This window comes from Lutjanus erythropterus, chromosome 2, assembly GCF_056507025.1.
Source record: "Lutjanus erythropterus isolate fLutEry1 chromosome 2, fLutEry1.hap2, whole genome shotgun sequence".
Classification (NCBI taxonomy): Eukaryota; Metazoa; Chordata; class Actinopteri; order Lutjaniformes; family Lutjanidae; genus Lutjanus; species Lutjanus erythropterus.
The window spans coordinates 12,444,934-12,589,112 of record NC_139318.1 but is presented as its reverse complement, the minus strand read 5'-3'; the positions used below and the strand labels follow the sequence as shown (position 1 = coordinate 12,589,112).

At 39.7% G+C, this 144,179-nt stretch overlaps 5 protein-coding genes and 1 pseudogene across 10 annotated transcripts; 2 read left to right on the top strand and 4 right to left on the bottom strand.

The window, feature by feature from the left end:
• Positions 1-8,066: 8,066 nt before the first annotated feature.
• LOC146331232 (potassium channel subfamily K member 15-like) lies at positions 8,067-15,470 on the bottom strand. Its single transcript, XM_084744186.1, has 2 exons — positions 15,154-15,470; positions 8,067-9,631 (listed from the first exon to the last, which is right to left on the bottom strand). The coding sequence occupies exons 1-2, from the start codon at positions 15,434-15,436 to the stop codon at positions 8,655-8,657; spliced, it is 1,260 nt and encodes a 419-aa protein (XP_084600312.1). The 5' UTR covers positions 15,437-15,470; the 3' UTR covers positions 8,067-8,654.
• A 17,671-nt stretch (positions 15,471-33,141) lies between these two features.
• On the top strand, positions 33,142-38,139 carry LOC146331231 (opioid growth factor receptor-like). The gene is made up of 8 exons (XM_084728629.1): positions 33,142-33,658; positions 35,153-35,218; positions 35,317-35,352; positions 35,461-35,527; positions 36,462-36,540; positions 36,624-36,690; positions 36,773-36,921; positions 37,777-38,139. The coding sequence occupies exons 1-8, from the start codon at positions 33,185-33,187 to the stop codon at positions 38,066-38,068; spliced, it is 1,230 nt and encodes a 409-aa protein (XP_084584755.1). The 5' UTR covers positions 33,142-33,184; the 3' UTR covers positions 38,069-38,139.
• A 2,403-nt stretch (positions 38,140-40,542) lies between these two features.
• Positions 40,543-63,272, bottom strand: LOC146331230 (death-inducer obliterator 1-like). Its single transcript, XM_084728640.1, has 17 exons — positions 63,157-63,272; positions 61,491-61,585; positions 58,992-59,110; positions 57,653-58,742; positions 56,632-57,061; positions 55,336-55,707; positions 52,730-52,949; positions 49,224-49,779; positions 48,967-49,126; positions 48,710-48,826; positions 48,441-48,605; positions 47,995-48,148; positions 46,852-47,362; positions 46,438-46,585; positions 46,243-46,332; positions 45,947-46,142; positions 40,543-44,600 (listed from the first exon to the last, which is right to left on the bottom strand). Exons 3-17 carry the CDS (start codon positions 59,071-59,073, stop codon positions 41,119-41,121), a joined length of 7,773 nt encoding a protein of 2,590 aa, XP_084584766.1. The 5' UTR covers positions 59,074-59,110; positions 61,491-61,585; positions 63,157-63,272; the 3' UTR covers positions 40,543-41,118.
• Positions 63,273-64,510: 1,238 nt separating this feature from the next.
• On the bottom strand, positions 64,511-87,295 carry LOC146331229 (MYND-type zinc finger-containing chromatin reader ZMYND8-like; annotated as a pseudogene). The gene is made up of 21 exons (XR_014771469.1): positions 87,212-87,295; positions 80,919-80,986; positions 80,606-80,748; positions 77,737-77,958; positions 76,963-77,076; positions 76,481-76,546; positions 76,184-76,276; positions 76,010-76,097; positions 73,168-73,223; positions 72,985-73,062; positions 72,749-72,864; positions 72,164-72,666; positions 71,945-72,073; positions 71,022-71,177; positions 69,801-70,334; positions 67,863-68,375; positions 67,096-67,292; positions 66,352-66,432; positions 66,170-66,248; positions 65,822-66,061; positions 64,511-65,222 (listed from the first exon to the last, which is right to left on the bottom strand). The product of XR_014771469.1 is annotated as an MYND-type zinc finger-containing chromatin reader ZMYND8-like (transcript).
• Positions 87,296-94,638: 7,343 nt separating this feature from the next.
• On the top strand, positions 94,639-136,762 carry LOC146331228 (nuclear receptor coactivator 3-like). Of its 5 annotated transcripts, none has more exons than XM_084728598.1 (23): positions 94,639-94,772; positions 114,150-114,222; positions 117,834-117,938; positions 118,216-118,376; positions 120,437-120,537; positions 120,747-120,921; positions 121,106-121,297; positions 121,676-121,762; positions 122,145-122,288; positions 123,682-123,829; positions 123,978-124,546; positions 125,926-126,899; positions 126,983-127,106; positions 128,848-129,087; positions 129,576-129,791; positions 129,894-130,011; positions 130,152-130,323; positions 131,318-131,680; positions 132,346-132,456; positions 132,870-133,134; positions 133,220-133,412; positions 134,454-134,676; positions 135,908-136,762. In XM_084728598.1, exons 3-23 carry the CDS (start codon positions 117,853-117,855, stop codon positions 135,917-135,919), a joined length of 4,674 nt encoding a protein of 1,557 aa, XP_084584724.1. In that variant the 5' UTR covers positions 94,639-94,772; positions 114,150-114,222; positions 117,834-117,852; the 3' UTR covers positions 135,920-136,762. The 5 variants fall into 5 exon arrangements, with proteins under 5 accessions (XP_084584724.1, XP_084584732.1, XP_084584700.1 ...); XM_084728606.1 differs by having other exon boundaries at positions 129,891-130,011; positions 132,870-133,125; XM_084728574.1 differs by having other exon boundaries at positions 129,891-130,011.
• A 4,091-nt stretch (positions 136,763-140,853) lies between these two features.
• On the bottom strand, positions 140,854-142,124 carry id1 (inhibitor of DNA binding 1, HLH protein). Its single transcript, XM_084728561.1, has 2 exons — positions 141,648-142,124; positions 140,854-141,438 (listed from the first exon to the last, which is right to left on the bottom strand). Exons 1-2 carry the CDS (start codon positions 142,008-142,010, stop codon positions 141,403-141,405), a joined length of 399 nt encoding a protein of 132 aa, XP_084584687.1. The 5' UTR covers positions 142,011-142,124; the 3' UTR covers positions 140,854-141,402.
• Between the last annotated feature and the right edge of the window lie 2,055 nt (positions 142,125-144,179).

Here is a 144,179-nt window from a genome sequence, read left to right as displayed (position 1 = left end):
TTATCTTCTGGGGATCATGACTGTCTGTACAAATTCCCACCAAGCTCAATTGAAAAGTTGCTGAAATACTTCTATCGGGTTTCGAAGCTATGCTTAATGCTTCACAATAGTTTGGCAAATGCTCCTGTGAAAACACCTTGGCTTCTGTTGCAGCAGGGCTGAAATTCAGTGGGGCATTTTGCATTAAAATGGAAAGACGAGGGAATGTTTGACAGTGTCTTGTTTGAACAGTAAAAGTCAAACACTCAGAGCACACTAATGTGGTTTCTTGAAGGCTCAAGTCTACTAGCTCAGAGGTGACACAGACATTAAGAGCAAACAGAGTGGTATTACTCATTTTCAGTTTATGATCACTGTTATCAAACTCGGATGTCATTATTGTAGGGGTGTAGGTTCAGTGATGAGGGAGAGATGATGCAAACTCCTTTAAGACTTAATTTAAACTGCAATTAATAAAGCAGGGTGACGTCTTTGACACAGCATGTCAAAGAAACACTATATGTCAAACACAGTCTGATTGGAGAAGACAACCACCGAGTGAAAACAGCCTTTTCAAACTGTTCAACACAAGCAGCAAATTGGCTGGAAATTAAAACTAATGAGCAATTACCCCACAAATGAACTTCTATTAATGTCTGTTTTCTCGATGCTCTCCAACTGAAAGCTAATTTCTACTTATTTAATCAATCTGAATAAATATGACACTTGTTTTTAGTTCCTTAATCTTTCATTGTGTTCACTGGGAGCTGGAGAGAATGCGCTTTTGCTTTCTGACGCACGTCCAAGAAAATAACTCATAATCTCCGAGCTCCCCCTGAAAGACTGAATACAGTGTACACAGACAAACATATTTCCCCATAATCAAAACATGGCAACCACTATTGGTTCAGTTTATTTGCACATTCATAAATATTTTATTTGCATGCAGCTTCTATTATGAACCTCCTGCCCATATTTCTGCCATATTAAAGCTTTTCACCCTTTAGAAAGAGGAATGCTGCACTCTGCTTGAACCAGTGGCTTGTTTCCGATTTAATCTGGTGTGCCATACCAACACGACTGCACATGAAAGACCCTTCAACAGGGGACAGTAATGACTTAACAGGGTGTGTTCACAAAGAGAAATATCTAACAATATAATCAATTATTCACCCACTCTCTCAGCCCAGAATGACTACGATACAGAAGAGGATAAGTGTATGTGCTGCTTTGATGGTGGAATTCAACAATTATCAATGAACGATGAGGTAAATTGAAGGTTATTGTTGTTGTTTTTTTTTGTTTTTTTTTGGTGAACTAAAGTACTGTTGTGTGGGTAGGTATTAATTAACATTTTGAATTACAAGTTTATAGATTTGCAGGCACTTTCTCTCCAGCAGAGCTGAGCGTTTGGTAGGAGGGGCAGGTGTGGAAATTCATCATAAACAAATAACCCATCATGCCAAAATGACTGGACTTCCCATAGAAATGCATTTTCATAAATGTGAACAGATGTGAGCATGGTGCTCGAGTGTGTGCATAGGGAACTGCACTCATATGAAGTGTTTTGCATTCAGAATGTGGGTGTTTTTAAAAAGATCACTACCACCACCTGCAGCTCACAGCCTGTAACAACATATAACATTACCTCTTGTCATGAGGCTGTGAGTCCTCTCAACTCCCCCTCTCCTGTCCTGTCTTCAGCTGTCTTGTCAATAAAGCAATGAAAAGGCATAAATAATATATATTTTTTAGAAAGGATCTTGTTACAGACTACAAATATTTGCTCATGAGTGTATCAAAATAAAATACAAAATACCAGATGTGAGCAAAACTTAAATGTTGTTAAATATAAATCATCTAAGGAAAAATATCTTCTTCCTGCTTCATTTTAACTGGCTAATGTAGTACTTACTGTAACTTTGCCTGTGAAAATGTAACCACAGACTAATTTCACCTGATTTCCAGGAGAATCTGACCCAGTGAGAGGCATTAAGAATAACTACAGAGAAATAGCCAGTCTTCTCACGGATGGTCTCCTGTTTGCTTATGCTGGAGACATCAGTATCAAACTGAGACTGTTTCATAACCAGTTAAAAATTCCTTGTAGTAACTTCAATTTGTCATTTAAAAATACAAAAATGCATCCTGTACAACTGATATTATCACATTTTAGCCATTTAGTATCCTCAATATGGGTCTGATCTCACCTATGTTGGAAAGGTTTTCTCACATCATAGAAGTGAAGTGGACAATCAGGAGGTAGTGAATTCAGGGGTGTGCGCTGGGTGGTTTGTTGCTTAAAGTGACCAGTGACTGACTGAACTGACTGAAACTGAACAGTGAGGTCACTGTGATGCACTGGTTCTTTCAGATGACAATAAGACTGAGTATTTAGCCTTTCTCCAGAGCCATACAAATACATGCAGTGGAGTAAGAACATTTCTAATATCTGCGACTTTAAAAGCAACCAACTGAGTAAGTGCAAAAAAAAAAAAAAAACACAACCATGAGACAGTTTCTCAAATTGGCTTCCAGGGACCCCCAAGGGGTCAGTGGTACTCTACCAGGGATCCATGAAAGGTTTTCAGATTCATTTATCATATTCAAGACAAAGGATGGGCCTATTACTGTTCTTCTTAAGTTTTCTGTCAGGCCTATTGTATATTTTCTATTATTTACAATTTACATATATTTTCCTTTTAGGCTATTATGTATTATTTAAAATGATCACAATCTGCATTTTATAATACTAAGAGTGAAACACGCTCTCACACTCTATTAATGAGTGTGTATATATATTAAGGGTTTTCTGTGTTGACACAGCAAATATTTATAATATATTTTCTTTTTTTCGTGTTGTTCGTTTACATAATTAAGTGCAAGTGTAAAAAAAAACAGACTATACGTCATATTATTCCAATGGGATGACCAGTATATTCTCTATCATATAAGGAGTCCTCGGTCAAGAAAACCTCTGCCGTAAGAGATCCCAGTGTGCTCTACTTTTTTCCTATCTAACCAACACAACGCAAAAGCCCACTGAATACATTAATGTTACAACCTATTAAGTATACTTGCAAGCACATGCGTTTGCTAATTACTCTTTTCTTCTGATGTATTTCAGTGTCATTCAGTAAGCTTGCCTTAGCATGCAATATCTGATCATATTTTGATTGCATATTAGGGGAAATTTGCGTCAAACACCAAAGCAGCTTCTTTCCTCAAGTTGCTGGTCACGAGGAACACAAATGAAATGCATACTGTAGTTCACAATAAGTTCATTGCTGAACCCAGCGGGACATGCCACCTGATTCAGTTGCATTTAGCCAAACACTGTGATTAGGCTAATTGCTGTACAGTTTTTTCTACAATTCAAATCTAGGGATAAATTTTTCAGAATAAAATTGCATATTAAGTAATGTATTTTAAAGGTCAAGTCTGCAATTTATTTACTGTAATAAATCATAAGTCATCAGAGATTAATGAAACTAAGTTGAAATACATCACTACAACTGCAGTGTCCCCCTTTGAAATTTCTACTTGGTCCGTAACTTGTGTTTTGTTCACCCGTTTCACATTAATTAGAGTTCAGATCGATGCTGAATGAGTAGATGGTTATAACAGTAAAATTGAGCAATATGTTAAAGGAGTCTGGCAGACAGTAGAGCTGTAAGTTACTGAACTCAAACTCCAGAGTATTTTCAGAGCAGTGGGCTTTTGTTTTCAGGATAACGGGCTTAGCTTTCCATCAACAGACAAATGACGGTTATAAACAGCTGATAAACTTACAGTGGAGGACTCATCATTGCTTGTTATTGTCAAATTACAATGTGCTTGTCTTGCGCTCCTGCAGTGTTCCTGCAGCCTGCCTGAGCCTCCTTGCTGACTTTGGGGATGAGGGAGCAGGGAGAAACAACTCGCTTCCACCAGACTGTATATTAAAAAAGATTTAAACTTATTCAATATGCAGTTTATGACTCCACACTAACCCTCACTGTTTGGATGTACGTTTTTTTGGACATTTTTAGACTCCTTCAAGTATTTCAAATACACAAAACACATGCTCGTCAAGTATTTTGTTGCAAATTCTATCTTTTTTTCTGTACAACAAAACACTTATACGATACAAAATGCACTTACAAAAACTCAAAAGTAAATAAATGCATATTTTAAATGCATGTATAAGTTCATTGAATTAAAATACTGCCTATCTCTGCTCACAGAAAACTGCTAAATGTACTGCCACTCACTGAGCCACACAAGAAGGTTTAAAAAGTTCAATGTGGGTGTCACTCTTCGTCACAGTTATGCATGAGATGATATAACAGCTGAAAATCATCATACAAAGGTCTTTGCGTTGGAGCGAAGCAAATAATTCAGAATTTCCAATTCATTTTATACCATCATTTGCCTCTTCTGTGTTATGGCATTAGATCAGTGGTCTGTGTAGAGAGTTTTCAAAACTTGTAGGCTCAGAGATTTGGAGCAGATATGAGGAGGCGTCATAACACATTAAAGTGAAGCACCAGCTGCAATATTAATGAGGTAATTATGTTAATCAGATACCAGCTTTCATCACTCACACACAGTGATCTTTATGCCTCGCAGAAACAAAGCTCATTGTTCAGAGCTCTCCTTTCTGCTGTTTCACAAATATCTTGTTGATAGTGTTGATGATGCTGGGAGCTGATGCATGTCTGTACGCTCGACTGAGAAGCCTGTGCTCACTTGTCAAGCACCCGAACAGCTACTCCCACAGAAGTGATCTGTGTCACAGTTCATGCTGTCAGATGAAAACAAATCTCGACTGTCATACATTAATTCCATATGTGACACTGAGGACGCACAGGACTGAGGCTCTCTCAGGACACAGTGTTGACTCTGTTGTGAATGGCTGAACACACACAAACACATCATAGCATATTAGTATGTATGCTTTAATTACAGACACTACCAAGTACACAAATTTGGACACACTTTTCAATCAATATTTTTTCTTTGTTTTATAAGAAATGGTTGACATTATACGAACACTGTGTAAAGCTGTCATCAAAGCAAAAAGGAGGCTACTTTGAAGAATCTAAAACATCAAGGAGCAAAAAACTTTTGTAGAAGACCAAGGGTCAATGATAAAAAGCAAAAAGACTCTCCAACACCATCTTCTGCACTTGGAATCAAACATTTAATGACAATGATGAAATTAAGTATTTGATTGCAAGTGCAGAAGACAGTGTGGAAGAGGTTTTTTGCTTTTTAAGAGTCCAAAAATAAAACATTTTGCCTCGTTTTCACATTTTTTTCTTACATCATAATTACACATTTCATAGTTTTAATCTACAATGTTCACAGTTAGAATTAAAGACAAAAAAAACATTAAATAAGAAGTGTGTCCAAACTTTTGACTGGTACTGTAAGTCATTCTTGAAGTTCTATAAACTCAAAAATAAAACTTTACCAAGATTTCAGTAAACATGACCATGTTTTAGACCCCACAGATGTAGCTTTTATGTAAACCAATGCTGCCCCCTAGTGTCAGAAATGGCACTTCCCGCATGTGGGAAGGGAAAGAAGGGGGGGAAAAAAGAACCGGTCTTTTTAATAAAATGGGAGGGTTTCAACCAGAGGTTCCTGATAATAATATAATGCAATGCAAAACTGGAGTGATCCTCAAGTTTGACTCTCCACAGGGAGGTCAGAGTACAGGTCAGCTGCGGATTACTGAAATTTTAACAGGGGAAGATTTTCAAAAATTGGACATCTGGTGGACATCTAAAACATAAAGGCCAACTTCACTGCGTTCATACAATCACAGAGAGTTCAATTATACAGTCAAATTATGTCCCTGCATTCTGCATCCTATTCTGAGAACATGTCAACTCAACACAGAACAATGGCTGTTTTGATGGCTGAAGCGGGATATGAACCCATGACCTTGTTGTGAGGCAAAAGTGCTAATCACCATGCTGCCCAACTATTCATCAGTGTTGGTAGAGTATTTGTAATTCCATTATTCTTGGTAGTAGTTACTAGACAGGTAACTAAACATTTTTTTCTAATTAATGATGAAATTACAATTTCTGAAATCCACACTGACTTATTTCTTGTTACTTCTGTCTAACCTGAAAAGTGGACAATTGGAGATGATAGCGTACGGAGCGGACAAATGCAGTCTATTCCCTGATCTTTGACCTAACAAGTAAGACAGTTCAGGTAATATTAGCTAACTTTTAAATTAATCATAGTATAATATAAACCGTTCATCTTATCAGTATTTATTAACCACTGTAGCAACATCAGTTTAACATACCCAGCATCATCCATGATCTTCTTCTACGACATCCTACTGTCTAAACTACAGGCAATGAAAACTGTAGTTTACATGTAGGAACGCTATGTTGCTGCCCTCTGGTGGTCCAGAATTTTAGTAACTTCAATCAGTGATAATGGGTACAATGATAGACAAAAAGTAACAGCTGCCACTAAACTAATATACCTACACTAAAATAATAAACCGAGCAGACATTTAAAAATAAAACAAAAGTTACTTTCCCCAGTAAGTAATTACTTTTATTATTTGCTTGATTAATCGATTAGTGGTTTGGTTCATACAATGTAAAAAAAAAAAATGCTAAAAAATGTTGATCGCCGTTGTCCACAGCCCAAGTTGACATCCTCTAATGTCTGGTCTGAGAAACTGACATTAGGGAATTGGACATTAAAAAAAATGACTCAAATTTTGTTATTTGATCAAAATCTGTTATCAACATAGTGGCGATTAAAATAATAATCAATTAGTCGATTGATCATTGCAGCTCTACATTTGAGACTAATTCCTAAATTGCAGTAACTTGCCCAACACAGCCACTCATGGACAAGAGATTCCAGCTCAACCGAGGAGGATGCCATTAATGTTTACATCTCAAGCTGTCACAAGGACGAACCTCTCGTCCATGAGTAGCACGCCTCCTTCTGTGCGGTGATGCAGTCAGTGGGTGTACAGTGATTCCCTAAAAAGGCCATTAAACAGTAATTTGGAGATATTTCTAATTTGCCTTTTTTCATGCAGCTATATTCCATTCTTTGTTGACAGACTCATTCATCACAGAGGACACGGTCTGGGAATTGGAGCTTTGAGTGGATGCTGCCTACAGACAATCACCGCTCACTGTACTGTACTCTTGTTTTCCACTACGCCAAGCAATGAGGATGGAAACGTTACCTTGGAAACCAGAGTGACTGAGTGTACATTCCTATTAGAAGACACCGATAACTACTGACTGGAAATAACTGAAGGCCACAGGTGACAGTGACTACAGAAGGTCTGACACCTACAACATTAATGCAGATGACCCCACCTTTCTCAGGCACATATGTTGCATTTTCTGCCGGCTGATCACACATTTCTTGGATATACCATTTATATAACATGCAGCACATTAGGACAAAAATGGTAGAAAACAATGATTTGTGTATATCACATATTTCTCTTTTACACATTTATCTTCATCAATAATATTTAATGTAGAAAAATATATTATTAACTGTAAAAGATTTCTATGACATGCTACATTTCATCTGATGGCAGGTAGGGGTGTCACAATGTCAATTCTAAATCAAAAATCCATCAAAATGAGCTTAATCAAAAATGGATCAAACTCAAAAGTAGCATCAGCAGTTCTCCCAGTATTTTTTCTTTCTTTCTCTAACCTCACCTTCTTGCACACATCTGGCATGTATCAAAAGAAAAAAAAACAAAACAAAGACACACCAAAACACACCAAAGATGACACAGCGTAACTTACCCACCTTACATACCTTACCCTTTCTATCTTTTTAAAGAGGAACTTGAAAATGTACATGATAGTTGTCAGGGCATAATCTAACAATGGCATAGGCATCAGTGCTAAAATAAGTGTTTTATCTAAAATCAAACTGAATCATAACCTTAAAGATCATGTAAAGCAACAATAGTTGTCACACCACAAAAACATGTGTTATTAACCACTCAGCCAAATTTGAATGATTAAACAAATAACTAAGTGTATAAAATTAAGTCACACAACCATGAAAAAGTTAGTTGTGTGTCCGCTCTGCTGTCTCAGTGTCAAACACCACTATGACTTTAAAACAACCTGAAACATCAGACGCTCCATTCAGCAGCTTTATTGGACACCTCCAGACATGTTTGAGCCATTAGAGCCAGAGGACGGTGCCAGGATGTTATTTTTTTTCCTTCTGTGTTGGGTTGTTGGAACTGAAGTGAGCTGAAGTGAACTGCTGGGCTGATTTGGACTGAGAGAGTCGCTGAGGTTCATTCGTAACTAATGGTTAGGGAGGGTGAGGGGTCAGAGCCATGTTTCAGGTCCACCCAGAAAATCCTAAACACAAAAAGTGTTTAGCTCAGTTTAACATTCTATCACCACAATTCAGTACTAAATAGTTCTCAGCCTTTTTATGTGTTTTCTGCAACTCCTTTCTAACATGTTTTATGTTTTTAGAAAAATGAACATCATGGATTTGAAGAATTGTGACACTCCTAATCGCAAGTAATGCTACATTCATGACTAAGAATGCACAGGGCTGTTTGTGCCATCAATTATAAAATCAGATGGTTCTATCTTTTTCTGTGCTGTGTGCAAAAAGTCCAAAACAAAGGCCACTTTATCAAAAGTTCAGAGAGTGAATGACCTCCTCCTGGTGTGATGATAGCTTTCGTCCAGACAGAGAGCGACACTGCTGGGGGAGGCCTGTGATGACAAAGTGCAGGAGCTGCACGAGGCCTGGTCCACCCTGTAGGAGATGGAATTGTAAAAGACAGGGTTGCTGTGGCCGCCCGCCTCATCACAGTGAAGCGGTGAGGGACTGTCATTACTGGCTGGGCCACAGCACATGCAGGAGAAGAAGGTCCTGAGTCTGCTGGGTTCAGAGAGCTTTGCGTGCTCAGATAAAACATGTCTGTGCTCCTTTACAGGTGAAGGGAGGAGGTTCATACAGCTGGTGCCAGCCTCCATGGGAAGGCTCAGGTTGCACAGGCTGCTGTGTGCGTCCTTGCCGTCTTTATATCCAACATCAGCAGTTTCTGCTTCACCATCCGACACCTCTCCGTCCCCCTGTGCGTCCTTAGGCTGTGCGCCCTGCTCCTCTCCCCCTGCCTCAGGCCTTGCTTCATCAGGCTCCTCGGTGCTCACAGTGAGAAACCTCAGGACCACCAGGTTCAGAAAAGCCCCAATGACTGTCAAACCAACCAAAATGTACATGAAGCTGAATACCACATAGGGGGGTCGTTTCTGCAGAGCATCGTTCTCCTGCAAGGCCACAAAATCCCCAAATCCGATTGTGGTGAGCGTGATGAAGCAGTAGTAATAGGCATTGAAGAAGGTCCAGTCCTCAAAGTGGGAGAAGGCTGCAGCTCCGATACACAGGGTGCTCATGCATGACAGCAGACCCACCAGGACCATGTTCCCCATGGACACCTCTGTCATCCGTAAGCCCAGACCTTGCTTGGCCCTGCACAGGAGGTAGCGAACTAAAGTGTTGATCCTCTCGCCCAGGCTCTGGAACATGACCAGTGTCAGAGGAATGCCCAACACAGCATAAAACATACAGAAGGTCTTGCCAGCATCAGTGCGTGGAGCAGCGTGGCCATAACCTACAAAGTACACAGTACGTTGAAGGTCACATAATGGACTGTTGTTTAAAGGGATAGTTTGGCTTTTTTGAAGTGTGGTTATATGAGGTACTTAACCATAATCAGTGTATTAACTTCAGCAGATGGCAGTTCGGAGATATTACAGTCTCAGAGTCCCAGAAGCAAAGAATGATTATTTGTGTAAGAAGCTAAGCAATGTACTGCTGTGGACAGGCTCAGTAGCAAAATGCATTTCAGCCAACTAAAAACTCTATATCAGTTCAAGTGTATGCTGTATTTAGAATATTTTCACCCTTTTCCTTTGCTGTCAGACAGCCTTTTCTGACAGGAAACTGAAGATGTTATATCCATTCACCAGACTCTCCAGACTCTCTCTCTTTGACAAAAACTGCAGAACACATCAGTTGCTAGGCCATCACTGACATGATAAGTTATTTTGTTTGCTATTGTGTGTTAAAAGGTTCAGATTTACCCAAGTCAGACAATGTCAAACAAGTTAACCAATCAAAGCAGCAGTAGACTAGCAATTCCTATGCTCGGCAGGGTAGGCTGATTTTGGTGGCTTAGGAAAAGCGCAACAAACTGACCCGGGATTTACACCAGGCGCGCCTGCGCCGCAGAATGGCTGTGCCACGGTTTTGCTCCATCATGCACACGACTTCAATTTACACCAGCAGCATTTCAGAAGCGTTTCAGCAGCGGAGCGTTTTGCCCATCTGATTATGTTTACTTGCTCTGATTTTGTTGATTAAGTCCTCTTTCCTTGCTCTTTGTGCTTCTACCATGGATAAGCAGGCTACGTAGAAGTAGTAGTAGTAAGTAGTAAAGTAGTAGTAAATTGTTTATTTTCTGTCTGTCTTTATGATCGCGAGTCTGCACGGGGTCTTTTATTTTGAAAATCAACCGGATTCTCCCCTGTTTTCCGTGCCTGACTTCCTGCCCGTTCGACTAGCTCTGTGCCAATTGACGCGCCATTCGTCGAAAACAGACTCGCTGCGTATTCTCCGCGGAGCGCTGAGCCACTTCTGGGACGCTGCTGAGACACACGGCGGCACTTCTGGTGTAAATTACAGCATTGACTAGAATGGGTTCTATTTCTTTGCGTGCCACGGTGCAGCCGTTCCGCGGCACAGCCGCGCCTGGTGTAAATGCGGGGTAAGGGTGTGATAACTGGCATCTACTGTAGATAATACACTGGCTATGGGTAAGTACCTAATACAACCCCAACTTAAAAAACTGGAACTAACCCTTTAATGTCCATGAAGATTCACATTCATTAGGATTATGACTGCATTACACACTGCAAGGTGACAATTCTTAATGTTAAATGACTTTAAACCCCCAGAAGCGTTTTCACTTATTCTGCTCAGGTTGAACTTAAAGCTTGAGTGCTGGACTTTAAGTTACCAAACTACAAGAACCAATAAAAACAGGTTACACCTTTCCCATCCAAAAGGTCACATTTCTTACAAAAACACTATTTGCTCATCCTAATTCACCTCCATGAAGGTCCATACAGAGGACAAATTAATAACTTTCCTGTTTTGGTTCTATCTCTAGCCAGACAGAGCAGACTCACCTTTATTGACCACATCAGAACACCATGCCCTTTTTGCATGTGGGACAATTGCATAGACAGTCCAGATACAGCAAAAGTAATAGGAGGGTCATTCACAGATGTCAAGTGCCGTCAGTCGTCAAACAAATTCTTATCAGCCAACCTGAGTGACCATGTGCATGAGGTCTTGAAGAACCGGCCAGGAAACATGAACTTCTGAAGGACGTGGCAGAAACAGAGTTGTAAAGTTTTCTTTGAACTTTTCAACCTCATTTTGTTATGGTTCATTAGCTGAGGGCCCTGTGGTCCTGATTCTGTCGTCCTGTGGTCCTGTTTCTGTCACATTCTTCTGGCTCACATGGAATAACTTAACCATCTAACAATGATGGACGACTGGCAAACCTAATTTGCAAATGGACTGCACATTCATATGGGTATTTGAGAAGTCTGACAAAGTGATCCATGTTTGCAAGTTTAATTTTGTGTCTGCAGTCGAGTCAGATCAAGCCAAATTTTATTAATATAGCCCAATATCACAAATTTACCTCAAGAGGCTTCACAAGTCTTACAGTCTGTGCCAAATTAAATCGTTTCATTGGGTCAATTGATATTTTCTCATGTGTCATTTTCAGCTGAAGCTGGCAGCTATTTTCAGGGAGAATGCAATAAAAACAACTCTACCGTAACGGCTTGGCACCAAACCACAGACAGACACAGTTAGGAACAAGCCAACAAACACAGTGGAGCATTTAGCTGCTAAAATAAATTTTCCTTCAGAAGTGGTAGAGACCAAAAACAGAGCTAAAAGACAGTATTAGATATTGGATTTATATTCATCAAATGGCCAGAAACATGACTCCAAATGAATGCTAGTGTTGGTAACAGCTAGATGTGTAAATAAAAAACTGATTGCTAACAAGTTTGTCATAACAACTTAATTACATGTAGATGCATTAAGCAAAACTGAAAAGAACATTTAGGAAATGCTCCTAAGTCGCTGTCTGAAGAGCTCAAAGACAGCTGTGAAAAGTTGTAGTTTCATGCTCTATGGAGCACAGAGACTGTGCTTAGCTTGAATTTAAGTGACGGTGACCAGTTTTCAGAGAGGAAAAAAGTCCAAAGAAATTTCTCAAAATGACTGCATTCGAACTGTGTAATGTACCTCTCCACTCTCTTTCTACATGCTCACTGTGTTCCAGTCATATTTTTATCAAAACTTGGCTAAACAGGCCTACATTAGACGGGCCTACGATCTTATCAGGACTCTGACATGTTTATACTGAAAAGTTATACTGCATAAATAATGTTACATGAGTCTGACTCTGAGTTTGAAAGGGTCGTGCATGAGTTTCAAGACAAAAGTAGCATACGCATGAGAAGTTTTGAGAAATGATTAAGAAAATTCTTACTGTTCTGATATTTTTTATTTATTTTTACATTAAGATTATGAAAACTGGTTACTATGAGATTTCATTGTAACTAGGGGTGTAAATCACAAGTTTCATCACCATATGATATTGATTCTCTGGGCAATGATATCTGCTGATATCATACAGTTTCAATGAGATTCAATTCAGAGGCCTTCGACTGATACCAGACAATATCATATGTCCATTTAACAGATCCGGTTACATTTATGTCAACTCACAAATAGCAACTAAATTATGTTTTGACAATTTTATAACTGAACTCCTAGACATTTGTGACACAGACACGCCATGGGAGTTCCAAAATAAAGGCGTATCTTAAAGGTGACAGTATAGATCAATATCTTTGCATCTACTACTACGAATCCTTGTTCACTAGAAGTCTTCTTATGGACACCTATCAACCCTATACTGGTTAATGTTTCATGGCAGACATACATTTTTGGTGGAATATGCCTCAAGTTAATTTTATGTCACAATACCAGTCACTAAGTTGTTGTCGATTGTTTGCACAGTGCTCATCAGTGGGAAGTGGTAACATGACATAACATTTTTTACACAGCAGCCATATTGATATGAAACAGTGGGGTAAACACAGGTGTAGTGAAGCAGAGCCTTTCAAGCGAGCCAACATACTCGATAACGGCACCTTGACTCTGTTTGACATGACTGGAATCATAATTAGTATCACAGGCAACACTTGTGTTCACCAAACTATTTCATGTCAGAATGGCTGCTGTGAAAAATGTCTATAGAGAGGAAAAATGCCTCCCCTTCTGGTGGACCACTGTGGGACTTTACTTTGAAAAAATATGAACAACAGACTATGATGAGACAAATATTTCCCGTTTTAATTGTACTTTGAATTACACATGTGATGTTTGTCAGTTTAAAAGGTAATTTTACAGTTTATCGTAAAACTGCTTAAGTATCAAACTGTGGAGATACGTTATTAGAAAGACCACACGGCCAGAAGTCACAAGGGTGATATGAGTTTCTCCATTAGCTGCTGAAGATAGGATGCCTGTATGTTTTCACATGTAGTCACACGAGCAATGGGTTTTACTCATTCTTTCTCTTCCCAGCTGATAAAAGGTCCAAAAGTTACTGGACAAAACACTTTAAGTAAGACAACACAAAGCACAGCCATGTAGATGTTGGTGAGGTATGTTGTGTGGGACAGAGATGAACGGTTTCACACATTAAACTGTGACAAAGCTACGAAATATCGGGACTGTCTTTACTTGTAAAATTATGTTAAAAACTGACAAACATCGTGAGTGTAATCAGTAACACAATTAATATGTCTCTATTTTTTTCAAAATGAGGTCACCAGACACCAGAAGGGGTGGAATTTCACGTCTTTATAGCTTAAACTTAAGTTTCCATTTGCAAAATTACCAGGGGTGGAAGTAATTAATTACAAATACTCAAATTACTGTAATTAAGTAGTTTTTTGGGGTACTTGTACTTTTATGAGTAGATTTTCAAGTCTGTTCTTTAACTTGTACTTTAGTATTCATTATGCCATGTAATCTACTTAGTTACTTTTAAAATCATAGTTGAGTACTGAGTACAATTTGAATTCATATCCTGAGCTTTTATCTGCATTTTTGTAGCCAATAAAGTGATTTGGTAGCAAAAAAGCCAATGAAAACCAGGACATATGGACAAAAAACAAAACAAAACAAAAAAAAGTATATTTAATGACTGATTAATACTGGTAATTGATTTTTCATTAAGAATTTAACCAGTTAAAAACGTATTCATGGGTATTTAATCAATAGTTGTGACCATAACTGCACCTCATCCAGCTTTGTTTTGTCTGCTGGAGACATTTGCTGAATAAGGAAATAAAAAACTTGAAATGAGAGAAAAAAAGACAACAAAAAAAAAAACAGCCACTCAAAATGAGGAGGTATCAAATCAATTATTAATGATTAATTGATTGTTAGTGTTTTAACTACTGGTAAAGCAAAACACAGAAAATTTAGAGCCCTAATCTGAAGAGGTGATGGTGACATCATTGGTTAAAAGTAACTAATACTCTGATTAGTTTTTGTTGACAAATACTTTGTACTTTTACTTAAGTATTTTTCTAACACTAGTACTTTTACTTGTAATTGAGTAATATTTTAGCAGTGCAATAGTACTTGTACTTGAGTATAGATTTTCAGTACTCTTTCCACCACTGAAAATTACACACAACAGACATTTTTCACGGCAGCTATTTTGACAGGAAACAGTTGGCTAAACACAGGTGTTATTAATAACACTAATTAAAGTCCCTGCTCAGGCCAAACGATGTCTCTAATACCTGAACAGAAAAAACAATTAGTATCATTGACAACACCTGTGTTTGAACTATCATGGCTACCTGTAAAAGATATTCATGTTAGCATTAGCATTAACTCCCACTGCACCGCAGCCCTGTAAAACTCCACCTGTTCGTCCCCAGCTCCAGCTTTAAACTATATTAGTCGCCTAAGACACACGCAGTGAGACATACATGCTACTTTTCCAGAGTTTTTACTCACCGATAGTGGTGATAACAGTGATAGCAAAATAAAACGAGCCGGCGAACTTCCACTGCCTGCCGGCGCGGTGCGGCTCCGCCTGGAGGACCACTTTCTCAATCTCTCTGAAGTCATCCTCGGTGAAGCCGTACTTCTTCTTCAGCTCGTCCAGCCTCTGCTCCAGAGCCTTGTTCTGCAGACTCTCACTGTCCGACTCCAGCGCGTCAAACACGGCGGCGCCGATGAGCAGGTAGAAAACGATGGACACGATGAGGCAGAGGGTCCTGATGTTCTGCGTCTTCATCCTCAACTCCGGAGTGCGGAGCAGAGCGCAGGGAGGGAGGGAGGGAGGGAGTGTGCTGCTGCTGCTCCCAGAGACAGACACACAGAGACACAGAGAGACGTACAGAGGACACAGACAGGTACATCCATGGATTCCAGTCATCTTGATGTGCTGACTTGAGGCCCCTTTGGCCTGCTAGGATTACACCATAGGAATACAGGTTGTTGAAATTGTAGCCTGTTCTCTAAGCGTGTCATCAGGTGAAATGGCACCAAACCCTGCGTGCATGTGTGCACAAGTTACCTGAGCTCAGCAGCTGGCTGGCTGTGACTTTCCACAGGATGTTAGACTAACTTCAAGTTGCTCTCATGGCCTCATTCACCTTATTTAAAGTATCTTGTGTGTATGTCGTCGTGTTTTCACAAGTGCTCACTTACACCTGACACACACTGTCAGCAGATGTCCCCCTCAACTCACAATGTGTTTGACATCGTTGAGCACAGTGGAGCCGGCATCCTCTGTGGAGCTGCTGGTTCTGAATCCAATCTGGTGAGGGTCCATGCTGGGGAACCGGTTTCTCAAAGCCCTTCATCGGGGCGGTGGTCATTTAACCAAGACACTGCTGACTTTGTAGGCACAAGGATGCTGGTGGATGTCTTGAAGCAGGTGGAGGAGACAGTGACATGTTAAAGATGTCAGTAATAACATCTACTAGTTGGTTGGTGCATGTTTTTAGGACACAGCCTGGGATGTTATCAGGCCCTTTACTCATAGTCACTCTCAGCAGGATTTTTCTCATATTCTCTGATAGTAGCTGGCCCTCTGGAAGTGGAGTAGACTTTACAGCTGACTCTTTGTTAAGGAGGTCAAAGCGAGCATTAAATGTTTTTAGCTCAACTTGTGATGTGGCCTCACATATAAAGGGGGACGCTCCTGCTTTTGTAGCCTGTGACATTTTTAACGGCCTCCCATAAATCTCTCTCCAGTCTCTGATGATGTGTCTGTTTTGCCTCCTTGATGACCCTAAGTTTAAGTTCTGTGGTGTTTATGCATTTTTTTCACCCCATTATAATTTGTATGTACATTACTTTACTGCTGACCAAGTTCCAGTGTCTCACTTGACTTTTTCCTACCTACATTCATTGCATACATTTTTATGTACAGGGCAATACTCAACTTGCAGCATTTCTAAAAGCAACAATAACAGCTGACATGGTAAAGTATATTTCCAGAAGATCAGTGTATTTTCATTTTCAGTGAAAACAGCAGATGGCAAAAGTACACACATGCTGTACTCAAGTTAATGTACAGATACTTGTGGGGGAAAAAAGGCTGATAAAAGCAAAGGTACTGATTCAACCAATTTACTGAAGTAAAAGTGAGACAGTACAGGCTCTGAAATGTACTCAAAGCATCAAAGTAAAAAGTTGCTTTCTGAAGGACATTTCTATCATCTCTTTCTATCCAAAGCCGACTGACCTCACCTTTTCTCCACACTTGAGTCTCCCTCCCTGTCTGTTTTGTCTCCTTACATCTTTCACATTATTTTTGCCTTGTTACACCATTTTAGTTTTGTTACATCCTGTTACGTCTTTTATTTAGTTTTTGTCTTGTTACGTTTTCAAATTTTGTTTTCATTTTGTCACGTCTCTTTTGTTGTTTTTGTCTTTTCTACATATTTTATGTCATTTCTGTCTCACCTTTTTGAGTTATTTTAATCTTGCCTTAAAACTTAAGTAATGAGCCAGTTTTGAAAAAGTAAAGTACTCCTTACAGAATTGTTCAGATATTAGTGTTAAAATGTAGGGAGTAAAAGTAAAACGTACACTAACAAAGTATTTGTACTTAGTTACCTCTACAAAACAATATTGCAATTTCCATGTAAATAATCTGTTTTCTATGTCCACATCAAAAGTTTAAAAGCATTAATACAACTAATTAAACTCTAAATAGTACAAGTGGAAGTTAATGTAACATTTGAGTCAAGTGGGCCATGTATTGTCATGTGGTTTAAATACTGCTGTTCAGAAGCAAAGCTGGTGCATCTAAAAGGAGCTTGGTATCCTTGATATACAGACGAGGATGAAATTATTACCCCCCCTATGAAAATTTCATTTTTTAAAAGTATTTCCTAAGTGCTGTTAAACAGAGCATGGAATTTTTAACACAGTGTTTACAAATATCCTAGTTTTATTTTGGGTGGCTTACATAATTTTACTTTTCACACAGAAACAAAATTATTTCACAAAAAACAAAAACTACCAGGGTCAAATAATTAGCTCCCCTGATGCTAATAGTCAGTTGTGTATCGTTTCTGCTGGATAACAGCCTGCAGTTGTTTGTTGTAGTTTTCAACACGTCTCCTGAAGAATCCCAGCCCAATCTTCTTTGGTGAATCTCTCAAGCTCCTCCAGATTTGATGGTCTTCTGACATGGACCTTGGTCTTCAGTTCACCCCACAGATTTTCAACAGGATTCAAGTCAGGGCTTCATGCAGGACAGTCAGTAACACTTTGGTCTTCTGGAGGCAGTTCTTCACCAGGAGTGACATATGTTTTGGCTTGTTGTCGTGTTGGGAGACAAAGTGATGACCCAGACCCAGTTTTGCTGCTGACTGCTTGAGGTTTTCTTTTAAAATCTTCACATATCCTTCTTTCTTCATGATTCCTTCCACCTTGATGAGATTCCCAGTTCCAGACACACTGAAGCATCTCCACAACATAATACTCCCACCACCATGTTTCACTGTGTGGACGGTGTTCTTTGGGTTATACATCTCTCCCTTCTTTCTCCAAACATAAGCAACGTCTCTATGACCAAAGAGCTCTAGTTTCATCTCATCTGAACAAAGGACACACTTCCAGTATGTATAATCTGTCTCCAGGTTGTCCTTAGCATACTTCAGTCTGGCTTGAAGGTGTCTCTTCTGCAGAAGTGGAGTTTTTCTTGGTCTTCGATCTCAGCTCTAGTGATTGTCTTCTTTGAGACTAGTTTTCTTTCCAGAGTCTTTGAAATCTTTCTCTTCCTACCTCTGCCAGTCTTGTTCTGTACTGTGTGGCTCTCTTTGAATTTCTTGATGATACTTTTCACTCCAGTTCTTGACACTTTGAATCCTTCTCCTGCCTTGTGAGCATCAACAATTCTTTTTCTCAGGTCTAAACTGATTTCTTTTTTGTTTTTGGCATGATGCTTTCTCAAGTGACAGCTCAAACCCTTACTGAAGTTTTTATTCTGTGTGTAAATTGGAAGATAACCCTCAGTTTTAACTTGATTTTTCAAGCTTTGAGCATTACAAAGTTAAATCACATCACTGCACAACAGTGGTTTGTGCTATGACTCGATAAAAAGGTCAGTTCTTAAGGGGGCTAATAATATTGACCCTGGTAATTTTTGTTTTTCTGAAATAATTCTGTTGTTGTGTGCAAATAGAAATATTTTATGCTTTAAAAGAAAATAGAGTATGTTTAGAAATGCTGTGTTGAAAATTCCTTGCTCTGTTAAAAAAGCACTTTCAAAGGGGAGCTAATAATGTTGTGCTCATTTTTGCTATTCGCGACACAAGGATTGGCACTGTTTCTGAATTCATTGAGAGTTTTGCTAATTAAATATGGCAGAAAAAATGTAAATAACGAATCACAGTAAGCAAAAATGAATGAAAGCTGGAACCTAGAGAAAATTTACTGCCACTTTACTGCAAACTGGATTTTTTTCCCCTTCTTTTCTGTAAATTTACACAGCCGCCTCAGTAAAATAAAATGTCAGTTCTCAGTTCTGTCCTCTCATTTTGTGAAGTATTTTTTTCAGCAGACTTTCTTCAACTGACTCCCCCAGCTGTTAATCACTGATCCAGTGTTTAGAGAGGTCTGGGATACACAAGTGTCAGAGTGTCTGTGTGTGTTGTGTTTGTGGCTGCCACAGAAAAGCGCAGCAGAAACAGCTGGCTTTCCCAGACTCTACTCTCTTGATTATTTTGCCCCGTGAAGCGTTCATGTGCGGAGCATTCACAATTCGCTCGGCTAAAGTATTACTCTGAGCGATGAAGCATTAGCTGGTGGCAGCACTGACCTTTATCAAGCACACTTAGTCACTGAGTGATCCAGCAAGCCTTCATCATTAACTAAGTCCAACGCGCAGCAGACTGAGCGAGAGAGACACAGCGGAGATGATTTGTGTGTATGTATCAGTGCAGCTACGAGCAGGCCTGCTGCTTCATGGAGGTTCTCAGTGGTGTCTGCAGGGTTTTTGCTCAGTGTCATGCTAATTGGGTTCACAGCACAGCAACCAGAAAACAGGCAGCCTGCTGTAGCTCCGTGCTGCAAGTTATTTCAGTTTCATATCCTGCATGAAGTTCCCATCTATTTCAGGAGGGCATTCCAATTTGTGGGGCCTATTCATGCACTAAACCAGGCCATAAAGAGCCTGAGATCTGTCATTAAAATCCACATTTATTGCCTCCATTCCATATAGAACATATGGCTATCTCTACACTGTGTTTTTATCTTCCACAGACAGCTTAGGACCTTATCACGCTTTAGTAAGCACAAATGAATCTATTGTAGAGCAGATGTTAACAGTGTAGCATGCAGACACGTCTTGATTTTCTCTGCGGCCAGTGAGAGCAATTATCTCCTTTTGAAAGGAGTCCCTGGGAGATAATAGCCTCGCCAGAGTCCACTCAGTGAGAGCACACGGTGCTTACATCAGTTTTATTCAACATCACTTACTTCTATACATTGTGCATTGTATGTAGGAAAGAACTAACTCACAGAAGAAGTTTATAAAGTCATAAATAGACACATCAGTTCAGAGGTATATTATGCAATAACTGCGAAGGACAGGTGACTTATATTTTTAATAAGGATCCTGTGGTTTAACAGCTCTTCGTTCAGTAATGATGCCAGTGTTATCTGATGTGCTCATCTCACATCTCTCTGCTCCACAGGACAGTACACGCATCCCTTTATCTTCCACAGGAAGACATTAAGAGCAGGATGTCCACTGACTGAAGTCCACACACTCATCTGTCCAAGTGCCAGCCCCTGTAGAAAATGAGGAGGGGGAAATATACTGCAAACATGATGCTATCTTTGGCGGAGATAAAGACAGTTGTTATAGAGCTCAACAGTGACTTTCTCATTCATGCACTCCACTGACATTTCAGAAAGTCCTCATGTAAAGAGTTTTAAACCTGAAACCAACCAACTATGAGATGAATCGTGACCATAAAACATTTCATTCACACACAAAAAAAGCTTGTGAATCAGATAAAAAGGCAAAGGTACAAGCCTGTGTACATACTTATATTAAGAGTAAATGAACTAATCATCCCATAAACCACTGCAAATGATACTGCTTTGTCTTAAATTTAACTTTTGTCATTATAGTGTTTATATTGATAACAACATTGTTGTAATGTTGTAAATTGCGTTTTGAGTGTTTATAAATTATATTCAATGTGGCATAGCAACATTATTAGTACGGTTTATGTTAGCTACCTAAATAACCAGCCCTCTCACGGAACCACTTATTTGCAGAGGGCAGTAAGCATTTCCGTGGTAACAGCCAACTCCACCAATTAGATTACATGCCCACTTTAGGATTGTGTGCATCACAAATAAAATGCATTTTTCTTCAAACAAGGTTGATATCACATGGACCTTTGGCTTCTGCAGGAGCAGACACCAGTTTTTCACAATTTCATAGCCTGTGGTCAGCCTGCCTTGGATGGTTAAGACATTAATCAATCAATCAAACTTTATTTATATAGTCCTTTTCATACAGAGTGCAGCATTACAATAGTCAGTTCTGCAGGTAATAAAATGATGCATCAGTGTCTCTGTGTTGGCTCGGGAGAGAAATGGTCAAACTCTGGGGATGTTCTTAGGATGATAAAATCCAGTTTTGGTTATACTTCTAATATGTGTTTCAAAACTAAGATTCGAATGAAAGAACTCCAAGGTTTTTCACTTGTTGGCAGGGTTTTAGTGCCAGTTCTTGCAGTTTTGCATTAAGTTTCTCTCTCTGAGCTTCAGGACCATTTAAGACTAATAATCTAAATCCTATACTCAGAATGTAACTGAGATTTTCACCTCTGGAAGCTCACTGTTGAGCTCTATGATCATATAGTACAGAGAATATTTGTATTTTTGTCAAAAATCTTTTTAAGGTCTGTTCAATAAAAAAAAGTGCTTTATATGACTGTGCAGGCTCTTTGGTGAAGAGTCATTAGTGTCATAGAGAGAAACAGGTTTGAACTTTGCAGCTAATTCAAGTAGTCCTTTGAGCCTTATTAGACTAAAGGGCAGGGGCTTCGTCTTTAACTCGTCTACAACGTCAGAAAGACGTGCCTCATTCTGGGTGAGGCACCTGGTGTGAGGACAGCTGGCAACAAAAAAAGTGGATTTTTGATTACATGGATCATTGTTCTGTCAAATTACAGTAAAATTTCTGCTGGCTGCGGTCTTTCTGTTTTGAAATACAGCTGTTGTGTCATTTTGTGTATAAGTGTTAAAATAAAAATATGTCCATGTTTTGGCACTGGGGTACTTTTTTTTCCTGTGAATGAGACTACCTCAGCTCAGATGACTAAATGGGAGATAAAATGGATGGGAGAAAAAGACAAATAAGTAAAATAATCACTTGAATGAAATTTCAAAAAAGCAATATTGTTAAATGTCAAATAGATTCTTAATTTTGATGTTGTTAATAATCTTGAAATTATGGATTTCAATGTGACTTGGGAACTTTGATGAATGAATGATCACACTGTTTCACACTGAAATATTTGTCCAAAAGGAAAAGGGGTCATGATGATGGTGATTCCTTTAAGTTTTATGCTCATGTTTAAAGGTACAATCAGACAGATTTATCAGTCACTATTTGGAAATGCATCAGGGAGCTGGTTGATTGTTGAGTCTCATTCCCAGGTCATCAAATACCAACAAATTGGTTTGGTAAAATATCCCGAGCACAGCAAAATAATGATTAAAAAAGAACATGGGAATGTTTTTTTGTTTGTTTGTTTGTTTGTTTGTTTGTTTGTTTGTTTGTTTTATCCAACAATTTTTAATCATTTGAAATGTTTTAATTTCGAAATTCCATAATCTGGAATATTTTCTGACAAAAATAACTATACAGATGTAAACGTAATCCTTTTCAGTCATCTTATGACTCACTAGAAGTGTGTGGTGGTGGCTGCATGTATTTCTCACCATTTTCTCATTGTTCTGTTCAAGATGCTTTAACCCAAACGTCAGTATGTGACATCCTGTGAATGAGACCCAGCAATCAGTTATTTTACTGGTGTTCTAACGGAAAGTTTGGACAAATCCTACTGATTCTACCTTTAAGTAAAAAAAAAAATTGAAATACGTGACAAATATTTTCATTATTAAATTAAAGTGTTGTTGAGATCAGTTCTTTGGTCTGAAATACTTTCAGTGTTCAGGTATTTGATAGGCTTGTTTTAGGGTTGAATTAGTTGATAAATTAATGGATTGTATTTACTGCTATATGCACGTCTGAGTGTGTAATACTGTGGGCTCTGAGCAGCCTACACTATTACACACTCAGTACTGCAGCCTGTTGAATTTGACCACAGGGGCATCCAGCTTTCTCTGTCCTCCCCTGAAATATCAAGATTTTCCCCACAGCACTTAGTTTCAATTAAAATCATGAACAAGTTTATGTTGAATTGCTGAAAATAAGGTAAACTGACATTAGAGTTGAGCCATTTTACACAAGAGCTTATTACCAACACAGCCTCTCCTCTGGCGCCATCCTCAGGGCAAACTTGACATTTCATGCCAGTTGTATTTAAGAATAGCAAAGTCTCTTCTCAATTCTTCATCTATCCGTGTGTGTGTGTGTGTGTGTGTGTGTGTGTGTGTGTGTGTGTGTGTGTGTGTGTGTGTGTGTGTGTGTGTATTACTTATGTTGTGGGGAAATAAATCACTATATATTCACATTGTGGGGACTCGCCTTCCTTATGGGAACAAAATGCAAGTCCCCATAATATAAATCATTCAATTTTAGGGTGAGGACTTGGGTTAGGGTAAGGTTACACTAAAGTAGTCATTATGGGGAGGGTTAGGGTAAGTCTCCAGGAAATTGATGCAAGTCAATGGAATCTCCTCTGAAGTGATGGAAACATGACTCTGTGTATGATGGACGAAGCATTATTATTATTATTATTAGTAGTAGTAGTAGTATCACATTTAAAAGGATTATAAATCATGTATGTAATAATTAGATTTCTACTAGATATTGCTGTTGCACATTTAATGTAACCTTCAAGTGATCTACTGTTAAAGAAGCTTCATGGTAACCCAGCTTCACTGAGGGTAAAGGATCTCACAGAACGCAGGATGATTTCATGAGTTTTGCTTTTGTTTGAATGAATTCAACATCGAAGCAGTCGAGCGTAGAAAGTCAGGTACTGAAGGGACTGAAGGTGTGTTCTGTGACTGCTGTGGTGACATCAGATGGGTTGTATGATTCTGGCTTTCTGTGCTCTGGTTGATGTCCACTCTCAGGGGCTACAGGAGGAGTTCTGGCCTGTGAGATCAAAAAACAAGCTATGAATATGGATTCTGGCCTTGGTCCACCATCAGTGTCAGTGTCTCCCCAACTTTACTCATAATATTGGGCTATGTAAGTGCTGACCTGCAGACAAATCCATGTCTAGATAAATCTACATGAATCAGTCGTGTCACAGCTTGTTTGAGGTGAGAAATCATTAAAGATTGTTAGATTCTGTTATTAATACAGACGGTAAGAAAACATCCTTAGCACACTGTAAAAATTTGTCATGTAGATTAAGTACAAATTTATTTTATATTTATTTAATTTAATTGATTTTATAGTTCTACTGTAATCAACCATACAGTATGTTACTGTAATATGACCATCTATTGAATTACAGTACATTGCAGTATTTTCTTGATATTACAGTAGACTACTGGCAGCATGGTTGCCAGTAAATTACCATATTTTCTAGTTTGCTTACTGTAAACGGATTTACATTTTATTACTGTTATAATACTATGTACTGAAACACAGTATAGTTCTGTATTTTGTTGAATTTACAGTATACTTGTGGCAGGGTCTACAATATTTTTTTTGTCAAAATAGTAATGGAATTTCACCATGATCCCAAATACAGTACCATGTAGTAATTTTTCTAAAAAAAAAAAAAAAAAGAGCATATTACTGGCAGTATTGATGACAGTCAATCATTATGAAGTAAACATTGCCTTAACTGTAACCTTGACTAGCAATTTCAGTGTGATATATTGAACATATGCTGAATGACTTTAACTAAAATGCAATAATAAAAAAAATCTATGGAAAAGAAACTTGGAAAATATGACATAAATGATGTAACCCAGCATTTTTTTTTTTTTTAAAGGCAGCACCAACTGAAATACTTCATTTGTTGATAGAAACAAACTGTTTTTTCCAATACAGTTGGAAATTTCAATTATGCTTGACAGAACAAGGCAGTATATTCGTTAATCAAATGTGGTAACACTAATAAACTTTCTAATAAACTTTGGGGAATTATGTATCTAACCACTGTGAGTATCACTGCCTTTTTGATACAAAATGCACACTTTGTCAGTGAGATTGAAAAATAATAAAAAATGTGGGGTTTTTTTATTATAATCTAAATGATGGAAAATCTAGTCAGTGATCTTTTACACAAAATTAGAGTGGTTCAATCAGAGAAATCCCTATAATACAATACATTTCACAACACATTGACAAGATACATAATTCCTTAAAACTAGGACTGGGTGATATGGACAAAATCAAATAGCACAATATTTTTTAACTAAATACTTCTACCTATATTGCCTATTGCACACATTTATTTCATATATGTCACTTATATATGCTATGAAATCACAGGGCTCCCAGTGCCTGTACCTCACAAACAACAGCTCACACAGCCATGTTCAAATTTTAACAGTGTTTGATAATCAAAATTTTTGCAAAAGTGAAATACACTGCACAAATTCTTACTCAACAGTTTTAGCTTAACTCAGCATTTCAAAGCAAGTGTTTTCAAATTAACTTAAACAGGTATTTTAAAACATAAAGAGAAGGCTTTGAGTCCGCTTACAACAGAACTGATCAAGTATCTACCAAGATTCTGCTGACAACAACAATGAACATACAAGAGCACCTTTGTCCTGGGACAAGTAACAGGATGCCTTCTTGTTAAAATAAATAGTAGTTCTGCAGCATAAATACGCAAATTTTTGAAGTGAAATATAACAAATTTAGTGGACAGGAGAATATGAACACATAAATTCCACTTAAAGCCTATGAAGTTCTTCAGAAGAGTGGACACACAGGGACTGACTGTGACAGACTTCTTCTGAACAACTCTCCCTGTCCTCTTGAAGACAATCTTGCCCCGGCTGGCCATGGTTCCTCTTTCTGGGTTGATCCCAATGAAGAGGTTGGACAGAAATGAAGTCTACTGCTATACAATGTAGCACTGGGTGATATAGACAAAATCAAAATATTTTGCCCAAATACCTCAATATCAATCTTGTGATGCTATTGTAGGGATGACTATTGGTGATTTCTTAACATATTTGTATACACGATTTTTGATAGACAATCATTAGTAATTTGGATATCATGACCAAAGGCTATAGAAAAAATATTAGAATGGCTGCAACAGTTTCAAAAGTTCAGAAAATTGCACATCTCACTTATAGATGGCGGATAAATCTCGCATGTCTCTCTGGCTGTACAGAAGAAAACAGTAACCTAAAAGAACATAAAACATGATTTAAGTCAGGATTAGGGCTGGGCAATTTGGAGAAAATATCTAATTGCAATTTTTCTGACTAATATTGTGATTTGCTGTGTGTATTTTAAGTTAAGCTTCAGTTCAAGGCTGTCAAGCTTTTGATGAAACACTTAGGCAAAAAACAGGAATGCTGAGACAGATCACAAGATCAGGGATCAAAGGCTGTGGTGAATATCTGGGAACCAGGCAAGGCAGGAGAGTCAGAGACAAGCAGGGTAGGGAATAGAGAAAACAAACCGGGAACAAGGGCTGGAGAGTCCTGCAGGGAAATACTGAAGAACAGTCTGTGAAGGAGTGAGAGTGCTGGAGAGGCTTTATACTGGGCTGACTGGGGATGAGCTGCAGCTGAGCTCTCAGGTGGGTAGAGTCGGACTGATGAGGTGGGAGTGGCTGGCAGGTAGAGTGGAAAATGACTGAGGCAGGGTGAGAGGAGGGAAACTGGAAGAATAGGGGACAGGTCAAGGTAAACTGGGCCTGCAGAACTGTGACACCATCTATATGACTTAGAGGCTTTTACCCTACAATGCAGTATTATGTTGAGAAAAACAACAATGATTATAAAAGGAAGGGCTGAAGGATACATCAAAAACATAAATCATATTGCAATTATCTTGACAGATGTTGTGATATGATACATTATCAGTGTTGATCTTTTTTGCATGACAATTTTCATTTTCACAAAAAAAAAAGTTTCAGTCATGATGATGTGACATTTTTTGAGGTCTGTACGAGGATTTTTAGGCCAGAGCATCTCTGCAACACGACTCTACTTCATTATAATGCATTCATAATAAGGTGCTTCCTGATAAGCAATTTGTAGATTAGATTTTGATGATAGAAATGACTCATTTATGGTAATTTTATGTAGTTTTATTTTGTTGTTTAATGTTATACATTAGTTTTGTGTCTTTGGAGGAGCACCTCCTATTGCCTCAGATGGCATCCCAACCCGAGCAGCACCACGCCATGGAGAATGATGGTGAAAAATATTGATCAGTGTTTCCAAAAGTCCAAGATGACATCTTCAAATGTCTTGTTTTGTCCACAACTCAAAGATATTAAGTTTACTGTCAGAGAGGAGTAAAGAAATCAGAAAATACTCATATTTAAGAAGCTGACCATAATATATGTAATTAAGACTGCCTTGTATTCATGGATGTGGGTTTGTTTGTTATTTTTTTCGGACACCTCAGGAGCACACGGTCAGAGCTGCTGGTCCAGCTTCTTCAGCAGCTGTGGGCTCTGCTGCAGCTTCTCCATCTAATGCTGCAGCCTCTTCTTCACGTTGGACCCAAACTAAGCCTTCAAATGGCACTTAAAACTGCTCTTCTCTGAAAAATCAAATCAAATCAGAAGCTTACACAATGATTAAGTTCTACTTTTTAAATACATGTATATAGATTTGACCTGTACACCTCAGTGGTTGTTTAACTTGTGAATATTTTATCATTCCCCAGTTTGTCAAGTTACAGAGCGCTGCACTCAAACCTAACCTCAGCCTCTCCAGAAACCTCAATTTCAATTCCATATATTGGCTTATCAATGTGGTAACCATTTTCTAATGTTATTTACAATACTTAAAGAAAAACCTTGGATATGCCGTTGTGAATCTCTTCCAAATTCTGTGAATCTCATGGTGTCTGGTTTCATTTCACCTTACTTTATTATCCCTTGAAGAGGAATTTTATTATCTAATGTTTTTTATTATCTTATCCATTGTGATACATGAAAGTTTATCTAATATGATAAATGACTTTGTATTGAAATGTTTAAAATGTGTTTGAATAATTTGTATTGTTATGTCTCTCATAGAATGTCTCATTTTGTATCACACCATATATGTCATTTCTCTTCTCCCGGCTCCCATCCAGCACCATCACCATCACATCTGACAGTTTGACCTCAACAAATCCCAGTGTCCCTGGGACAGTGTGGACAGTTTGGGACTGCAGAGACTGGGCACAGCCAGTATCAGGAAAGAAACATGTTTTAAGACTTATAAATTATTAATGATTAATCAATTGTAGGATAACACAAAATTTGCAACCCTAGTCTGGAGAGGTGACAGGACATCAACAGTTAAAAGTAACTAATACTCTAAATAGTTTTTGCAACAAATACTCTGTACTTTTACTTGAGTATTTTTCTAACACCAGTACTTCTTCTTGTAATTGAGTAACATTTTAGCAATGCAACAGTACTTCTACTTGAGTATAGATTTTCAGTTCAGTTCAGTTCCACAACCCATTTTTCAGACGAATAAATTCAACACAAGAGGTACAAAAGGCAAAGCAGATTTATTTACAGTTATACAACACAGGGTTGTATAGTGAGGTTTTGTTGTAGTTGGATGTTGCGTGGCAGAGAGCTGAGGATGACTGAGACAGTCTCACAGCCTGAGGGAAGAAGCTGCTCCTCAGTCTGGGAGTACAGGAGCAAACACTTCTGTATCTGTGAACAGGCTGTGCATTGTTCCTGTAGAATGACACGCATCGTTTCAGTGGCGGTGGCACAACATCATGAATTAATTTATATCAGACACATATCTTTGCTTCTTAATGAATGTAGGATTAAACTTAAGAATCTAATATATTAGAATATTATATAGAATATTATCATTCTAGAGGTAAAAGGTCCACATTAAACTTACATTGGTTCTCTCCGTGTTCTGCTCGGAGAGAAAAGAGGCACCTTAATAAAAAGACAGTGGACAAAAGAGAAAGTGAGACATACAGGCCACTTCCCAAATCAAAACCATAATTTCTCAAAATGATGCAGAAAATCTTAACATTTCACTGTGAGGCTTTGGCATACTTACGAGAGGAATAGTGGAGTGGAGCACAAAGATTTGGCAAGACGGTGATGACAATGATGATGATGATTGGTGCCTGTTGTGGGATCAACTGTGGAGACATACAGGACAATCCTTATAGTTTTTCTTTTCTGCCATCACCTCCTCTAAATGAACATATGAACAAAACCACACTGTAGTTTGTCTTTTTTTTAAAACCTGTTTTTTTTTCTAAATTTGTATTTGTACATAACTCATCATAAAAAGGACAATACAGAAGAAATGTAATTAATTCTCAACTTCTCCTAAATCACACAGTTCCTGGATGTTTTTAAATCTGCCAATTTCAAGGTTCAACTACAGACCTTTGACTCCTTGTAAGATTTGCTGTAACATAAGATTCAGGTCCATAATTGTGCTTGATTTGAATATATGTTCATAATTTTCATTTTAAGAAAATATCGTTTAATCATTTTGACTCAAATCTAGCAAGTAACTTTCCTCTGATTACATTTATGCTGCATGTTAAATTATTCCTATACATATATTGTAACTCAGCTTCCTCAAAGATATCTTTAATCTCTTTAACCCAAGGAGAGTTTTGCAATTTACTCCAGAGAAAAACCTTTTTATTGATCCTGTTTTCTGTCATATTAAGCAAACGATTCCACAGTCAAATCATCTCACAATTCTGCCTTATTGAACCAGGAATAAAAAACCCAAATCACCCTGAACAGCCAAAATAGGAGCAAACTTATGAACACCTAAAAAACAGTGTGCAGCTCTGTTCTGTATGGAGTCTGCTACTTTACATCCTTTAAAGCCCCATATCTACACAATGATTTTAATGCTTTATAAAATCCACTGCTGCATTTAAAAGTTTTAATTTAAGTAAATCTCTCTGAACCCAGTCAAAAACCTTTTGAAAATCAATAAAACATACAAAAGTAGAGTTATTTTCAGCAAGCCTGATTTTGGAATGGGTTTAATGATGGATTTATACCAAAGAGAAGGAACAATACTGTGTTTAAAGCAAAATTTAAACAAACAAAAAGGCACATTTAGAAGTTTACAAATGTAACTGATATTAGTGAACATCTAAAATCATTCTGTTTATTAACATTTTTGCAACTGGTACCATTAATGCATCAAATGATGCTGATAATAATCTGGTAAATATCTAAATATATAAACAAAGTACATGACAAATTATTAATAGGCGCATTCTGAAAGATTATTGTCAATTGAAATAATAGAAATACAACTCCATTATATAAAACAGTCACAGCTAACTAAATTTTTAAATCATATTTTTAAATAATATTAAAAAAAACAAAACAAAACAAGCATTACAAACATTGAAAAACTGTAAACAGGAATTTAAAACAAGTGTTTTGGAGTAATATTTATGAAAATACACATTAAATTAGCTTCAATTCTCATGGCATCTGTAAAAGTACCAGCAGAGGGACACGAGTGCAACGACTGCAACATTTCACTCAACATGAAATTTCCTCTAATATTATGAAGCCACCATAAATACAGTCTGTTTTGAACAAATGCATTTTAGAGAGCAAGTAAAACAAGTTTAGTTTTTTAAGTTGTGTTGTGTGAGACAAAAAGTGCAGTTACATTTCTCTGATCACAGACAAAAGATGTACATTTTGCTGCAATGTTATTTGGAAAGTAACTCAAAAAAATGTATTTACTTCACATAATGATGCAAAGAAAATACATTTACTCCTTTCTGAGCAGAATACAGTTCAATAAAACCAAAACACACGAGCAAAGAAAATCATGTCTTACCTCATCAAAGGTTGATTTGGGAATGAGGCCCAGAATTCTCGGAATTCTATTTGAAAAAGGTTCCGTAGTGATGTCACTGACCCTGACGTGATGTCACTGTCAGAGTGAACACGACAGTTCTAATTCCTTTTAAGGACCAGCAGCCATCTTGTCATAAATTCATATAAAAACATTATTATTAGTATTATTAATGACTTTTTAAAGTGTACTTGCGATATTAAATCAGTGTTTCCTGACCTTTTTCCCTTCATCTGTCTCTGAGTAAACTGTCAGCCCCTGACTAAGTGACATATTTAAGCATGTTTCATATTATATTCAATACATAACAATAACCAGACAGAACAACTGTTTAACTTTACAATTAACCAAAATAAAGAACACAGTCACTGCATGAAGTTTAAAATGAGAGATTTTATTGAAATTTAAGCATATATTTTCCAGTGAATATTACATCAGAGATGAACATTTTCTCCAATTCTATAATACAGATGCATTATGTTTTTGTTTTGTTTTTAGGCCTTAAAAACTTAGGTTAATAGGCCTATTAAGTATTTTTAGTATCTTTTCTTTCGACAAATGTATTTATTTTTTCTTCTTTCTTTTCTACTGTTCTGATGCAGGATGAGGCTGTTTCTCAGAGTGTGGAGGCTCTGTGAATATAGTTTATGTTCAGGTCTGCACCCCGTCTTTATCCTGTCAGATATTTTTTAAGTTTATATCTTAGAGTGCACTTTAAATTTTAAAGATAAATTAATTGATTTGTCTTCACAAGACAATGGCAAGTTTTCCCTTTAAAATCAAGAAGACCTTGTTACCCTGTGTGAATCTTTGTCAGGACCCACAGGTTGGGAACCAGTGTACTAAATCACCACTGTCACTGTCTGAATCAGTAGCTTTTAAAAATGGAGTCAATAGTTGTCTTTAAAGGGTTAGTTCACCCAAAAATAAAAAAAAATCATCATCCAATCATGATACTCGCTGTTCATTGTCACATTGGTTTGGGGCCAATCATGATACCCTTTATAAACATAAACTGCTCCGATAGGGACAAGACAAATAGCATATTTAAGCTCTTTTAGTGTCTTTAGAATAATATGCAATTGCCTAAGTAACAGCCAAAGAACATTAGTGAATATTTACTAATGTATAAAGACAAACAAACAAACAAACAAACAAAAAACAATATGAAACTATTTCTTTTCATTGTGAATAAGAAAATTGTTTGGAGAGCCACCTAGCACCCTATCAGGAGGCCAGATTTGGTCTACAGGCCACAAGTTTGAGTATCACTGCAATAGGATTTGTCTGAGTTGTTCATAAACACACCAGAAAAATACCAGATGTTAAATACCAACAATTTGGGTTGGTAAAGCAATCCCACCACAGCAATATAACTCTGCAGGACTGTCAGTGGGTCTGCAGGATCACAATTTGACAACCAGCTTAGTATGAGCAAAAGACAACACCATGTTAAAAGGGTTTCTAAAAACACAATTTCAGTATTTACAAATATATTCAAATCAGAGCAATAATCTAACTCTGGGGAGGGGGAATGGTCAGTTCCAAAAGGGCAGGGGAATGTTTTCTACTCGCCAGGGGGAGGGGTGAGAGCAGGCCAAGGTTGTCCTAGCCACACGTTGGTTGCTTCTACAGTTGTTCATCATTGTCACACTTAAACATCACTTGATGGCCGACTTCAAACTCTCTTACTCTTAGGCCTTCTGGAAGCCCAACTTGGGCTTTGGGCTGCAGCATGTAGAGCAGGCCTTATCCTGCAGACTGAAACACACCAGAGAATGAGAGACAGCATGTGGCTTAAATACCCCAGAGAATGAGGCACGTGGATCACGCCTGCCTTCAGTCAGTACCTGCCTTACAGCCACTGGCTCACAGCAAAGTACAGCCCCTCCACCCCACACACAGACAATCCAAATCATTGCCAACAGGATGTAGGTCAGATAGTATGAAGGTGCTGATACAGTTTTATAAAAAGTCAAAAGTATGAGTTAAAAAGTTGTAATCATGAGATAAAGTGAAAATAACGAGATAAAAAAGTCTAAATTATAAGATGAAGTCATAATTTAGACAAAAACTCGACTTTTTTTTATCTGAAAGGATTATGTTTATCTGAGTCCATGTGTTGTGTATAAAGAAAATGTTGCATTATACCTTTAATAGATGTAAGTGGTGAGCAGCAGTAATTCATGACACACCGCCCAGTTCATTCATGCTGACGTACTGGTGTTTGTTGTCAGCTAAGTTTCTGTTTCCTGCAAAGACTGTGACAGCAGTCTGAACAGAAGTGAAAGTGAAACAGACTTCATGTGCAGCACATGAATGTCAGATGAGGCTCCTGTCGGTTCTGTATAACCTCGTGAGACAAGTTGCTAACATGTCCTGGTTTAACAGTAACCGATGGTATCGTGTGTTACACTGGTTATGGCAAAAACTGGTATGTAATATGCGCTGGCTGGCGTCAGTGGTTCGTCCAATAGTCGGACGTGTGTCTTCAGCGAGACAAGATGGGCCTGAACAAGGCAAAGATGATTACTCCTCAGAGGACGAGGTGTCTCGCTCAGGGGGTCTGACTGAGAACAAGGACGGACCCGAGCCGCCAGAGAGTAATGATGGACATGTAGGAGGGAAGGGTCGAGCTGAGCCGAGGAAAGAAGACGGTGTTGAAGAGTTTGACGGGCCGGAGTACCGAGTGGACCCCGAGGATGAGCTGTACTGTGAGTATGATTCAACCTGGGAGACTGAGAGCATCCAGGAGGGGACATCCAAGAACAGAGCCAGGCGTCCAGCAGCGTCTAGAAATGTGAGTAAACCATAAAGGCCCACTTTATGTACACTCTACTGTACTACTGTACTACTGTACTGCAGTACTGCTGCTTTCTCTTCAGGCCTGCAGTGGAATAAAGCCTTATATTTGGTGATCTTATAGTGACTTTATTATATGTGGAATTGCTTTACTGCAATTTGAAGACAGTTGTCACATTTTTATTTTTTGGTCTGGATGACTTGTCAATGACAAACTGCAAGGTTTACCTTAACTACTAGTGTTGGAGAAAGTATTCAGATCCTTTACTTCAGTTAAAGTACTAATACACACACAAAGTGTGAAAATACTCCACTATAAGTCCTGCATTTAAACTTGAAGTACTCAAAGTATCAAAAGTAGAGCCTAACAATAAATTGGCCTATCACAGCTATACTGGCCTATGTTGGTATGTTGTTGTGTTTATTCGTCAGCTTTATGAGCAGTATTTTATATATATTTGATAATTTTTCTTCATTCTGGTTTAATGTACACATATAGTTTTCTCAATTTGTGTGTTTTATTCATAGTTAATTAAAATTATCAAAAAAAACACCATTGAAAGTTTACTAGTTCAGTGCCCTGATATCATTTTTGAACATTCAAGTTTATTGTTAAATTGTAAAATATCTAAAATATGTCTTTGTCACCAGTGCTAATCAATTTCAGAGATTGCAAAAAATGTATGTTTATGTATATATTACCAGCATCAATTATGCTGTTAATGGTGCAGTAAATTGGTGTCTGGGTTTTACTGTTATTTGAAGGGCAAAGGTCATCTTTATATGATGTTTATGGATTAATATCATGGCTGCATTCATGTTCATGTTTCCTTTTATTGCCGTAGATTTTTAAGGCTGAGCTCAGTTGAACTACTTTATATACTGTTGGCGACTTTAACCTACTGCAATGCATCATGGTCTATAAGATCATCATAGTGTCACTGTCCTGTGGGGACCACGTATCTCTCGACGCTTCGCGAGCTCTGAAAAACAACCATTTTCAACTATGTGACAAGGGATTTTAGATTATCCAAGATTTTTAATAGTTTATCTTGAGAAATAGGAAAATAGACCTTTTTCACAGTAGCGATTTGACATCAAAAAGTAGGATGCACACAGGTGTTACCCGTGATATTAATTAAGGATTCACTCCATTCAGGTCAAACAGAGTCACGGTGCTGCTATTGTGCATGTTGGCACATTGGAGAGGCTCTGTTACACTGAACAGAACAGGACCTTAATTAGCATTTTCATATAACATGAAGGGTATGGAAAATAAAAAAAAAGTTGTCTGACAAATGTAATACAGTAAAAAGTACAGTATTTGCCTGTGAGATGTAGAGGAGTAGAAAGCTGTTAAAAAAGGGAAGTAAAAGTACTGTGAACTCTTAGGGTACTTAAGTAGAACAGTGAATGTACTTGATCACATTCTGTCACTGGTAACTACTGAATGTCTTCAGTTTAAACTGACCTGCATTTATTTTCTGTGCAGCACTACAAGTTCAGCAGGTTTGCAAGTGCTGCAAGAGACATGCAGAACTACAGGCATGACTACCCTGTAAGTTACACTCACATATACACAGCCTGCAGTCGACACTGCAATCACGCACTGTCCAAAGTGTATACCATGCTCACGTTGTTCTTGTATCTCTCCAGTGTCAGATCAGGCAGCGACACTGGAGGCCAGACTCTGTAAGTACACACATGATGGCTGCGTGTTTATATGACTTATTATATGACTTGGTTGTTACTTGATTGAAGAATAATTAAATGTCTAAGTGCAAATTTCTTCCATTGGAGGTCGGCTCCGTTGATGACAAGCCTAATTTGTGGTTCTACCTCGGAAAGAAGCCCTCTGTGCCTGACGGTAGGCCCAAAGTTACAAACGCACTGTGTTCGTAACATAAATTAAAAGAGCTCCACATATATTGTGATTTAAAGGGACAGTTTCCCCCCCAAATCAAAAACACATATTTTTCCTCTGGCCTGTAATGCTGTTTATCCATCTCAATGTTTTTTCTAGAGTTTTGGAGAAACCGGCTGTAGAGTCTCTGCCTTTTCTCTAATATACTGGGACTAAATGGCACTCTGCTTGTGGCACTCAAAGCATACCAAAAAGACATTTGAAAAACTCAACAGCAATGTCACAGACCTCAGACCCCTATTAGAAAGACAGTAGTTCCAGCAGATTCTAAACTAGTTCTGCAGAGAGGAAGTGGTTCCTACATTAAACTGGTCACAACAAGGTCTGTGAACATTGCTGTTGCATTTTTCAAATTTATTTTTGGGGTGCTTTGGGCACCACAAGTCGAGTTCAATTCAGTCCCATTATATTCGAGAGAAAGCAGACATCTCTGGTTGATATCTCCACAACTCACACCAAAATAATCAAGATGGATAAACAGCACTATAGGTAAAAGGAAAAATATGGACAGTGTTTTTGATTTTGGGGGTGAACTGTCCCTTTAATTTGAAAAATCAGTGCAACTTCAGTGTAAATTTTCTTCAAGAGTAAGGATTAATTCAGTGGTCTCCAACCTTTTTGGCCTGTCCTGTATACTTATCAGCTGCCATAGGCAGCCTGATCAAAGAGAGATTTAATCGACTCATGTTGTTTCATTTTGATCATTTTTGAACCTGAAGGAGTAAAACGGTGGAGTATTTCAACAGAGAACTGCAGTTACTTTTGTTTAGCAGAAACATCTGGTCTAACCAGCCACTGGATTAATCCTAATCTACACAATTATCTTAACATCTATTTCCAAATGAATTTACCTCTGGTGATTTATATGTGTTATCAGGTGTCTACATCCACGATTTCCACAGCAAGTGGTTTACAAAATATGACAAACTGGAGGATGTGCACACATATATTCAATGGTAAATTACTTTATAATCATAGCTGTATTGTAAAATGCACAGGTCCTGTTTTTATAACATGTAATAACATTTTCCTCTCAAAGGTTGTTCCCACTGCAAGAACCTGGAGTGAACTACGAGGCCACTCCACTGACAAAAGAAGAAATTAAGGTAAACTGCTAAAAGCGACCAAGTTAACATCTCAAAAGAAAGTGCTTCACATATTCTGACAGCAGTTCTGCCTTTGCTCCAGGCTTTTCGAGAAAGCAAGATTGCAAAAGACAATCTGCTCAAGTCCTACAAGCTCATGTTGGACTTCTATGGTATCCGGTTGGATGATGAGAAAACTGGGGAAGTCAGCAGAGCACCGAACTGGTCTGAGAGATTCTACAACCTGAATGTGTGAGTTTTGACTTTAAATCAAGCACATTGTTCATTAAGGCTGGTTTGCACTGACAAGGATTAACTTTAAAACCAGATTGAATCATGGTTTAAGTTTAAATTGATTTTCGTTAAACTTTTAAATTAGTTTAAAATGAAGACAGATTTAACTGAAGCCTCTCTTTAAACACCAGTTTAGTTTTTACTCTAAACCTAGATTAAATTTAATTCTGTTGAAGACTTTACATTTTAATTTAAACCTTGATCCAGTATTTAGTTAACTTTAAACCTACACTTGAGGGGGTTTAACTTTTAAAATGGCTGCCTTTTTGAGATGCATTGAGCAAAACAGTTAAGTTCCTTGAAGACAGTTAATTGTCAGACTGAACTGAGAGAGCCGTCATGAGTAGGCTAACTAGGCTAACTAACTTTTTAGGCTAGCTAACAAAGTAAAATTCAGTTTTGGCGAGAGCGCAACCGCTAACATGTTTTCGTTAACTTTTTAGCAAGCTAACCAAAAATGTCACTTTTGTCCAGTAATTCAGGGCAGACGACTTAACATTTCCCCCATCTTTGAATTACTAGGTCCTGACAGCACTATCTTTTGTTTATTTATTTTAGTTTTGGTAAGCAAGCATCTCCATATTGATTACACTATTTAATTTCAGCTTACATCACTAAACGTTTGTTCACTAAACTGATTAGTTTTTAATTATGCAATTCTAAAACTGGATGTACTAATTTTACACCCAGTTTTGCTAAACTCTGACCAGCACTAACCTTAGATTAAGTTAATCTTTGTTGGTGCAACCCAGTTTTAAAGGAGAACCTGCTAAATAATCTATATTTTTCCTTTTTACTGCTTGTAAATGACAGTCGCACTCACAACAACCTGCGCATCACCCGCATCCTGAAGTGCCTGGGAACACTGGGGTACGTTGACTACCAAGAACCCCTGGTCCGCTTCTTCCTGAAGGAGACTCTCGTCAACGGACAACTCCCAAATGTCAAGGACAGTGTTCTCAACTACTTTGTGTTTGCTGTTCTTGATAAAAAGCAACGCAGGAAGCTCATCAAATTTGCCTACTTGTACTATGACTGTCCAGAGGAGTTTGTATGGTGCCCAAACAAAATTCAGATGGTGTGGAGGTCCAAGCTGGAGGTCTGAGCTGCCTCAGAAGAGAATGAGGTTTGAGTCCAGATCAGAGGATTTCAAAGTAGGAGTTGGGCCTTCACAGGGGGGGGAACCCCTGATATAACAGATACGGTGCTCCCTCAGTCTTCCCACTCCAAAGAAGGCCAGCGACCAAGTAAGCCAAGTTCAAAAAAGGGTGCAGTTTTATTTAGCTTCAGGGGAAGAACAGGCCAACATGACAAGTAGAACAAACTAAAATCACCCTAGACTCACCTAATGAAAAAAGAAAAATAAATGACAAATTATTAACCTAAGCAGGAGAAAGCAAGTTTCAAAACAAAAGGCTTCTCCCCCCTACTTAACTGCCCTACTATTTACAAGTATTTACAAAGATTTACAAAGATTTGAGACTTGATTTACACATACTCTCAGCAATCTACCAAAGAATTACTCTATCCAGTACAAATAATCTCACATTGACTCTTCTACAAAGCTTACTCTAACCAAACAAATTAGAAGACCATGCTGGCAGTTCGTTGTAGCAGAAAGGCTGGAGTGGAGACAGAGTGCAGGCCGCCGGTGTTCAAATAGGCCTGGGGATCCGCCCCCTGACCAATCGCGCTGCAGCAATGATCATCATCATCATGTGCCACCTGTTCTCAATTCAGGCTGGAGAGAGGAACACAGACACACTGGGGAGAGGAGACACTGCAGCAAAGGAAAACACATACAATCACAAATGACCCACAGGGTCATAACAGCTCCTACCAGTTTGAGGGGAGCCACAGTGAATAGAAGTAAAAAACAAAAACAAACAAAAAAAAACCCAACTGATTTCAGGAATTACCAAAATGAGATAACATAAAGTAGCCTAAATATGTGTTTGATGTGGTTAAGGAGAAAGTCCAGAGATAAAGTAGTTCTGGGGAACTTGACTGTCTGTCCCACTTTCCCAGAATCAGGAGCTAATAAATGTCTTTGGACAGACCTTTTTTGTATTTGGTGTTGTCTGAGGTCAACAGCAATATTAGGCTGTCTTGGCTCAATTGTTGAGTGTCTGTGGGGTCAAACAGCATAACCATGATTCCATAGACATCCTGGAATTGCGCAAACCTAAGCAAGTAAACCCAGAGAAGGCACTTTGAAAACCTCTGATCTAGACAATGAAGATGAAGCCAAAGATGAAACAAATGTAGCCGGCACTGTGACCCAAACCCATACTGATTCTCATAGAATCAGGAACAGGAAATGACACAATATTTGTGATGTTGGTTGTCAGTCAACATGCAACAATAAAATGTCACTGCCAATTAAACTTGAAAAACAGACTTCAAAAGAATTTCCTAAAATGTTATACAGATGTTAATTTTTTCCAGTTTTGTATTAATGTTATGGGACAAATGAACTGTAAGAACTGCACATCAGTTTGTGACCTGAAATGACTATCCGCTTTTTTCATTGTCTAAAAGCTTCATTCTGTTTTATTTAAATCCTGTTGTTTTATTCCTAAATACCATATATTTCTATCAATATTTCACTGTTCAGTTTATTCCTATGAAACTAATAACATTAAACATATTTATCTGATTAGACTCACCTAACATACAACTTATCAAGAAAATGTCAAATAGTGGTTCTATGCAGGTTGTGTTACATTTAAGGCTTGATTATTACTGAAGTATTCAGTATTGTATTTAGAAGTTGTATTACTGGTTAACTGCAGTAAAATGGCTAAATGGTTAAGGAGTCATGACATACTGTATTATGTATACTTGTTTTGTTTTTTGAATCTTGTATTAATCTTGATAATACATTATAAAAAGTTCTGATATCTTTCTGTCACAGCACATTTGTTATTCTTCTCACACATTAAAAAGAAGTGATTTGGTCACCCAAATATTTCTCCTTATGTCTTTGCCTTACCAGGTTCATTCATTTTTTGTTGTATCTGCCAGATGTAAGACTACAAACATCTTATGAAGTTACTTTACTGGTCACTACATTTGGTACCTGTGCTTTGTCACATGTGGATATTAACTGTAATTTAAGTATGACCCATGATATCAACATGCAATTAATTATGGTCACTGTCAGATGCAAACCTATCTCCATATTTCCAAAAAAAAGAAAAAAAAAGAATCATAAATAAATGCTATGGGTCACCCATTATGCCTGATTTTGGGTTTTATAAATTTTACGCAAAGTATTAAAAAGAGCTAGTAACTTTGACTAACCAAGATTCAATTAATTTTAAAACTGTATTTTTTTAATTTCCTGAAAAATAACAGTTTTGGATATATAAGGTTTCTGTCCCACAGTGACAATATTTTGGAGGTACTGCAACAGCAGCACTGGCCTAACTGGTTGTCATGTGGCTCCTTACCACCCAGAATCACTCTTGTGACACAACATTAAAGCTAAGCAATCTCATATTACATTGGGATGAAGACTTATTACATATTTTACACACACAATTTTTTCTTTACAACAACAGAGACAAACGCACATGTCATCAAACCGGTTTAATTGGTTGAGCTGAAACAAAATCACGACAATTCACTGACAACCATTGATGGGGTATATACTGTAATTGTTGGAGCCTGCTGGACATACAAACACACATTTGTGTGTAAACAGTGTTGCCTTAACTTTCACATTATCCATCTCAGATATATGGCTTTTAATTTCTCTACTTAGAAAAGTACAATTAAAAACATCAGTATATACACAAATACATTCATATTTACATATTGCAAATGGTGTGTTAATCGGTTACACAGTTTTATTTTAAAAAATGCTTTGACAGGAGAAAAGTACGTGTAATAGGACTCAGTAGCCTAGGTAATACATTTTGTACACAAGCAACTTAAATGGCCTTCAGTTTCGTTTTTCAAATGTGATAAAACAAATTAGAAACTTTTAGGTGACAAAAATAATACAAACATTGTCAAATCTTTTTTCTAGTCAGAACATAAGTGGAAATTTAGCGAAATACTGTCCATGTACATTTACAGTGTTAGTTTCAACTGGTGAAAGATTTAAGTGTCTTTCAAAACCATAATGTAGTGTCCATAAAACAGAGACTAGGACATGCTCTTTTCATTTTCTGCACTTTTATCACTGTCCTTGGGTGTATCGTGTTTACTGTCCTTTTTCTCCTCTCTCTTTTCCCTGCTTCTGCTCCTGTCACGACGATCCCTGTCTTTGTCCCTGTCTCTATCTCTGTCCCTCTCCCTGTCTCTGTCCCTGTCCCTGCCCCGATCTTTCCCACGGTCTCTGTCCCTGTCACGGTCCCTGCTTCGGGATCTGTCCCGCCTCCTGTCTCGCTCCCGATCACGTTCTCGGTCACGGTCACGGTTTCTCCCTCTGTCGCGGTCATAGTCTCTCCTGTCAGAATCCCTGGGTCTGTCTCTCTCCCTGTCTCTCTCTCGGTCTCTCCTCTTGTCTGCATCTTGATCCCTGTGTCGCTCTCCCTCTGACTCCCTGTGCCTCTCACCCTCCCTCCCTCTGCTGCGGTCTCTTTCTCGGCTACGCTCTCGATCGCGGTCCCTATCTCTGCCTCTATCCCACTCTCGCTCTCTACTCCACCGTTTGACCTGACTTCTGTCCCATGATGGCCTGCTGGCGTGGGGGCCTTCCCGCTCCCTTTCCCTCCGGCGGTCCTCGGACACCTCCTTTGGTCTCTCTTCGGAGACTTGTGAGGGACCAGAGGCCGATTCTCTGTGCCCACCTTCAAAGCGGCTGAAGCGATCTCCACTGCGGGTTTCTGAGCCCTCTCGTGTGCTGCTGCTCCTCCTCCTCATTTCAGGAGAGTGACGGCGCCAGTGGTCATCCCTGTGCAGGTCTGGACTGTGGGCTCCCATCCGACTTGGAGGACCTAACGGAGCCTCTGGAGGAGTTGGCAGTAACGGCCCACTGTGGCGAACAGGTCTAGCCTCGTCAGAGTGCCTATCGAAGCGGTATCGCTCTGATCCTCCAAAAAGCTGAGAGGGGTGGGGTCTGCTCTCATGAGGGGGAGGACCTCTGTGCTCGTCAAAAGATCCTCGATGTGGTGGTGAGGAGTGTGGTCTGGTGCTCCCATACTGGTTATGTGAACTAAAGCTTGCATCACCACTAGAAAGTGGGACTCTTCTGTCCTCATACTGGTTAGGTGGAGGTCCCCGGTATGCTGGACCGGGCTGGGGACCCTGACTTTCTTTAAAAATATGGAGAGAGTTCGGATTCTGGTCCGCATTTAGCTTAAATGAATTAGAATTGTCTTTATTATACTGTTCTGTGGGGCCTCGAGGTTGATCTACCATTGGGCGTTGAGCCCCATGATCACCATACTGTGCTGGCGGAGGACCCCTGGGCCCTTGGAAGTGGGATGGAGGAGGGAGTCTGTTATCAAAGTGAGTGGGAGGTGGCCCCGTGAAAGGTGGAGGAGGACCTCTGTTTGCAGGGAAAGTAAATGGTGGTGGAGGACCAGTGAATCTTTGTGGAGGCAAACTGTTCTGTACAGGTGGGGGAAGGCCTGGAGGGGGGCCCTGCTGTCCAATGTGCTGAGGGGGAATGGAGGGATCAAACATTTGAGTAGCAGGGCCTCTCTGGGCCATTGGAGGGAATGGCGGTGGCGGTCCTCTGGGTGGCATGATATTCTGAGGAGGTGGTCCAGGAGGAGGAGGCTGCTGCTGCTGCTGCTGCTGTGGTGGGGGCTGGGTGCCTGGCCACTGGTTCTGATAGGGAGGGTATGTACCTGGAGGTGGCCCGTATTGCTGGCTGCTGTCACCCTGCATGGGTGGAGGGCCACGTACTGGGGGAGGAATGTGGATGGGTGGAGGAGGTCCCTGCATAGGAGGGGGTCCTGACATTGGAGGAAGACCCTGCATGGGTGGCGGCAGAGACATTGGCGGAGGCCTAATAATCAGGTTTTGTCCCTGTATTAGATGGGGTGGGGGGAAGTTGGATGGCGGGGGGATGTCAGCTGGAGGTCTGTACTCACTGTCAAAGCCTGACGCTGACACGTGATGCGGTATGTGACGGGACTGTGTGTCAACCATTGTTGTGCTCTGAGTGAGTACAGGGATTGTCGAAGTTGCTGTGGAGGTGTTCGCAGGCTCGTCATAATAACTTGTGGCTGGGGTATCTTGGCTATTCTCCTCAAAGTCTGAGTCCTCAGCAGATTTTAAAATACTGGCAGCATTTGGCCAAATACTGAATTTGTCCGCCTCTGCTTCCTTCTTGATTGGCTCAGCTTCCTCAGTTTTCACTTCTTTCTCATCCAAGTAGTTGACCTCCATATCAGGTTCCATCTCCTCTCCCAATAACGGAATTGACACCTCTGCCTTGTCTGAGTCCAGGAAGGGTACTGTCTCAATTTTCACTTCATCTTGGGGCAGTGACGTCTCTGGGCCTTGGGAGGAGTCTGGGAGTTCAGCTACATTAGACAGCTCCGGCTCTTGAACCACAGGCTGTGAAGGAGTCGAATCCGGCAACTGAGCAGATATTTCTTCTTTCTCTTCGGGTTCATCAGTCGATTTCCTGCCAGTCGCAGCTTGGCGAGGATCCCTGCTCTGTCGGGGATCTCTCTTTTGGTTGATCAAGGGAACAACTGATGAAGACTTCACTAGCTCCTCAACCTTTTTGCCAAGCTGCAGTAGCTGAGTATTGGCCAAAAGGGATTTAGTGGGCTGAGTTAAGAGTGTGTCTGGAAGTGTCAATGAGGCACCAAGTGTCCCTGTGGATGGCAATTGCTGCTCTCCCTGTTTCTGGAATGTTTGATCACCAATCTTTTTAAGGCTCTCCAAGATCTTTTGTGGATCGGTCACAGATTCAGTGGTAGCCTTTGCTTGACCTGGCACTAAAGTTTTGACGTCTTCAAAAATGGAGTCATCTTCTGGGTCATATGCCACATCATCACCTTCATTTGCAACCACCTCAGGCTGCTTAGAGATTTCAGGTTTGCTTACTACTTCAACAGGCTTCTTAGGCACATTGTAGCCCCTGCTGGGGTCATACTCTTCTTCTGGATCATATGGTCGGTCATCTTCGTCCTCCTCCACCTGTTTCTCTTTAGAAATCTGCGCATACTGCCGCACAATGGGGTCTAGCATTGTAGGAGGTGGGACAGAGAGTTCCCCACCTTGATCCGACGGAGAGTTGGAAGCTTCGGAGTCATGCTTTTTCTTCCCAAAAAGAGTGTTGAGGATGGTCTGAAGAGGAGTGGCAGCTGCTGCAGAGGAAGCAACAGAGCTGGTTGGGGAGTCCTTGCCAGTGGTCGTGGATGTGGCCGGAGCTTTGACAGAGGACAAGAGGGAGAAGCCTGAGGAGGTGGTCACAGTGCTGCTTGAAGTCTCGGAGGAGCTTGGTGGAGGTGACCCTGGAGGAGTGGTGCTGAAGGCGATTTCAAGACTCTGTCGTGTACTTCTGTCTGCTCTGACTGAAGGAGACGGCTTTGTGTCATCTGCATCTTTGGTTTGAATCTTAGGCCGTTTTTCCTCAGTTTCCAACGGAGCAGCAGCTCGCTTTCTGTCCTTTTGGCAGATGAGCAGCCCCAAGAGAAGGTTGGGACGAGCTGGTTCAAGCCCTGCAAGGTGGACAAAACAAGAATCTTATAAAACATCTGCATATGTACTGATATACAATTTTATAAAACAGACTGCCACTCTTTACATAGAGCTCCCAAAAATGCTTCGTTGAGCATTTCTGACTTATGCAATAAAGAAACAGGTGAAATGAGAGCCTCCATGATACACAGACAAAGAACAAGTAGCACTCAAGGTTTTGTCGGATATAAAACCAAAGTTCTCTGAAATCCAAAGTCTATCCTTTTAAATGACAACGGAACTGTGAAAATTTCCTTGTCTACGGGTCAGCAATACTCAGCAGTCATTAAATGTGTCGGTGAATTCAAAAAGTAAAGTAAAATAAAAAAGCATGCTGACATTAGTAAATTAGTAGTAGGAGCAGAGACATATTTGTTATCAGTGGGCTTGAGTTGGTGATTGAATTGATTTTTTGAAGTGTACATCCAGATATAATCAAGATAAGACAAAATCATTCTAAATCATTCACTGGCATCACCGGATCGTACCCTGAAAATGGCCAAAAAACAGCTCCAAGAAAGACTGTGTCAAATAGTAATCTAAAACATTATTCTGGTTAATCAACAGTCAAGTGCACAAATTAGTTCCTACTGAAATTTTATTTAAGATGACTGTCATCTCAGACAGAGAAACATCAGACATATTCCAGATGTGTAATTTTATTGTTCTGAAGCTACTTCTTTAACAAAGGGGGAAAAAACCTCATGTATCCAATATTCTCTTTCTAAGGCACAATATGCATGAGTACATCTACTGATGTCAGACCTTTGTACTTACCACAGGTGCAACAGCCATGTGGGTACTGCTGACTGTGTTTTACAATCACTGGGTGAAAAATTTCATTCATTTAGGAGGTTTATTTCAGTGGTGCGGAATGGTAACATATGAACACCAGTGTGGTATAAAATGACTGACAAGTTACCTCACAGCAATTTATTGATTACACAATTGTTATGTGCGATCCACGTCTCAAGAAACAACAGGCTGAAACTGGACTGAAATGGCACCAACCTGCGATGCAAACTTCCTTTATTAGAAATGTGTGATACAATGTCAGATACAAAGCAGAGAACACAGCAGCTGTTATTTGCACAGAGGTGTTTTCCAGGGGAGACTCATCAAAGAGTGTGAGTGCCCCCTACAGTACAGACTCATGAATCAAACAAGCTCTCATTTCAACCTGGGTCCAAAAGCAAAGGTGATACTAAATATACTCACCACACGTACAAAGAGATAAAACAAGAGAATTTAACAGCAAAAAAATTCAGATAATACAGTTACATTCATGTCACCACAAAGGCATTTGTGTATCCCTTTAAATGCTTACCTGGCCCATCAAACGGTAAGAGTTTGGAGGGTAATGGATCCTTTGAGCTCAGTGGGATGAGATAGAGATCTTTGATGCGACGGTTGTTGTTAGCCACCACACCAAATCGTTTCCTGCTGCTAAAGTAAGAGAAGAGAGAGACATACGCCACCTCCTCTTCCTCTGTGGCTGGGTGGAAACGGATCAGACACAACTCCTGCAAACACAGAGGGAAAAAAACAACATTTAATTGACGCAAGGCCTATAAATAAAGATGATAAAGACATTTACACGGACGCATTTTTCTCCAAACAAACCTTGGACAGTGATGTTTTCAGTTTCCCTACGTAGTCCCACACTGTGTTTGGGGTGATGCGTCCTCCAACATGAATGGTGTCTGGCAAATCCTGCACAACATTGTATGATGCTTTTACTTATATGTATGCCCAAAAGATTATAATGATTGAGTTTTAAATTAAGTATGTGCCTGATGACCAGGAAATATTACTAACCTCTTTCAGATGTTCAAAGGATCCTGACACTAGATATGCCTTGGTCACAAACTTAGCCACCGACTGCATGTTGATAATTCCCTTCCAAATCTTCTCTTGACCATGGAGGAAGATTGCCGTCTCACCCTCAAGAGGAGGCTCAGATGTACTGGAAAAACGAAACCATATCAATTTTAGAGAAAAGCTAAAACCCAAGACTCAAGCCTATACACGGTTAATCATGTGCAGGACTTTTCTTAAAGATTGGAACAATGATGCCAAACCTCTTTAAAATAGAATTTTTCATAAATGGTCTATTCTCATGCAATTAAAGCACACATAATACTAAATATACTGCTAAGAAATCTTAGTACAACACAAAACCCAGGAATGTTGCAAAAAGATAATTTTCAAAACCATGATGAGATTGAGCACCTTGTTTTTGATGGTTTGGACACAGCTACCGAAGGTGGCGGAGCTGGGGGCATTGGCAGTGGTGCCTTGGGTCCGACCTCCATTGGAGCGCTAACAGGAGCTGGGAGTGCTTCTGCTGAATTGTTGATGGGTTTTTCTGGAGCAGTGTACGTGACAGTCACACCGGAGCTGTGCCTGGCCATGCGTGGGTCTCTGCGGGTGATGCTGACAGAGGACACGGTGGGGGTGACGGTAATGGGGGCTGGAGTTGGAGGCGGCAGCATGTTGAGGTCGTCCTGATAAAGCTGCGGCTGTGAGTCTGGAACAGCTGGCTCCATGTTAGACTGGTAGGATGGAGGGACTGGGTGTTGGTAGGTGTCTTGGTGCTGATAAGCTGTGGGGACCTGAGGTTGGCCGGCAGGAGAGACGTCCCCTGACCTGGACGAGTGCAGCTCTTGTCTGGGTGGCTTAGTTTCAGGCTTCTTGGTCAATTTGGCTTTCTTAGCTACAAGTTCATCTTCCATCTTCTGACCTAGAGGACAAAAATAAAAAAAAAACAGTACTAAAGTTGTCTAGTGTATAACTGATCAAATTTAACCCACTGGATGAATATAATTCTGACACTTCATGCAGGGTTCCTACATATTTTCCAAAGTCAAATTCTAGCACTTTTCAACCATGTTCAAGCTTTCTAGCACCCTACAGCTGTGGTAAATCAAACATTTATTTACATATATAAACTCATGATTATTTTTTTTTCCCCACTTCATCACAGTAAATCAGAAGTTACTGTGCTATAAACACGCAAAATTACATGTAATGATAGCATTTTACAGAGGGCTGTTAAAGGAAAACCCAAGGAAAAATATTTAAAAATGTCTGTAAGTAGATTTTGCATCTTATACAACCTGGCTGAGCCAATATAAAACAATCACTGCCTAGTTTCAATTTAATTTACTACTACTTTACTGCTACCGGACGATGGCCCTTAGTGTAACATTAGCCTACTACAGCTACTCTTTATGTGGCTCAAAAAACACAGATTCTTCCATGGTGAAAAGCTGCATGATTCAAGGACTTTATCCAAAATCCAAGCACCTTTCAAACTTTTCTGAAGGGTTTCAGTACCCGTACAAACCGTACTCATGTCAGCCTCTCATTTACCTGTGCATATTTTACAGTTGAGGTCAAATAGATGGGTCCTGTGTTCAGAAGTGGTGTCTTTAAGCATGGAACTGAAAATCTCTGGCATGTTCCCGCCACTGTTCCCCTCCGCAGCGGACGACTGAGCCAAACCTGAAGGAGACTCATCTTGGTCCTGTGGACACAGAAAAGAGGACCCCATAAAACCTATGGTAATCTGGAACAGATGCTCATCATTCACATGACGCACAACATTGTATTCTGTGCAAGACAGATGCAAGTAGGAAGGCAAAGCATCAGAAAGAAAAAAACTGCATTGAAGAACAGGACAGTTAGCAAGATAACTAACCTGTGATGTCTTGCTTTTGTCTTTACTTTTCAGGATTCATGTAACAGTTTGTGTACTAAGGACTACATGCAAAGGTGAAAAGAAAAGTGTGAAAGAAAGACAGCATGCCACCACTTACTGCAGCAGAGGCCATGCGAGCAGATGAAGAAGTGGTGGAAGAGATACATACATCTGCATCAGATGTTGGTGGAGCATCTTCCAAATCCATGCTATGAGAGCCAGAGTCATGCCTGTTGCCCAGTTTGGACTGCCCTGAATGGGCCCTTGAACCAGGAGACTGGGCCTGCAGGAGGCAAACGGATACATGGTGTCATTATACGGTATAATTACAACCTGTTTGAATCTCAAGTTGGCCTGTGCTTGGTGTAAAGTTAAATTAAAGCTTACCTCAGGAGTATCTGGCTTCCTCCACTCAGATATCTCTTTGGAAAGCAGCTCTTCCGCACTTAGTCTCACCAGTCTGAAGGGACTAACCTCACCACCCACCACCCTGTAGAACAAGCCCTGAGACAAACAGTATTGTAACACGTCAACATGCAGGGAATCAAGTAAACTCAGAAAACTACAGCTTTTCAGGCTGTTGACATTATCTTTACATACACAATTTAACAAAAGATATGTACTTGACTAAAAATACAACTCACTTTGTTTTTAGGATCTTTCAGGTTGAACATGAGGGACCTGTACTTGTTCTTGTACTTGCTGTCAGTGCTAAGGCAGAGGTTGAACATCTCCTTCTCAATAGCAACTGCCAGCCTTCCCACCTCACTCTCAGTCATTTTCAGATCATCACTGTCGCTCACCCTGGTGGTCAGGAACACATCAAATGTTGGTGCTTGTTGTTTAAAGATGAAATATTTACTACTAAAGTATTCTGATCTAGGGTTTGTGGGACTCTTACCTCTTATAGATGATGTCTGTAAGCGAGCGGCGAATGTTCTGTCTCATCTGGTTGTTGGGTGGTGGCGGCATGGGCGACACAGGGGGCGCTGAAGCGGCTGGATGTGGAGGCCTGGATGAGGAGGTGTGGCTGGATGGAGCTGAAGACACTGGAGATGAAGGGACCCTGGAAGATGAGGAGGACTGATTGTGGGGTGGAGCATCCTTTTGTTGTGGCTGCTTCTTCGGGATGGTAAAGTTGGACTTTGTGACTCTTAGGGCTCCTGTGACATGGATCGGACCTGGTGGGAAGGGAGACGGGGTACGGACGGGCAACTGGCCTGGTTTCTTGGACTTAACTGCAGTTTTGCTTGGGGGTATCGCAGGTTTCTTGGACGCCTTTGAGCTGGCAGACTGAGGGGAAGGTTTCTTGCCCTTCGGTGAAACCTTGGCTGCTTTGGTGGCTGAGACCTTCCTGTTTCCTTTGACTGGTGTCGCGGATGCTGAGGAAGGTTTCTCAGGAGCCGGGGCTGGCTCCTTCTCTTTCTGCTCCTTCTCACTCTGCTTCTCGGGGGGTGCTGGAAACCAAGAACAAGATCACACATTTTAAAACACACATCATTTACCATATCAGCAGATGCAACATGTAGTGTGACAGTATTTTAACTCTAACTGTGCAAATGATCATGATTGAGTCTATAACACAAACTATATGCTCTGAATGAAAAAAACTCCACACTGTTTTTAGAAGACCATCATATTTAACAGCTTGAAAACCTCCAGATTGGTATGATGACACACTGCCTCAACTGATCCAAAAATAAAAGAAATTTAAATCATTACTTGTGTGCTCACATACTGAATGCTGCAATGAAAATTCTGAAATAAACACAAAGTTGACAACCGGGCAGTTCAAATGCCCTTCTTTATTTGTAGCAGTGGATGGCAAAACACATTGTGCTGTTTATGCACGTTCGTTTGAGAAAGAAGTATTGTATCTTCCCAAACGTAAATTAGCAGCAATGATATCAGAGAAGAGTATATGAGTACCTCCTCATAAGAGGGCTCAGTTCCCAGAGATTCATACAGGAGGAAAGAAACTAATGCGCTGGAGTCTTGTACAATCTGTTACCTCACTACAAGCAGTTACTGAAAAGACTAACTTCAAGGTCCCTTCATTTGAATGAGACAAGCAGCATAAACAAGTTATTCACTGGCTAAAATACTGCTGAGCTTGCTTTTTTCACTGCCTATTAAAACATAAATGCTCCATTACACTGTATGCATAAAATATGTGGATCAGAATAAAAGAAAATGCTTAAGCCTGACAAAAGTTCATAACTTACTCATCCTTGAAATGCAAATTTGTACATTCATCCAGGTCATGGGCACAGCTACAAACCCTAACCACTACACCACAGCTGATGAGGCGATGAAGGAAAAGTAACTAGAACCAAGTCTCATTAATGGCTGTTATTTGAAAAAAATATGCAGGTGCACATGAATAATGTCTTTTTTTTAAAAACTTGTCACTTCAAGATATATGAAATAAACCAATTTGTAACCCGACCTACATGGCAACACACACTTGACAAATCTATCTTCAAACTGTCATCTTCAGATGCTCATCAATTGTGTCCTAACTGCATGTTAAAGCTGTATTAGCATTGGCATTAACCCCACTTGGTTATACAAACCATACACTTTCTAAAATGTATAAACCACCATATTGTTCAGAGCAACAGTATTGAGAACCAAAGCAACCAAAGTCAACCATCTTCTGAAGAAAACAGTTTGGCACACCAATCACAATATCACTCAGCAAAATGAGCCATAATTTCCTTTCTGTTAATTACACAACATAGGTCATACTGACCTCCTGACCTGAGAAGATGCATTTACTAGTACAGTAACTAACACTTGCTATTGTATCGGTTAAGATCAGTCTAGTGCCGTCAATCACCTCTTAAAGAGAAAACTGAAATGTCCAAATTTCATTGCAACATATGTTCCCCACAATATATATCATCAGATGCAAAATGTGTGTGAAAAACACTGAGCGTGGTGGGTCTCTCTCTTCTGAACCAGGTCTTCAGCTTCTTTCTCCTGCTGTGTCCGCTTTCAACTTCACTGCAAGATCTCCAGGTGGTCTGGTCTCCATGGCAGAGCTCCTTTCTTCTCCGGCTGGTCGTCATCCGAGGGCCTCTTGAGTGTTGCGTCTCCACAGTGTGTGTAGATTTTAATCAGATGTACATGCTTGTTTTGAGTTGAACTTGGTGAGGATATCCTACAGCAATCCAACACTGCTCACATAATCAATCGAGGCATCCTGAAATCTGTTATATCACCTTTTATTTTAAAGCCAGTTTCCAACTGAGTAGTGAGGCATCATATTCAATATGAATCAAAAACTTTGCAAAAAGTCAGCCACAAAATTAATGGCAGGGAAAAAAAAACAAGGATGTGCTTAACAGCTGATATTATCAGCTCAAAGAACTGTTAGCTTCATCACTCCACATTAACATGGGGGAATTCTGAGACACCTACCTGCTGGAGAAAGGGAGGGGAGGGACCTTTTTACGGGTCCAACAGCTGAGGTGATGAACCAAGGACGTGAAGAGATTTGAGGGGGTAACGTGAAATCTCACACACACATCAGTCCATTCATCACATCCATATATTTCACAATAATTAACTGTGTAGAGCCCTGAGTTTGGGATGACTGCCCTCCTTTTATCTCTACCACGTTCCTTTATAGGTTTTCTGCAGCCCTGTAGTTTATCTGTAAAGGTATTCAAAAGGGGTACTCCAGCAATTTAGTACTGCACTTCCAAAAAGTTAAGGGACTGATGAGTCATATTAGAAAAGAAATGGCCGATATTGATGCAGCAGAGGCAGAGGAATCTTGACTTTTAGTTCAAAGGATGGATCAAGATCCAAATAAACCCACTGAGTTTTGAATTTTCCATAATACATAAGCATCTTTTGTTAGACCCTTCCTGCCCAATAATGCCTACATCTTTCAAACCCCTCAGGCTTTCTGCTAAGAACTTAAGGTCTGCAAGGCCTAAGAAGATAAACCTCTGCTGACAACAGAATTTCAAGTTTTTCAAATTTTATAAAGGGCCACAAGAGATATACTATGTTATCTGGTTTTGCACCAACAAAATAAACCAATAAACCTTTCATACTAAAATGATCATGAGTGCCATCTGTGGAGTGCCCCTTTCAAAAAAATATATATATGTGTGTTCTGGATTATTAAATACTTACCCAAAGCCACAAATAACACTTACCTTCTCCACAGCTGCCAACATTTCATTGAGTAACAAAACCTTTACATGATCAAAATCATAACAATTTGCAGATCATTTTGAAGTCTAACACACAGCTGAGTTCATCTCCAGAGCACTCTCTTTCTTTCCCAAATGTATGGATCATTTCTAAATTATCTTAGCATGACAGGATAATAATGGAAAAACAACACTGGTGTCGACAACAGCCCCAGACCGTCAAAGAGATACATACACTTTTTGTTTAACACTGTTGGTGATATGGGTGTAGTCTTTTCTGGTGTTACTGCAATGTAATTATGGTCGCTGGACCAGGATGCAGTGGCCGGTGGGGGTGGGTGTTCCTCAGCATGCTCATCTTCATCGTCCTCATCCGGATCAGGACTGTGGTCTTCCTCGCTGTCGGACTCCTCGCGGGTCTTCTTCTGCGTCCTCTTCCCACCAGCACTGACTCTCTAGGTGGATGGGAAGAAACACATTCAGGTGTTTATGTTACAGCACTCAGTGGGCATTGTGTGATCAACATTACAGTGAAAACAGAAATGTTCAATACTCAGTGACTTGGGCTATGTTAGCTTCTAAAAACAGATTCCTTCTATGAAGTGCTGCTGAATGCTAGGAAAATCTGCCCTTTGATGATAAAATTATTTAAATCTTGCAATCTTTCAACTGCCTGCTCTTCCTTTCTGTCTTTTCTAACCACACAGTAGTATGCATAGTGTGCACAGGCTCTGATTGGCAGCCTTTTACACTGCTCTGCATCCAAGTTTCTATATATTTCTGTGAAAAATGTACACTGTGTACTAAATCAACATTGGCAGGTTCCGTTTTATTGGTCTTGGCTGGTGAGCCAAAACATTTCTTCAAAGAAAGGGCCCTTTTCGCAAAGCAAGGTTAAATACTTTTAAGCTTTCTTACAACTTGTATTTCAAATTTAAACCCTGTGAAGATTGCATACATATCACTTCAAAAAATGCATGCAGGGTAAAACACGCTACTTGAGTGTACATAATTGTTTACTCACTCCATCAGAGCAATCACTCTCACAAAAGTCAATTAGAGTAATGCGAGCACAGGATTTTTAATCCAGCAATGAAGCACATTAAATAGGCAGCGTTTGCCAACCACTTCTAACAGCAATGTATGAGAAGTGGAGCATTTAACACAAGTATGACCATATACACCTGAGTAGGGCTGCACAATTAATCGCAGTTGCAAGAAAAGAAAAAATGTGTGAGAAAACAGCATTATAATGAGGTACTGAGTGCTGCAGAGATGTCCTGCCCTAAAAATTTTGTTCTCCAGATGAAAGAAAACATGTTTGGTTCAAACCTCATTAAATATCATATCATGATTTTAATAGTTTTTCTTGTCGATGTCCATGAAAACTGTAATGCAAAACTGGTCATCTCCACTAATCGTATCACATATCGCAATTTCAGTTAAAATAATCGCAACATCATGTTTTTACCAAATTGTGCAGCCCTGCTCCAGAAGGAATTTTTTTTGTTGGGAAAAAAAATAAGTTATATTAGACTTTTGGAAGAATTTAAGCACAAAATTAAACTAAACAAAGAAGTAATAACAGTAACAGAAAAAATACTGTCACTAATTAATATAACACAAATATGAATGAATGAATGATACAGAACATTAGAAATGCAGACATGGGGAGTGCATGAAAACTTTGCCATGTATGATGACTGTAAACAAAATTCTATCAAGATTAAGTATTAAGAGACATATTCATTTAGATATTGTTTTGTTAAATGACAGTCCATTCCATTTAGAAAATATTTTTTCTTCATCAAGTCAGAGCATATACTCTAGGACCAGGCAACATCAGTGGTCTAACTGGGCTACAACATACTCTCTTCACTGATGTAATAAATTAAACATCCCCAGAATTACTTAACTTTATGAGCTCAACATTTGAAACACTTGTCACTTTAATCTGCATGCAGTGCTTTTGTCCTTTTAACAATCCAGCAGGAATGATGACTCCTTTATTCCCATGATCTGACTGGTCAGTAGACAGGCCAGTTGCTCATTTTGAGCCGATCCAATGAATTTAACCCACTCCACTGCAGGTTAACGTGATCTGACCCTGTTAAATGTGCGTCAGTTTCAAATGACAAAACAGCCTGTGTTAAGACCAAACTTAAGACGCAACCCACCAAACATGCTTCTTGAGAAAGGTTCTTAAACATCAAAAGGTTCTGGCATCATGGGAGCTGGTAGTTAGCATTTGTAAGTAATTCAACTTCCAAGTACTGTTGTAGAGCAACAGCAAAACTTTCTGAAGTATTTTAATCAGGCCAAGATTTGACAGTCTTGTGACGTTATCAAAATCCAGTACAGCCACAGCTGCCATTTCAATTCTCAAAATGGAATTTTGTTTTAATCTTTTGAATCTCAAATAAGACTTGAGACTTAGGTGATGATTGCACTATTTATGGATGTACATATAAAAGTACCCAAGTTATCATGTTATCATTAAAGTTACTCAGACAGAGTAAACATTATTTCAACAGTCTCACAAATACAGACTAAAGGATTCAATGCCAAACAATGCCAATGATAAACATAACATTCAGCGAACAACACAATGCACTTGAGAAAATAATTTCTCAAATGGGATTAACACATGTGACTGAAAGTATATCTAAATTACTTGGCAGAATATCTGGAATTCATACACAAATTTATTTTAATAATAATTAATTTAAAGGTATATATCATATCTGCTACACTGCACAGATTTCCTCATTAAGAGAAGGCTATCATTATTTTTTGCTTTAAGGACAGGAAAAGGACATCGATTCAATTACTCCGAGTTACCTTTGTTGCAGGCTTGATTTTCTGACCCTTGGCCTTGTCCTTCTGTTTGGGCTCTTTGACGTCTGTGATGGACTTCATGGCCGCTGCCGCATGTCTCAGGATACAATCATTGCCACAGTACACAGAGTCTGGTTGGGCATTGTTCTCACAGCCAGGCCCAATACACTTGGGAAGGGAAGAGTCCTCGTCTGCCTTCTGGCCGTCCTTCTCTTCTGGCACCTCCGCTGTCGGCGTCGTTTTCACCTCCACATTTGATGCCACTTTCTGCTCTGCGTCTGGTAGTGTTTTTGGCTCTGCTGTGGGCGCCACCTTCTTTTCCGGAGCTGGTGCCGATTTCTGATCTGCTTTCGGCTCGGCTTGCTGTTGTAGAGCCTGCTCCAAATTCATACAAAGTAAAATTAAACCTTAAAAATGAGCAGTGCCACTTTCCAAAATGTTTTCACAATAGCAGCTTTCCATATTTACTACTCATGTAATTGATACAAACGGTATTTTTTAAGATTTTGTGTAGAATGGTTAACAGAATAAAATTTTGGTAGGCTGGCTGATGTAATGCCTTTAACCATTTTTTGTCCATGTAGAGGTTTACAATCTGGAGCCAATGGACTCTACTGTGTGGATCCTAATCTAAAAACAGGAATATCACCCATGCAGGCACAGAAGACAGTGACGGTATCATGGCATGCTACACTCTTAATCACAGATTCAGGGATTTATAATTACAATTTACATTTCACCCACACATTTAAGATCTATGACAGTGATAAAAATGGAATTCAATTGGTATGAGCTGTTTCAGGGTTTCTGCAGGTTTACACAAGTTCAATTTAAGACTTATAAATGTAACTGTAACCTATTTCACATCCATATTGGCAGAAAAGTACATGCACACTTTGCATTTGTGTTTATTGATTCAAGTTTGGTCTTGTTTTGTAGTTGTTACAGTGTGATCAAAACAATTTTTCCCAAAAAGCGAGGCTCAAGTTAAAGCAAACTTTAACATTAACTTCATAATTTGATTTTTAAGATCTGCCAAACTGTATTTGTGACATTTTGTGCTCTAAACATTCAGATGGTTGGATTTTAAACTTTTTAAAGGACTTGCAGAAACTGTGTGTTTATAGTCAAAATAATTAACAATACCATCACAGCAACTTTAAAATTTAGATTATCAGGATGACATTTAACATGCACAATGACATACTGGACAGAACAAGTCAAAAATGATTAAATAGCTGGACTCCTGATAACCCAGTAATTCAAAGCCTTTAAGTTGAGAGATCAGCTGCAACCTACCGGCTGAAAGATCTTTATCTTCTTTTTCCCAGTTGGATTAATAGCTTTCTCTATCCTGCCTTTGATGCCCAGATCCTCAGCTCCCTTTTCCTCAGTTCCAGCAGACGTGGTGGATGGAGGCATTTCCACAGCCTGAACAGCTGGCTGACTGGGCACCATTACTGCACTTGAGTCAGTATTCTCAGTAGCACTGGCAGCAGAAACTATAGGAGCAGAAGGAGGAGTAGCAGCCTCGACTTTGAGCTTCCCGACCTCTGTGCTTGTAGCGAGGATAGATGTGGCGGGTCTGACCACCTGGTTTTTCTTAGCGGTGCAGTTGGGGCAAATGTAGTCTTCCCCATTTCTCTCCATCAGACGCCCACGGGCCTCAGTAATGCCCACACAGTCTCCATGGAACCACTCCTCACAGCGGTCACAGCAGATCATGAACCTAGTTAGTGAACAGGGAACATTTATAGTGCCACATTTCTTCTAAGTAATGTTCTACAGGAACTGTCTGGCTTTCTTCATACTTTTGAGTAGAGTTTGAATACATCCTGACACAATGTCAGACAACAGTTGTGGCTACTAGCCTGACAACAAAGAGGGGAGGAAACAATGGCAACATGTTCCTTAAAATGTATGATGTACTTCATTACTAAAACTTTAAGTGCATCAAGTAGACACTAGGGCTGCAACAAACAACTATTTTCATTACATATTTGTCCATCATTTCTCAGTTAATCTATTAGTTATATGTGGTCTATAAAATATCAGAAATCATGGTTTCCCAAAGCCCAAGGTAACATCCTCAAATAACTTGTTTTGTCCACAAACCATTCAGTTAGAGGACTTGAGAAATCAGAAGATATTTTTACAGTTTGCATTTGAGTAGCTGACATCTTAAAGTGATTCAAAACAATTCATTAGTTATCAAAATAGCTGGCAATTAATTTAACAGCTGACAATTTATTGATTAATCAACTAAATGTTGCAGCTTTGTAATACTACAAATAATTAATAAAAATAGATAATAAATTACCTTTTGTTGTGCTTCTGCCGACAAATGCAGTAAAGTGCATTTGGGTCATAACCACCATCATCAGACTCCATCGATGATGAAGACGAAGACGTCGAAGAGTCATCTTCATCGTCGTCATCGTCATTGTCATCTTCATCATTTTCATCGTTGGCCTCTCTTGTCTGGGGCTTGCGTGACGTTCCACAAGCTGGGGCAACTTTGGGCTTGGTCTCCCTCTTCACTGGAGTGGCGTTCTTGTTGGCAGGAGCAGGAGCAGGAGCTTTCACAGGAGTAGAGTTCTTATTGGCAACCCTCTTTTTATTGACATAAGTTCTTATTGGTCCACGCTTTACCACCATTGCGGCAGACTTGTCAGTACCATCCTCGCCAATCTCTTTATCAGTCTCTTTCTCCATTTCCACCTTGTCATTTTTATCTCCATGTTCACTCTTCTCCTCGACAACCCCTGTCTTCTCAGAGTCTGGCTCTGGCTGGGACTGTACTGCATTAGTGCTCCCTACATCTACAGAATTGGGAGGATTCTTTTCATCCATTGTCTCCAGTAACTGGTCCTTATTGGCAGCATCTCTGCCATCCTCCTCAGAGCTTCCTTCATCTTTGACTGTTACTCCCCCGCCACCTCGGGTCTGTCTGCCACCTCGAGGTTTCCGCTGCGGCTGTTTCCTTGCAGCACTTCTCGTCCTCCTCTCTGGGGACTCTACCTTGTCCTCTACAGCTTTGGCATCAGCATTACCATCAAAGCTGGCCTCTGACGCAGTCTCCGCATCAGTCGGGGTTTGGGAAGGAGGGTCCCCACTTTCCACACTGGGAGGAGCACTCTTTCTTCCTCTTTTGGCAGTCAAGAGGAATTCCTCTAGTTTGTCAGTTCGCTTAGACTGCCTGCCACTGCGACGTACTACGATATTACCGTCGGTTGCTGCCTCCACTGGCATCTCTCTCTTTGCGACAGTGGACCGTCGGAAACCCCAGGTCTTCTTTACCTCAGTGTTGGCCTTGACAGATTTATCTGGCTCCTCTAGTGTCTCTTTGGCAACATTCTCGCTTTCAGTGCCAAACTGTTCCTTCTGCTTGCTATCCCCTTCTCCAACACCTGTGAACAGATAATCAAAGATGGCTGTGGGCAAAAAATTACAGCACACAATCCCCAAAGCACAACATTGCCAAAAAAGTTTGATTATTTTGCAATCAAGCAAACATATGAATCAAAACGCAAAAAGGATTGCATGACCTTATTTACCCTGAATTTTCACCCAAATTTAAAACCTTATAAAGATTAGAGAACCTGACACCTCCTTCCCCACCCCTTTATTATGAGGGAAAAGAAGCTCATCCAAGGTACCTTGAGAGGAGCTATCCATACGGTCCTGGCTCTGCTCTGGCTCAGGAGCTAGAGTGAGCTCAGGGCTCGCATTCTTCTCCATAGATGACAGAGTCAATCACTATTTTCAAACTGAATGTCTAGAAGAGCACAAGAGACCAGCTATGAGTCACTCTTTTCAGTTCATAATATGACAAATACTGAGGACTGCCATGTTTTTAGTCATTAGGCAGTGGTGGGATTTCTCCACATCTAAAAGTAATAAAAAAAAACATATATAAATGTTTCTATTACATTATTACTCCAAAACGCTGTTACAAATAGATTACTAAAGTTTATTTGCACTTTACAAAGACACATGGAAGCTCTACTGAGAGTCTGCAAGGACACCACTTTTTTACATGATACCACTACCATCACCAAGAAGCTAATCCACCTCATTATGGTTATTACGAATGGATGGGGAGGGATGCAATGCAAAGAGGAAAACTAACACATATCATTAAAGCCCAACATTAACATGATACAATGTACTTGTCAGTAAGTGCTCTGTGTATTACAGCTAGTTGATATATTTTAATTGGTGTACATGTCAGTTGATGGCTGACAAGCAGCAGGACATTGCAGTACAGAAATGTCAAACAAGGGTTTAACAAGTGTTCATTTAGAAACTGTTTTTACATACATAGTTTTTACATTACATAGTTTATGCAGACAGCACTGACAAGTTGACTTTTTCAACTATAAAATGTTCCACTCAGTATGTAACTTGGTCACAATTCTTAAAATAAACAAATTAAAAAAGAAAGAAAAAATTAGTATCTGCTGATATGTTATTATCAGATTTTTTTTATAATGCCCAAATTCCTATCTCCATATCAGTCTCAAAAATCCAGTCTTGGTCAGGTTATACTGTGGATGTTAAAGTACAGGGTTTATTTGTAAAAAGAGATACCTCCATTTTTATTTATTTTCCTGAATCATATTTTTTGTGTGCATGCCAATGAATATCTATCAAATAATTGTCAAAATGTGTTGAAGATATCTTATTTTCATAAACCATGTTTTTTTTATTGTACATTCAGGGAAATATCTACCAAACTGGAGTTTATTATTTGGTGGATTTATTATTTTAAGAATGGAGTCTGTTGTTTTAGCAATTCAACTCCTAAAAATGTGGTTGAGTGAACGAGTTCCGTGACATGTTTACTAATGGTGTCACCATTCTCCAAATTCATGATTTGATATGACTTTCCATTTTCCATTTCAAGATTTAATTTGATCCTTCGAGATAAACATTTTTTGTTCGTACTGACAGCTATAGCACTGTTGATTATACTTTATTTGTATAACATTTTTCCTACAAACCAAAAGTAACAGAAAGGTTTATAGAATAAAAAGATGATGTTTAATTCAAATACAGACTGAAAAGGGAGGTGTTCAGTTTGCTTTCAAAAATATGAAAACTGCATTCAGGTCTCCAGGTTCCACAGAAAGGCTCTCAAGAGTTGCAAAGTTCAACATCATTGGTTTTATGCCCTGACAACTAACATTTACATTTTCAAATTCTTCTTTAAAAAGAGTCTATAAGGTATCAAGTATGATATATTGGCCAGTAAGCTATGTTGTAAGCCCTAGTGTGTTGTTTTTATGTCTTTGGATACAAGCTGGATGCTGCAAGTAGGTGTGGGTGGAGAGAAAAACAAATACTAGGATTTGAAGGCTCATTTCAATGAATTTTCGGTTGTCACAATTGTGACACCCCTAATGCATACAGTTTATATGTATGTCAGGAACCAGGAGAATAAGCTTCCATATCAAGTCATACCTCATTCCACTATGCCTTACTTTATATATGTCAGTCTAATCAAAACCTTGAGAACTTTGAAGGATATTCTGGTTGTTTGTGGTCAGGTTTGATAAAACAATATCCATCTGTTTGGCCCTCTGTGGTCTACATTAATTGTATGTCTATTTTTTTTTTTTTAAATCGGTGTATTTGGTTGTACAACAGCTCTTAATATTTATGGCAGTAACTTCAATGTGTCTTTTCAAATTATAAAGAGCTTATTGTAAAACTGACAGTCAATGGCTTGTATGCATTGTGGATGATGTTGAGTGTAGCATGTTTGATACCCATGATGACTGGCTGTATATCTCATGCATATCCTCTATAGTTTATTGCTGCAATGTAAAATTATATAAAATTGAAAAATAACCACCTGGACAGAATATGACAATTTAAACCTTTTCTCTTACTTAAAATAACAGGTGTTAATGTTTGTTGTCTGAATAATTTGGAATTTAATTTACAAGTTGAAAGTTGAGATGTCAAACAAAATCATGTTTAATGGTAAGGCAGTCACAAGTCTAAAACCAAATGTATTGTGGACCAATGAAAAAAAATTGGTCATGTTTATCATAAATGGCAAATTCTTCCCATTAAATCTTACAGCAAAAACTGTGCTTCACCCAAGATAGAATTAGAGCACACATACTGAAGATAACCAATGTCTGTACCTGCAGTTTAAAGGTGATGGGTAACAGATTGCTTCTTCAAACAACACAAAGGCTTCAGAGCAGTAATCATAAGGCTTGGTACAAGGATAAAGGATCTGCCAGAGAAAGGAAAACACAAGTTAGGATGCAAGTAATCCCTGCTTCACAGGAAAGACTGAGATGCAACAACAGTGACAACTTAATCACATTATAGAAACAACAACAACAGATTGTGAGGATTTTCTTGAAATGTAAGATGGCAACTACTTGGGACATTTATCAATTGCCCAACTGAAATCTGAACTTCTGAACAACAAAAATCACAAACAAAAGTGAACTTTGACCTATAGATTTAATATGCCACAATGATAATTTTACTGAGTTATTCATAGTAACTGCATATGGATAAAAGATCAAACTTTGAGTTAGGCAACTGCTTGCTGTACAAAACGGATACAAAGCTGAACTGTTGGCAAATTCAGCACATTGAAGGTAAGAAAGCTTCGTAAATTATCTAAAAAATGTAATAGCTGAATAGCATTTGTAAAGATTTACATCCTAAATCAATCCACAGTGATTAGATCCGCTCTTAGACTACTGAGGAGCCGAGCACACTGCAATAAAGAGTACAAGTGCTTAAACAGGATTCCTCCAGTGGTGCGCCTGTGGTCACGACACCGTGCCACGTGAATGTTGCCATGAAAGGTGGGAGGGGCTCGAGACGAAGATCAAATTTTCAAATTTTCAAATTTGACACTAGCGAATAATCACTAAATTATTTAAAGCGATGTAATGAAATCGGACATATATTTTGAAAAATAGCCTTTTAACTGTGACATCATGTTGCTGGGGTCCAGCAACTGAGGCGCAACACCGCCTGAGGGTTGACGGTGACGGAAGCTGCACGGGCCTTTGAGCGCATGATAAAGGCCGATATTTCTAACATCACAACCATGCATCATTATCACTTGTATATTGTAAAACATGCCCTGCACATATGTTTGAAATAAGTGGGAACGTCTCAGGGAAGTCATCAAACTACGTTACGACAACAGACTACACCTCCTGCACACCCGACACAAATGATGGCCGCAAAGCGAACACTCTGCCAAACCACGACACAACTATCTGCCGTTAGCTAACGTAACGCTAAACCATAAACACAATGGACCAAAATATTGGGCGCGGCACACTTGGCAACTCATTGAATAACGTTACCCATCCATTAGCATGAGTCTTCTGTCTCATCGATGAAGTTATCGTTTCGTTTTACAACGAGGATCTGAGCGTTGCAAAACGTGCACTTGTAGCTAGCAAGCCTGGCTATTAGCCACGGGCAAGCTAACGACAAACTCAACCTTTACTTTAACTATAAGGCATTCAAGTAACCCCCAAAACTTAACCACATAATTGCCAAAAACTAAACCATGAGAGTCACGCAATTTACAGCCATAACTAACTAAGCATTGTGAATAACCGAGTCAAATGTAAATGCGTAGTTTGGCAGTACAGAAGTTAACGTTACAGCTAGAGTGGCTAACGCCAGGCTCATTATATTCAACACTGCCTCGACTGGCTGGATGAGGACAGACAACCTCTGCAGGACAACAAAAGCTGAGACACGGAAGTATCCCACAAAATTTAAACATTACATTAACGCTACTTAGTAATACTGCATTGGACCCACCTACATGCTAGAAATACCGGAGATATGCCCTCGCTCTTCGGTCAATCCTCCATTTTCCATTCCCGCTGGAGCTAACTGACTGCGGCAGATGGCTGACGACTTACAGAATACGCTCAGTGTGTCTACAGCGCCCCCATCGGCCAGGAGGACACTTGGGCGGGCACAATTAACAGTGCTGCGAGGCATACAGTAAAGTTTCTTGATACTAGGGATGTAACATACCAAAAACTCAAGGTATAATAATACTACGATGAAAACAAGTCCACGATACGATATTTATCGCGATCTTAAAAAAAAAGAAAAAAGAAAAATGACGACTTGAAAAAATGTCCTTTATTAAGTAATAAATCTGATGTGCACAACATTTTTGTTGGTATAAAATTTGCTTTTCCTTTTAAGGCAAAGTGCTTCTGCTTTCCTTCTTTAATAAAATAACCTAAGCATGTCAGAAAAAAATGGTCTGAATTGTCTTTGGCAATGCATGTTTGATTTTCTTCTGTATAACCGCAAAACAAAAACAATGCAGACATCTTTTTATAAAATAATAATAATAATAATAATAATAAACCCTGTAATATCACGATAGATATCTTCACAGTCTGGAACAGTATCGAGACATTTCTTTATTGTGATACGCAATATCTGATGTATTGTTACATCCCTAATAAATACACAGCCCTCTAGCATTTTTAGTTTTATCTCAACTATTGGAACACTATAAATACCATAGTTTGTTGTCCAAGTTTGCGACTTTTTATTTTATGGGTAACAACCTTGAGCTAAATCTGAATTTTTCATATATATATATGGCAGACAAGGTACTTAATATTTGTAGTTGGATCACTTTTTTCCTTACATCTTAACATATGATCATACTGTAGATCAGGTCACCTTTTAAAAATGTCTGGTAAACTTTCATTTGTATGGGTAAAATGTTGCAATAGTCAGCTGAAATTTTTTTGACTTTTATCTGTGACTTGTTTCTCTGACATTTGATACTACTGAATTTTGACCTCTCATGAGTCTGTATTAATTCCTGGCTAAACCCCTTCTTCAGGGACCTCTAATGTACAGAGTCCTGAAATGTTATAACGTGCCACACCTGTTAAAAACAGTCAGTGTGGAACTGACAGAATATAGTCTTACAGAATTTACATACACCAAAACCCATCCAACCCATGAACAAGCACCAAACAACTTTTTAAGATTATATTATCCGATCTTGAGTTTCAGATCTTGAACTGTGTTTAACAGCTACATACCTTCTCTACCTTCTACGCACACTTCAATCTGTGCTAACTGATGGCAGGCTGCTTCATAACTAATTAGACCACAGTATAATCATACAAACAGCTTGTTTAAAATGTTTGTATTTGTTATTTTCTTTACGGTATACAGCAGGCAACATTAGAATAACAAATAAATTAACATAGAATACAAAATAAGTAATTTACAGACATTTCTGCCAAAAGTCCTCTACCCTAAAGCCGGGGTGGTCCATTAACATGGGTTACATGTTTTGCAGTCTTAAACTGTTTAACTGTTGTCCTTTACACTATGTGTATGTTTTCTGACACTCAGGCATGCTCTTTACACTGACAGCTCTCTATAGACTGCAAAGGAGTGCATGAATATACATTTTTTTAAACTGCCCCCTCTAGTGGTTACTAACTACCTGCTGTCAGTCTTGTTTCCACATTTAAAATGTTTCAGAGACCACTGTGCACTGGGGGCAGTATGTGAGTCCTTAAAGGCAAACAAAAACATAAATAAAAAGTTTTTAGATTGTTCCCTTAACAGCTGCTTGAACAGAACAATTTACATGGACATATCCTTGTAGTGAAAAAGAAAACATCTATACATTTACATTTTCAAGTAAGATAAGCTCGGTTAGGACAAAGTGACTGCAATGTTGTCAGTGCTCTTCTCCATGTCACAGTCTTTGTCTGAAGGTGCAGAGACCGGCACATCTCTGAGAGAGTTTGGCCCACTGCTAGTCTGCCCTAAACCTTTGTTTGGGAGGTCTGCTGTCGACTCAGCCTCAGGCTCTTGCTGTGGGGCTGTGGCTACAAATAGAACAAAAGTGAAAAAATACATTACATCTGTGAAAATGGCAGTAGTAATGTGACTGGTGATTATGTAAGCAAGCAAAAGACTGGAGACATCCTGTCCATGTTTGTGTTAATACGATCAATGTTAGGGCTGGGCAATACATCAATATCTATTGATATAAGACTAGATATTGTCATCAATATAGTTATATTGTGACATGGCATAAGTGTTTTCTTTCCCTGGTTTTAAAGGCTATATTACAGTTAATTGATATAATTTTCTGAACATACCAGACTGTTCTAGCTGTTCTATTATTTGTCTTTACCCACTTAGTCATTATATTCACATTACGGATGATTATTTATCAAAAATATCATGGTGTTAAGGACCATATGGTCCAACAACTCTGTATCATGTTGGGTAGTTTAATCTATAGCAATGCATGACAGTTTGCACTATTTGAGAAATTATGGTATGTTATTTTAGAGAAAATTAGTATATTGAGATAAATATATTGGATTTCACGGCATAGCCTACAAGTATGAGATAATATTTGTAAGGCATTTCGCCCAGCCCTAAACAACAGCATGTTGATGCTGGCAGGTGATGTTACCTGACTGAGTGCAGGACTTCATGTGTTCTGGCCAGTGGGCTTGCTGACAGGGGTAATCACAATAGCTGGTGTTCCAGCAGCAGTAGAAGATGGCCTCTTTCCTGCAGTTAGCGCACCACTGTTTCTTCTTTGTCTCATCCACTGCCTGCTGCTTCTCCAGCTCCATCTGCTTCTTCACCTCAGTCACCAACCTCTCTCTCTCCTGCTCCAGGCTTTGCCTCATCTCAGCCATCGTAAGCTCTACGTTGAAGCACAGGCAACATGGTTAAATACAAGCACAACTCACTACACTGTTTTGAAAAAAGGAAACTGTGCTTAGAGTATTTCATAGATCAGTTAAGTTCTCACCAAGATTGTGCTTCATTTCTGATAACTCTTGTTGATGCAGCCATTGTAATTTTTCTATTTCGATTCTCAGTCGTCTGATCTGAAGTAAAAACCCACAGGTGCATTAGGATAAATAAAATACAAACTCACTGTTATGATGTGGATAGTATTCAGAGTTTAAAGGGCTAGGAGCAAACACTTACCTCTGCTATTGTATTCCCTGAAGTACTCTTAGAGAGGTCATTATAGATTTCGGTCATTGTACCTTTGATTGCATCCATTATCTGTAAAAGAACGGAGCATAATATTCTGAAGAATATTTAATGGATGGATCAGAGTGATACATGAATGACCAACATCAATGCAGGTCTTTGTCTTATCATCTTCAAGTAGAGGTGCAATGATTAGTCAATTAATCGATTGAGAGAAAATTACTTGCCAATTTATTGATCAATTAATTGTTTCAGTAATTTTTAAAGCAAAAATGCAACATTTGCTGGTTCCATTTTCTTAAATGTGAGGATTTGCTGCTTTTCTTGATCAATTACGACAGTAAATTAAGAGTCTTGGACTGTATTTGCAATTTGAAGATGGCACTTTGTGCTCTGGGAAATTCTGATGAGCATTTTTTACTTTTTTTGTCATTTTATAGACAAAACAATTAATTAATTGTGACAGTAATTGGCAGATCGAAAATGATCAGTGGCAGCCCTATCTTCAAGTGCCATTTTATGTAGCAGTGAAAAATATGTTGTTTGAAAGGTATCAAGAATTGCTATCTACTGTATCTCAGTGCATCAGACAGCAGAAATCTGTCTAATAAAACAAAATTCCTCTCAGAGCTTAATTTCATCTTGGTTATTTAGCCAGAGAGTAATCAGTAAGTTCTGAAGTCCAGAGGATTGTGGCACCGTACAAAGCAAATGTAAACAAAAAATTATACTAACTTTATTTGTGTACTTGGCAATGTCTGCAGCCACGTCTGCTGACGCAGTGGGAATATACAGGTCTGTTGCCACTGGTGAAGATGTCGCAGCTGTGCCCAAACTTGATGCAGCCATCATGGCAACAGAAGCTGGACTACTGGATACCAGGGTGACAGCCGCCGTGGATGTGCTGAGTGGAGTGTCTTTCTGTTGAACAGCTGTGTTTAAAAACACAATCAGTAAGAAAAATCATGGATGAACTCCTGGTGAAATGTTTAACAAGCCCATGTGTTGCTGTAGATGGTAAATTGTGATATTATAACTGGTATTTTCTTTAGCATACTGTGTAAAGTCATACTTGAATACTGTCATGCTTTCTGGTCTCAGTAAAGATGAAAATGATTTATTTGGAATTCTCAGAATCACAGCACTGAAGAAAATAACAAAAGGGAGGGGGGGACACAACCCCTGATTTAATAAAATAAAAACAAAGAATTCAAGAAGTACATAAATATATGTTTGAGAAAATGTGGATGTCAGATGATGGGAAATTACCTAAGTGTGTGCAATATCCAACCTGTCTGTCATAGCTCTCTTTTTTCTGTTTTCTTCTACCCTTTCTTCTTTTGCTGTTGTTGTTGTTTGCTTGTTTAATTAAAAATTTGATTTAAAAACACATTATTATTATTATTATAGAATTGTAATTTTGAAAGCAGTTAAGATGCATCTATGGAATCAGTTCTGGAAAAAAATAAAGTATAAAAAAAGAATACTGTCATATTTTCTACCTTTGACAGCTTGTCTGGTCTGGTAACGTGTGCTTTGTGAAGACTGCTGCGATGACGATGAGGATACCGCGGTCGAGCCGTTACCGGCGGCCTGAGTCTGGGTCAGCACTTGAGCCTGGCCTTGCCTGGGAGACAACGCCTGCATCTGTGTGGTTGCCACAGGTTGCTGGTTCTGCTGCTGACGCTGCACCTTCTGCATGTGCCACTTCTGCGAGGAGGTCTGAAACTTGGCAGTGGGATTCCAAACCACAGCTCCCTGCACCACTGGCACCGTCTCTCTGGGCAGCAGAGGGCGCTGTTTCTTCAATGCTGGTGTGGTGGAGGCTGAGGAGGAGGAGGGGGCTGTTGCGGTGGCACTGGACACGGTTGTAAGGCTTATAGTTGCGGGAGAGGGAGTGGTGAAGGACACCATGGTGACAGGAATGGCCATGGGGGACTGCGTGGAAACACTGGATGGGGTAGAAGGAGCTGTGCTGTTTTGAGACGGGAGTGTCGATGGGGTCAGGGCTTTACCTACAAGAGAAACAACATACATTATTTACCACTTCAGTTAATGGACAATACATTGAGTGTGTGTTAAACTATTTCAGTGGACATTGGCATGATATTTGCCATGATTTACCAAAGCACAATCACAATATTAAAGACAATTAACAATAATAATGTAAATAGCAATAGTTCATTCAATAAAATGAAATAATTAAATTAAATAAACTATACAGTATATGAGTAGTCAAATTATTTTTCAATCAAATCAAATTATTAGTAAAATTTAAATGTGATTATAACAATAATAATGAGGATGAATAAAGAAATGTTGGTTCCACAGTACATACAGTTTACACACAGCACTACATACACAGTAGTGTAGCATTACAGTATACACTACACAATGCTTGTTTTATCCATACTAGAGCTGCAACAATTAACCGAGTAATCAATTAATTATCAACTTTAAATTAATGACCATCTGTTTTGATAATCGATGAATTGGTTTGAGTATTATTTCTGAAAAATAAGTCAAAATTCTGGTTTCTGACACAACAAAACATTTGAGGACATCATCTTGGGCTTTGGTATAAACTGGTGGACACTTTTCACTATTTTCTGACATTTCATGGACCAAACTGCAGCTAATCAATTAATCAAGAAAACACAGACAGATTTATCAACTATGAATATAATCATTAGTTGCAGCCCTAATCTCTGCAGTGATATCCAGGGACAACCACTTATCTAATAACACAATAGATAAAACAAACAAAAGGATATGATGGTGCTCAGTCAAATACTGTACTGTCTCACTAGTTGGTTCTTTTGTTGTGGCAGGAGCTGACATATCTGGCAGCCAACAATGCACATTCTTCTCTCTTTCTGTTGAATACTGGGAGCAATACTTTTTAAATTCTGGAAATATCTGAAATTTATACATTGTGTTAACAAGTGTAATTCTGTTGTTGTTTCTGTTACATTTCTACAGCTCCTTCATCACAGTGACAGCACAGCCTGCCCTCTCTGTCTGCCTGCTCGTATCCACCCTTCTCTACTGCCAGGCTGTGTCTCACTCAGTCTGTACACTGTCCATGTCTCTCTCAGGTATGTATCAGTTATTAAGAAGTTGTTAAGTTGTTAAGAAGTCTGCCACAGAATACTGTCTGTTTAGGGACAAACATGTATGTATCTTTGTGTTCTGAGTATGTGATACCTTTCCAATAACTGATGAATTTCTCTTTTTCTTTATTTATAATTTGGTTTCATCTAATCTTCTAAGCGATAGTGTAACTGATCTGAGGCTAGCTGGGGTTTGTGATGAGGTGAAAGGTCAGCCAGCATCAGGACCAGCTGCTAAGGGGACTCCATTCAATGTTCAACTCGTCAGAAAAGGTCCTTATAATGGTAACAAGCAGGGTCACAGGCAGAGAGAAGAACAACTCTCACCTTCAGGTTTACCAGCAGACGACTCTTTAACAGCAGTGCTGTCTTTTCTGCTCCTCTTCCTGTCCTTGCCTCCCTGCTCCTCCCCAAGGTCAATAACCAGCTCTCTCTCAGAGTCAGAGTCCTCCACCGGCACAGGCTGTTTCGCCTCCTCTTTCACCTGAGACTTCTCTCTGGGACCAGGTGATGCTGGAGGTGCTTTGGTCTTCTCTGGGCTCTCTTTCTCCAAATCTTTGCTCATTTTCTCTTTCGTTGGAGCATCTGATGCTGTAGCAGTGGCGTCGCCTGCTGCAGACTCGGATCCCATGACTGTATCAGCTTTAACCTCCTTATCTTGGCTTGGGGAAGGCTGGTCTTTTACTTTACTTTTGGTAGACTCCTTCTGCCCTTCATCATTAAGTGCTGTATCCTGACCATCTTTGGTTTTCTGCTCCTCATCACTGGCATACTCACTGTCACTGGAGTCAGATTTATCAGAGTCTTCTGAGTCACTGTGTTCCACACCTTTATACACATCAACAGAGATCTCATCTATACCTGCAAAACAAACAAACAGGAGGGATATCACACCCAAGGAATGGAATTAGGTCCCCGACCACAATGGCAGAGAGGTTTTCCTCATATAATGATATACTGTTTTTAAAAAAGAATTTCCCAAGTCAATAATGGTCAGGGAAGAAACTTTTATAAATCAGGGATGAAACTCATTCCCAGGTTGTCAAACATAAATGTTTTGGGTTGGAAACTAGTTCTGATTAGTTGTTTTTGTCCAGACATAGAGGCATTTTTTTCTCTCATGATCTGTTTCATGTATTACTGTCAGGATATAGTTGCAGTTTCAGCAAATATGACAAAAAGTTATTTCACAGAATTTACCAACTGTAGCTTTAAGGTTACATGATCTATTTCATATTTCTACTGTATGGTACCACTGACTCTACCACTGGACGGGCAGACAAAAAAGTGAGTTGCTGGTAGAAATGCTCAGTGACCTGCTGCAGTGGCAGGTGAGGAAAAGACTTACAGGGTTCAGCAGAAACAAACACAAGTAACAAAATAACTGGGTCAAAATTATTCAATAATATGACAACACCACATCATATTCAAAGTCATATCCCTAAAATGTGTTTCATTAAGCAACTTTTCCACAAGTGCAATTATTTTACTGACTATCAACAGCAGAAGACCTTAAGATTTTTTTTTTCCAATGGGAACTCTACTCACCCAGCTGTGCCTTACAACTCTCAATGGTTTTGTCCAAGTTCAGCTGGAAACGACTCTTGATCTGTCGTTTTGGAGAGGTGAGGACTGGTGTGGCTCCTTGTTTCTGCTGAACCGTTTCACTAAGTTCCTTTAGGTCCATTTCTGCTTTACTCCGATCTGGAAGAACAAAGTGTAAATTAATCCCAAACACAGGACTAAAAATAAAACTTTTTAGGAGTAAAATTCAAGCACTTTCAAGGTATCTAATCAAAAAAATTCTAGACTCTCTAAGCTTTTATCATCACATCTAAACTGTTAATATATATGCAGTTACAAATACCTTCATATGAACAGAGCCACACGCTCTATCTATTGTGTCAGCTTGTCATATTATGTTTTGATCATGATTATTTTAAAACTTGCTCATCTCCACGATGAGAAAAAGGTTTCCTTTCAAATATTAAAGATTTTTGGTTTATATGAGTGATTGTGTCGATGAAAACTAGAGCTGCAACCATTAATCAGACCACTAGTCATATTCAAATAGTTGTCAACTAGTAAATTAATTGCCAACTATGTTGACAATCAATTTATTGGTTTAAGTAATTTTTTTAAGAGAAAAAGTTCTCAGATTCCAGCTTCTTAAATGTGAATATTTTCTGGTTTCTTTACTTCTCTTTGATAGTAAACAGAATATCTTTGGGTTTTGGACAAAACAAGACATTTAAGGACATCATCTTGGGCTTTGGTAAACACTGATCAACATTTTTTACTATTTTCTGACATTCTGTAGACCAAACAACTAATGTATTAACAAAGAAAATGGTTGACAGATCGATTGTCTTTAAAAATAATTGTTAGGTGCAGCCCTACTGAAAGTCAAGCATTTTCAAGGATCATATCATATTATCTCATACATATTCTATAATCAGAATAAGACTCACCTAGATTGAGGTTCAGAATGCTTCCTGTCGGTGGTGTCTTCTCCTGCTTACCAGGAGTCTGAGAGTGGAATGGTTTGGGGCTGTCCAAGGAACTGCCTGCAGGACCAGGTCGAGGATTGGCAGGTGATGCTGATCAGAGATATTTACCATTAAAATGAAGTCTTCTCCTATCAGACACGACATACTTGTTGCTATACTAAAGTGCACCATGAGAAATACCTGTGCAGTCCATGGACTCTTCTCCCGCACTGTACTGGTTGTTTGGAGCTTTTGTCTGGGACTTGTCCGCTGCTGTTTCCTGCTCCCCATCCGAACCAGTATGGGCAGAGGAATTGGTGCTCATGGGGGAGCGAGGCATGTCACTGAGAGGGAGCCGCCGGCCTGCTGTGCTCCCACCCACCCCAGACCCAGACAACATGGTCCTGGCCAAAGGGATCTTGGGTGATGCCGTCATATCAAAGCTCAACTTGATCTTCTCCTGCTTCTCAGGTTTGACCGGGGTCGATGAGGGGTTTGAGGGATCCAGCAGCATCTGGAAGTTGTTGTCAGGAGTGTAGGGTGTCCTGAAGGGGGCATAGTTAAAGACTCCAAACTTCTTCCTCATGTTCTCCACGTAGACCTCCATCTCCTGCATGGCACTGTTGAAGATGCTTTTGGTCTTCTTCACAGAGAATGGAATCTCTTTGGACATGAGGTAGCAATTGTTTAAAGGAACCCAAGCCCTGAAGGATAAAGATTCACATCATAAACAAACCCTGAAATGTACCCCATAGTCCAAGAAAGTGAAGCACAAAGGGCTGATACCTGTCATGCTGACCAAAAAAGCGAGCATCCACCTGTCCATCTTTGTCCCGCAGAGCTTTAGCAGGCCAGAATGGAAATCCTTTCAGTTTGGCCCACACCAGAGGATGCGGGTTACTCTGCAGACATACAGTAAAACACTGGAACTAAATGGTGGTATTCCAGTGATCTTTGTTTGAATGAGTAAACAATCTGGTGGAATCATCAACAGAAAACTCCAAGTTACTCAACTAGCTTACACAAGGCTCACAGAACCAGTTGTCTCTCTTTTGGCAAGCAGACAGATAGCACTCAGGACAAACTTCAATCTCATTCATCTGCGATGAAAGAATCAAAAGACATATGAAATAAAGTTAGTGTTTTAAATCAATACAAAATAAGCTTGAATATAAAACATTTTCTGACTCAAATCACACACCCACCTCATGTTCACAGATTTTAACTATCACTTTAGCAGTAGCCGTGAGTTTGTGATTGCCTGAAAGAAGGACATCCATGTTAAATTTAGGGCTGAAACAATTCCTTGAGAAACTTAATTATTAAAAATCATTAATGCAGAGATTTGCACAGTTTAATCCATATAACTATATGCATTGCAGAAGTGGTGCAACACAATGTAGTTGGTCTGTGAAATCCAATTTTACTGCCGTTGTTACTTTTTAAACTAATAATTCCCTACATCTTGCTGCAGAGTTGCAGTGAAAAGACTGGACAGATGTGTACTGTGTTTTGCTCTGAAGTTTAACACTGTGGCATCAGAGGCTTAAGATGAAAAGGAAGAGCAACTGATTTAAAAGCCGTAGCTTTAGCCTCCATCGAGTGAAATGCTGTAAGCTGACTTTTGGCATTTTCAGTTGGAAACTGGGAAACTAATGATGCTTGTCATCACAGAAATAGATCAAAGATTGTGATGTTTATTGTAACTTTAGCAATATCTTCTGTTTTCCTTCAACACACCTCTCCTTCATCAGCAGAGCAGCTCTGTGTTGTTGTCTGTCTGTGACACAGCCTGCAGTGTTGATAGGCTATTACTCGTGAGGTATAACCAATCAGACAGTGTGGGCATTGAGTGAGATGACAGTGTAGTATTATGTATAGTCTATTATTATATATGTATTATACTATAATACAGTAGAGTATACAGTTGAGCACAAAATTATGAGCTCCCCTATAATTTTTTTATTTTATTTTTTCAAAATTTTCCTATGTGCTTTTTTTCACATAGTAAGAAATTTTCAACACAGCATTTCTAAACATACTACTTTTCTTTAGAGAGCATAAATTATTTCTATTTGCACACAACAACAGAATTATTTCAGAAAAAACAAAAATCACCAGGATCAATATTATTAGTCCCCTTAAGAACTGACCTTTTTATTGACAAACCACTGTTGTGCAGTGATGTGATTTAACTTTGTAATGCTCAAAGCTTGTAAAAATCAAGTTAAAACTGAGGGTTGTCTTCCAATTTACACACAGTATAAAAACTTCAGTAAGGGTTTGAGCTGTCACTTGAGAAAGCATCATGCCAAAAACAAAAAAAAAGTTAAGACTTGAGTAAAAGAATTGTTGATGCTCACAAAGCAAGATAAGGACATACAAAGTTATCACAGCATTTCAAAGTGTCAAGAACTGGAGTGAAAAGTATCATCAAGAAATTCAAAGAGAGCCACACAGTACAGAACAAGACTGACAGAGGTAGGAAGAGAATGATTTCAAAGACTCTGGAAAGAAAACTAGTCTCAAAGAAGACAATCACTAGAGCTGAGATCGAAGACCAAGAAAAACTCCACTTCTGCAGAAGAGACACCTTCAAGCCAGACTGAAGTATGTTAAGGACAACCTGGAGGAAGTTTATACATACTGGAAGCGTGTCCTTTGTTCAGATGAGATGAAACTAGAGCTCTTTGGTCATAGAGATGTTGCTTATGTTTGGAGAAAGAAGGGAGAGATGTATAACCCAAAGAACACCGTCCACACAGTGAAACATGGTGGTGGGAGTATTATGTTGTGGAGATGCTTTAGTGCGTCTGGAACTGGGAATCTCATCAAGGTGGAAGGAATCATGAAGAAATAAGGCTATGTGAAGATTCTGAAAGAAAACCTCAAGCAGTCAGCAGCAAACTGAGTCTGGGTCGTTGCTTTGTCTTCCAACACGACAACGACCCAAAACTGACCGTCCTGCATAAAGCCCTGATTTGAATCCCATTGAAAATCTGTTGGGTGAACTGAAGATGTCCATGCCAGAAGACCATCAAATCTGGAGGAGCTTGAGAGATTCACCAAAGAAGAATGGGCTGAGATTCCTCAGGAGACGTGTTGAAAACTACAACAAACAACTACAGGCTGTTATCCAGCAAAAAGGATACACAACTGACTACTAGCATCAGGGGAGCTAATTATTTTGACCCTGGTAGTTTTTGTGAAATAATTTAGTTTCTGTGTGAAAAGTAAAATAATGTAAGCATCCAAAATAAAACTAGGATATTTGGGAAAGCTGTGTTATAAATTCCTTGCTCTGTTTAACAGCACTTGGGAAATACTTTAAAAAAATGAAATTTTAATAATTTCATCCACATCTGTATATTAGTAGTAAACTGTGTAGTATTATAAAAACTGTGACTTTTCTCAAAAGGAAACCAATTAGTTGTTTATTTTAAGAGACTTGTCTTATTTGTATATTTACTACTGCTCTTTAATAAAGCAAAGGTATTTCCTATCCAATTACTCAATTAATCGACGGAATAATCAGTAGAATACTCCATTACTAAAATAGTCAATAGCTGCAGGCCTGTTTAATTTAAATACACACGAGACAGTGTCATTCACAGTTTTTCTGATTCAACATCTGTTCACCCAGTGGTTCTCATACTGTGGGTATGAGTAAAAGTTGAATGAATAGGATTATGTAGAGAAAATAAGCAAACAAGAGTCTACTGATGCTATCATGCTGACCTTTACTTTTTAATGGTTGCTTTCCCCATCATTGTTAATGATTAATAAAACAATACTGTCATGTGTGGGGTATGAACTTTTTTCCCCTTGTGAAGGTGGGAAATGACAGAGAAAATTTGGAGAACCACTGTGAATGAAATATTCCGAGCAAATCATAATCTTTTTTTAAAGGCATTTAGCAAACAGTGGCACACAGCAGATTGCATTGAGCGCCAGATAGTTAACATTTGTATTCTTAATTTTGTATTCTCAATAACAGCATGATAATGATTTAATCTGTGTCACCCAGCCCTGCTTAATGAAACATACCTCCATTGTATATAATACAGTTGTGCAAAATCCATTTAGCATCTGCCAAGAAGGCCTCTGTGCAGCCATACATTTTCTTTTTAATGTTCTGCAAAAAGAAAAGATTTAACATTTCAAGCTTTTTTTAATATTTCCACATTCATATTTCCAAATTAAAATATGCTTGTGGTTTACCTTCTCAAGTGTGCAAAGATCCATAGGGTGAAAAATGTACTCTGCATAATCTGGATGCTGTTCAAGAGAAACAGGTTTCTGGAAGGGTTCGGTCTATAAGATTGATAAGACAGAAAAGAAAATGAAGGTAGACAAACTCTCAGGCCAAACTTGCTGCACAGCCTTCCCCTCTACCGCACAAGAACATGCTACCACCATGCTACTACTAGAAACTCTAAAAGCCGCTTCAAACAAAAGGAGGAAAACCAGTGGAGGAAGAAATCATGACGGGGTCTTGTTAGTGGTGTAATTGATTACCCAATTAAAAGTCTTTCTCTGCGTGGAAGCTGCATGGGGGGAGCGAGATGACAAGCGGGGATGATCCTGAAAGAGAGTGAGAGGGGCAGCTGTATCCTCACCACCAGCTAGCATATTTACCTTCATGGTTTCCAGCCATGACAGGCCCATTATAGTACAATGATTGTTAGTTCTGTTATTAGAAATTATTTGCTCATGCAAATCAATAATACATCATGCTGGACAAGTAGTACTTCAGGGTGCAGATCTTAACATCTGGCACGACTGCTGGGAATATGATGACCAGAAAAAAGCGTGTCATTTGGCTGCATAAGCAATCTAAAAATTAAGACTGGCCAGAAAAGAATACATGCCAATATCCAAGTCAAAATAAGATGACAATAAACAGAGTAACCCATGTAATAAGACTGCCTGCCTCATCACAACATAGTAAATTTGGTTGCATGAAATCCCTAGAAAGACAGAGAGACCAGAATACTTACACCTGGCTGTTTCATCTTCTGAAGAGCAAACTTTAGTAGGTAAGACAGCTGGTCTATAGTTAGCATCATCATGGCTTTGCTCTGAGTCTCTATACACTCAGCAACTGTTATTTTCTGGAAGACATCGAGAGGAAAACAGTTGAAAGAAAAATAGTTTGTTCTCATCCCGTTATCGCACAGAAAGTATGTAGGTCAACATGTTTTAATCACTTACGTCCAAACTTTATGAGACATAACAAGCTGTACTTTATATTAAATTGGACAAAAACTAGAAATAACATGTTCTTTATTAGTTAGTAAACAAACACAATTATACCCTAATTAGACACCAAACACCCAATGGTACACTAATTAGGCGTGACAAGCCATACTTTGTATCAAATCAGACAAAAATTAGAAATAATATGTTCTTTATTATATAGTATTAGACCATTTATTAAGCCCTTACTAGACATTATTAGACGGTAATCAGGGACACGTTGCAACAGGTCTGTGTCAAGTAGCAGATATGTGATTTCACTTTAGTTTAAGGTTGAGGTCTGTTATAATGTGTAGCTAATTACCCACTAATGAAGTCCAATAGGGTCTAGTAAAGGGTTTAATACTGTTTAATAAAGACCATATTATTTATGTTTTTTGTCTAATTTGATACAATATACAGCTTGTTGCATCATATTAGTGTACTGGAAAATAAAGTGCGACCAATGTTTTCACTACAGGCTTTGAAATTCAGTTCACAACACCCATACGCTATATACATTCCTGGGTGAATACCTCACACTCCGGACAGAACCAGTCGCCCTCGGGCTCGGCTGGTAGTTTGAGGCACTTGGCGTGGTACACCCTGGGGCAGAGCTCACAGCAGAGCACCTGGCCCTCGCGGTGGCACAGCCAGCAGTAGAAGTCATTCCTGCCGTCCTGCGGTACAACATCAACAGGGTCTGTGGTGAGTGCTGGCTGCTTCACATAGTAAAAGGGACCATGTCTTAGTTCTGACTGGAATGCAGGCAAAAGAAACACAAAGTTGGGGGAGGTCAAAATCAGGCCAGAGATTAGAGAAGCCAAGCAGACATGCACAGCATCAACAAAAGGCACACTCAAGTCCAAAAGACAGACTGCTGTGAGCCCTGAGAAGTTCAAGTGAGACTCACTAACTGCTGATGAGAAACTGAAATGTTCCATTTTTTCATTGTGATGGAAATGACCTCAAAACAGGTCTGTATATTTATTTGAAGTCACAGGACTCGCTCAGTTCTCTGATTTGAGTCTGTATTTTAGAACACAACCATCACCAGTGTGCACAACGATAAACAGTGTGGACAGCCTTGATTAAACTTGATAAAGCTCAGATAGTTACAGTGGCTACAAATCATTTACAAAGGTTAACTTAATGTGCCAAGGGTAAGATACCAGTAATCATTTACCTACTGCTTTAAGCACAAAGGCAGCAAAGCATGCATAACAACTAAAGGTCCAGTGTGCAAGATTTAATGGGATTTAATGGAACGATATAGCAGAAATGGAATTGAATATTTATGACTACGTTGTCATTAGTATATAATTATCTGAAAATAAGAAGTGTTGTGTTTTTGTTACTGTAGAACAAGCCGTCTATATCGACATAGGGCATTACACTGCCATGTTTCTATAGTAGCCCAGAACAGACAAACCACCACTGTCTTTTCGTATGTTGTGTGGCCACCTTAGTTTCTCCTACATGCTTGGAAGAGTAGGGTGAAGCAAACTGTTTGCAATCTGCAAGTTTACCACTAGATACCACTAAATCCTACACACTGGTCCTTTAACTAGCCACAAATAATCATATTATTTTCTCAGATTACAGAGAATTTTGCTAAAACAGTGGCAACTAAAAAGCATTTTGTTAAAATGAGCTGTGCACAGATAGCATTTTATCAAAACTCGGTACCTGAGCAGAGTCTAGAGCAATGGAAGGGCCGATGCTCAGTAAAGATCTGAGCACTTCTTAAAATTGTTGTTATCAGTATATCCGATGAGATTGACCAATTATGTAAAAGTGTACATCAATGATGTTTACTCATATGCCAGACAGTGCTAAGTATAACACTGTAAAATGCAATAACTTAACATGCTAATATTCACAGTGCATTCCACACTGTTCCTGAAACACTTTAACAATTACATCCCAATGGGGCAGATGTGAGGCGTAAATCACAGGGTAACTCACGATATACTGTAATATTAAGCCACAGATCAAACTTGCATCAAACTTAAAGACAGCTGGAATAAAAGTGCAAAGAGTTTGAGGTACATGAAAACATGATGCCATTATTCAAATGTCAATCTTACAAAAGTCTGAACTACCAAAAAATAGAGCAGGTCAGAGTTTAAAAGATTCCAAAAAGGAAAGGCAATACCTCTGCCTCAGTATCACAAGAGATGCCACTTTAGCCAATGATGCCAGTTTAGCAATAACATTAAGCAGGACACAACATAACTTTGTCCCAACCCTGCAGCAAACTGTTCTGGTGAAAGTTCAGGGTACAAGGGACTATTTTAAGAAGAATATAAAATTCTACATGCACAATGTCTAACATTTCTTTTTATAATAAATTCCTGTAAAAGAATGACCTTACCCTGAAAAGAATACAAGCCTTCAAAATTGTCAGAATATGAATTGCTGATTACAACCAATCTCTTATTTCCCACACCAAAAAGACTGTGTCAATAATGAGTGATTGTCATGGTATCTGAAACATAAATATTTTTTTTAGGAAGTACACAAAGTCTAATTGCACTCACACCCATGCTACACTGTGGAGCAGTGCACCTAATTTACTCGATTTGAATATTGCAGCTACATGAATAACAGTATAAAAACAGGCTGTTTTGAAATGATTTTTAACAGGATTTTGTATCAGCGTGCATCAAAAATGTCCTTGTTTTGGGCGAGACTGTGCTCACCGTAGTTTACGATACACAAAACCCTTCTCTGGCAACTACAGCTCAGAACAACACCAGAGAGTATAGAGAAAATTCAAAGAAATTAAAATCTTTAGCAGGCCAGCAGATTATGCTCTGTCCACTAAAGTCAGTTAAAAAAACAAAAGGTAAAACACAGATATAGATTTCTGTTACTGATATTTTTTGATTTATACATTTCTTTCATATGTAAAATTAACCTCACAAAAACCTAATAGGTTAAACTAAACCACAATAACACCAAATACCAGTTTAATATTTCATAGTAATTAATATGAATTCAGTTGTACTGACTGAAAACATTAAAGTCCTCACCATAGTTTGAACAAACAAAATACATATTTACTTTGACTTTAATCTTTCTGGATGTTTAGAGCAAAGTTTCATGTCTGAGGGTGGCAGCAAATGTCTCAGATGTTTGTCAACAGAAACCTTTCCACACTGCTTGATACCACAGGGTCAAGAGGCAAAATACCATATTAGTGATTTGGGTGAACTAACCCTTAAAGACAACTGTATAAACTATACACATTAAATTGATTCTCATCCTTCATTAAGTGTGACATCTTGATGATCAGAAAATTCTGGGAAGCCATTGTCTGCTGTGACTCTGAATATCAAAAGACAATCAATCAGTCAGTTGCTGGAGGTGAAAGCAGGTCTGTTTATTGGTGATTGTTACCTGGTCTTTGCTGCTGCTAAGAGCTCCTGGTTTCTTCTTCTTTTTCACTGGGCTTGGAGAAGTTTCAGCTGATGAGTGACCATTGGACGAGTGAGAGGGACTCGGCATCTTTCGTTTCTGGGTCGTCCGCTCTGAGTCTGAAACTACAGACAAAGGTCAGTAAAAAATGCCAGAAATGACACAGTAGCTTTCCTATATTCGCAGTCAGTTGAAGCCTGTAAACACTGTGATATATATATATATAATATATAATAACATATAACAACAAAACCACTCTACAAACCTATCTGAGAACAATCTTGTACGTTCTTACCTTTAGACCGTGTTGAGATCTCCATTCCGTCTGTTGTAATCTCAGTTTTTCCCTCGTCCTCTGTCACACTAATGTAGAGAAGAGCATCATCAGAGGTTTGCCAGTCGAACATAACCTACAGCTGGAGACTTCTAATATATATTATTTATGCTGTTATCAATCAGTTCAAAAAGTTTTTTAAAAATGTTCTTTCAAACAACATGTTCTGTATTTACACTGTAGTCAGGGCATCCCCGTGACCGATTGGTTTAAGTTGTTGGCTACTCATTCCCTGTCAGCTCACTCTTCACTCAAGAACATTGTGTCCTTGGGGCATGCAGCATCATTATTGCTCTAGTTTATTAGCCTAGCAAGAAGAACTACACTTAAAGGACAATTGGAAGATGCAAGAATTTGATCAATATTCTTACTCAGTTTAAAATTCACAAACAGTACCAAGTTTCCGTATCTGTAGTCAAATCTGAGTTTTTTAAATGTCACCAAACACAGCTGATTGGTTCAGGAGGAAAGTGTCAAAATAATCCAATCAATCTTGATTATTAGTGACTTTAAAATTAGATAACTTTTTTTGTGATCATATAGAGTGAAATTATAAAGTACAGTCAACTTCATTCTCTGCTTTTAACGCATCCTAGTAAAGCTAATCTAAAGTGCCCAGGGACCAACTGCAGTTGTAAGCCAGCACTTTGGTTAAGGGTACTGACTGGAGAACTGACCTTGTATACATGTTTTTGAAAGTAGGGGAAACCAGAGCACCTGGAGGAAAACCCACGCAGGCACGGAGAGAACATGAAAATGCAACACCGAGAGGCTGCATCCGAACTGGAATGCAAACCCACAACCTTCTTGCCATGAGGTGAAAGTGCCACCATACCGACTTTCAGCATGTAAATGACCACATTTCCAGTGATGAGACTGCAGAACATCCCCTTCAGAAGTTTGTTATCAAATAGCCATCTCACCTCCCTAACAATACATTCCCCTCATCCAGTACAACAGCAGGGTCATTCTAGATAAGAAAGGTCAATGTTGTCTCTCTCTTGACACTAATATAATTCTAGTTATCTTTGCGGTGCTCAGTTGGGAAGAGAAGCATCATAAATCTTCTGTAAAAGTTCATATTAAAACCCATCTTCAAACCATTACTTCTGGCAAAGTGGTATGCCAAAAACAGAAATTTGAAAAAGCTTCAAATAATACTAATGATTAAGTCTGTAAATTAAAGCTACCACAAGCAGTTTTCAACTGGTTTTAAAACAGTCTCAATTTAATACTGATGCTTCTGTATGACCTAATGAGCAAACATGACCATCTGCAAGAAGATTGGGTTTGTCTATATAGTTCTGCTTAATGCCTGCGGTCAGATTCTCTTTGAAATCAGATTAAACGAGCCTGTGTTGATATTTTCCCAGGCAAAGTCACAGTGAGTAGTACAGTTGCCAATTAAAGAGACGCAAGAGGTGATTTTTAGTACCCTAATTTTATTTTTGATGTCATATTTTGTGGTTATGGCAGAGGCAACGCTGACTCTGTCATCTACAGGGGCCTCTAAAATCAACAAAATATTAAAGCTCCTTGTAGTAGCTTTAAGTTATCACTAGTAACAGGCTGCCAAATTGTGCCTGGGATGCTGAAATCCTGAAAAGTGACTTTTTGACTCTGTGTGCAGTTGATTAAAAACCCTGTTTCTAGTCTGCTGAAGGTTACGTGATAGCAAGAAACACTTCAAAATAGAGCTGAAACGATTAATCAATTTGGAATTGATTATTAAATTAATCACCAACTATCCTGATGATTAATTCACCAGTTTGAATACATTTTTCAGAAAAAAAGTCAAAATGTTCAGATTCCTGTTTCTTAAATGTCAATACTTTCTGGTGTCTTTAGTCCTCTATGACAACAGACTGAATGTCTTTGGATTGTGGTCAAAACATGACATTTGAGGATTTCATCTTGGACTTGGAAACACTGACTGCCATTTTCCACCATTTTCAGACATTTTATGGACCAAACAACAAATAGACTATTCAAAAAAATAATTGATTAATTGATAATAAAAATAATCATTAGGTGCAGCCCTACATCAAAATAATTCTTACAAAATAAACAAATGTAGGACTACGCTGCATAAAAACAGGATACTGGAAATAGTCAGAAAAATGCCTACTGGCACACATACTGTCTATGACACAGGTACTGTATAGACTTAGTAACAGATGATAGTTAACAAATAGGAACTTGAACTTTCAACACCCATCATGGCTGAAAATACTGGCAAAATAGCAATTATGTCACTCAAAAACATGTAGAAAATAATGTTAGGCTCTTGGGTACAATTAGTCCACAACTTGATGACTCAGTCAGACATCTTCTAAATGTCAAATATATCTTAGATTCAGTTAAAGCAAAAGTTAATGAATACTGGAGCAACAGCAGTTGTGTGTGGCCATTCTCCAATTAAAAATAGAAGGCACCTTTCTCCACTGACCACAGGTCTATAAATAGTAATCATGAAAACACAGAACAGAAGAATCTGCAGTGTCTGAACCTTGTGACATCCAACAAGTGATAAACAGGTAAACAGACTTCCCTTCCGTATTAAAACAGCCACTTAATATTCATTGATCAAGTGACCTATAATAACAGACAACATATCATAATGTATTGCGTAATCACAGCACCAGTCCCGTGGAGAATCATTTCCTTGAAAAGCACGTCACTATTTTCTGTGAACCACCGTCTATTCAAAATCTGCCCAACAGGTTTTTTCTCAGTGTCACTTCAACGTGATTCACCTTGGTTTGCAGGCACCCTGTTGTCGATCCTATTATTGTTGCCATTTTCTCTGACGCCACAGCAGATGCATCGGCCTCACCGTTCAGATGGCTTCAGTTTTACCCTTTATTATTTCACTCACTCCTGAGGAAAGCACCATTTGAATGCTTTATGTGAAAAGTAGACCGGCATCCACTGAAAACAAAAATACTGCTTCCATTTCAATAATCCTGCTCACCCACCCCCCATCCCTCCTCCTCCTTCTCCTCCATCACTACAGAAGGATGAAATGACAGACAGGAGCACAGCACATCTGCACACAGACAGACAGGAGTGCAGTGACATGGCTTTACTGACCTCCTCATCTAACCTGTCTGGACAGCCTCAGACAATCTGCCCCAGCAACCTCCTGTCCTGTCCTGACCAGGGCAGGAAACACAGCAACAAGAGACAAAGAGAAAGAAATGGACAGGCACAAGGAGGACAATCAATTCTGCCCATCCTGACAAAAACATTTTTAAATCACAGATCACACGATACAGCCTATTGTAACCTCCTGATACAACCCTTTCCACACCCACTACTGTCATAACATTCATGCTTCAATGTAGGAAATCAACAGCATACCTTTGTCCTTTCTCACACACAGATTCTTCAGCCTATTCTTAAATCTTTTTCAATTATTGAGGGCGTTGGGGGATGAGGGAAAAGATGGGTCCAGGTTTCCCAGAAGGCCTTCTCTCCCTGCTGCTCTCTCCTGCAATTGTCAATCTTTAACCTCGGCTGCAGGCTGCCGATTGGCTTGAGCACCACACGGAGGTGCCTGATTGGGTGCTCAGCTCGGTGTGCCACACAGGCTCTCTTCTCCCCGCTCTCCTCAGCCACAGTGCTGCAATGCAGAGAGGACTGCTCCTCACTGTTGCTAAAAACCTCCTGAAAATCAAGTCTCCCGCTCCCTTTAAACCCAGTACAGACATACACTGGCCGCGTGCCTTTTATCAGACATGTAAGATGCAGCTCTTCAGGCTTGACAGGGAGAGGATCAGATTCCCTCCCTCGCTGTGCTCTCAGACAGTGTATGTGTATGGCATCCATTTTGAACACACACACATACTCTCTCTCTCTCTTCTTCCCTCTCTCTCTGACCACTGTGCGCACCGCACACACAGCACGTACACACGACGGCACCAGTCAAATCTGCTGTAAAGGACCACATGCAGCTTATTATGTGCCCCCAGCATGTTGATGTGCAGCATGGGCCCTAATACTGGACACAAAGACAGGACTGAAAATGTCACAGGCCTCTCAGACAGCAGAGAAGGCATTACCCCCTCCCTCCCCTCCCTCCCTCCCATGCTTCTTCAGCATACACTTTAGATATCTGCCTGGAGATTTGAGTGTGAGCAACAGTACACTGAAAAAAAAACATGAATAAACAACTGCAACACAGTACACTTTTCCATCATTCTGTGGAAGTTATTTTGAAATATATGTATATCATTCATGGATAGATGCTAATATTTTCAAACCCTGGCCCCACAGGACACCAAACCCTTATATATGGTGGCCCAAGAATGAAACTGAAATACAATACACTTTTCCTCAAAAAGAATGTATAGACATAATCCTTTTCAATCATCACTTATGTGCAGCGGTATCTGTATCTGCCTGTATTTCCCTATTTTCTCAATATTTTGCTGTGCTTTACCAACCCAGATCTTCAGTATTTGACATCCTGGTAATGAGACTCAAAAATAATCTTTTTGGTGCGTTTACAGATCCTCAATCCAAATCCTCAAATCCTACCAATGCTACCTTTAACACAGCCTTCCTTAAGTGTGACACTTGTGTTGTCCACTTTTTACATGAATTTTCAAATTTTCCTGTGTGTTTTCTTAAGGCATCATTTCTGAAAACCGAGCTAGACTTCTTGGCTAGTTAGGGAAACTGGGGGCACACACCACAGTACATTTAATCTTTAGATGTGTCATATTCTACCCACTTTAACACCTGCTGTTTCTTCATAGTCTGCCTGCTTCTTCTACCAGCCACTCACATATGATAAATGCCGAAATGCACCAATCACTTGGCAGTAAAAAAAAAAACATATTTTTTTGTCTATAATCTACCAGCCACTTTCACATTTTCCTAGCATTTTGCTGGTGACTGGTGTTTCCCACACTGGCCGCAACAAATTGGTAGCTAGCCGGTGACTAGTATTGTTCGCTGTGTTTGTAGAATGTTGAACTCAAAAGCGCAAGAGAAACTGGATGTTTTTGGAACTATAACGTTGTGTTGGCGAAGGCTCACAGTATGGGGATAAAATTTGGAATATTTGGTGGCCACAGAGTAACTTTTTGTGGCCAAGGACCATCGGGTAATGCCCGAAAAAACATTTCATTTACACATACAGTGCAACACAGCCATGATCCATCCTTCAAAAGAGAAAAACATCCAGGCCAAAAATTCAAGGCCAATGACATCAAGTCTGATAAGGTCAACTGGTGGATACTTTAAAGACAGACAAAAACTAAACTGGCTGTGTGTGTTGGTGTAATGCAAATTTCAGTGTGACTACACCAATCCTCACACCATAGTGGAATGAAGGGATTAGACGAATTACCAAGCACCATTCACAAAACACTGAGGGGGGGATTTGCTGTTTCAGTCAATGCAGACTGCTCCTGAACCCTGGTCAAGCAACAATATGTGCGTCCTTATATCCAGGCCACAGCTCCCCTAGTTATATTTGAAATAGAGCCTTTGTCAGACATCCTCCACTAATAATGTCAAAACATGTCACATATTTCAGCTGAAAAATATATTAAGGGTTTTAATGTAAAATAACATTGATAAACTGGCAGAAATAGATATAATCATCAACTAAATTTCAGCTTTTTTAAAATCTTCCCCATGCATCCAGAACACCAACATCAACATCATTATAAATAAACAGAACTCAGTCTAACCTGGTCGACTTCAAACAGGTTTTCAAGCCTCTATGGATGAGATGAGGGTTCTGTGCAGAGCCTTTTCAGAGGAAGTCCTTCCCTTCTCCCTTCCTTCTCTCTTACATACAAATACTCAGTGTGCTTGGAGCAGAGGGACAGAAAGGGGAAGCTCTCTAAAATGGCTGACACTCGGCAGCAGAGAACAACACTGGGAGGCAGTGCACACCATTAGGCTCAGGCAATTCCTCCAACACTGTGATAAATAAGCTGCTACGGCATATTTAGTCCGTAGATAATTGGCATTTTAGAAAAAAAATGGTGAGCTGCTTACAGGATTAGGCCTGTTAAAAGCATGTGTTTTTTTATTCACCAAGTAAAAAGGTGCATAATGGTGAGGTGAGGTGAAGTGTGGTTTGGGTGAAGTGCAGAAAAATTAGGTAACATGACAACTTACAGTCTCTTCTTCACTGCCATGTTAGTCTGGCAAACAATTAACAACAGTGCCCTGCTGCCTTAGTCTCATGCCAGTTTGAGGCCTAAATTAAACTTGCTGTGCTGTCAGTTTACCATCTGTTAATTCCTCTGGGGACTCCCCTCTGCACTGCTCCCTGTCTCTCCCATCCTGCCTGGATCTCTCACCAGGCCTGCCATCTTGACAGCACAGGCCAGGAGCTGCCACAAAAACTCACTCCTCGTTTGATCTTGACAAAAGAAAGCAGGTTTACTCAGTCAGTATACAATGAATACACAATGACCTTACACTTGACCCATGGCCTCCTTCTGTAAGTGTCCAGACAGCCACCCAACTAGCAGAGGCAGTCTGTTGCACTGTGCCATGCTATGCTCTCCTTCCAAGCTCCACTCCTATGCTGTGGGGTGACAAATACTCTTCCCCCTCCCCCAATCTGTCAGACAAACCTGTATTATTACTCAGGCACGGATCACACACAGTGGCTTGTGCCTTATCAACAGAGTAGTATATGTGAAAGAATGAAAATAAGGCTTACCTCTGTGGATGCATGGCTAAAAACTCTGTGTGATATGTCAATGCTTATTAAAACATGGAGGACAGCCCTGTCAGCCCTCACCCTGCTCAGAGCACAGCCACGGCTCTCCAAGCTGTCCGACTCACTGCTCTGATATAAGGCACACTGAGACTGGCCACACATGCTGGCAAAATGTAAGGCAGCTGCTGATTGGCTCATGCATTTCCTGGCTGCTTGTCTTTTGTTCAGCACAGGCAAGCTGAAACGCAGTACTCAGAGCAAGAGGCACTAGGCCCAGGTCAAAATAATCGTCCACCAGACACCTATCAGCTCAGTATAAGACTGTACACAGCTGTTGTTGTTTCATAAACATGCTATAAAGTATACTTTTGGTGTAGCTGTGAAGGGTACTCAGTCAGCAGATGTGTGCATAAAGAACAGGCCTGTGGCTGTAGTCTGCTGGAGGAATTTGTCTCACTAGTTCCCACCCTCAAGATAAACCAAAGATCATGAGAGAGATAAAAACTGCACGCCCACGCTAAACAAAATGTACTCCATGTCTTTGACCTATAAATGGTTGACAACAATGTTAAAGAAAAGGAGAGTTGCAGTGATGTGTGCTTTGCCTGACACTGGCCTTTGAACTGGGGTGATTACATGTTAACAATGTGGTTCCAGATAGGCCAAGATTATACTGTTACAGAAACAATGACTTTCAGTTTCTGTTTATCTTCCAGTCTTAGTTTCTACCATTGTACTGTGGAGCATGATTTAACAAGATTTTCACAAGATTTTCAATGACTTACAAGAGAATGTTTTTTGTGCCTCACAATACATGTAAGCACAATTCCCACCTTCATCGCAATTTTGCCATTTTAAGAGCTTCCTGTTTTCGTTATTTTTCACTAACTATGTATATCTCAAGAGACGTGTTGGTATATATTGATGTTATTAAAAACATGTTATGAAAGCTTAGAACTTTACTTTTGAAATTTCATTTGTTATGAGTCAAGGAGGAAGAGTCATGTTTGGATATTTCATCTGTTCTTCTGTGTTGTCACAAATTATCAGAAAATTAAAGTATAATAGATTTGTGTTAATTTCCCCTAATGGCCTAAATAACTGTTTAGATTTGTTGCTAGACACTTTTTAGAAGTAAAGTTGCCAAGAGGCCAAGTCATTAAGTTGGCAACATAGATTAAGTACCTACGTGTGTTTGGCACAAAGGAATCAGTGTATGAGCTCATAATTCATATTCCTATTAAATATTTTGGCAATAGAAAACACTCATGGCTAAAAAAAGAAGGTATTGCTGGGGACAAATCAGTATTTACTGGATATTTGTAAGGAGAAGTCCGGACCGTCTCAACCAAATTCAACACTCCTTATGTTCTTGCCTAATCTGATATTTATTTTCACTTTCACTTTCATCTCATTTAGACAAAAGTTGTTTTTCTTAATTATTTCAAGGTGCTATTTAAAAAAGTGTCTTATGTTTATATGCATTGTGTGTGGAGCGCCTACACACAGACAGCATGAACCAGAGCGTTATGAGCACAGCAACAGCTATGACCTATTGCCATGTAGGCAACAGCAACACTAGAGGAATTCATTGTTTGTTACAGTTGTCGGTTGCTGCATGGCGATGATGCTAACTGAGCTCTTTTTCTGGTAATTTTAAAGCGCTGAGAAGCACTGGTCTGCACTATTTACTTTCCTGTGGTCTATCTCTCTACATGGAGTAAGACAATAGCGACCTCTTGTGGAAAACCTTTATAATAGCACAGTACACACCAGTACTTGCCCAAAGAGGCCAACAGATTTGTTGTCGCCATAGAGCAAGGAATGCAAAAGAATATATAATGGATAATAATTGGGTGAGGCCTACATAAATGTAGCCATCACATATTCACTCACTGGGAGAAAACAGTTTAAGCTATGTGTTTAATATGAAATATTAGTGAAACAGAAAATTCTCATTCAGCTAAGGACTCATGTCAACAAGACAAACATGTCTTAAAACTAGATTTTAGTGACAGGATCCCTCTACAAAACAGGGACTACAAATTAGGGAAACCAGTTGACACACATTGGGTCTTTAGGGACAGTTTCTGTCTTTGGTTATCCAGCCCTCCTTTTGGACATTACTGCAGAGGTTTAAAGGTGCAGTATGTAACAATTAGCCACATGTCAAATTTATCAGGGATGGCATATCAGCAGAGTACCACCTAACTGCTGCCATTAAGTAATTAGCTCAGTTATTCATATTCAAGTGTCCAGATATGGATGTTGGCGCAGGGTAGCATTAAACAATTTTTATACCAAAATTAGCATGTTTATAACATTTTTTTAAAGGCAGCCACATTTGTGTGCCCGTTTCCTTTGCCAGTAGACCCATTTTTTTGTTTTTGTCCTAATGTGCACTGGAAGGCCAAGATTCAACTCATGTCTGTGCAGGAAAGAAGAGAGAGAGAGTCCTTTTTAAAAGTGGTTGTGTTCAGCTCTCAGTACTTTTGTAGCTTCTACCTGAATTTCTGTGGTTTGCAGTAAAGTTTCTCTCCCCTGCTTGTTGTTGTTTACTTTCAGGTATCTACTTTGTTTTACTGTTGCTTGTTTGCTTTCAGCTGCAGAAATCTCACAGCAAGGAAGTCCTGTTTTTGCATCCCTGTTCACCTGGCCTTTCTGTGTGAGTTTTGCATGTTCTCCCCATGTCTGCATGGGTTTTCTCCAGCTGCTAATACTGGGATGGGTTAAATGCAGACACTGAATCTGACTGCATAATTGTACTTTATGTGGTTGTATATGTCACAATAAAGTTGACATTTCATTTACTGGAGCTGGGCAAGCAGCAGTGGAACTGAACTCAGCAGCCTCCCAGTGAACACAAGACTGAACACAATCTTTCAGACCAACAGAGGCCAATTTCAGGACAGGGAATACAGCATTGGGGTGACTGAACAAACTACAGAGACTCTGACCAGGACTTTGGGGAAGACAACGGCAAGCAGGGTCAGGAGACACAGGAAAGGGCGGTTCGGCATCAGCAGCAGTATGCTGTAAAGCCAGAATATTTTACATCTAACTTTGTAAATTAAGAGTTTATTTTGACCAAACAAGACTTATTGATTATTGGAACAGTGGAAAATCTAACCAAAACAGTTTTGGTGAGGTGAATTTTGCTTCTGTCGATTCTGAATGATGTGTGTTTCACCATGAGTTAACAACGCAATTAACTGTGTCCAATTTTTTTGTTTAATAAGGAAAATGGGTGTAAGAATATTTAACTTTTTGATATTTTATGAGTTTATCTTGTTTATTTATTAGTCTAAAAAAGCTAAGGGAGCTCTACTTGGAGGCCAATACTACCAGAGTATTGCCTCTTGAAGCACAAAGTGGTATTGCATAACAGGACAGGGCTAGCTGGTTAGCATGCTAACTTCAGTAACTTCTAAATAATACATAACCAGGATGTAGAATAGACTCTGTTGTCCACTGGCCAAATGGCTAGTGAATGTTCCAGCCACTTAACAGACTGTCTTTGTTTTTGTGGCTGGTGATTGAAGCAAATCTCCTGCCACTTGCACAACCAGCATTTGGCTGGTGGATGGTGCTAATGTTGTTCCTTGTACATAAGGTTAGATGTCTTTAACATAACTTCAAGAAGTAAAGAAGTAAACTAAAAATTCTCATTTTTGATGGAAAATGAACTCAGTGTAGGTTAAGTCAGCAAAGTTTGTTTAGCTCTCAAGGCATGGACACAACGGAACAAAAGCTAAACTGATCCGAGTTCAGCTATCTAGTCTCTCTAAATTACACAGCTAGTTAATTAAGTTGCAAGTAATAAATGTGTTTTCATCATGGACAGTTTTCAGGCGACAAAATCTGGAACAGAGTCGTGTTCAGTACTTTTACGGAAAGTTTTCTCACGAGTCAATTTACATACGTTATCTCTCGCCAATTAACGTCAGTTAACATTTGCATAATTAACTGGTAGTTAACACTAGCTGGGTATCAAGTTAGCTTAAGTTACAGTTATGCTAACTAATAGGTTTGAGCTCCGTGCACAGTGAACAGGATTAAGTCGACTAAAGACGCCGTGTAAACACTTGCCCGGTCCATTTATCGAAAAAAATATTATTACGTAAAAGTTATAACTAACTGAACGGTGTATTCTGTCACCTTTGTCGGGCCTTACTGTACCAGTTGGTGTCCAAACTGCAGCAGACGATCACCTGTGAGATGTACAGGTAACAGACTGGTAACGAGCCCTGCAGGCCTCAAGATGGCGCCCGAGCCAGACTTTGACTGTTCTGCATCAGACCAGTCCTCCAACAACAGCCTTCAAGTCTTTACTGAATATGATACGTGTAAATGTATCATGTACATTAATATACATGTTAACACACACACACACACACACACACACACACACACACACGCATTGCTCTGTTGTATGATTCACCACATCATCATTTATCTGAAGCCACTGAAAAAAAGATTAAAGTTAGCTGGCAGAAAGTCTTGATCCATTACTTGAGACTTTTTGTGGTCAGTCACAAGGTACTGTTGACCCATGGGTATAAGTAAAAATTAGAAAAGCCTAATAATCCCAAAATCTTAAAAACAGATTATCTTCGTGTATCCAGGAGGGCATTTAAAAAGAGAAATGCTAAATGTTTTGCTGTTGTTGTTCTATAATTTTCCACCATTGAAGTTATCATTATAATTCATGTAGAATTAATTAGAATCAGATTGGTTATTGACAAAGAAAAAATGTCTAAAAATAATTACAACAGCAACTGATAAGACAGTTGATATGTTTTACTTAGCTTTAAACTTATAAAGCTAAATAGACACAATATGTGTCACAGAGTCAGTGTCTATTGGATTTTGTAAGCAGAGATGTTTTTGTGCTTCATTGCATCTGCATAGTGTTCAGAGAATTTGGGGGATGGGGGTGGGCTTGGAGCAAAGAAAGGCATGCTGTTAGCTGTTTGCAGGTAAACCAATCTGAATGCATTAATGATTATGGGGCTATCTCCTGTCCTTTCAAACTGTTATCTCCTGTCCTTTCAAAGTAGAGAGGCTGTGTAGGGAGGGGGGATGGGATAAAGTGTCTCACACTCACTGAGGGGGGAGGTCAGTTTGCCATGTTTTGTGGGGGAAGGGGCACAAACAGAGGGCCACTGGGCCCCTCTTTGGGTCTCTATGGAATGTAATTGAGGCTCTGTCACTCGGGCAGACAAACATACCAAAAACACACACAACAAATGCACATTTTTTTCAACATGTAGTGATTTCACCGTGCCAAGAGCAATTACAAATCCTCTGACATTTGAAAACATCTGCATAGATCTGAATTGATATGTAATCATGTTTTGTGTCAATAGTCAATGTGAGTAATTGTTTGCATGACATTATCCATATTTACAAGTTGTGTAACACTTCAGGTAGTTCTGTCTTGCCAACAATAGCTAAGTCTGATTAAATGTGTGAATCTGTAACACAACATAAAATGCTGTGACAGTAGTAATGAACTTCACTGCTTCCTCAGCCATGCTTTTACCAAATAAACTCGTTCTATCCTGCATACACACTCTGATTTTTTTTTTTCAACTCAAAGTCATTGATACTGATTGCAGAGAGAATTATGTCTAAGTAAGGAGCTAATTACCTAGACTTTAACATAGCCTCTTCTCTTCTTTACTCTCTTCACTCCTTATGCTGCTGCTCTCCCTCCATCTTTGGCCCTCGTTCCCTCCTCAGTAGTAAAAATACAAGACTAGTGTGCTTGAGAGATCACCATGGAGATCTTCTTCTTCCTCTTCCATCCTCTGTGGCCACTCGGGGCCACAGTGGCTCCACACTCACTCCTATTGATGTGACTGAGACTGGACACACAATCTGTGAGTTATCAAGCATATGTTGGAATATATTTGATAACTGTCTGGACATTTGGGAAGTTCAACAGACACAATACAGGAAAACCATCTAGCTTTTAGCACTGTGTTCCACCATTGGGCTGAACTATATGGCTCATAAATAATATCTTGATATTTTTAGGTTATGCTGTGATATACTATATATGTGCATTTTTTCCTCTAAAATAACATACTACATACTACTAGACCTGAAATAGTGCAAACATATTATGATCTTATAGATGATGCATTGCTATTAAACTACCCAACAGAAGGGCTAGGAGTTATTTTTGACCAAACACCTCAATATCAGATATTTCAACAACAGGAATGAGTATTAGGGCTTTCACAAACTATTAAGACAATGACATTTCTGATAAATAATCAACAGTAATGAGCATAGGAAGTAGTGGGCATAGTAAGTAATACGTAAGATTCTGTATAAGTTCAGAAAATTACATCACTTTGCTGCAATGGAGCCTGTAAAATCAGAACACTTATACAACAATATAACAATTTTCTAAATCTAAGATTATATCTAGTCTCAAATCATGGTATTGTTATCATATCATATCATATCATATCATATCATATCATATCATATCATATCATATCATGATGTTACATTATCATCATATAATATCATATATTATATTGGCATTTATGTAGTATCATATATTATAATATCATATATCATATATTAATACATTGCCCAGCCCTACTTCACCCTCATACAATGTGTACAGTTTCCCCTCAAGTATATTCAAAATACTCACTTGTGTTAAATATTTAAAAACAATCTTCAATTCCTTACATTCAATGATTTTTTAAAAACTATTCTCTGAAAATGTATGTATAGTGAATATTATAATAATGTAATACTGTATGGGGTACGATAAGTCATTTGTATAAAGCTGCTTTTCTGCCAGCCTATAAATACATTTTTAAATCTCTCCCCTAATAATATCAGTGACTGCTGTTCATATCACCTATGGGTATTGCTGTACGTGTAGTTCATTTGCAGAACGTGTCAAACCGGTTGATGCGGCTTGAATTGGAAAGCGACTACATTACCCAGAAGCCCCTATGGCTCTGCTACAAGCTGGCTCCCTCCGCTCTGGGAGTGTTTCGCATTTAAACAAACACGGTCCTGCCGAAGATGGCGGAGAGTTTGTAGAGGCGAAAAAGAAACTGCTCCACTCAATGAAAGCGTTGTAGTCGGTGAGTTTTCCGCAGTTAATGTATGGTTAATTTATATCCAAGTTTTGAACTAATGCTGGTGTGTGTTTGAAGGCGCAAATTTGTCACAGAGGCAGCAGTTGGTGTTGCTCCGCTTCCGAGCAGGCTGTGGTTTTTAAGCTACCGTGATACAATGAACCACCTCACCACTGTCTATTTGTTATGGAATGTTTGTTGTGTTATTATTGGCTCAGAAACTATAAATTAGATGATAAATTACGTTAACCCTGGCTTGATAATGTGCCTTTGTTATCGGTGTTTGTGTTTCCATTATCCGCTAGCTACAAAGTTTACGAGATACAGTCTCTGTGATTCGCTGGGGTGCAATAGCCTAGCTGTTAATACTCAACACTGCTTATGAGTAAACTCGTTTGTGTTTCAAAACGTTCATGTAAACTTTGCAGCACCACTAGGCCGTATTCATTGTCCACAACACAGCTAAACAGCGTTGGGCATTATATTTTCTCTTACCAGACTGTCCGACTTGCTTTACAGTTTCGGTACAAGCGGGGGGCTGCAGGAATGGTCTGTGTTCACACAGCTAACGTTAGTTGCACCGCAATAGTTATCAAAATAAAAACACTATTGTGTATTGCTCGTTTGTTGCAGTTGTTTAGCCTCCACCATGAATGTAAACACACTTAAGCACGGTGAAGTGTACCAGCATTTTGTCTGTGGGATACTTTTCTTGCCTTTAATTTGTCCCACAATGCAGCACTATATAACAAATACCAATCAAGTAATTTCTGACTTTAAGTCATGTAATTAGAAAAAAATGTATTCCTTATTTCTTTCATGGTGGTGTTAAATGAATGCTATGAACAGCATTCCTGAATAAAACAATTTATGGGTTTATTAATATATTATTATTTTAATTGTTGATTAATCTGCTGATTATTTCCTTGATTAATCGATTATTATTTGGTCTATAAAATGTCAGAAGATGATTAAATATGTCAGTCAGTGTCTCTTAAAGCCCCAGCTTATGTCCTTGCATGTCTTGCGTGCCCAAAGATAGTCTGTTTGCTGTCATAAGTAAAGATTAAAGAAACAAGAAAATGAGCACATTTAAGAAACTGTAATGAAAGTATTTTGTCTTTATTTTCTTTTTAAAAATACTCAAATCAAGGAATCAATTATCAGTGTAGCTGACGATTAGTTTTATCGTTGCTGCTCTAGTTAAGTCATATATTATTATGCCATATTCCTTTCGGGGTGGTTGTTAAAGACAAACTATGCACGATTTTCAAAAAAACCCATACAAAAACTTTCTCTCTCAATCATCTTTATGACCTACTAGAGGTGTGTGGTGGTGCCTGTATGTGCATAGACCCTCCCTTTTACCTGTATTTCCCTCATTTTCTTTTATTTTGCTGCTTTTGGGATGCTTGACCTACACAAAGTGGCAGTACTTGACGACCTGGCGATGAGACTTCACGAACAGCAACTGAAAAATCCTGCATTTTCTACCTTTAAATGTGTAGTGTTACTGTTAACCAGCAGCAGGTCCTGATTAACAGTATATCAGTATATCACTGTCCTCATTGCTGCTGACAACCAAACTTGAACTGACTGTCTAAGCGTGGCTGTACTGGAGACTTTACAGCATCTGTTATTTATTTGCATGGCTATAGTGAGATTATGTTCTCGTGATTATAATGGTTGGTATAATGACCCATCACACTCTGATGAATGTTGGTTTTCACCACTAATAAATCATATTTGGGTGCATGTGTTTGTTTGAGACAGACAGGGTGGCAGAGGGAGATGGATGTGTTTCAGTGCAGGGGATGATGAACACTCAGGGTTCAGGTAGAGTCCAGGTTTGCTTTCTCTGTGCTCGCCAAGGTGTATGTTGAGTTTTTAAGGTGGTAAGAGGACATTCTTGGAGAGCGTGTTCATGTGTAGGCAGACAATGAAGGGGTAAGTTAGTCATTCCACTGAAACCGTTGAGGTCTATGTGTGCTGTCGCTTTCTTCGCCTGGGGCCATCCCTGCCAATACTTGCAGGTATTTACAGCTCGATGTGTATTTCCATGTGAGAGTTTCTGAAATAATTTCTGTATTTTGTCATGTTGCTACAGTCTAGCTGCTAGGTTGTTGCAGAATTTTTCTTGGTTCATTAAATAAACTGCGATATCTCAATAATGTGAGCATTTAAATGGTACATAGCTGGGAATGAACAAGTGAGAATGGATGCTGCTGGCAGTCTTCAGCCATCAGATGAGCTAACTAGTCTTTATTTTGAGTCTGATGGAATGCCATTACTCAAGCCCACGTATGTGGTATTTTTGTAAGTGGTAGAATGACCACTGTGGGAACCTGTCCAATGAACTGCTTCTGCTCATATTCTTGGCAAATGGAGCCCCCTGTCCCCCATTCTCTGTCCCTTTATCTACCACTTTCTTTCTCCCTCACACAGGGTGTCAGGCTGCGTTAACAATGAATCAATCTTTGGGGGGATTCTTTGACTGCAGATGGGGTGAAGAAGTGACTGGGATGCATGGCTTTTGCTCTTTGTCTGCCAGCCCCTGTGCTCTCAATAATTCATTAACTTATCACTTTTTCTCATGGGACTGGGAGAAGTCTCTGTGTGGTGGCAGATTCTGTGGTTACATCAGATTGCCTGATTGAAAATCGAATGAGCGCACATTTAGTAATACTTAGTTAATACTCGAGAGCTTGCTTTTGATGTTGTATATATTAATGTCACATGGACCATAACATAAAATATATATATATGTTCTCTGAGATAGTTTATACAATAGGTTTGGTAAACAAATAAATTTGTGCAGACAGGGCAGATATCAGATTAATATAAAAATGGATTTGGTTTGGCTGTTTGAATTTATTCAGTGACATCTGTGGCTAGTCATTTAGGTTTGGCAAAGTGTCAGCTCTGATTTTTGACATTGATTCCAGTTTTCCAGCCCATTGTATTGTGAACATAATACGTGTGTGTAATTGTGCATGCATCTATATAAAAGGTAATTCACTGCACTTGCTTCTGGCTAGGGTATGTCCCAATTTCAATATTAAATAAAACATTTATTGAAATTAGCTTTCAATTTCAATAATCAAAATCAAAGACAGGCAAGTGATTGTCCTAGTATTTTACTTTTCTCTTCACCCCTGCCTACCAGTAGTGTCCGTGCACGTACAAAGAGAAAACACAAAACTTCAAAGACAATAAAGGGCATAAAATCAATCATGTGTTAATTGTAGCAAATCAATGTACGATCTAACAGTGACATAGTTGTTAAGGTCATCACACTACCAGAACTTTAAACTTGTTCAATACTTCTTTAGATGCCACAGCAAAATGGGAAAAAAAAAGTCTGACACACACAAAACATGATTTTTTTTTCTTTTTTCTGTAATAACCTGTTCACAACAGAGAAAAAAGTCACTGAACACTGGTTTTGCTGCAAAGCCAAACTTCAGGCAGGACAAAGAAAAGACTGAACTGAAATGAAGTCTTGAATAAAGGTTGGTTGGTTATTTTCCTTTTTATAGCTTCAGTACTTTCAATACTGTTGAATGTATTGATACTTTTGACAACCTTGATATCCATCAGCGCAAAATGAAAACCTTTAAATTGAATTGAAAAGTGACTTTAAACTCAAAAGTGGAGTCATGGATTAAGAGGATCATAACACTCCTACTGAAGGCTGAATTAAAAATGGGGTATTATTGGGTAAATGTTTCTGCTATATAGTTGTGTTGCCTTTTTAAGACTGGCTTGTGAAAGGGAGTAAAAATAAAGGTTTGACACTTTTGTGTGGCAGAGGCATTTTTTGATAGCTGTCTCTTATCTGTCTTTGTCAAGCTGCATTTTTGCATCAGTGATGTTTGAATAGATGACATTCTTTCAGTGTGTCGTCAGCCTGTGTGCCTTAAGAGAGACCGAGAGACAGAGATAATAAGTTTCGTTTCAAGCAAATGCCAATTGGTCATGTGGACTGTGTTCAATTTAAGATTAATAGCTGTGTGGGTGAGCCGTGGCTCTGAGAGGACTCTTGATGACACAGAGCTGAAAGGCTAGAAAGATTGTTTCCCCTAATTGAAATATGACTCCTTGGTCTTCGTACCTTTCTGTTAGGCAGCAGTATAGGTAGTGTAGGGTTAGTCAAGGGAAAACGCTGAAGTTGCTGCCTCTGACTGATAACTTTTAACTAGCACTTGTAATTCAGGGAAAGATTACAATTTAAAATTTTCCATTGCTCATTTTTTGCTTAGGTGTTAATGTGATTTACCCTGGCTTGTTTCCAAGTCAGAGTATTCAACAGTTGTACTCTGAAAGACTTGACTCTGACTTGTCATTGGAGGCTGTTTTTACTACCATGGTTTAAGGACACAAAAGTTTCCTGTGGTCAGTTCAAGCCATGTACAACATCCTGTTTAGTCCCTGCATCTCAAGGTCACTCATGCAGTGACAGTGATCCTTATGTGTTTGCTAATGTGCACATACTACACACACTGGTGTGCTGGCGTGGTAGTACTCAACAGGTAGGTTTGCTTTTTCTGCCTACCTCTGTAGAGCTAAATATAGAAAACTCTGCTCAACAAGACAGTCGTGTTTCCACTGCTAAAATATTTACAGCTACTTCGCCCAAACAAGTGAGAGTGAGAATATGAGATGAGAGCTGCTGGAACCAGATTTTTATTCACTATTCAGAGGAAGCCAGACAACCGAGTCCCAAGTCAAGCGGCGCAGTTTGCACTCTGACTCTATTTGAAGTCACATCTCATTCATCCCCTGGGTCCCCTCTTCCTCAACTCTGAGGTAATACCCAAGTGTTAGGCTAGCTGCACCATATGTGAGCCATGCACACTTCTACAAGCCAAACGGGCAGCCTGAAGCAATCATTGCACCCAATTCCAGTTTATAACCAGCAAGGATTTGGAACAGTTCGCTCTCTATAGTCCTTGTTGATTGGACGAAGGCTAGAGTTTATTAGGGAAGGGGGTGCCAAGAGCTTTGTCCCCCCCCCCCCCCCCCTTCCCCTCCCTGCCCTTCCTCTTTAACTTCAACTCCCCCTTTAACTTTCGCTCCCCCAGCTGAAGAATGCTCGTAAAATGGGTTCACCTGAACAAGCCAGTGGGAGGGTAGCTCCTTGGCCTAGTTTTGTTACCATTGTAAAATGTTAGCAAGACCTTGTTTGTGTTTTGTTTAGGGCCCCCTTTTATAAAAAATGCTTTGGGGGAGAGACAGCAAGGGTGAAAAAAAAGTTTGGTTTGTGAGATAACTGCTACCAGATGCTCCCTCTGTCTGTTGTTCAGGGTAAAGAGACGAAGAAAGAGAGGCTGGTAAAGGGAAGAGAAAAGACACACTGTCATTTCTGGATGAACTTCTCAACTGCTACATGGACCTGCTCCATATTCTCCCCCCTCTCCAATTTTCTTATCCCAATCCATCCATATCCTGCTTCCATCAAATACATAAGAATTTAAAAAGGAGAGGTATAGTTAAAGTTACTACAAGGAACTTTTATATTTGGGTGATTTTGGAGGCCCCTGTGGATAAAAGCGGTAGTGTTTCTATGGTAATAATCACAAAATATAACATCAAAATTAGATAATTAAAAAAAAATCTTTGTCTGCTTCTTTTTAACCGTTTAAAATAACTTTGCATGTGAAAATGTAAGCACGTCTGATTTCATGAAGAATGTGACCTGATGATAAGTATGAAGAACAGCTATACAGAAGTAGCCGATCTTGCGGATGGTCTCGTTAACTTGTGTAGATCATACAGGCATCAGCAATAAATTGAGATAGTTTCATAACCAGTTAAAAATTCCTTGTAGGAGCTGTAATTGTCCACCAAAACAAGATAGGGTTTGGCTGCAACCACTCGTGTCCTAAATTTTCACAAAGTTTTCTTTTTTTGCCCTCAACACTTCTGTCCCCTGTAATTCAATAGCATCAAATGGTTGGTTGTGTTCATTTCCTTTGTTTACATTGAGTTCCTCTGTCTCTCTGTACATCTCCAAGATCAAACAGTTTGATGTTGGACTTATGTGGCAGTGGGGTGGGGTTCCTGGGTCTGTCTGGATTGAGAGGCAGCTGTGGCAGGCATGGCGCTGCAAGTTGTAAGAGGATACATGCACGTATGTGACCATGCAGGCAGGGATTGGGAGGCCACTGAGCATCTTCTGTTTTATAGTTCACCTGCAATTTAAAAGCCCCTTTAATTAAAAGAAATTACAACAAGTTGCAGTAAATGTGCAGACATTTGCTCATAGCACTATGCTAGACGGGGTTTTGATTTTCCACAAGTGCGATTTCTACTTTATTGCAGCCTCGAGTTCAAAGAGAAGTCAAGTTGTGAATGACAGACTTCCACGCCATCGTTAAAGGCTCCAGACTTACTATGGCATGTCAACACTGGCAAGGCATGTGTCAGATAATTTATTATTATCCCTTTTTTCAACAACACTCATTTCTTAATTGGGCTGATTCCCCCCCCCCCTCCTTTCTGGATAAAGTGGAAAATGTTCCCTTCAACATTACAGCTCTTCACTCTGTCGGGTGACGTCAGCCTGTGTATGTGGCTCGTCGTTAAGGCAACACTCCAATCAAAAGGTTGCTGCTCTGGAGCTTACTGTTGTCCCCAGAATAGCCGAGCCAACACTTGCCTCCTGACGTTGCCACATCACATCAAATTTTGCACCAATGCAGTAGTTTTTATATACTAAACAGCTCTGCCAAATGTTTGCCATCTGATCCCATATTTTGTATGGAAATGGCTCTACTTTTGGCAAATGATCCATCCATCCATGTTTCCATTCAGCTTATTTCCTGTGGTGCACATATATGTTCATCTGATTACTATGGCCTTAGTGGATTATAAGTCATTCTGTATGACTAAAATAGGCAAAGTAAAGGTCCCTGTTCAATTAGCACCAACCTAACAGTCTATACTAACCCTTTCATGTGGCCAACATTCAACATTATTTAGAACAATTTATGAGTTCAGTTTGAAGGAGAGATGGCAGATTTTTGACAGTTGGGGCCAAAAACACAGCCTGGGGCAGATCAGAATAACTGTATGTTGGCCCAATGTGGGTGAAGTCACCCCACATGGTTTTGTAAGTGTCAATTAATTTCCCTCAACAGAGTGAATATAGTAGGAATCACAAATAGTATAACAAGACAGTTGGCACAGGATACAAGTTAATAGTTCAGTACTTTCAAATATGAAAATAAAACAGACCACCAGAAGATCACTTATTCATTCTTCAGTCAATTTTGCCATGTCTTAATTTTATAAATGTAAAATTCACTAACCTAATCATTTAATCTTGTAACTGTAGAAAAAATAGTTCCAGTGCCAGTCTAAGTGTTAGTCCTAGTTGAGCTGTACAACCCACATGCTGCATTATCTACTTCACATATCAGCAGGATATAGCTTCCAATCCATGCAAATTTCTTACTAAAGCCAGGACACAGTCAGTGGTAAGAAGTCCATCATCATGGTGAACTTCACACATGAGCTGGCTTGAAGGCGTTATGAACTTCAGTGCACTCCCAGAAGACCATTTGAAGACTTTCACCTTGCTGGTTTTGTGTTGGGACAATGTATGAAACACAGGATATTGTATTTTCCTTGTCCTTCAGATGTGATTGCAAAAATATTTTTACATAAGAAATTAACTGTAATGAAATTATGTGGTGTAATTTTACTATAGATAGTCTAGATCTAGATTTTTTGATTTGACAAAAACTAAGTTCAATCCAAGGCACCTTACAGCATGAAGACATTACAAAAATGAACAGGCTGTGGTATATTTTCTTGTATTCAAACCTTTGGTTTGACACTTTGAAAGCCTTTCTGAACCCATCAAATTTAATCTCACTCGGAGCAATATGTGGGTCTGCAGGAACATTGACCCTTAACTTTTTGTACTTGCTTTTTTTGGTGGTGGGTGAAAACTAAGAAGATAGTTTGAAGCAGAGACCAGAGTGTGTCAGCTCGACTAGCGTGTGTTGTCCTTTGCCCGTTCCCATACAGTGTGAGGGACTTGATTAGCAGTGCAGGCTTAATCACTCAGCAGATGGGAACAGAGTGCAGTGTCACCAAGACAAAAACAAACCCACAGTTGGATTACGGCTCAGTGTGTGCGTGTGTGTACGTCTGTCCAGTCAGACTGAGCAACTCCGATTTGATACCTTAACAGATTCCTGAGTGTTACAAGCCCAACATACCCTCTTATTTCTCTCTCTTCTCTTTCAGCACTCGGCCCTTGTGACCCCTGTATCCCGCCTGTCCTCATAAGTCATTTGAACACACTTTTAATAGTGTTAGCGCAGGCTCTGTAAAGCATCGTAGATGAAGGAACATAAAGAAGGAACACCAAAGAGTAGAGTTGTAGACCTTGTCAAGTGCACAAGGATTTGATTTAATGGTCTGTATTTTTATAAATCCATAATTCTGTGGGTTTTATTGCACTGGGATTCAAACAAAGCAAGCTAAAATGGTCTCTGCTTATGTGTCCGACTGTAAAATGATCCTCGTGATTCTCAGATTTTTGGGTAATTTGTGTCATTTTGTTTTTTATTTTGCCATGGCTAGCTGTTCATCACCCGGGAGATAAAAGAAAGCAGCTATTGATAGTTTTCTAATAAAGCATGGCTGTGAGGATTAAAAACCACAGTTCTGCTCCTGCTCGCCGTTTTCCCCTCGTACCTCATTTATGGAATCTTTTTCACCTAGGCTCTGTCAACACATGAAACTGGCCAGTTGAAAGAAAGGAAAAGGAGTAGTAAGGGGAAAAATGGGAGATGGGAGGGGGTGCAGTTGTGAAACTGGCGTCAGACCATCTTTTGAGTGGAATTCTTTGCAGGGGTCAGAGTTCAGGCGCGGCAGTGTGGCGCTGTGATTGGCTGTGGAAAGGTGAAATGAAAACCACAGTAAACTTTTGACCCCGGCACAGGAGCTCTGCAGGAACGCCCAGTCCCAGCTCTGGCGTGGTGGAACAGAGCCCGCTCTCTTCCTGTGTTTACTCCACCAATCCAACAGGGACGGTGGGGAGAGGAGGGAGGGGGGAGGGAGCACACAGAGGGAGGAGAGAAAGACACGAGAGCGAAAGGGAGGGAGGAAGGGAAGAGAGAAAATCGTCAGCGCTGGGCTGCGGTCTGAAAATGAATATCTTTTTTTTTTTTTTTTTTTTTTTTTACTGAGTGGCACAGTTGAAACGTGTACACAAACACTGCATCTGAAGAGCAAAGTTAAAACTGAGCACAGTCTCTTTTTTTATATACCAACATGAGGTCATTTAAAAAATATTGCCAAAAGTTATTACAATGGTTGACATATCTTCAGTCTGAATTATCTGAGGCTACATGAGATTTTCACTGCTACTGAAGATGTGTGTTATCAGACAGGGCAGCATGGCAGCTGATCAGGCCCTGGTGCTCTGGCTCTCCAGATAAAAGGCTGTTTAGCCATTGATTAATGAACTAATTTCCATAATATTAGCCTTGTGTGATCACAGCCGCTTGCATTTTGTTTGGTCGCTGTGGTCTTCCCTGGATGATGTTGTGTCCCCACTCTTATCGCCCCACCATAAACACCAACATGTCAAGCTTATAGAAAATGAAGCGGTTGTTAGAGATGCAGCATAACAGTGATGCTATGCCATGAGTTAGCGGGTTAAATCTGTGCCCGCGTGGGTCCTTTCCTGTTCCTTTCTGTTCTTTGTCTGTATTAATGATGGATAGTTGTAGGGGATACATGTGTGACACACACACACACACACACACACACACACACACAGAGGAATCTGCCATCTCTTTGTTTCCACCTTCATTTATTTTCTCTGGTTTTTCTACACGTTGCAGTTTGTGTGAGAAAAATGGGGAGATGCACACAGTCTGTCTGAGCTCTGTGTGTGCGCTGGGCGCGGGTGGGGGATGTTTTCTCTGGGAGAAAAAGCAGTCCTATGAAGGCAGTTTCTCTGTGCTTTGAACTACCTACTCTCCTTTGCCACATTCATCTATGGACATCATGTACGCTACAAGTTTGAGGAAAACGCCACCAGGACAAAAAATAGATGTTTTGTGTTTTTATATTTGGACTGTTTTTCATTTGTCCTTGTGAATTTCTAAAATAATTTACGTCAACAGTGTCTTGTTTTGCAGACAGTGTAAATGAGTTGCAGATGGGCTAAGCAGCATTTAATTTATTGATACTTCACCCCATATTCATTTTTGCAAAGTTTGTGTCTGACATAAAGGGCTGGTATCAAACTTACAAATAACTATCATAAATGACAAGGAAAAGTAGAAAATTCTCATATTTAAGAAGGAGGAACCAGCAAACTTGACATTTTTGCTTACAAAATAACTGAAATGAATCGACTATAAAAATAGTTGATCTGTAATTTTCCTTTGATCTAATGCTTCATTAAATGACTAATCGTTTCAGCTCCACCACCAGATGTTAATCTGTTAATAAGGTGAACTTGGTGCTGCTTGTTAGCTACTTAGTCCAGCTAACCTGTTAGCTTGTTGGAAAGTCTGTTCACCACCACCACCACAGCTGAGGCGGTGTAGCTTACAGATTGGCAGGTAAAAGTAGAGAAACACACAAGTTGACACAATGAATGGTTGTCAGAGCTAGGCTAGCTGCTTTTTAGCACAGAGGAAAGTAAACGGTCTCACTCTTTCCCAGTACCACAAACATCACCCACACGGTTATTGTTCTTTAGGTTAGGCAGACTACTGTTTATTATTTATGTTCCTTTTGACAGTTATTTATATTTTTATAGGATATCATTTTAATTTCAGTTTGCAAACTTTACTCAGTCTACAAAAATGGACTAAAATGAGGAGAGTAAAAACAGTATCTCAAGCTTCTCCCAAGTATTCGAACGGCTTCCTCAACTACTCTTGAAGTGAGTAACTGTGCTGTAATTTGTAACGTAATTTTCTAAAAATGGATTTTAGAATACGTATTGAAAAAAATTCAGGAACCAGGATCAAAGTCAAACTATCAGTATCTATACCAGTACTGAAATTTAGTACCCAGCCCCACTGACATAGATAACTAGACCTGGAAATTGTATGTTTAGAACATGGCTTACTCCATACACATTAACTACAGTATCTGTTTTCACATATTTTAGCCCTTGTTCGGTCAGTCAAGTTGAAACATTAAGTTGGCTGCATTCTTGCTAAAGCTGTCACAAACTCAGCGCAAAGTGTCTGTCTGCTGTCCCCACTCCACCTCCCTGTCCTCTCTTCTCTTAACTGTAAGTCTGAAACTGTACTTGTATAACTGGTGTGACAATGAACAGCTTGAATCTTACATTTGCGTCACTTCCATGGTTTCGAAAAGTGTGCTTTATTTCACTGTGAACTGTTCCTTGTGTGACTTTAATATTAACTGTAAATCAGTCGCACTTGTTGAGGCTTTTCATTCCATAGACTTGTCTAAGTAAGTGAATTTGGTAAAAATTTTAAAAAGTTTTATTTTTACTAGTGTCAATTCATAACTCAGACATGGTTTGAATTGACTTTCACATTTAAAGTACGTAGAGAAATAAAAAATCAGAAACATCTTGCTCTAGCACCAGACACACTGCAGACGAACAAAGAGACATAGCCTGTGTTTTCTGTCTGGTTTTTAAGACTTGCTGGAATTTCACAGCTGCCTCAGCATCTAAATGGAGGCTTTCTCTGAACAATTTACAGCTTCACTTTTTCAAAATGCACACTTGTACACACATGCTTGACATATGTCCTCCTCATCCCCATCCCTGAATCTCATCGTGTGGCAGCACTCTCCATCTTGCCATCAAACCGTCTGGCTCCAGTTCAGTCCCACTAACCCATGTTCATTAAAATCATGTGTATTGTTGGCAGGAAAACAGCTAACCAGCAATAACAACAAGGGTAGGGCTGGGTATAGTGGAAAAAATTTCAATGTAGATACCTAAAATTCAATACCAGTTCCTGAATGATACCTTTTTGATACAAAGGAGGAAGCTGTTCAAAGATCTGTTAGCAGCTTGAGAAACTGTTTTACTCTACCTACTTTACTCACCCTGGCTGACTAGATCTAGTATCAGACTTTAGATATTGTTATATTGTGATATGGCATAAGTGTTGTCTTTTCTTGATTTTAAAGCCTGCATTACATGTCACAATATTGATCTAAAATATATTGTGATATTTGATTTTGTCTATATTGCCCATCCCTAAAGGTTTGTTATTATGAAAAATGTGTGTATCAGGGTATATATTGTATATCATGGAAAAGCCTAAAAAAATCAAGATATTAGGCCTACTCATTAGCCCTCATTGGACTATATGAAATATAAATTAATGTCAAAAGAAGAAGAATATGAGAATACTGGGGGGTACTGAGAAGATAGGTGCAGAGTGAGACGTCTTATTTGTGTGCTGAAAAGCAGCTAGCCTGAATCTGACAAACACCCACTGTGTCAACTTGTGTATTTCTTTCCTTTTACATGTCAGTCTGTAAGCAACACTGTTTGTCTGAGACTTCCCTCACAATTAAGGGGAAATACCCACAGTGTCAAAATGATAGATGGCTGCTAAACAAAGTGAAATTTTGCTCAAAATTACATGAAGCAAAAGCAGATCCTTTCCAAGTTAACTTTCAAGTTGAAATGTTAAGTTTGTAGGGTTTCATGCTTTCATTCACATGAACAGATGGCAAGATCTCTTTTTTTTTCATTGTAATGGCCATTTTATTTCAACTTAAGTTGATTTCTTGTCCTTTTTGCCTGCCAGATGTCCAGAAGGTTTCATGCATATCTATCACATATCTCACCATTAGGGGTCTCACCAAAGTGAAGACATAAAGCAAGACAATGTGCTAATGACCTTTTGCCAGACCAGCTTTGGAACATTGATGGTCCAGTCATAGGTTTGTCATGCCTCTCTGGAAACACAAGCTAACTATCTTGTAATTATTTCATTTCTCTGTACAATCATGTTGTTATCCCCAGTAACAACCTACTTTCAAGGCCAAACAGGAGCATAACATTACAGTGTTTCATTTACACATTAGTATGCCACAGACTCATGAATCATTCATGAAAAAGTTGTGATTTGTTTACATTCATTTAGTTGTACCAAATTTCACATTTAGTTGCACAGGGTTCTTTCGTGTGAGTGTGGATAATGAGCTCCACAAGCTGCTCCTCGTTAACTTCTCGTGGACAGTATTTTACTTGGTGCAAAATTACAACAAGTGGGTTGTAATAGACAACACATTCCTCAGCCTATTATACATCAAACCTGGAACTTCTAAAGGCAGTCTAAAGGGTGGACAGACAGCTTAGTTGTAGCTCACATTACAACAGTAGCTCAAGCTCGCAGAGTCAGTATCTCTAAATGGCTTCTCATTTTTTCTCTGTTGATGCAGGCTTCAAATCAGGGCTATGTGTCTGTGTAAAGATTCCTATGTTATCTTTTTTGGTCATTTTTCTTAAAAAAATATATTATTTAACTTTACTCATGAGTGAAGTCCAAAACGGCCCAGTTCCAAAGTCTAAAAGATGGAAATTTGTATTCAGCTAACCATAGCTTCAAAATTACCCAGGATTTGTTCTTGAATGAAGACATTGAGGCTGGGGCTGGTGTGGATGTCAGTTGCACTTAACCCAGTATATAGCTGGTTGTATGTTCAGCAGGAGGTGGAGAAGTTCTTTGAAGAAAACAGGAAGTAATTCTGTCCTTTTGTTTCCTTTTTGCTCTTGATGTCCCAAACTCAAGTAGACACCTTTTGTTGCTTTATTACCTTGTGGTGTCTGTGTGTATTTGAGTGCAGTGAAGAAATGATGCTAAATGCTTCTGGTAGCTCACATCTGTTGTGATTTTGGAAAGAGAGATTGCAGTATGTTTTCAGTGGTTTTTTTTCTCACAAACTCTGACCCTGAGCTGTTCGCACTGTTGCAATAAAGAGAGTTTGGGGACATGTGCTTTGGGTGTGTTTTGGGGGTTTGTAATTGTGTGTATGTGTGCCCCAGTTTGTCTGATCTTTGTTTTGGGTAGGCCAGTGTTTATTGTTGGGCCTGCCACTCATTGTCTCAGGGAGCTCAGATTGCAGGCTTTATTTCAGGCTGAGCAGGAATGTCCTCCTCACTATTCTGGTCCTGACTGACTGACACTGCTGCCACTCTGGCCTATTGCCAAATGCCTGCCTATCATATTTTTATTTTTTTTATAATACTAACTGAGATGCTTTGATACTGCAGAATGAAGAAAAAAGCAGACATTCAGTACCCATTCTACTTATTTAATGTCATCAGCATCGTGTCTATAATCAGCATTTTTGTTTAGAGGTCCAGGGTGATTGGCTGCCTTGTTTATACCTGGTAACTTCCTGCCATACAGGAAAAACAGCACGAGTCACTAATTCCTTCACATAGTCCCTTCAAATATGTTCAGTTTATTGAGGAAACCTCTTGGTAAGAGGAGAGTTTTGGCAGGAAGACCTCAGAGTCATCATAGCTATCCCCTAACGCCAAATTCACACTAAACAATTCAGGGCTCAACAATAAGTATCGTAAGCTTGCCAGGGGCACGTAAAATGCAAGGTCTGGCATATAAATCTGTCAACTTACTTGTCCAACAGGACCAGTGCTGAAAAAGAAATAAACTCTTAAAGCATTTTGATAATTGATTAATTGTTGAAGTAATTCTCATACAAAATGGCAGAAAATGCTGTTTTTGGTCACTCAAACATGGAAATTTCCCCCTTTTCCCTGTTGTTACCTGATATTTTATAGATGATGCAGCCCTAGACTTAATATGATAATTAACTTAAGTCTTTGTTGTTATTTAATTACTGCCAATAAAACAGTGTCTAATGCCTTCAGGTAAGTACATTTCTGGCCCACTAGCCCAACCAGGCAAGTGAAAAAAATGTTAATGTTGAAATCTGGAATTGTAGTCCTGATATACCACTTGGCATCCATTTTTGGAGGTTGCAGACATAAGCCCCAGATCAGCAAATTTGAGTTTGCTTGGTCTTTGCAAATCTGCGCTTGATCCTTATGTGTGAACTGTTCGAAGATTAAGTCTGAGCTCCCTGATGCCTCGCAGATGCCTGAAATATATCAAGCAGGCTTAATGTCTGCTCATGTTGGGGACAGGGAACTATGCAAGGAGAGCAGACTGGGCTAGGGAAAATGAGGAGTTGAAAAGGAGAGCACCAACCAGAAAAGCCAAAGTATAGAAAAAACAGAGTAAAAAGTAGTTAGGTAGTAGCAGTACAAATTGCCCCACCCCCAGCTGCGACAACGGTAACATGCTACATACTGATGTTTCAATATTAGTAATCTTATGTCACTTCTCAGATGTGTTTTTGTTATAAAAATAGGTTGGAGAGCAGACAGACTCATGGATTCCTCTGGTGGAGGATCTTGTAAAGAATGAACTCCTGTCACTGATCAGCCATGTAGTAAACCACAACAACGTCAAGATTTCCAATTACATGGCACTGTGTGCACTGTGAATTAATACAATGATCTTACGACTTTAAAAGCCATGTAGTGTAACCAAGGCATAAGTCTTCAAAATCTGCTGCACTCACCTTTCAGTGCAACAAATCACCTAATTCGGCTAGCTAACCATTGTTGTTTTGCATATTTGTATCTCCCCAGCTCCCCAATCTCTCAGGCAGCAGAATCACTGAAGTGCCTCAGATGAGACCTGAATGTAAGCTCACTCTCTGAGAACACAAGAATTAGTGGACAGATAGCCTGAGATGCTCCCTATGTTCCCTTCATGTCCTCAGTATGGGTGAAGTGATGCTTGATTAAAAAGCTTTGTGGCATGCAGTGCTTTGTTTGATAGTCATGTCTCTGGTGACGTTTAAATGCTTGTTCTATGACACATGACTGGTATGGGAGTGGTTGCAATGTTGGCTGCTTGTTTAGATGAAGATATGAGGAAGCAAAACCCCTCACAGTCTATGGGGTTTGTGGTAAAAGGGATTGTGTTGGCCCATTTACAGCCCAAAGTGACCTCTGACCAGCTGAACAAGCAAATTCACTGTCAAAGCGCAATCAGTGCCCCTTTAAAAGAAGCACTGTCACTGTTTAGTCATTTTAAATTTAGAAATATTGTTCCTGCGTAGTTTTACATTTCACTGTTAGACTAACAGTTCAGTAGTATAGTATAACTGTGCATTAGTAGGCAGTGGCATAATGCTATAACCGACATGGATTTCAATATTGTATTAATGTCATAACAGTCTCTCTTTGGGTTTTGGCGTGTGCACTGCCTTAACCTTTAAACGTAAGGAATATTTTAACGTAGGGCTGAACACTGAATCGAAATCTTACCAAAATCACAATATGGGCTACTGCAATTTTCAAATCCCAGGAGGCACAGTATTTTTTTAAAGGCAGGATGTGTGTCAAAATACCATTTTAAAGTAGATAGGTTCATGTTGTGGAGATGAGATGGCCTACATATCATATTCTAAAGACTGTTTGGTACAGATCCCCCCAAAAATCACATCACAATCTTTTCAGATGGTGATTAACCTAGCCTTGCAGGTTAATCTCTGGGTGCTCTTTCAAAGCAGACTTGACAACAACAATAACCCATAACTTCTGTTCTTAACCCTACAATTACTCTACTCAACAGCAGTCAGCATCAGACATACACAACTTTCTCCACTGTTTTTAGTCCATGCTACTGTAGCTTGAATATTTTGCTTTGCAGTATGACTTGTTTATTTTTACTGATATTGTACTGAAATAAAGAACTTGGCATTTGGGCTTTAAAAATATTCAAAAGCAGTTGTTGTTTTATTTTAAAGCAGTATGTGACAGGCTTTCTTTTTCAAAACAAGTAGCCAACAACTTCAGTGTGTAAACTGTGTCAAAGTCAAATACCCACCAGTATGCACCAGTATGATACCCAGCACTATTTATCCCAGTGCACCGAGTCTCTTCTCCTCTCCCCTCCCCCTCCCTGCCCTCCCCCTCTTTATTCTACTCAGCCTTGACTCCTCCTCCTGAGGTCAATATCCATACCAGTGCTCGTATCTCCTGTTTTGAATTACATTTCACTTCCAAAAGTTACTTGTGCTGCGTGTGTGTTTGTTAGTGTTTTTTTAACCTAATTTACTGAAAAAACGTACAAAGTTTACCAATAATACTGGACATTAATGGGAGGAAATATTTAAGTTAAAAATGTCAGAAAAGATGCTCAAAAATATATTCATGCTGCCCCCTCATTCTAGTTTCCGTGAACTGATTTGAATTGTTGTTTTGGTGTTTGCAAGAGTCGATACGGAATTATTAAACTGTGTTTGGACAGTTGACAGAAAGGGAACGCTTTTCTCTCTTTCTCTGTGTTAAATTATTCAGCTGCAGCATTAGCTCAGTAGCAGCCCAGCGTTTAGGACTGATGTGATCAGTGGTCTGTGGTGGAGGATCACACACACACACACACACACACACACACACACACACACACACACACAAACACACAAACACACAAACTGTAGGCAGAGGAGTTGCATGCTCTACTACTGCTTTGTGAGTTGTGACTCAAGACTAAACCTGAATGGAGGCATCATTAGAAGATTTTCTTCTTTTCAAGAGTTAAAGTATTTTGTTATTTTAACGCATAATTTTTGTTTAGCGTGTGCTTTAGAGGAAAGCAGTTTTTTTCATGAAGGAAAGAACATCTGACATGCTTATCTGTGGCAGTGGGATGATGGTGCTAAAGGTCAGTGGTTTTGGAAGCAGATTGTTGCCAAAAACAAGACCAGGCCCCTGCACTTTTTGTGTTAGGATCCCATTACAGGTCCACTTAATATGAAAATGTGGCTAACAAAATCCTAAGCAAACACAAAGTTATTATGTCCTTGTGTAATAATGTCATTGTTTAGAACCAGAGAAACTGTACATGGATGCTGGTGACCAGCTTGGGAGAGATTCATTTCTGTTGCTTTGATAAAAGCTTATCCAATTGCTCTGATGAGAAAACACAAAACCCCAAAGGGCCTTCTTTACTGTGATTGTGAATAGCTTTGCATGATACTGAAGGTTATGAAAACTTTGACAGAATGGTAGAATCTGACAAATGTTTCAAAAAAGTAGTAGAAACACTAGGCCTGAGTTTTGGTACTCAGTACTTTTAAATTACCCAGTAACAAGTAGTGTCAAAACTTCTCCAGTCAAACCATACCAACATTGGATCTTTTTTGGACCCAGATGTAGAAATAAGAGTATTTATTTGGTTTGCCCAGTAGCCAATCACTGCAGGTGTTCTTTGATTTAATGTGACGTGTGATTGGCTCAATACCACAGCAGCAACAGCCCATACAAACTGTGGTACGGTGAAGTCGAAAGCAGTGTATTTGACGGAGTTAGCAGTTCAACCTGCCAAGATACCAAATTGTTCGAGAGTATGGCTCTACTACGTGCTCGTACTATACTAAAAATGGCCTAAACACATAGAATGAGATTGTGTCAGGAATGCTTCCATCCATGTGATGCATATTAAATTAAGTAGGAAAAAAGTAATCAAATGAAGTACTGCAGGGATATGTATCAGTATCACTTCAGGGCATTGGTATTGATACTGTAATTTTTTTTAGACAATGCCCAGCCCTAATAAGCACTAAAGCTGCAATGGTTATGTGACAGTAAATTGAATATCTCTGGGTTATGGACAAAACAAGACATTTTTGGACATCACATTGGGCTTTGGGTGACACTGAGATAACTATCACCGTTTTTAATTATAATTTTTAATCATTAGTTGCAGCCCTAATAAACATTGAATATTTTCTTAGGAGAGAAAGGTGACATGCTCAGCAGCTTCTTGGTTACCATAACTAATGACCATTAGTAAAGCACTTAGTTTTATACACAGTGAGTACAAGTTCAGTGTGAGAAACCATTTGATTAATTTTTGCTGGAATTTTCTGACCTTTTGTGAGACTTGGGCTATTTATACACTGTTTTGTTCTCTTAATGCTGAGTTAAATACACTTTGGAAAGCCTCTGCAGTAATTATACAAGGTGGGACTGTGAGTAGGAACCAGGACGACAGGGAACCAGCCTGATAAACAGAATATGTAAATAGGGGGGATGAGTGGCCACATTTCCAGGAAAGGGAAGTGATGACGCAGTGGAACGGGCTGAGGGGAGGACGCAAACAGGATGCTATCTGCTGTGGCTTCCTGTGCAATTTTAGAAATAAGATTTTCCCATGAATTTCTGTGAAAGCAAAACATATAAAGAGCTCATGCTTTTTTCATAGGAAGCGGAGCAGTTCCATTATCAAGTCAAGTCAAGACATCCAGGCATTCAGAGAGCGGTTCATGACCTTTTTTATTTTCTCTTTCTGTTTTCAGGAGATGTTGAGACAGTGAAGAGACACTAGACTAGACCCTGGATGGAGCTTGACTGGGGCTTGTACTGGTCAAGGTGAGCATGTGGTATATGAGGAGAAAAACACACACAGTCTTGCACAGATACACAAACTAGGTGGACAGTCCATTTCATTTTAACTGTGAGATGTTGTATTTCTCACATTGGCAGCTGCTGTTTGTGTAGCTGATGGCTTGTGCAACATATCTTGTCTTGTCCCTGAGCAAGTTTCACATTGTCAAATGAAACTGATTCAGGTCAGTGGCAGACTGCCAGGCCTGTTGAGACTCATCTGTGGTTTGGTGGGCTGCTGCACACAATCTCTGACTCTGCTCTACAGTTGCCGTCTACTAGGTTGTCAGTTTTCAGATTTCAGTTGTGTCAAACTTTTACAAAGAGCAGAATGCCAACATGAGTTAACTATTAAAATATACTAATGTGATCAATCAAAGCACAATAGATTGGGCCTTGCAGTTTTCTAATCCCATCAGATAATAAAAATAGTAGATAGTTATAGTTTTATGTAACAAATAGACACAGACTGGATTGCACCAGCAAGGATTAATTTTTTGAGCCTGATCAAATCATGGATTAATTTGAAATTATGTCACACCAAACTTTAAATCTAGTTCTAAATCAAGAAAGATGACATTTAAAGTTCTCTTTAAATCTCAGTTTAGTTTTTACTTTAAGTTTAGATTAAATTTACTTCTGTTGCACCAAACTTCAAACGCCAATTTAATTGTGATCCAGTATTAACTTTAAACCTACACTTAGGGAGGTTTAATTTTTAAAATAGCTTGTTTTTGAGATGGATAGAGTATATGAATCAAGTTACTTGAGGAAAGTTAAAGGATTTATTAACCCAATTGTTACATTTGTAGCTAGGTAACAAAAAATGTAATTTATTGTTAAGGAATGAAAAGTGGCTGAAAGTTGAGGGTTTTATCTGTTCTTTTATTCTTACTAAGTCCCGACTGCACTCAAATTTATTATTTTTGTTATCAATTTCAATTTTGGTAAGAAATCTCCATAATGATTAAACCCTATTTATAAAGATTAGTTGTGAATTGTGCAACAGAGCTGTGTTTAATTTAAATGTGTATTTACTCATTTTAAACCTGGTTCTGCTAAACTCTGATTAGGATTAACCTTACAGAGATTAAATCTGTTGGTGCAACCCAATCTCAGAAGCTTTATTAAAGAGAATTGCATTTTCATGTTGAAACCTGTTCAAATTTGCTTTATGTATTTTCTGCGTTGCCTCCCCATGACCAGAGTAGGAAACTGTATTACACAGCTATACATTCCCTGCTTTCATAAAGACCCCCAGCAGCCCCCCAGCTCTGCTGTTTGTCCGTTTCAGGATGTGAGGCTGACTGAGGGCTGATGTCATCTTTCTCCACTGCTGCAGAGGTGAGCCTTAGGACAGAAACCAGGAAGGAAGGAAGAGAGAAGGGAGGGCAGTGAGAGTCACAGCCGGAGCAGGACAGGCAGATTTAGAGAGGGGTGGTGAAAGGCAGACAGACAAGAAGCATGCGATGCAGATTTATGGCACAGAGAGCGTGTCTGTGACTTGGTGCTCTTCTAGTTGTAGTAGTAGTGGTGGTGGTGGTGGGTGACTGGGCTGCATGTCCTAGCCTGCATTTGCAGAGCAGGAGTTGCATAATGGCTCCCATCCGTTCTACAGTTTTCCACTCTGGAATGAGCTCACTCTGTTTTTAAGAGCGCTCGTGTGTGCACTTACACACATGCAGACACAAAGTCCAGGATAGTAGAACAATCTGGTTGTGCAGCCGCACGCTACAGCTTTGTGTGAGTGTCTCTGGGTGGGAATAGGAAAGAGCAGTGACCTTAGAGGCTGGGTACAGGGGTTTCCTCTACCATGAACTCTGAAGGGGTCAAACATGGGGCAATGCCAGAGTAAGAAAACAAGGGCAGGGTCCCCAGCCCAAAACTGCTACACCCAGAGAGGGAGGGAGGGTAGGGAGGGGTTGTCTTAGGATGGTATGGAGGGGAAACGGCAGTTAAAACCTATTGGAAGAAAGCACGGATGTAGCCTAGTATGGAGAATGCAGAGTAAAGAGAATGCGGAAGAGGGATAATTCTCTCTAGTCCCTGAAATGCGCTGCAGAGCCTTGCCTGGATTGTTTCTAGGCCTCACAACCCTAAGCAGTGTGTATTTTTTTTTTTTTTACTTGTGCAGACCGAGGCAGTTAGACAAAGGCTGGTGAATATGTGCCTTGCTGGGACAGTAGCTACTAGCGCTCATCTCCTTTACAGACTGTGCTGCAACATGCCTCAACATGCAAGTGTACTGGAAACGGGTTGTATTCGTAGCAGTGTGTACGTGTGTTGCCGCTGCTAGCAGAGTGGTATCATTCTAGCGGGCAGCTTGGCTGAACGCAGGATGACCCATCTCCCCCGAGGCTCCAAATCACTACATCATCATCAGTCGCTCCTCGCAGTGGAACAGATGAGATTTCACTCCCATCGAGCACTAAGCAAGAACCAAGGCTGCTTTACTAACTGGATAGTGTACCCTCATAAATCTGTAGGAATCCACAATCTACTCTCCCCTTGGAAGTCACTTCATTTATAACCCCAATAGCTCACAGATATTTTTAACTTGACACTAAGTTTTCAAGGTTTGCCCGAATTTGGTGCAGCGGACTTGCCAAAGAAATGACAGCCAATCCACACTCATCTTTTGATTATATTCTACCACACACATATGAATGTATATGAGCATACCACCCTCTCAATTCATTCCCTCTAATCATGTTGCACTGCTTGTGTGTGTGTGTGTGTGTGTGTGTGTGTGTGTGTGTGTGTGTGTGTGTGTGTGTGTGTGTGTGTGTGTGTGTGTGTGTGTGTGTGTGTGTGTGTGCGCGCGCGCATACACTGGAGTTGTCACAATATGAAATTTTACACTTCAGTTCAGAACTATTATTAAAAAAAACTATACTCGATTCCTCTTTGATACTTTTGCACATAAAGTAGGATAATTAGTTTCTGTTAACAACTGTTAATGCTGATTTATTGATAAATATCGATTCTGAATTCTTGAAATGCTTTCAGCACTTATTTTTCACAGTATCAGTGCACCAGTACCAGGTGTGCTCTCGCTGTCTTCTCTCAGAGACCGATTTAACACAAATACATCGCTGCCCACATAGCCCCACCTCCTTTGACTATGGTCAAAAGTATATCAACTATTGTTGATGGTGTTGTGCTTAACACACAGTACTATTAACTTAAAAAAAAACTTCTTACTTTTATCTTTTAACAAAAATCTCAAATTTAATACCTTCGAAGCTGTGCCAGTTTTCCCCATGGAATCGACAATAAAATTGAATATCAATCTTTTTCAAGGCATTGTATCATGTGTAGAAATTCCACTACTGTGACAACAGAATTATCATCCTGCACAGTGGTGGTATAGAAATAATCACTTAACACTGTCTTTTTTGCTTTTCTGCTAGCCAAAAATCAGGACAATAAACAATAAAAATTGAACTAATGTGAGGCTGGCATGAGTACTTTTTGTAGTTATAGCATCAGTGCTTTTGATAGTATTGGATGGTTATATTTTAAACACGTTATCAAATAAGCATCAATATTTTTGACAATCTTAGCATACATGTATATGATGTGTGTGTTTTCAGGTGCTGATATGCGCTGAAGATGAGTGGTGTAGGAGACAACACGTTGGAGCCGCTGTGCTCCGACCGTAAACGTAAACTGTCCACCTGTGACACACCGGGCTTAGGGTGAGTACTGTAACTTCTGATAAGTGTCGATCACATACCCGTCCACTCTGTCTGCTGCTGCTGCTGCTGTCGCTGGTGTCTATGTCAGTAAGTTCATGAGGTCACTTCCTTCTGCCTGGCCTCACGTAAACATCCCTACCCCCCGGTCAAATGTGTGTCTGCTGTTAGAAAAATATCTGAAGCATCTGAGCCCCGGCCGTATGGCCCGCATACGGACGGGGCATGGGGAGGTGAGGTCGTCATGGTAACATGTCTAATCCCTTTGGCGCCCCGGCAGGTGTGACAAGCGTCGGAGGGAACAGGAGAGCAAGTACATTGAAGAGTTGGCTGAGCTCATCTCTGCCAACCTCTCCAACATCGACAGCTTCAACGTCAAGCCTGACAAATGTGCCATCCTCAAGGAGACCGTTAGACAGATCAGACAAATCAAAGAGCAAGGTACCACCACCCAAACACTCCTGGTCATAAACACAGCCATATATAAAAACATTTAACTTGTCTTTTTCCGCATTTGTTTTGGGGAGTAGTCAGTGAATAAAGTTAAGCTGAATCATTTGGAGTACCCTGCTGCAGGACAGATGATGCCAGTGATGAAGTGGTGTGTTTGGTTCGTGGCCAGGCTGCTTCAGACCGACAGCCACTCTGGCTGTTTGTATTGCTGGGGGTAAATGAACACCAGTAATTGAGACCAATCCTTGGTGGTCATCATGGCTCAAGGCTGTCAGTGACAGTCTGTATCTGTTAGTGCCAAATGCTGCTTCTCTCTGGAGAAGAGGAGACTGGTGGGAGACACTGGTGATTCAGAAATCAGACCTAATAGAGTGTCGCTCTTGTCCTCCAGGCCCTTTTCCAGTCATTTTGCAGATTTGACATGATTGTAAACACAAAGGAGGATGTTTTCTTCCACCTGTTTTCCACCTTGGTTGAGATTAGATATGTGAGGTTAAGTGGGTAAGGAAGAGAGAGAGCAATCATATTGGAATCTGCCCAGAGGGTCACAGCTGGTTACTGCTGGCCCACTTGTTATGCAGCCAGGTTGCCATAGTTACAGGATGGGAATGATGGAGGGCTTTTTTTCTTCTCTTTTTCTGTGTGTTGTTCATTTAATGCACCTTTCCCCCTCCCCTTGTTTACAGATCTTTGCATCAGTTTCTCAGGCATCTCCTGTTTTTATTTATTTATTTACTTTTTTTTTTATGTCAGTCACTAGTTTGTCAGCACTGTTTGCTCGGGCAGCTAGTTTGGTCAGAAAAGGAATTAAATCCTGTGTCATATTATTTACTGTCTTGCTTAGTGACACAGATGACCTGTCTATATAGAGTGGTATCTAACAAAGCCTCAAACACATGCTGACTTTAAAAATAGAAAGGCATGCTAACCATGCATCCATGGCTCATGCTGCCCCCTGCTGGCCAAAGAAACTACCCCATGTCATTGTTTTATGGAAGTGGCTCCCTCGGCAAACTGGGAAATATAGAATGGTTGCCTTGAAATTATGACATACATAAGAGTATCTCCAGCTTATATAATAGCATTCTCCAGTCCAAGTGAGAGAATACACTATATATAAAACAGAAATGTGAGGAGGAAAAATTTAGTATTTTAGAGGAGGGCTGTGGAATAATATGTCAAGCGCCGTAAGATTCAACTATCTGAAGTTTTTTATTACATGTGAAGTGGTGGTGGATGTTGGAGACTGTGTGATAAATGAAGACAGTCACTTCCATATTTCCTGAATTTCCAGGTTATTATGCCTTATTGGCAGGAATTTATGAGCATAATGTATTTGGAGTTGTCATTCATTTTAGATGTGATACTGTATATGTGGGTGACATTTAATTTGAAGGGTGGACTATTAATGACAAGAAGCTGGCACAGCTACACCTGCTGTCATGAGTATGTGGCTAAAATCAGTGTCACCCGCAATTGATGAATGAATAGAAATATATTATGAAAAGGTTGACATTTCCCTCAAAATCCAGAAAGAAAAAAAACTTGCCTATTCAGACTGAGCATCTTAAATCTATACACACAGACTATAGCTGATTTGATAGAACAAATGAGTGAGAATAAATTGCAATTTTTAGAATTTTTATCAACATCTGGCTCTTTATCCATTTTTTTTCCTGTTCCTCCTTCAACCATGGTAGAATCTAAGGTGAAAGCCCCTCATGTTCAATTGCAAAAGATTAAAGCTAAAGATATAGAAGAAGTGTATGCAATGTTATGTGAATTGCAGTGATAATGATAGAATGCAAAACTTGTGTGAAAGTGTGAAATTAATGCTTTTCCAACATAAAAATAGAATTTAAAAAAGAAAATACAATAAAATATCTAAAATATCTGTTGTTCTGTGGTCAAAAACACCATGTAAAATAAATTGATTTGTAATATGTAAAGTGCCAAAAAAAAAAAAAAATACAAAGCCCTTGATAGCTGTTATAATATGACAGTTCTCTTCATCCGTACTGAGACACGCTTTCTTTCTCTGTCTTCAGGGAAGAGCTCTTGCAGTGATGACGATGTCCAGAAGGCGGATGTGTCCTCCACTGGTCAAGGGGTCATTGACAAAGACCATCTGGGACCACTGCTCCTACAGGTCAGCTCGGGGACAATCACTGGGGGGCAAAAGACTAACGCCAATTAGCTGCTGTTCCATATGCTGGACTGGTGTTCTGCTGTCACTGCTCATATGGAGTTGATAGAAATGTCTCAGCTGGTGTCTAGAGAGACAAAACAGTAATCAAATAAGGTATATTTTATGTTGGTGTTTGCATTGATAATTCTTCTTCCCATTCAACTCTCCAGGCCTTGGATGGCTTTCTGTTTGTGGTCAACCGAGAGGGCAGCATCGTATTTGTGTCAGACAATGTGACGCAGTACCTTCAATACAAGCAGGAGGAGCTGATCAACACCAGCGTGTACAACATCATCCATGATGAGGACAGAGAGGAGTTTCACAAGAATCTACCCAAGTCCAATGGTGAGACATGAGTTAATATACATGTGAACATGTGAGGGTGCAAACGCATTCAAGATCACACATGCCTAAATGAACGCTCAAACACAGTCACTCAATGATACACATGTATATAAATGATTGAACACCTGAACATCTGAGTGCTCTTGCACACACACAGTCACCTGTCGCTTATTTGTCTCAGTAGCACCAAATGGGGCGCCCTGGGGTGGAGAGGCACCCCGGCAGAAGAGCCACACCTTCAACTGTCGTATGTTGGTGAACTTTGTTCATGGTCAAAGTCATGGGATGTCTGAAGAGAGGCCTGGGGGCCAACGCTATGAGACGATGCAGTGTTTTGCTCTCACTCAGCCCCGGGCCATGATGGAAGAGGGAGAAGGTAAAATCACCGATAACAACTTTGAATGTTTTTCGATTTGATTTATTTTGAATATTAAGAAAAACTAAATTAAAAAAATAGATATAGAAAGGAAAAACAAAATAACATAAATATTCAACAGACTTTCAATGAGTAATGTAAATTTACATTCCCTGTTTTTGATTTAAAAAAATGGAAACAGGTAAAATATTCATGTACATTTAATCATGCAGAGGATATGATTTAACTAACAGTTACAAAGTATCTCATTTATATTTTTCAGTGAGTTTGTACTGAAATATTGTAAATGAAAACACACAGTTAGGCATCTGGATGTCCTGTTTCTTCCTCCCAGTACAGTCAAATGAAGATCTGACATTGTGTTGCCTCTTTCCTCAGATTTGCAGTCATGTATGATCTGTGTGGCACGACGCATAATTGCAGTTGAGAGGACAGAGAGGTTCAGCACTCGCCATGAACTCTCTGGTAAGCTTCCACCAAGAGATGCAAGTTCTTTCCTCAAGTGTATTAATTTTGTGTACATGTGACGTGACTTTTGGAAATGTTCTACTCTGGCACACCAGAATTGCAAATGTCAAACTAGACTGGATTATAAATGCAGTGTTAGATGACATTGGTTGATTTGTACTTTTACCTTACTAAAAAAATAACATTAATATCCCCCACTTAATTCCTCATTACTTGTACTGGTACAACCTTTCAAGCCATGTCAGTCTAGATATTTAACATGTACATCATACATTCTTAATACTCTGAAATAGGAATATACACTACTTCGAAAGTTATTGCTTATTTACTACTAGCCCTTATTGTTTGTGCAGTCTTAATTATGCATCTTCTGTTGCAGGTAAACTTATTGAAATTGAACAGCAGAGTTCTCTTAACACCACAATGCGTCCAGGCTGGGAGGATTTGGTGAGGCGCTGCATGCAGATGTTCCTCAATCGAAGTGAGGGACAACCGTGGTCCTACAAGCGTCACTATCAAGATGGTTTGTAGTTGTGCTTTTCTCTTGACACCATCACCCAGTCACTACCAAAAAAAGTTATATGAGCATAACATGAAACTGCATTAGCAGGTGTGGCATACTGGCATACTTATTTTCACACTTGTTTTACATGTGTATGGATTACCTCCAATTAGAGCATGGTCACAGACACTGACAGAGGCCTGAACCACTATTATGGGAAGGAGAGCAGGTTTAAGCAGCAATCACAAAAGCGTACAAGGAATGTATCAGAGCACAAGTCACCTCACTAAAATGTTTGGTATGTGAGACAGCCCTTGTTGGATGAAAAAGAGACAAATAATTAATGAGTAATCTCCAGTTTAACAGGATGCCTGACCGGATTTGTAAGACACATTGATTAACACTCTTGACTTTATTGGGTGTAACAGATGAGGACCATGCAGTGTACCTATCATCTTCACAGTAAACTGTGAATGATAACAGCCATAACCTGTGATATAAACCATTACAGTCTGTGCCCTAAATTGAGCTGCATCTTTGCAATATGTATCATCATGTACCTTTTCTATGAAGGGGCCCCTTTTCTGACATAATTTATGAATATTTCATATTATATTCTATGCTTATCAATTACAGCACAGAACAACAGATAAACTGTATAATTAGTCCAAATTGTACAAATAGTGAATAACTACAGTAAATTTGTGTGAGACGACCAATTTGGATGAATTTTAAGCAGATTATTTACTGTGAATATTGCATCAGAGATGACTTTTTCCTGATATGTTGAGGAAAATCGATATTATGTTTTCTTTTTCTTTTTTTAAGAATCATGTATACTTACTTGACTTCTTTTTTCAGAAATTCAGTGTTTCCTTCTCCCTGATGCTTGGCCATTGTTCTATTAACTCTAAAGTTGTTAGAACTGTGTACTTTTCTAATGCAGGATGAGGCTGTTTAGCAGAGAGTTAAGGCTCTGTGTATATAGCTTGTGTTTGTGTCTCTACCGTGCCTTTTTCCTGTGATATTTTGTTTAAATTTGTAATTTAAATTTAAATTGAAACAATAAAAAAAACTCTCTCAGAAATGAATAAAATGCTGAGATATATGTGTAATGTTTTATTGTTAATTTGCTTTTTTTTACATGTTTAAAATAAAAATCTTTCTATCTAGATTTGATATTGTTATAACTTAACTGACGGCAGCCTCTGATCTTGTGATCCAGCCTTCTTTGCCAAACTATCACAGCTGTATTTGAATTGTTAATTCAGTCAGCTTCACATCAAAAGCTTTAAGTCACCGAATGCTAGCAGGTTTTGTTTGTTACCAGTGTCAGAGATGCTGATGTGTGCATGCTTTGTCCTGTTGTCAACTATGTTCGGGGAGCTTAAATTATCCATTTTTTCTGCTCCAGCTTTCCATAATGGCCATGCAGAGACCCCCCTCTACCGCTTCTCACTCTCCGATGGCACCCCAGTCACAGCCCAGACCAGGAGTGACCTCTGCAGGAATCCCAACACCAATGAGCCGCACTCTTTCCTCTCTACTCACTTGCTTCAAAGGTGAAAGCTGTGATAGTTAAAACCAACAAGAATGATTTATAGTTAATTAAGTCATTGTCTCACTGTGTTGTTAATGTGTTTAATGTTGGTTCTGTTTTCAGTTTTTGTTATTTACCATACTCTTTTTTTTTTTTTTTTTTTTTTTTAGGGAGCAGAATGGTTATCGTGGAAACCAGAGCGGAGGCATGAGGCCGCAAAACATGGGTGTGAACAATCCCAACCAACAAATGAACATGGGCCCAGGAGGGGGCATGGGCATGAACAGGGGCTATGGCATGGCTGATCAAGGCAACATGCCACAAAGAGGAGTGCTTCCGTACGCTGGAGGCAACCGCATGAATCCCATGAACCAGATGAATCAAATGAATCAGATGAATCCCATGCATCAGATGAATCAAATGAATTCCATGCATCAAATGGGTCAAATGAATCAGATGAATTCAATGCACCCCATGAACTCCCCCATGAACTCTATGAACCCAATGGGGCCCATGAATCAGATGGGCCACCACAGCATGCACCAACAGCAGCACCAACATCAGCAGATGGGTCAGTTCCATGGAGGCGGAGGTGGACCTGGAGGTGGAGGGTATGGGATGGGAATGACCAGTCCCCCCCAAGCCAGCCCACAGATGAATGCCCCACCACACAACTGTATGGGTTCACCCAGAGTGCGCGGAAGCCCAAAGATGGGTGCCAGCCCCTTCTCTCCCGGAGGTATGAACCACACTTTTCTAGAACGCAAAAGAACTTTGAGCTGGAATTTGATTTTGGTAATGTCCCTGTCTGGATAAGTATGGAAAAAATGAAAGAGTATGGGAAGATATTTATTTCCAGACTATAATCCCTAATCTTTTTGTTTTCTAAAATATAACACTCTGAATTTCTAGAAAATAAATTGATCATACAAGCAGAGTCTTTTTCAATGAGGTTGAAGCAAAGCGTTTACCATTTTGTGAGAGAGCAGTGGCCAGAGTGAGCTCGATGTTGACGAAAGAAAGGCAAGATTCAAGACATTTATTGTCACACCAGTTATACAAGTGCAAATGTGAAATGATGATGTGAAATAATTTTGCGGGAAAACTCCGTTAAAAGTTAAGTAAAAAAAAGACTGAACAATAATTATACGATAAAGTATATAGTAATGAATTAACATGTGGATTTATAAAATAAAATATGCAATAATAAAATAAAAATACTCAGTAAAGCCATTAAGAAGCACTAAAGAACTTAAAAATATCAAAAGAATCTCAAACTAGCATAAAGAACATAAAACTAACCAAAATAGTATGGAGCTCCCAGCATGTTGTTCTCTCTGCAGATCCATGTGATGTGTGACTGAACGCACTCTTTTATGTCTGTATGCCACAGCTCACAAAACAGTTCTAACAATCATAATCCTCACTATTAACCAGATATTAAGCTCATCTGAACATTTGTGAGTTATCCAGTGATTTAGTTATCAGAGAAGTGAACAGGAAGTCTTTTCTGCGTAAAGAAACTTAACCTTTATGGCTTCGTTCCTGGTCATTTACATGGACACTGTAGATACGCAAGGCTTCACAGACACTGTGAAAATTAAATTATTTAACTATTTAAATAAATAAATAAATAACTATTTCTCCATTGTTATTCATAAAACATAATGCATACAAACATAATAACAATAATAATATTATCAGTATTGGTAGCACCAGTTAGTTTACGTCCTCTTTTGGCTTTGAACTACAGAACCAAGCTACAGTGTGTTTTTTTTTTTCAATCACATGTGTTATATGTCATGCTGTTGTACTGTGGAGCACACTACACTAATTCCAATCAACCATGGTTGATAGAGCACTAAATTATTGAATCTTGAATGCATAATCAGAATGTGAACTGTTGAATTTTAAAACCATATATTTACATAATACATTTCTGGCTATTTGTACTCTAATGTCAAATATGGAAATTTTGGTCTGGAAAAGTCGGGAATTTTGAAATGGAAAAAATGTGTGGGAATCATGATGTTAGTTGGCTGTAAAATCACAACTTTGTGTGACACTTGTGTTGTTAACTACATGGATTGATTACATGTCTGGTTGTTTCGTTTGCAGGTATGAACTCTCCCATGAGCTCCAGTCACCCAGGTAACTCTGGAGGAGGAGGCACCACCTTTTCTAGCAGCTCCTTGAATGCCCTTCAAGCCATTAGTGAAGGAGTGGGCAATCCCATGCCCTCCCCCCTCACCTCTCCTCCCCCACACAAGCCCGACAGCTCCCCGAGCATTAACTCCACTAACCAAGGAGCAGGGGGACCCTGTAAGCTCCCACCATACTCCGACTCCAAGAGCCCAGGCAGCTCACTGGGTGCTGGAGGAGAGCAGCCGTCTCAGCAGCACCCACACACCCCCACCAGTGAGGGACCTCCTGATAAGCCGGACAGCCAGGCCAGCAGAGACGTGGGTCCAGCGGGGGGAGACTCCAACCGACGAGTCCCTGACAACAAGTGCCACAAGAAGCTCCTGCAGCTCCTCACCTCCCCTACAGATGAGCTGGTGCCACCTAATCACACACCCAGCTCTGGGCCCAGCTCCACACCTGAGGGGAAAGACGGAACAGCTGGTGTCACGAGCCCCTCATCCTCAACAGGAGTGTCCTCCTCTACGGGTGGGAATCATGGCGCCGTGTCCTCCTCTGGTGGCACAGGACATTTAACAAGTCAGTCACTGCAGGAGAAGCACAAGATTCTGCACAAGCTCCTGCAGAATGGGAACACCCCAGACGAGGTGGCTCGCATCACAGCCGAGGCCACCGGGAAGAGCAGCCTGGATTCAGTAGCACCAGAGCCCGGCCCTGCAGCCACCGGAGGACCCAGGGGGTCAGACTCAAAGCAGGAGCAGCACAGCCCAAAGAAGGAGAAGTCCCACGCCCTCCTTCACTACCTCCTCAACAAGGATGACTCTAAAGAAGGTGGTGATATCAAGCCAAAGCTGGAGGAGCTGGAGGGGAGAGGAGCTCAGGGTGCAGGAGTGACCAGCTCCGACCCTCACTGCATGGATGGGAAGGTCAAGTTGGAGCCATCTGATGAGGTAAGGCTTTGTCCCAAAATAACAAATTATTTGATGTAGTTTAAAACATTGTTTTGTAATGGTTCTGTATCTCACCGGTTCAGACTGAGACTCTAGAGACCATTCTGGGTGTCCCGAGGAACAACTCCGGCTTCTACCCTGAACCAGACTCGAGAGCAGGGAAAGATGTGGGAAACAAACCAGGAAATATGCCTGACAGTTTACATGGTGAGTCCATCAGTCAAATTGAGTGTGTCATGTGATCAAAGCATTCAAGCTTCATTTCCACTGCTTGTACCTGCGTGATTCGGCTCAACTCGACTTTCTTCTGGTACCAGGTACTTTTCTTTCTTAGCTGATTGTCATATAGATGTCATGTCAAACTGCTACGACATCTTCAAAACAAGATAAACACAGGAACAATGGAGGATATTGACGGAATAGTAGGGGTGTGTATCTCACTGACTGAGACGATTCGATACATATCTCGATACATGTTCAACAATACAATATATTTTATAAATAGTAGTATATATTTTATGCAGTGGCCAACGATTCGGTTTGATACAATTCAGCTCTGTCACGATACGAAACGATACGATGTAATACGAGACAATGCAATATGTCAGTCTTCACATTTTGATTCAATTAATGCTACGTTTGTAGAACACTGTTAGTTGCCAAAAAATCCTGGTAGTTTTGCTAAATATAGTAACAGTAGAGACGGAGAGAAGGAGACATTACATTGGTGTTTAAATCTTATTATGAGTCTCATGTGTAAATGGGAAACTGTAAAAAAAAAAAAAAGAATCTGTGAACAAATTTTAAAACTATTTAAAATATTAGTATTTTTGCAGTAAGATGATCTGCTGCTCTGTTTCATATGAAGAGTGCTGTGGTTCTGATTAGTGTGGAGGAACAGTGAAGTGTTACTTGCTCTCACAGTGACATGACGTCTCTGTGGGTCAGACTCGTGTCTCTGTTCTCTGCTGTCCGACACATTCTGCATAAATGATCTGCAGCAGCGTTTCTCATCTTTCTAATAAAACCCAAACTTATTCTACACTTGAGCGTTAGGAAAGTTTGGTGGTGCGAGACGGTACTTCTCTCGCTGTTTTCAGCACGGCCTGTTTTTTGAGCAAATGAAGAGGAGACACAGGAGTGCTTGTTTTTGTGAGAGCGGTGCAGGCAGAGACACTGATCCCAAAATTAAACGTATGCGCATCCTAATGAGATGTATCGATACGCTAGTGCTGCATCGATTTGTTTCCGAATCATGTTCAGCTTTTTACCAATGCAGGCCGTCTGAACAGATGCACTCATATCTAACACATTAAAGTTAAAGCATTGGACGCATGAGTGAATCGTTACACCCCTACGGAATAGTGTTCTTGATTCTCAGTATGTCACTGTTTGTCACATTAAGGAGACAAACTTTGAGAACAGGTTGAAGGCAGACAGACAAGAGTGCTGAAAAAACAGGAACGTTTGGGAAAAACATCAGAGCACAGATGGCGAGATGATTGGTTGCTCTGTGTTGCACAGGTGACTGTTCTCTCTGAGAGATGATTCTCTCTGACCAATCAGTGGTTTGCAGTATTTGAACTCCAACTTTTAATATTGGCTCAGTTTACTTGGAACCTCAAACAAGGTGAAACCATAAAAGTACCATGTACCGTTCACTACTTTTACCAGTAGAAAACCAAAAAAGAATTATTCTACGGGAGTCAAGTCAAAACGTACCATGCAGTAGAAATGAGACAAAATCTATCACTGTGCAGCAAAAGGGTTCAAGCTTAGTGGATAAACAGACTATGCATGGCCAAAACACTTCATTAGCAGTCATGGAATATGGTATATCAGATGCTTTTGTAAGTCTTGCAAAAAGTATATGTCTTATTATGTCTTAATATTACAAACTTAAAGTGTGAAGGTCTGTATTATAACTTTGGTTTTGTGTGTCTTTCAGAGGGGGAGAGAGGCCCCGTGCCTCCCAGTCAGCGCACTGCCTATCAAAGAGCCTTGTCCATGGACGCCAAGCCCATGGGTGGAGAGGGAGCAGTAGGAGGCGGGCTGGCCGGTAGAAGGAATGTCCCATGTCCCACATTGGTCAAACAGGAGAACATGGATGCCCCAATTCGACCCGGAGCCATTCCCAACGGCTTTCCAGGAGGCATGAGTGTGTGTCCACCGAGGGGCAATCCAACAAGTAACTTGAACACTTACTACTTTGCATGAACAAGATAGCCTGGTTGTCTGTGAAGACCACAAAGAAGAGAGCATGGGGATATTTGTTTTTGCAATACTTTATTTTACATAAGTAGTTTAAGTTGGGGTATACAATTTATTTGTAGCATCTTTGGCAAAAAGTTTCATAATAACCTTTAAGAATGTTATAATTGAAGTGGTCAGAGATCTGAGGAAAAAAAAATAGACTACTGTTCCTCCCCTTGGCCCAATTTTCAGGCTTTAGAAAATCTATCCCATGACAGGTGACTTTAGCCAATCACAGGTCAGCAAGATAGATAACTGTAAATCCCAAAATGTCAGTATTTGATGACCTGGCAATGAGACTCAACAATCCAATTTTTGTCAGAATCGCTTCCTGCACCTTTAGCTGTACAGAAGCATAGATTCCAGTATTCACTGTTTTGAAGCAAACTGATGAAACATGTTTATTTTCTTAATGTTGTTCAGGAGGAGGTATGGGCAGAGGAATGGGAATGCCCCAGCGCCCTCCTATGTCAGCACCAGGGGACTGGGGGATGCCAAGGTCCAGTGGCAGTCCTGTGGCTGGACCAGGACATCCTGGCATGGGTCGCTCTGGTCCAATGGCAGGACCCATGATCAACCGCTCCAATAGTGTACCGGGAAATACCACGTCTATGCTGCAGCAGCAACTCATGGATATGGGTAAGTCATACATGTGTGTTGTAGTTTGTGAAGCTGTAACTAGAGTTACTGTTTCCACTCATTATGGATTATACTGTACCCTCTCTGTTATCACCTCAGCAGGTGCCAATGAAGCCAATATGGGTATGAACCGATTTGGTGGACATGGGCCCCCACCTCAGTCCCCCTCCTGGCCAGACTCTGCGATGGGAATGGACAGACCACAGAGGAACACAAACAGGTAATCCTGGTCCCAACCTGATCGCTCTGAACTTTTTCAATAGTTATAGACCTCAAGCTGAATCAAGAAGCTGACATCTGTGATTGTGGTCTTCTTTTGTTGAATTTACTCAACATCTTCTCTGATGTTTGTTGTGTTAGGGACCAGTTTGGGCACCCCCTGGAAGAGCTGCTGGGGCCCCTGGCAAACAGCGATGGCCCAAGCGATGAACGGGCTCTTCTTGACCAGCTGGACTCTCTGCTCAATACCGCTGATGTCATCGCTCTACAGGAGATAGACCGAGCCCTGGGCATCCCTGAAATTGTAGGCCAGGTACAGGACACATTACAGCATGCAAGAAACATCACATACACTAATTTTGTTAACAGGAAATGGCAGCATGTTACTAGTGTGGGCATGAATGCACTCACCTCACCGATGGTTATCAAACTATATTTGTTATAAATTGTTAGAAGTCTCTGTAAAGGCCAACCCGAAGAGCTGATCGGATGACAAAGTGGCAGGGTGCAAATTATCACCAACCAAGCATCAAATGCAAGTAGACTTTCAGTTTGAAAAGTAAATCTGGGAAGGCTGTTTGCCACACTGGCCAGTAAATGTTTGCACCAAATGAGTCATGTAACAACAAGAAAAAAGCTATCCGCTGTGGAGACGCTATGCTGAGCATCTCTACCGTGTTTTGGTGTCACTTTTGGCACGCTGCTTCTGTCCTCTGCTGTCTGTGTCAGAGTTTAACATACACACAGGGGACTGACACTTCTTGGTGCATTCAGGTACACCTCCACATCGCTTTGAAAGGCAAAGCTTGGGCGCCAACAGAGATGTAATGGTGTATTCAAATGCACCTCAAATCTATACTGGAATGGACACAAAGGTTGTTAAAAACTGGAAAGCTTCAATTTTTATTTTCTATTAATTTGACTTTGTTGAAATGCATAGGCCTACATGTGTAATTATTTTCTTGTTCTTTCATTATAGCATTTTATATTTAAATATTTTTATTAGATACCAAAATCATAACAATCTCCCATGAATGAATCACTGAATGAATTTCTATTAGTCTCTTTACTTTTCTAGTCAGGTCATTGCATAATGTGATTTGAATGTCCTCAACCTGAATGTCAGCTTGCAGTAAATGTTGTTAAGCTTCTAGTGTTTTGTAGCTTGTTGTGTAGGTGATCTGTAGACCTGATATGATGCTTCTGCTGCTTGGGAAGTTGTTTTATGTGTGTATGCGTTGTGTTGATATTGCTATAAAATTTACTTTGTCCAAATTAGCATTACCTGTGACTTCTCTGTGCCCCAGACTCAGGGACCTGAAGGTCACCCGCAGGGCCAGGATCAAGGCCAAGGACAGTGTCCGCCATCTGAGCCTTTCCCAGGGCCTGACTCCTCCATGGGCATGGACCAAAAACCCATGTATAACCAAGGCTACCCCGGGCCCCCAGGTCCTCCCTCTGTGGGCATGCAACCCGGTTATGGTGGCAACACGATGCAGGGCCAGTCTCCTGGAGGATTTAACCCCATGATGAATCAAATGGGCCAGACAGGGGGTTTCCCTGGCATGGCCAACATGGGCAATCCCCGTGCAAACATGATGAGACCTCGCATGATGACGGCCACCAAACCTCTCCGGTTGCAGCTGCAGCAGAGACTGCAAGGACAGCAGGTGACTGCATACACATAATATTCAACTTAAAAGTGGCGCTCCATATTTTTATATTGAAGCAATAGTTCAGATTATGTGATGTGAGGTTGTGTGAGGTATTTATCAATAGTCATGTTTTACCTACAATAGATAGCAGTCATGGAAGGAAGCAGGAGTACCCAGTGTAGGAAGCTAATCACTATATCAGCAATAAGATGTATTAGTCACTTTAAAAAAGGGCTATTTCAAAAAATACTTTGCTTATATAACACTGATTTCCCTTCAGAAAAGGCTGTCTGACAGGAAGGTAAATTTGAGAAAATATTCTAAATATAGCATACACTAAACCTTTTTTTTTGTTTACCTTTTTTAAGTGGCTAAAAATTTATTTTTAAAGTTTTAAAAAGTTGCTGACCCTGTCCACAGAAGAACATTGCTTAGTTTCCATGCTGGTTGTCCTCTCTGCTTCCCCAAGCAGGAGACATGCCGACTTGCATCTAGTGGAACTAATACACTGAGTACCTCGTACAACCCCACATTGTATATTCTGAGCTACCTCTGTAAAGAATGAAAGTGTTAGGCAACTTGTGTCTTAGAAGAAGTTGGTGGCTTCTTCAATGCTTCATTAATTTTGAACATAAAAAAACTATCATATTGAGCTCACTTTATCTTGCCTCATTCGGCAGTTTATGAACCAGACCCGACAAGGCATGAAGATGGAACACCCCCCTGGAGGAAACCCCGCCATGCATCCTGGCATGCAACCTGGCATGCAGTCTTCAGGCATGGGTGGTCAGGTGTGTATTCAGCACTTCCTCACATCTAATGTGGTGTGCATTCACCTGATACTTTGAGTGACATCAGTCAACACAACACAATAAACCAATGCCCCTCCTCACACCCAAAGCAATGACTCTATCTTTATTAAAGCACTAAAATAAGAGCAGCATTCTTTAAAAATAAGAAACTAAAGGAAATAGTATCACAGGTGAGGAAACATCATAGGCAACATAAACACTAAATTCAAATCAATTAAAAATAAAAATGACAATCCAATCCTGTAAAAAGTAAATGAAAGTTAAAGGAAAAAATCACAATGTACTAAGAGATTATGCCTTGAAATGAGTAGAAGCAATAGTAAAAGGTGTGTTAAGAGAAAAACAATCCAGATCATCAAATTAAAGTCAAAGTTTGGATGTTTTTTCTGCAGCCTGGTTTCCTAAACGCCCAGATGATGGCTCAGCGCAGCAGGGAGATGATGACCATCTCCCAGATGAGGAGGCAGCGGATGGTGATGCTGATGCAGCAGCAGCAGCAGCAGCAACAGCAGCAGCAACAGCAGCAGGGGCAGGGAGCAGCAGGAGGATTCAGCCCTCCACCAAATGTCACAGCACCAGGAGGCATGGACAGCCCGATGGGAGGCCCCCCCATGAACCAGACGGGCCAGCAGGGCTTCAGCTATGGAGGTAATTACGGTGAGTTGACTGAGACAGAACTGTGTCATTTCCTCCTGGATCTGCAACTTCCACACTCATGACTGGTGTCTTGTTGTGCTTGCAGGGATGAACCAGCAGGGGGACCCATCATTCATGCCCCCGGGTAGCAGCCCGCCAGGAAACATGATGCAGGGACGAATGGGAGGTCCTCCACAGAGCACCATGATGCCAGGGATGCAGGGCAATCCACAGGGAGGCCCCATGTACCCGTCTGGAGACATGAAAGGCTGGCCACAAGGCGGCATGCCACGCAACACGTATGTATTTTCCAGCTTCCATGACTAAATTTATTTAGATTCATCAATTATTCAAGAAATAAAAAGTTCAGTTTTAGGAGTTTTTAAACTGGGTATGAAACAGTTTCAATTTAATACTGATGCTTCTATATTAGTCATTTCCAAAGACTGGGTCAAGACCTACAGGTGGGTCACAGGAGATTTTATTTGGGACCCCACATGAATAAAGACTATGGAGGAAATGCTGCATATTTAAATTTATACACCCTTTATAAAGCATTTAAATGTGTATATTGTTTTACTGATGAGAGGAAAAAACAAGCCTGTTAATTCTGTCTACATGCGCTTATTTTGTCTCATTTAAGCTTAAATGTCCTATGTTATTTTCCTGATAAGAGGAAATAAAAGCAATGAGATGGTCTGTTAACACAGCCTAAATCAATTTATTTCTCATTTATAAAGTATTAAGTTGTATATATTTTCAATAAAGTGTCAGTATAATGTAGGATTATGCAGAAATGGCAATAAAAATGGGCAACAAAGTTTATTTATGCACTGAACATGAACAATGAACTCTCCCCTGAGTTTATTGATAAGGCTTATTGTGACTTGGGTTGCAATGGTTTGTTATTTTTAAAAAGTGGGTCCCCAGGAAAACAGTTTGGGAAACACTGCTATATATGACCTACTTAAGCAAGCAGAGTGTTTGTTAAAACCTACCACCAGGTCGGATTCTCCTTGAAATCAGATGAAACAAGCCTGTGTTTACACTTTCCCAGGCAAAGTTACAGCGAGTAGTACATTAGCCAGCTAAAAAAAAAGATTTTTATTTAGATTATTTTATTTTTGACATGATATTTCTTGGATAATATGGTAGAAACACTACTGCTTTTGTCCACAGGGGCTCCCAAAATCAACTCAATATGAGAGTTCCTCATAGTAGCTTTAAGTATCACCACTTAAGCACCATCCTCCCAGAGGCTAATCATTCTGTGACATTTCCCTAAACTCTAGAGGTAAATGACTTGTGTCAAAACATAGTTTATTTTTGTGGTTTTCCAGCTCGTACCCCCAGCAGCAGTTCCCTCAGCAGGGCAACCAGGGCCAGTTTGGACCCATGATGATGAACAACTCCATGGGCGGACCCGGGCCAGTCAGCGGGGCCGGTGCAGGACAGATGGGCCAAATGCTAGGACAGAGGCACGGCCAGATGCAAGGCCAGATGCAGGGCCAGATGGGCATGAACCCCATGGGAATGGGCAGAATGCCAATGGGACCTGATCAGGTAGGTAATACTTAAACACACAGGAGTTCATGGGAAATATCTGCACTTTTCAATGGAAAATGTAGTCAATTGAAATAAATTCGTCAGTGTGATGCTATACTGACTGAGAAAGCTGAGTTCTCCTGCTGCAAAATCTGTTGATTGTCTGTTTAAAGTAAAAGCTTATAGGCAAGAGTGGCGATACACAGCAACATGGGCATGGGTGTCAGAGGCTTGCATGCAAGCAGGAGAGCTCAGCTTTATTATATACAGGGTTCTACAGGTGCTGGAAATCCTTTAACACTTGGATTTTAATGTTGCGCCTCAGGGTCTGAAACGTACTTGGATTTTGTATAAAGTGTTTGAATAGGCTTGACATTGTAATTGCATTACTTTCATAGTAAATCACTACCTGACTGAATAGTTCACTTTTTAGATAAAGAAATAAAATAAGTCAGAGAGAGCATAATTGCTTTTAGCTTTCTCACAAAATGAAGTCAGCTCAAGCCTCATATACCACTCTGAGTCTGCGTGTGTGGCTCTGTTTCATGTGATCTGTCAGTCTTTGTGGATTTGTGCCCTCTGAGGGAACGGTGAGTGGGAGGGTAAGAGATGACAACATGCTGTGAGGTTGTCGTTTCAATTAATTTTTGAAAATGAAAAAATACAAATCATGGTTGAAATAAGGACCAAATTCTCAATAAGCCTCCGGTAACATAAGCTGTAGCAGGAAATTTTGAATTGGGTTATCATCACACTAAGTTCCATCAGTAGGTAATAGTCAGACAGTAAGATTTTAAATATTGAAGTAATTTGTCTAGTAATTGTATGAGTGTATTCTTTATTGAGAGTGCCAAGTGTTCTTCTGTAGAATAATATCTCAAAACAGATTTTGGTTATTTGAAGCACAATAGCATCACTTTGATCACTTTGATTATAAAAATCTGTAATTTACCACAGGTGTAAGGTTCTGAAAAAGCTTTAAAATGCACCTTGAAAATGCTTGAAAAGAGCTTGAATTTGACTTTGGAAAATGTGTCGGAACCCTGAATATAAAACACGCTGGAAGAGGGGGAATTTGTTGCATCAATTGACTACACTTACCATCAGGTACCAAATTTCAAATGCCAAATTTCCCTTTCAGTGATTTTGCATGAGGGTCAGCTGATGTTTTAAATCACAGTTGAAAGATGACACCGACATGTAAAGAGAGATTCCATTTGAACGTCTCACTGTGATTGTGTCTCTGCAGAAGTATTGCTGAAGACTTGCAGCCAATAGCAGAATCTGAAGCCTTTGAGCTTTGGCAGAGCAGTCTGAACCCCGAGAGGAGCTGGACCTACACACACAAAAATACACACAGTAGGAGTTTGCCAGCCTAAAACATGACGTAGGATACACAGCATAGCGGACTGCTCATCGTAGAGGAAGTCGGCTACAAGGACAAACGCACACAAACACAAAATACCGGTGTGTGTGTGCATGTTTGTGTGTGTTGATGTGAAGACCTGTAGCTGTCTGGCAGTATTCGGTGTCACGGCCAGGCTGCAGAACGGGATGACGGTACAACTGGCTGTGGCAGCACTTTACCTGGAGGCTTCTGTGTGGAATAAAGAGTGATGCAATATTTCTTCATCATTACAGCCTTACTAGAGATTCAATGCCTTCACAACGATGGGTTTCTGTTTTCTTTCTTATCCTTTGGACACGCCTCATTCTTGAAGTCATTGGAAGCTATAAGCACACAGTTTACTATGTTATGCAGATTGGAGCAATAACTCTTGCCTCTATGCTTTAGACTGTAACTGAGCATCATAACCCCTGTTATAAGCAAACACATGGTACTGCAGTATTAGATGTCTCAAATGTCCTCTGTGAATATGAATTGTAAATATTCTACAAAATATATCAGACATGCTTTTAAAAGGCCCATTATTGCACAAAGTATGAGACCTGGTTGTATTTTTGTGTCCCATAGGTCAATACTGATTTGGTTGATTTGCTTTTTTTTAAATGCCTTTGCAAATATTGCAGGTGTGTTTTGATTTTTTTTTTCCTTCCCTTATTTGTCATTTTTTTCTGAATGCTGTATTTTTTAATTTTCCCCCCAAAAAAGTCATGTATTTCATGTTTAAGCGAGGCACTTTTACTTGTGACGAGTATCTGATGAGTTGAAGGTTTGAGCTTTCACACAGAGGTTTTATTTGAGAGGTGGCGGAAGTGAATTCTGTCAGGGCGGTCGATTACCTAAAATGATACGAGTCTGTTGGGTTCTGTGTGAGGTGAAGACGAGAGGACACTCCTCAGTTCACCAACGAGCATGGTCCCTGTGGTGTCCTCCCCCCTGCCACCAGCTCTGTCTGTCAAATTTTGTTTTTTTTTTATTCACACTATCTTCTTTTGACTGTTATTCTCAACTCGCTGAATCTACCTTTTCAACATGCGCAATCCAAAGATATTTTTCCACATCTATGTATAGTTTCTGAGGTTTTCTGGTGTACATTTTTTATGTGTTATATTAGTCTGATGGTAAATGGGTACATATCATAGATCTGTAAAAGCAGATGGTTATGTACTGTAAGCATAAAGGGCATGGGGGCTCAGTATCAGTGCAGTGTGAAGAGGACTGGAAACTCACAACCCCACAGCAGAAAGTTTTTAAGACAAAAAAAGAAGAAAATACGAAGCATGTTTTGCTGTGAAAGAAAAATACCAATGGAATGAAATCCACTTTAAGACATATCAATATCTCTTCTATTTTTCAGGAAACAACTTCATTTTATGTCCAGATTTTTGTTACTTCAGGAAAAAGGAACTTTGTAGAGTTTGAATGAAGTGCAAAAAGAGGCAAGATATCATTTGGTTTGTTTTTGTTTCTCTTTGGAGGTCAGATAAGCTGTCATTTTGCAGGATGTATATTACAGATTTTTTCTGTTGATGTTGATATTGATGTAAATACAAATTTCTATTTAAACACTCTTGGCTCTGGTTCTTTCATTATCTTCTCACTTTGATTATGAGCAGTGATGCATCTGTGCTATTTCCTCAGTCTGACTTGAGAAAATGTTCATATCAACCAGAATATTACATTGACAAAATAATCACTGATCAAACCAAACTAATGAGGACTGCTGCTGCTGTCAGCAGGTTATTGGAAGAAACTAATCCATTCTCTTTTTTTTAGATCTAATATTCTTCTGTCAGAGGAAAAGCTGCTTTGCCTTGATTCTCAATATCACACTGCTTAGTATTTTAATGGCATACAATTGCTTGTTATGAGCTATTGTAAAGCCCCTGCAGTAGGATGCATTAACTTTTGTTTCACTTAAGCAAAAATAACTGAAAGTTGTGATCGTACCCTTTATAAATACTTGAGTAGAGACGTGATACACTGAGACAGTAGTGGAAGAATGATCTTTTATTTTGGTAAAAGTAAGAATACCACATTGTAAATACTCCATTGCAAGTAAAAGTCCTGTGATCTAAATTCAACTTAAAGTAAAAGTACATAAGTATTATAAGTAAATATACTTCAAATATTCAAAGTAAAGTTGCACTGCAGAAAAATGCCCCCTGTGACTGATATATTAAGACATAATTAGGCTGTAAATACTAATCATCAGCAGTAACACTCTACTTGTAGCAGGAGCTAGTTTACTATTTTACTACTTAGTACACAGTTTGATAGTTTTATACACAATTGAGGGTATCAGGCTCCCCCAAAGGGTCACAAGATGAATTTGAGGTATTGTGACATTATTTTTGACGCTGATTTTAAATCTGGGGGTCTCGACTAGGGCAGCTTCATGGGGGGTTCGAGGCCTTCTTGATTTGGGTGCAAGAACACATTTTAAAAATATACAGCAGGCCTTTTTTCTTAGCATTTTATTCCTTTATGTGAAGAAAAGTAAATGAAATTGATATTTCTAAAGGTTAAATTATTTAAGAGATAAACTTGATCACACATGACAAGGGCACAGTGAACACAGACCAAGTGTCAGGGAGAAGAAAACACTGAATTTATCAAAAAAAAAAAAAGACAACCATTATGTATTTATGATTGTTATAAATCAAATATGAAGCATGCAATAGAAATACCTAAATATATATATATATATATATATATATATATATATATATATAAGCAGTATTTAGAATGAGGACTAATTTAAGTACTTTATACACTGTTGGGTAATTTGCTAACAATTCATAATTTTTTATTTAATCATTATGTCTTTAATGTAAATTAAGGTAATACAACTGTTACATGGAAATAATGTAGTAGACATTACAATACTTCTCTATGAAATGTAGAGAGTAAAGGTGGAGTATAAGTACGAAATAACATTACTTGGAAATACTTTCGTAAAGTCAAAATTGTAGTTTGTAACAACAGACCTTTTTTAAGGCAGTGTTGACCTGCTATAGGAGGATAAACACAGGTGTTACCAACGACACTCATTAAGTAAGCGAGAATATTAATTAGCATCACTGGTAACACCTGTGTTTTGAACTGAATTCCCCACAAGCATTTTATGTCACCAAGAAAAGAAAAGACATAGCAGTACTGAAACAGATTTTTTTTCATGCCAGTTTTACCAGCAGGCGGCGCTGTTGTCCACTAATGTCCACCTCCACACAGCAGATAACGGAGCCTTTTGTCCTGCGGGAGGCTGCAGTTCATTTCATGCTCGCAAGAGGGCGCTGACTACAAGAGAGATACAGGAAGGGGCCATGATTCCTGTTTATAGACTGAGGATTTAAAATAATAATAATAATTAGGAATGAAGCAAATATAAAGCCCAACACGAAGGTCTAATTGGATTTAATGGTAATAAAAGATCGAGAAGAGACTTATTATGGAGACCACAATAGCCTGCTGCTCATTTTCTCCACGGCTCCACCACATTACGTAAGAGGGATTTATATCTGCCATATAGATAATTATAAGTAATTAAAAATTCAGAGAGGAAACGCTATAAATGATTTTCAGGATACAAGAGAAACATTCATATTGTATATGTTTAACATTCAAACGCCTGTGGACACTTCTCTAACAGCTCAAACATTGTTGGTTAAAAAAAGAAAAAAAAAATAAGTGTATATATTAATAGTAAATTTATAACATACGACTGTACTGTGGGAATCTCTACCCGACAGCAACTCTCTCCCTCTCTCTCTCTCTCTCTGAGTGTTGGCGTGGTTCCCGGCCCATCTGCGGCCTGGCCCGTGGATTACTGTTTGTTAATGTTTCAATCAGCTGTGTGTTGAGGAATGTGGAGCTATTTAACCTGAACTTCCCCAGGTGTGCCGAGGCGCCGCTCAGTCTGGGCCCCGCCGCCCTCCCCTGCCCTTGGCACAAAGCTATCACACAAACACAATCACACACTGGCCACGCCGGGGCTGCAGCTGTGCGCATCGCACCGCAGGGAAATGGGAAAAACATTGCACCAGGGAGACAGAATAAATCTTATAACGAATCGCCTCGCCAAAGCCAGTTTAACCCCTGCGGTGCCGACAGAGGCGGCTGATTTACACGATAACATATTGAAACACCACATTTAAATGTTTTTTTTATGGAGTGATCAAACTTTTTTCTTGTTCATTTCATTTTTCTCTCCTTATAAACCATCTTACATCACTTTATTTTGTCAGCAATTTGTTAAAAAACTCAGAATCTTAAATCTTCTTGAAAGTAATACATTTATTCTGTCTGTGGTCATTTTATTTCATTTTTGAATTTATTTTTTATCTTCATTTCTATCTATAGCTGATTCCATTTGTAAAGATCTTCTGACTTGACGATTTTAAAGTGAGACTTCCTCTTGTAATGTGATACGCTAATGACCCATAGAGAGGCAAATTACCAATTTAACTGCCTATGAGCCATTATGTTGACCACCAGCTTTGGTTTTATGTTACCTGAATGACTTAACAGCTTCTTCTAGGTGTAGCACTTTTTATAGTGACAACCACTTTACACTCCCCAAGCAACAAGATAAGCTTTATGAGAGGGCCTGCTATTAATCTCAGCCATAATCAGGCTATAACAGCCCATAATAACCACCAAAGTGTCATGTTTCACAACTATTCTTCTAGTTTGCGTAAAGAAATCAACACTGAAACTTCCCAAGTGTATGAAATGGCACCTTATTTCTTTATATCTCTCACACACAAACACACAATGACACACAAGAGTTCTTGTTCAAAAATAATTGTCTTGTTTTAATAAAAACACCAATAAGGTACATTGTAAGAAAACAATATCTTCACATAATGTGGCATTGTAATATACAATACAGTTTGTCGCTCAGGAATCTGAGAAATGTACATTTTTCTTTTACAAAATGTTGAAATTCTCTATATGGTTTACACAAGATACAAAGAGCGTAACAACAGAAACTTTCTTTAGAAACTCTACAAGCAACAAGCGACGCCTGTTGCACTGAACTTGTCTTGGTCCCCCGGCTAACCCAGTCTATATCTGGACACCACCGGTCTTCTTCTTCTTCTCTCAGGACCCTCTGATGAATCGAGAGCCCTGAGTGATAGAGACAGAGAGATCCTCGCCGGCTGAATGGGGAGGATGTCCACACAACGTTTGTTTTTCTAGCATTTGGGAGTTCGAAACGTCCCTACACAGTTCAAGGTTTTTTATCGATGTGTTCAGTCACACCAGGTAGCCTTGTTCGTTCTTCTTGGTGGTGCTCGCTGTCGGGTGATGATGGCGCGATGCTCCAGGAGTTCTTAACGGCACATAATCCTGTCATCTGAGCATCCATTCTGCAGGGAAAGAAGAGATAGTTGATTAGTACATTTGCGTTACATGGCTATTAAGAAAATCGGTGCGTAAAACAGACTTTTACGCACGGATTTTGCAACTTTACGCACGCGTACTGACGCCTAAAATAGCTTACAGTAATGCATTCAGCTCTATATGACACGGAGATGATCTCAGATGTACTCTGTAGTACATGTGATGAGATATTTACCTCAACTGTGATGCTGGCGAGCTCTGCGTTCAGCGTGGTCAGTGGGGTGCGGGGGACGCTGCTGACGGACAGCTGGCGGCTCTTCTCCGGCTCGTCCAGCTCGACCTGCAAGTCCCAGATGTAGTCGATGACGTGCTGCAGGATCTCCACCTTGCTGGCCTTCTTGTTGGTGGGCAGGGTGGGCACCAGCTCCTTCAGCTTGCTGTAGCAGCTGTTCATGTCCTGGAGGAATGCGCTCATCTTCTCGTCCAGCAGCGGGATCTTGCATTTGGAAATGGTCAGGCTCTGGTCGGACAGGCAGCGCACCATGTCCTCGCCGCCGACCTTGCTCTTCAGGGCGCAGGTAGATCCGACAACCTTCATGTTGGTGGGTGTACGAGGTGTAGTTTCCAAAGATGATGAAGGAAAAAAAAAAGTTTGGTTCTACTCCTCTTGGAGATGTTGGCAAGGCAATGTTGACAGTTTGCAACATCCACATGGGCAAACCTCCACAGCTTTATAGCGGAGCAGCAGCCGGGGGCGTGCCGGAGTCGTCCTGTTTGAAGACAGACAGCCAATGAGACACTCGCGTTTGTATTGGTAGGTCGGTCCACAACGGCGCCCTCAGCCAATGAGCGCGCTCGCCTGGTTATCGGGATTTACAATCTGTTTGAGGGATGGCGTTACAAATGGAAACAAATGTGTGTCTTTTATGGGTAATATGTGGGAATCCAGCTGTCCATGGCTTGGGGACTCTGCAGGTGTAGATTGCCTGGGGACAGTCGAGGGGTGGTGAATGCTTGGGTATGTGCTGTGAGAATGTGTGTGGGATGGGACGGGATGAATAGGATGAATGGTTAATGATAATTAGGCTGCCACAGTGCCCTAGATTTGCCGCTCACACTGCAGATGTGGATGACAATAGTACAGTAAAGTAAGACAATTGATAGAGACAGAGTGGCCAAACAAGTGTGGGAACAGATTCACTTTTTGTTAACTTTTAATTACTTCGGGATGATGAAGTTTGTTTGGAATAAACTGTGTGGAATGCAACCCCTAAAAAATGATTGAATATATCAGATCACTAGTGTAACAACATCACTATCTGAGGGCAGATTGTTGGTTGGTTCAGAAAATATGCTGCACAGTCACTCCAGGGTGCGTCAAATTTAAGCACTTTTCAAGAATCATGAATTATATTAAAATAATTATTTCACTCACTTTTCACATGACATCAGGTGTTATTGTGCTATGAACAAAATTCTGTTTTGTTATAACATTCATGAGGGTGACAAATTACATGAATACACAACAAAGATTCATATTTCAAAATGTGTCACCTGTCTGTAAGTAGTCTTTGCATCCTATTCAACCTGGCCAACTTTATTTCTTAAGATAAAATGCAAACTATTTAGTCAGGTAGTGATTTATTACGAAAGTGAGTCAGTTACAATTTTAAGCACTTTATCCAACATCAAAGCACTTTTCAAACCTTGAAAACAGTGTTCCCAGAACCTGTACTTTCTTGGAAGTTTATGGTAAATTGTGCACTAGTATACTTTTGAAAATGCTTATTAAATTGCAAGTAGTTGCAGTCTTAAGTTAGGTTATTTAAAGCCAGTGTACTTTGAAAAAATAACAAAAACAATGTCAAGGTTTCATTTTTAGTCATCAAGCATGAATATTAGTATATACAGAGCCATGCAATTTAAAGGTGAAATAAGTGAGATTTGTCCGAGTTGTTCTTAAACGCACCAGCTGTGATGTGTTTTTGTTTTTGTTTTGTTTATTTTCACTTTTTTGTTCCACTTTTGCACATAAAAGTTAACTACACACATTAAAATTGTGCTTTTCTATAATTTAATTACAAATATGTAAAATAGTTGTTCCAAAATAGCAAAGTTAATTAATCATTTACACAGTTGCAGTATACTGATGATTAGTCTGACTGCATGTACACTCAGGTATGTTAAAGTGTACTGAACGTAATATTTTTCAGCAGGGTTTATGTGAGTGCACAGTGTGATCATCATCGTCATCATCATCATCAGCAGCAGCACCAGCTCCACAGATTCCTTCACATGTTCCTGCAGTGTGTGTTCAGCTCTCTCTCTCTCTCTCTCTCTCTCTCTCTCCCTCTCTCTCTCTCTCCCTCTCTCTGCACACTCAGATCGCATCGCTCTGTTCTGAATCTTCCCCCCAGATTGTCCAAACAAGCCCGAGCAGACTGGCAGGCGCCAGCGCGCTGACGTCACCCATTCATCCGAGCCTTGACGCCTGTCAGCCTGGCGCCGCTCGGGCGGTCTCCATGGAGACGTCAAACAAGAGAGCTCGCGCTCCGTACTCCTCCATTCACCTGCGTGGCGCGCGGAGCCCTGAGAACAAACCGGCTCCGGAGCTTTTTGTCCCTCATTTATCACCTTAAAGAGCAGCGGGAGGAGATCACCGCCCCGCACCTGCACAGGAGGAGGAGGAGGAGGAGGAAGGCTCGGCTCGGCGTCATGTTGTTCCACCGCATTTTAACACCAAATAACTGCTGCATTCCTCCACACA

Bases quoted from the DNA above. Each gene is read 5' to 3' on its own strand.
- LOC146331228 (XM_084728574.1), top strand. From the start codon at position 117,853: ATGAGTGGTGTAGGAGACAACACGTTGGAGCCGCTGTGCTCCGACCGT. The intron at 127,107-128,847 runs GTGAGTCCATCA...TGTGTCTTTCAG, and splicing joins TATGCCTGACAGTTTACATG to AGGGGGAGAGAGGCCCCGTG. The intron at 130,012-130,151 runs GTAATCCTGGTC...TTGTTGTGTTAG, and splicing joins CCACAGAGGAACACAAACAG to GGACCAGTTTGGGCACCCCC.
- LOC146331230 (XM_084728640.1), bottom strand. From the start codon at position 59,073: ATGGAGAAGAATGCGAGCCCTGAGCTCACTCTAGCTCCTGAGCCAGAG. The intron at 49,127-49,223 runs GTAAGAGTCCCA...CCTGACCACCAG, and splicing joins ACAGACATCATCTATAAGAG to GGTGAGCGACAGTGATGATC. The intron at 48,606-48,709 runs GTAAGCTTTAAT...TGCCTCCTGCAG, and splicing joins GGAAGCCAGATACTCCTGAG to GCCCAGTCTCCTGGTTCAAG.
- LOC146331232 (XM_084744186.1), bottom strand. From the start codon at position 15,436: ATGAAGACGCAGAACATCAGGACCCTCTGCCTCATCGTGTCCATCGTT. The intron at 9,632-15,153 runs GTGAGTAAAAAC...TGTACTTTGTAG, and splicing joins CACTGTTATCACCACTATCG to GTTATGGCCACGCTGCTCCA.
- LOC146331231 (XM_084728629.1), top strand. From the start codon at position 33,185: ATGAGGCTCCTGTCGGTTCTGTATAACCTCGTGAGACAAGTTGCTAAC. The intron at 35,528-36,461 runs GTAGGCCCAAAG...ATGTGTTATCAG, and splicing joins GAAGCCCTCTGTGCCTGACG to GTGTCTACATCCACGATTTC. The intron at 36,922-37,776 runs GTGAGTTTTGAC...TGTAAATGACAG, and splicing joins AGATTCTACAACCTGAATGT to TCGCACTCACAACAACCTGC.
- id1 (XM_084728561.1), bottom strand. From the start codon at position 142,010: ATGAAGGTTGTCGGATCTACCTGCGCCCTGAAGAGCAAGGTCGGCGGC. The intron at 141,439-141,647 runs GTAAATATCTCA...CTTTCCCTGCAG, and splicing joins TCGCCAGCATCACAGTTGAG to AATGGATGCTCAGATGACAG.